The following is a 144179-nucleotide window of genomic DNA, read 5'->3' as shown; positions in this document are numbered from 1 at the left end:
CCGCCGAGTCTGCCACAACTGGTCCTGCAGTTACAGCTGGGGCATGGAGGGTGAAACAACCCAGAGGCAGCCTGTGAGGCCACACACAGTCATATTTTTCGGTTTTGGAAGGTCTTCCTGCATGCAGAGGACCCCCTGTTCCTTAGCCAGTCATTTCAGAACCCTCCCACCCCTCATATGTGCAGAGGGACCTAACTGATTAAGCATGCAGAGATGTGAAGCTGAGATGCCTAACCCAAAATCCAAGCCTTGGGTCTCACCAAACACTCTATGTTGCAGGGAAGGGACCCTCTGCAGTATAGATCTGTCCCTGATGGATCACCTGCCTTGCTGCCTGTATGGAATGCTACAGCTCCCCTGGGGAAACGGGAGAGGACCAGAAGCAGTTTGTGCTGTAGCCAGAAAGGTTAGATAAAAAAGCTCTTAGGTGGTAGATCATCTGGCCACTCCAGCCCAACCCATCACAGGGCACAAATGCAATGTACTAACAAATCGAGGTGCCAGATCTGTTTCTGTGGTGGTGCCTGAGATGCACAGAGCCACTGATGCTGGAGGTAAATGAGACATTAAATCTTGCAATGTACTGTACATTCTCCAGCACTTTGGGCAAGACTCTTCTCAGTTTTTGACGACTCCCATGAATTCACTTGAACAACAGGACTCGAACCTTCAGGTTAGTTTTTCCTTCTCTATTTTGTGATTAATCTGGAATAAGCCAGAAATTTGGGGCTTGCTTCTCCCTTCACTGCCATTCCCATCACTGGGAGTTTGCCAACTGAGGAGTCTGGTTCTGCCTTTCTTTGCACCCCCAAAACTCACACTGAATCCAGCAGTGGGTGATTTGGGATGCAGGGGCGGGCCCTTTATCCCTCTCCTTTGTTTAATCTTTGCCACCCATGCCTGTTTTTTCATACTGAGAACATGGGAAAGATTTAGGCTGAGATTTCAAAGTCCCACCTTTGGACAGTCAGTGGGATTTAGGCACCTAACTCCCTTCGGCCCTCTTTGGGAATTCGCGATGTAGGGCTTGGCTGCATGCAGGATTCCACTGGTTTAACTTGAGGTGTGATTTTAAACCACTTTATTGAAACCAATGCTAAAGGCTATGTGGCCACTTCGTTCAGTTTGACCTAGGCTTGTTGAGTCAGCATCAGTTGATCAGGAATCGCTTTAAGCTAAACTGAAACAGATTGAAAGAAGAGGGTCCACACACTTGCTTAATTAAGCCATCTTACTTAAGTCAGTGCAAGTTTGTGTGTAAACAAGCCTTTATACTATCCCCTCTCCACCCCCCGCACCGCATTCCTGATCAAATCCTTCATCTTTGACCTGTCTGCTTTGGCCGGAGAGGGTGGAAAAGATGTTTGTTTAGTATTGCGTTGTTCTAGCTCTCCTGGTAAAGCTCCTATCTTTTCAAATCAAGCCTCAATGCACTTTAAGGCACTGTCTACATAAAACAGTTGCACACCTTGTAATTAAAATCAGTTTTTAAACACTTGTTTTAAATCAGTGGACAAACTCATTTTGCTTTAAGGGGGACATAGTACAGTTTATTCTGATTCCTAAAGGATTTAAGCTAAACTAAAACAAGCCTGGTAAAATAAGCAACAAAATGTGTGTCTGGGATATGCAGCTGCTAGATAACCCTACCCAGCCACCTTTATGGCAACTGAATGGTGTTAAGATTGTTCCATGTGAATATAGCTACTGGAAAAGAGCCAGTATCCGTGAGGAAATAATACACACTCTCTCTCTCTCTCTCTCTCTCTCTCTCGGACTGTAGATATCTATTCTGGGATCTATCCCTGGAGACAATACCTTGTAGGCTGACAACCTTGCTGATGAGGCTCTGATCCTACCAAGTGTAGCACCTGGCTGCACTCGTCTGGCTGTGTGCTTCATATTGCAGGATCAGGTCCTTGGGACAGAGAGAGCTGCAGCCTTTGTGTTGTGAGTAAAAAGAAACATTTTAAGTATCTGTCTTCGGGTTTTGTTCTGTTGCCCATCACCGTTGTATCTGGGCACCTCCCACCATAATTAGACGAGAAACAGTGAAGTCCCAAGTGGACTTCAGGGAAGTAGCAAGGAACAAGAGGGCTGATCCGTACCTGAAGACACAAAAGACACTCCCTTCTAGCACTCACTGAAGAGCATCTCCCTGTCACCCTTCAGCCTTGTGAAGGACGGGCTCCACAATAGGACAGAAACTTGGCTTTGATTGACTTGTTGCAGCAATTGCTCTGCAACAAAGCTAACCACTAGCTAAATAAACTAACATGCTCCTGTGGTCATTAATAACACAGCTGGTCAGAAAATGTCCCTCCCACTCCATAGAAAATATCAATGAAAATGGGGGTGGGGAGGTGGGAATGTTTTTTGTGGAAATTTTCAGTGGGAAATTTTGACTTTTTTTATCAAAAAACTGAAAATGAAAATAAATGGCCAAAAATGCCAAAACCCAAGAAGTTTTCCACTGAAAATGTTCACATGTGGGTTTCCCAACAAAAAGCAGGTACATTCTGTGAAAATATTCCTTTTGTCATAAACCAACTTTTCAGTGGGAAGAAAAGGTGTCAGAAAAATTTAAACTAACCGTAATGAATAATAATACTTTGCTGTACTGCCATATGGCAGCTTTCTCCTGGAATTATCAAAGCATTTTACAAAGGAAGAGTAAGTATTATTATGGTCACATACCACCCAGAGGAGCCTGGTGAAAGAACCTAAAGAGAATATCCCTTTAATAGATGGGGAAACTGCGGTACGGAGCGGTAAAATGATTAGCTCAACATTAGACAGCAGAGCTGAGATCAGAGCCCAGGTCTTGTGAGTCTAAATCCTGGGCTCTGTAAACTGCCTCTTAGTATAGTAGAGATGGGCTCACAGCGCATCTAAGCACACCCAAATTTCATCCCTGGCACCCCATGTTTGTAATGGGCAGAAAAATACCCCAGATCAGAACATCCCTGACTTTTGAGGTGGTTTGGCTCAGGATAGTTTGGCACTTTATAGCTCAATCCCATCTCTAGCACATAGCTGCATTGGGGTGATAGGAAATGGTTTCTCTACCAATGTCTTTGATATGTGCTCTGAGGCTTGGTGTCCCAGAGCAAATTGAGCTAGCTGAATTCTCTCCAACCATCAGGCACTGCTGCTAAATAGATCATGCATTACAATCAGGGAAACAGTCGCACTGGAATTCATGTAAATGCTCCCCAAGGAAGACTCCAGAAATGTGGATCCAAATCCCCCAGAGACTTCTATGGAAAATATTTCTCTTCCTCTCTGCCCATGCATGTTAATTTTATAATTATATTTGGCAAATGTTTAATTCCTCAGAGAGCAGGAAAGAGAAGTTTATTCATTTAGGGCTCTCCAGTTTTCATGATTCAGGTTTTTAAAGGGTTCTGTGCTTCAAGCACTTTGGGGCCCAATCTTGCCAAAGTTTAAGCATGTGTGTAGCCCTTACTCACACGAGGAGTCCTATGATACACACTGCAGTGTCTTTCCCCTGCCCATCACAATAGGTCTAATGATTTGCTAAAGGACATACAGTAACCAAAGGATGTATTTTATCATGGAACTCATTTGTCATGATGCTGGATTTTATGCATCACAGATAAATGTCAACTGCATGTGCACATATATGTTTTCATGTATGTACATGCACATGTGGGCAAGCACACATGCACAGGGATGGGATCACTTCACCCATCATTACAATGTAACTACAGGATGATGTCCACATTATAAAAATCCACCCTCCAGACACACATCAATTCCATTTCTGTGCTGAAGCCAGCAGGTGATCCACCCACAAAGTCTACCATTAGCTGCTCACCCTGGCTGGTATTACACTAGAGCCTAGAAACCCCAATGGAGATTGCTGCCCCATTGTGCAAGGTGCTGTACGTACATACAGCAAAACACAATTCCTGCTCCACGGAGCTCATAATCTATACAGCCAAAGAGCAGATGAGGAAATTGAGGCACAGAGCGTCAATTGCAAAGCTGGGACAGGACCCCAGGCCTCATGATTTCCACTCCCATGCCCTGTTCAATGAATGACGCTGGCACTCAACAATACAGGCGGGCCACAGACAAGATTGAGACACAAGGGGTGCTGCAGAGCACTTTGCCCTGCTGCTGCTGTGTGGTATGCGCTGTGTGGCTAATGCCTTCCATTTCCAACATGGTCGGTCTAGGTATCTTAGGGTGTCGATGGGTTGAACGCTTCGGGTTTAATATAGCACTGTATACAACTTGGCCCACCCGACAAGGAACATTTACTCTAGGGAAAAAGGGCAGTTCTCTGTACATTTCAGATGTCCCATAAATTACATTAGGTCATGTTGTAAGTCAGTATGACACTTAAATGGGACACTTCACAATGCAGCGTTATGTACCATAGAGGGAGGTGATCACTCATACAGAAACCAAATAACCAGCTGCAGCAACTACCCCTTTCATTCAGGGCAGAAGTCACCCCTATGCAGAGAACCAGCACACGAGCTAGGCACCACTTACGTCCTATCGCTGGGATTTTCAAAGGAGCACTCAGGAGCTCATGGGGGACTTACGTGATGCGTAGGCCGTGTGAATTTTACTTTATATCCACATCAGCAAAACAGGGAGGTTCCCAGATCAGATACATGCATACAAGTACAATCTCCATCTTGTCAAACCAGAGCAAGTTCTGCTAGACTCTTTAATACCAAAGCCAGTCAATCAGGTTATGTATGTCTCCCAGAAGCAGCTGTCACATTATTTACCTGCAGTCGCATGGCACTCACAAAGGCATGATATTCATTTGCGAGTGACAGTTATGGGCCGTAGTGCTTTGGATCTATTGGCCAAATCTGAGCTCTGAACTGTCTGGGTGTCTAAGGAAATAGTCTGGGTCTAATCTAGAGTGAAGAGCTGTTCGGGAATATCTTGCTGAAATAGCCCCTGAGCCCCACGCGGATTTTTGTAGGCATTGTTGGAAACAAATCCCTACCAGGCTACAACGCCAGGCTCCTCATAAACCCACAGTTTAAACATTGCAAAAACAGGAAAAATAGCAACACACAATGCTATAATCCCCCTCAAAGCAGCAATTCAGTATCCTGGCAAATTGAGAATACAGGTATAAATGCAGCGGTCTGCTGTGTCTTGCCTCTGCATGGTTTCCTCAACAGGGACTTTTAGAGAAATAAGAGTCTAGGGCCTGAAAGCTTGTTCTTATCTTTAAGCACACGGGTTATCCCTCTGACTCTGCACAGGATTGAAGCTAAGTGCTTTGCTGGATTGGGACATAGGTGGGGAAGTCCCCAAGGAATGTTGGTGGGGGGGGGCAGTTCTTTATTTGCCCACTCACCCAAGCCTTCAGGAGGAGGGGCGGAGACAGTGAAGCTAATCAGGGAGGGATCTCTGCTCATGGATGCTTCCCACTGCACCCCAGAAAGAGGCTGAGCAGGTTGTGTCCAGCTCTGAACTAGGATTTGGGATTCCGTGGTGCTTTAGGGCTAGGGCTCAGCACTGACAGATCTGGCTGGAATGTAATCTGCTGGGTAGCATTGCCAATATTTAAAACATACCCCTCCTGTGTGTGCACCCCCGACAGGGCGAAAGCTGCAACCTGCCCACTTGTAACCTCTGCTCTACCTGCAGAAGAGATGGACCATGGAGCAAGACAGAGGCGACACACTGGCATTATTGAGGGAAGGGGCTGCTCCCGCAGAATACGTCTAGGGCAGAGAAATGCAAGTGGGAAAGAAAAGAACAGCTCAGACAGGAGGAAGGACGGACTTGTGGTTAAAGCATTAGATTGAGACTCCTGGAATCTGGTTCTGTTTCCAGAGTCACTTGTAATCTTGGGCAAATCAATTAATCTCTGGGGGCCTCAATTCTCCATCTGTCAGATGAGGGATAAGAATATGGGGAGGGACAGCTCAGTGGTTTGAGCATTGGCCTGCTAAACCCATGGTTGTGAGTTCAATCCTTGAGGGGGCCACTTAGGGATCAGGGCAAAAATTGGGGATTGGTCCTACTTTGAGCAGGGGGTTGGACTAGATGACCTTCTGAGGTCCCTTCCAACCCTGATATTCTATGATTCTATGTCTCTGCCTCGTGTGAGGAGTCGGAGGATAAACTTAGGCACTATGGTGATGGAGCCAGAGCTAGATATCTGTGCAGAGCTCTCTTGAGTGTTTCTAATGGAGGAAGCTAAGAACTTTTGGAGGAGCGAGCAAACAAACATATTGATAGGACAGACTAAGACAATAAAGGAGCATTTAAAAGGCCAAACAAAGCAATGGGAAAATCGACCATATTTTAACATTGGAGAAGCACATTCTGCAACCAGCTAGCTGGAACAGCTGGAACAGTGAGGGAGCCCTTACTGACTGGGTCATTTTCGTCCGTTGATACACTCTACCTGACAGGATGATGGAAAGACGAGAATCAACAAGCAACTACAGGGATCAAAGGGAAGTTTCAAATTGCAATAAATTACCAACCATCAAAGCTGAAATATGTGTGCGTGTGTGGGGTGTTTATACTTAAAACTCTGTTTGGGGAGGAGTCAGATGAAATTGACTGTCAGGATTCTTAGGAACGTGCTGAGAGAAAGCAGACTGTGTATACTGGAACAGGACGTATCACTAAGCAATAAGGACCTAAGGCAACTGGTAATTTGGCGGAGAGCAAGATTCCATCTAAGTGCCTTTCCCTACCTTTGGGAATGGAAAATACGATGCTGATCCAGTACAGTCCCTTTGCCAAGTGTGAAGGCATGGAGCCTGATTCTCCTCTAATTTATAACTGTTTTAGGAGTAACTGACTGAAGTCCATGGAATTACAGAACGCTGGTTTAAAACCAGTGGAGATCAGAATCAGGCCCCAGAATCCTGCTGCAGATGCTCTTGTATTTGTTAGATCACGACAGAGAGGAGGTGACTCATCACTGAATAGCGAAATGCAGTGATTCTGAAGGAGAGGTCCCACACAATGTACACATAAGACACAAAGATTGAGGACAAATCAATATTGTTAATTAGAGAACTACCTAGAACTTGATACTTTTTTTCCAGTACAAACCACAATGATGCCTAGCTCTTATATAGAGCTTTTGATCAGTACATCTCAAAGCATGTTACAAAGAAGGTCACTTATCAATATCCCCATTTTACAGAGAGGGAAAGTGACTTTGCCAAGCCTTTTCCAGATGTTTTTGGAAGATCTATTGGGATCCGCACTAAGACCATCAGACTCAAGAAAATGATTTGTGTATAGGTAGCATGTGAGCCCACTAACTTAGATGTTAATTATTCCATTGACTTCCTATTCCTCCTGACACCCTAGGGTGAAATGTTGCCTAGTAAATCACCGTGTTCTTGCTGAAGATATTTCTACAAACAAAGGGAATGGTTTGATTTATTTAAATCAGAAATTCTTTATACTCAAAATGAGCCAAATTATCTTCTGTTATTGGTGTAAATCCAGAGTAACTCAACCAGTTAGACCGTGTAACAGAACCCTGTTGTTTAATTTCAGTGAAGTAACACTGGATTTACACTGGTGTAACTAAGGCCACGTCTACACTACCTGCCGGATCGGCGGCTAGTGATCGATCTGTCGGGAATCAATTTATCGTGTCTAGTGTAGACACAATAAATCGATCCCTGATCGCTCTGCCGTTGAAGCGGAGTTGACGGGGGAATGGCCGCCGTTGATCCCGCACCGCGAGGATGCGAAGTAAGTGATTCTAAGTCGATCTAAGATACATCGACTTCAGCTATGCTATTCTCGTAGCTGAAGTTGCATATCTTAGATCGATTCCCCCCCCACCCCGTAGTAGACCAGGCCTGAGAGGAGAATTTGTTTAGATTAGCTTCTCCTAGCTATTTCAAAACAACAGCATATGAATTTTCAGTGCAAGGATAGGAATGAGAACTTAGCAAGACAGCCATTTTGCACCCTATCCTATGGGCATCAGAGCAACCAACCTTCATCTTTTTTTTTTAATTCAAACAACTCTCCTGAAAAGGCTTTCTGTTCCTGCATGCAGTGTGAAATTCTGCAGGGCTCACCTGGCTCATTTCCTTTCGGAGTTAGCTTTTATTACTGAACACTTATTTAAAATGGGGAATAGGGTGGGGTGGGGGAAATAAAAGTAGACACAAAAGAAAATCAAGCATTTGTAAAAACATGGCATGGTTTTTCCATACATGCTTCACCCATGAGTCAGGGGCCATATTGTGCACTGACAGATCTGCAAACCTGCTCTGACATGTGGGCAAAAGTTTTAGGTGAGCACATCCCAGCATGTGAAAAACACAGACAGAGACCAAAGGGAAAACAATTCCACCCCACATGCATGCAGATAGGAACTTTGTTCCATGCAATTTTTTTCCATAAGGTCAGAGAGCTGCTTTTCTGCTCCACGCCCTGAAGATCGTACACTTGCTGGGAGGCAGAGTCTAGCATTCTAGCAGGGTCCTGACATAGGCAGGGTCCTATGGGTGCAGTTACAAAAATAATCAACATTGCTCATGCTTCAATACTTGCCTTTACTGCCACATTTCCCTGACTGAGAATGGGAAACAAGACTCATTTCATGGCAGACTTATTTTAAGTGAGCTGTAGCTCACGAAAGCTTATGCTCAAATAAATTGGTTAGTCTCTAAGGTGCCACAAGTACTCCTTTTCTTTTTATTTTAACTGATTTGTTTTGTGTCACCCATTAGACTATAAAGATCATCCATCATATTATGAAACGGGTACACACCTTTCCCTACCCGGTCAGGACAATCTGGCTGAATCTCCACCAGAAAAGCATCTTTCAAAAGCCAGGAAGTTATTTTTCAGTGGCTTGAATTGTGATTTATAGATTGGTTTATTAGGCTGACCTTCCTGAAAGTTCTTAATTAAACTGTAAGGGTAAGAAATTAATCACCAGCATGGTTATTTTATTATGCATGTTCAGTAAACATAAAACTGCTTGAAATTTACATAATGTCTAACTGAAAACTCTTTAGTAGCCATAATTAAACTCTGATTATTTATAATTATTTAACTTGCTTTTTCTAAAGGGGAAGAACATTCAACATTTCCTTACCAGAGTTACCTACCTCAATCACAGCAGGTAATTGAGAATGTGCTGCTCCTGAAAATAAATATTTCACTTACTTTTTTTTTTTAAGTGTAGACACAGTGAAACCAGTTATTACTGAACTTACAGAAATAGTGTATTGCATGGCACATCCACGGTGCACAGGAACTGAACTCTGGTCCTTTCCCCTCTATCTCTCAAAATACTCTGACTTAACTCTCTTTGGATTCAAAGCCCTTTGGAAGCACCAGTCAATCACTCCATGCACCAACTCTGGGACGAAAGAATTCTCCACACTGAGCTAGATTGTACTTGGATTTCTTATCCATGCAAGGAAATGAAAGGACAAGCTGGACCATGGGGCCATGGAGTGCCCAGTTAGTCCCCAAAGCAGGTGAGTGTGGAGTGGGTAGTGACGGGCAAGGAACGGGCAGAATCTAGATGTCACCTCACACTTCACTCAGCACAGCGTGGACGTGTCGGTATAGGCAGGGCTGGCTCCAGCGTTTTTGCCACCCCAAGCAGCAAAAAAAAACAAACCAAAAAACCTTGCCGCCGAACACAGAGGCAGAGTGATGGTGCGGCCACCGAACTGCCGCCAGTGACCGAAGAAGAGTTGTGTCCCTGCCGCCGAAATCCTGCTGCCGCCAAGGGCGGATTGACGCCCCAGAGCCCAGCGTCCTGCCTCCCCTTTCCCCTTGGTTCGCTGGTGCCTGGAGACGCCCCTGGGTATAGGGAAGCGACTAATTACTGTAGTCTTTCCCCCTAAGCAAGGAGGATGCAGAGAGAAACTGTGATACAAAGAAGTGTCTACAGGTCAAAATGGTTCCTGGGATGGTGCAGCTTACGCACCGCTTCTTGCTCAGGGCTGTGCTGAAAATCATTCTCTAGCCCTAAGGACTTGCCTGAGGTGACAGAAGATGGCAGCCTCAGAGTTGAACTAAGAACTAGGGCGCTCCGGGTGTAGTGCTGTGCTCAGAGCACTAGCCCTTGCCTTGCCCACAGATGCAGCTATACTCCAATATATATTTGTTCTCTTTTTGTATGGGTGGCTTGTATCACAATAAATTCTCGACAAAGATACGTTATCAACTGCCAGTTTACCCCTGTGCTCTCTGGGTTTTTCCCCCTAGCTTGAGAGCTGCTATAACTTACACTCCACTTCCCAGAGCAGAGAGTAGCTGTCATGCAGAGCACCCTAGTATGTACCTAACATGTCTCCTATGCCAGGGTTTGACAGGGGGGCCAGTGTAGCTCTATATTGGCTGTAAAAAATCTCTTCACATGGGTATTGGTGGGTGGAGGGTTGGGGTGGCATTCCTGCCTATTTTAAGCCACCTTAATGCAAATACGGAATTAGTATAGGAACCCATTTAAAGGTTATATTGGGTTTTTATAAGATTTAGGATACATTACCAAGTCACCTGCATTTACTAGCTTCAAAGTAGAGCTGAATGAATAATTGATTTTTTGGTTCAGCTTGCAAACCAAAAAATTTGGAAAAATACATTTGTTTCATTTCCAACCAAAACTGAATTTTTTTGTTGTTGTTTTTCTCTATGAATTAAAAGAACAAAAAGAAGTTGTTCAGGTTGAAGAAAGCACTTTTGACATTGCATTTTGAAAATGGTGATTCAAAATGACAATGTCAAAATGGTTCATTTTGATAATTTTGAGCTGAACCACTTCAACATTTCCGAAATTTTTGTTTCCAGGATTTTTTTTTTTCAGTTGAAGCCATCGGCCAAATTTGACCCAAATTTGTAAATAGTTTTGTTATCCTGTGTCAATAACATTTTACAATAAAAATTCCAAAAAAGTGTGAACTTTTTAAAAACAAAAAACAAACAGACAACTGAAAACAGCTTTGATTTGAGTTAGATTTTAGCTAGGATAGTGGGGTCAGCACCCTTAGTCTTAGGAAAATACCTGTACTACTTAATACATATCTTAGAGGATTTCTCCATAGATCTCAGAGCACTTTGCAAAGAGAAGGGTTATTATTATTATTATTTTACAGATGAGGAAACTGAAGCACAGATATGTTTATTGACTTGCCCACAGTCAAACAGTGAGTCAATGGCAGGGCTAGGAAAAGATTCCAGATCTTCTGATTTACAGTCTGGTACTCGATCCATTGGATCACATTCCTACAGGATTTTGACTTTTATTCTACATCTCATCCCGACAGCAGCATCTCCATCAGCACAGTCTCCTAACACCATGTTGGGCAAGAAGAGCGCCACCTACTGAATTAGCAACCCCTCTCCCTTTGGCAGCTGGATGGCATCTAGGAGGTTCCCTAAGTCAGGCAGGAAGTTTGGTGCTTAGTTTGGGGGAGCGGAGAAGTTTGCATCATGAACTGCCAGAGCTGCAGTTAAATCAGAACATTTTATACCCTCACAAGTTATTATCAGCCAGAATTCTTGAACAACACGGTGTGCCCATGCGTATGATTCCTTCTCATTCAACCTATACCAGTTAGTAATAGAGAACAGCTCAAGCTGCAAAATAAAGCTCTGGAGATTAATCCTTCACCTCTCCCATATTCGGCTCTGATGGTTTTAGACTCAGGTCCATCTCTCATTAGTCCAGAATGTATTTATATACCAGTCTTTGGGGAACAGCAATGCTCAGTTGTCCTCAGATGTTCCTGTGCCTGGGGAGAGGTTTCCAGTTACACCAATTTATTGCAGTGTGACACTTACAGATCTAATTTCTTGAGAGAGATAACTAGGTCCAGTGCTTTCTGGCAAGGAGCTGAAATGTCAATGTGACAAGCTGATCGCTTACTGCATCATAACTTAATACATCCTGTGCATGTTTGGGAGGATGTTTTTGATGAACTAGCAACTTAAATTAGCAAGGAATTCTCAGCATGTGGATGGTCTTCTCATACGTCAGGTATCAGGATTCACCTTGAGCTGGGAGATCATTCCATTGTCATGACTCCACTTGCCGTAGCATTGATTTATGTCTCAAAGGTTGGTGGGGCAAGGGGAGAAATAGACACAATTATTCAGGGAAAGATGACGCTCACCAACAGACAAGATGGCACCATTAGCTTTCAAAACGCACAACCGCCTTCTAAACAGACTAGCAGAAAGATGGATGACAAGTTCTGCTTCTTGATGATTGGGGGCAGCCGGGGGGGGGGGAAGGGGAGGGAATCCCATATTATCCCATGCCAAAAAATGAGTAGAACAATTTCCCCCTGTTTGTGATGCTCGTGATTTCAGACACTTGAGCAAATATCTTCAGGATCATGCAGCCAGCTTAGTGGCTTTTTGTACTCTTCAAGGCAAAGAATCTTGAGAGGAGAACTAAGAGGATACTGTAATGATCAATTACAGCAGGATCAAACAGGATGGTTGATACAGGGTCATTCACATTTGGCACCACAGAAAAGCAGGACTAGATTTGGACCCAATGATTTCTCAATCCTTATCCTGGCTTTATCCAACTGTAATCCGTTGCTGTTTACAAGGTTGCTGCTGGGTTCACTCTACCTCTAGAGATGTGAAACTGTTTACCGTTAGCAAACTGCTGATGGCCACAGCTTTTGTCCCATGTACTTCTCGTGTTGCTACCCCATAATCCAAATATAGTCTTCTGTGATAGCCAAAAATCTGCCAAGATCTGGAAGCATTTTAAACAGGAGTCTCCTCCCAAAGGGCAGTACGCAATACAACTTAGAGTTGGAATAGTTTGTCTCTTTTCCTGTTGCTGGCATTCAGGACTCAGAAAGAAACAATCCTTCTGGAGATGAAACAAGTATACACAAACTCACAATCAGGAAGGTTAATTACTAGTATTATCATTACCAAATCTGCACACAATGGTGGGAATCTACCCTGCACTTCACAAACTTAGATAAAGGTGCATTCCCCACACACTAATGAGTTTACAATCTCAAGAAGATATACTCTAACCAGAATAACCAAGATTTCATACAAAATTTTAGAAACTTTTTTGTCTATTTTACACACACACAGGCAGGTGAAATCTCTTTCTAAAGGCATTCAGATACTACAGTGATATGGGTCATGAATACCTTGATAGGTAGGTAGATTAAAAAGATTTATCCACTTCTTAGGCACGCATATGGGTTTATGACCATAGTAAATTCTCATTGAACATGTGGTCTACAGAGAGGCATGATCATGTATTCTTAGCATATCACCGAGCTCCTGCAGTTCTAATCCAAGCTCTGATAATGATTGCCTCTGTGGCCTTGAGAAAGTCACTTAGCTTCTCTACTCCATTTTCCCCATCTATAAGATGAGTTTTGGCACTGAGTTCAATGGGGCCAGATTTCACCCTGGGCCACTGTTTCCTCCATTCACAATAACATAACCAGTCCCACTCCATTATAAAATTGAAATGTGGCCACGGCATTGTTAGTGATGGGCGGCTGCTGTTATAGGTGGTCACCTAGTGTAAATAAGGCTGTAATTCTTTGGACTTTACCCTTATGAACGTCTTCCCCCTGATTGGACACACAGGTTTGATACAGAGCAAGGGCGAACACGCTGACATTTCAAACCTCTTGGGCACACTGACATGGAAAAAGAAATTGGTGTCAAAAACCTAATGTCCACCCTTAGATATGAGATCAAGCTATTTTTGTTCTGCAGACCTTCAATGTGAAAATGTATATATGTAGGCCTAAAAATAAATACAAGGTAACGCTATTAGCATTACTAAAAAATGCCATATAATATCTCCCCTGACCTGCTCATTTCAATCAATGGAGATATTTTTGGTAATCCATTGACTTCTTTTTTCAGCTTGCTCTAGTGATGAGATCTTCCCCCTTATCACTCTGAGCAGGACCCATTCTGAACCATCTAACCCCTTCCAATTAATGCACTGAAACTGTTATATTGCAAAGGTGCACTTACAGCTTTAAAGGGACCCTGTTAAAACAGCAGCCACAAAATTTGATCTTCCCTTTTTTAGCCCTCCCCAGATTTATATGTTTGCAAAGTCCACATCATGTTGTGTGGACTGGGAGGAACAACAAAGCAGGCCAGTGTTTATGAGCAAATTTACAATAAAAAAATGGCATAACAATTTGCAGAACCAGCAGAGAAGAACGATTCCACATTACCATGCCAGACAGCATGCAGAGAAGGTAAAGTGTAGTTGGTAAGGAAACAGTTTCAGTTGAAAGTTCCTGCGGGTTTTTCTTTTTTTTAATAAAACAGTAGTAAAAAAAATATTTGTAAAATTGTGAAAGCCAGCAGTGTCCGTTTAAGAGAAGGTAAGGCCTGGTCCAAAGCTCACTGGACTACATGCGAGTCTGAATATTGACTTTAGTGGGTTTTGGATGAGGCTCATAGCGATCAAGTCTGTGCAGTTCTGAATATTTGTGCAGAGGGAACACAGTTCAATGACCTGATGTGCTGCTAGCCAGAAAGACCTATCACTATGACTATACTAGTGAACGTACAAGTACACTGTGAATGGTATGAATCCCGTGTACACAAATGCACAACTGATCACATTTTTTAAGACCTCCTGATCCAGATTCCAAATCACATTCAGAGCCAACATTGGTTCCTCAAGTACCTATTGATCTGCTCTTCCTTTTCCTCTCCACAAAATTTGTCCAGACTTGTGTTGGTGATGTTGCTACTGGCCATGGGTGAAGTTCTGAGTCAGTTGGTGTGATGCAATTCACACAGTGATGCTACCGATGATCCCTGGTCTCTAGGGCTAGACTAATTTGCAATCCTCTCGGGATGCTCTACCAAGAGGCCTGATAAAGTCAGAGCTGGTAGGGCTTTTTTTATAGGCCTGATCCAAAACCCGGGGACATGAATGGAGTTTATTCCTTGGACTTCACTGTGCTTTGGATCATCCACTATTAGCGCTAGTCCAGTGATCTTCAGATAATTTATCTGATAACAATGCCGTTTTTATTTGATGAGTATAAGCTCTCCACTGGCTAAACAATAACGACTGAATAATGTATTTCTTGAACAAAATCCTGTTAGTTTCCCATATTATTTATTTCCAGCATTATTGTAGCCATGTTGGTCCCAGGATATGAGAAAGACAAAGTGGGTGAGGTAACATCTTCTACTGGCCCAACTTTTTTGGGTGAAAGAGACATGCTTTTGAGCTCCACACTGACCTCAAGCGCTCTGTGGAGCTTGAAAGCTTGTTTCCTTCACCCAGATAAGTTGGTCCAATAAAAAAATATTACTTCCCCAATCTTGGCTTTCTAGTACATTACTTGACAACAACTTTTATCCAGTATTTGACCAGCTGTATTCTAGAGAGTTACATTGTAGGGCTCCACAAGAGCTTGATACGAAAGGGAAAATATATACGGTATGTTAAAATTATTTTTTATCTAAAATGCTTATGCTTTTGTGGGATATTGACAGGTAAACAGACACTTATGCACACTGGCATTTGGTACAGTATTATAACAGTATATAAAAGTGTACAATCATTTTTTATTTGGTCTACAAGTATGTCTAAAAAAATGTCAAGAACCACTTATTCTTTTTCAAGAGTGAAGCCAAAATTTATTCTGTTATTTTGGTCAGCTGCTATTTATAACAGAATACAAAAATACTTAAAAATAGTGCTCAACAATGGCAATCTGGGTTCAAGTTATTTTGAAAATGTGTGTGTATGTGTGTGTGTGTGTGTGTTGGGGGGAGAGAGAGAAAGAGAGAGAGAGAGAATACCGTAGCCTGAAGTAGTTGGCATCTAATGCCCCAAGCCTGCAATTGACAGCGGGCAGAGTCAGACGGACTGCTATGCCCACACAGAACCTTGCCGATTTCAAAGGGGATCTGCACAACAATCTGCCCACATGCTACCAATTGCAGGAACGAACGTTAAAGGTGGGAGAGAGGATGTGGCAAGCTGCAGAAGGTATTTAGTTACCCTATGTAATTTCAGACAGCAAAACATGGAGACGCTTTGGCAGGAGTTGGCTGCTTTCCCGTCCAGTGGACATTAGGGCACTATATGTGTATTAAAGAAAGAATGGATGGTCCACTGTGTGATGGGCAACATCCAATCTAGGCCATTCTGCACTGTACTGTAGAGGGGTAGATGAAACCAAAGCATGACACATTCATCATTGGCTGAGAGACTCACAGACACTACAGAGACAATGGCCATAGAAGCCAATAGAAAGCTCAATATCCTTTACATTACTATTGATGGTGAACATTGTTCTTTCAATAGCATTGTGCACAAAGAACCAGCTCCTGCTCCCTTCCCATCAAAACCAATGGCAAAGTCCCCACTGGCTTCCCTGAAAACCTGGCCCATAATGCTAAAAAGAAAAAAGTTAACTCAGAAGCTTTAAAAGACGCCGGAGGGGGTTTTAAGATGGTCCCTTATTACTTCAGAAGCAAATGGATGATTTCTTTGGAGGCGCAAAGGGAGAATTATTTAAAAGCTGCTTTTAGGCAATGACCAGAGAATACCTGAAAACTGCAACTGCCTGTTGTCTCAGGTTTCATCTTCCAGATTAAAATTCATTGGGTCAGCTTGTTTCCCTGGTTGTGAGTTTTTTAAAGCCAGCGTGAGAACAGTGCATGGGCTGAGAAGCAGGGTGCAGTTCTGTGAACTCCACAGAACTAGCGAGGTGCATTTGTCATTTTAGAGGGTTTTTTAAAAAAATTTAAATAAAATTCTTCTATCTGGGAACAGACGGGGCAGGAGGTAGGGTGGGGTCCAGAAATCTGAAGACAGATTCTCCACCCCTCCATGCCATCCCTAAGCTTCTTCTGGCTGGGGACAGGAAGGAATTGTGCCCTGTGCAATGCAGGTGACATTTAGGGCTGGTTATCTAACATTTTAGTGGCCCCTTTGTCCTGGGCACTGTGCAAACACCTAGTCAGAGACTGGCCCCTGCCCCCAAAGAATGTACAAACAACACAGATGAGGAATAGGAAGGGAAACAGAGGCATAGAGGGGGAAGTGACTTCTCCATGGTCATACATCAGGTCTGTGGCAGAGCATGGACTAAACCCGAGGTCTCCTGACTCCAAATTTTGCCTCCGGATTCTCAGCTGCTATAGTTTGGCTCAGCTCTACTGGAGTCAGAGTCACTGGAACTGCACAGATGTACACCAGCTGTGGAGCCGGCCCCCTGTGTCTCAAATATATTGAGGAATTAAGTGGTGGGATTTTCAAAGCAGCTAAGGACCTTAGACGCCCAAATCCTATTGAAAGTCAATGGGATCCAGCCACTTAACTCCATTAGACTGCTTAGAAAACCCCAGCTGAAATGGAGATGTCAAAGGATGGCTATTCGGCACATGAACAGGTCACCAACTGTTTCTATAAAAAGCGTATTTAGTGTTCACAGCTCTGTAACAGGTTAGTCTCTTCGTTAAGCTTTTAAAACAACCCTGTTTTTAATGAAAGGTTCTGCAACCAGGCCTAAATCCCGCCCTGAGCAAAGAAGAATGGCCACATTCCTGCTGCCCAAGCAAGGGGAGGAGGAGCATCATGCTGTGGGGGCTCCCTGTGCCCTGGGGTCGAGGAGTGTTTTGTGGACTGCAGGGAAGAGGACGGGCAACTCTGCAGATTCACCAGCCAACCCCTTCGTGTCGCAAGAGCGAGGAGTGCAGCTGCTGCAGGGGATGACTGACGTCAGGGCCAGAGAGTGAATGGGAAGGGGCTCACCCCCCTGGCCGTCCCCCAGGAGTCCTGTACCGTGTCCAAGGTCTGGCCCTCAGAGAACAATTTCAGCCAAACAAACACCTCTGGCCCCAAAACTTTATTTCCATTGACTTAAAAGGCAACGTTATTTCCACCTAAACTGCTGCAGATGCTCTTGAAAACTGCCTCTTTGCTTATCCTGAAGAACATGGGGGCCTAGTGCATACGGAACAAAATCCACTTCTGTGCAAAGGACCAGCTCAAGGTCTATGCACCACTCATGGCCCACAAATGGATGCAGAAGTCTTGTCTGTACTCTCTGCACACAGCATCAATTGCATGTATCTGTCAGAAAAGGCCTGGCTTCTGGAAACTACTGGTCCGGTATAACACAATGCCCCTCTAGTGGCTCTCAGCTCCCAGCATAGCACAGTCTCTGGCTGCCCACTATCCCCGCAACCGTTTATCTGGAAACCCTGCTGCTCAGCTTTTTCTTTTTGGTTGTTGTTAAATGGAAGTTGTGGGAACTTTTAAATATTCAAACTCAGGCACAGCCCGCCAGATTTCAGAAAAAGCTTGGAAAACACCAGCTTTTCACAGGGTTGGCTTAGCCTCCTGTTTTTCTGGGATGGGTTCCAGGTACCTGAGGACTGAAAAGCAGAAGAAAAAATGGAGAGAGTCAACAATTCACGTTTTTCCAGGACAAAGCTCAGATAAGCCCAAGCAAATCAAGTCAGCCAGGCACTCTACTAGGGCTTATTTGTTTCGGCTCTTAAATATTTTTAGCTGACAGTATCTTTTGAGTTCTAAGGGAAAATTAAGAGAGTCGTTGTTTTAAGAAGTCCTTCAAATCTCTTTCCTTTGATCTCCCCATGTACTCTGCATGGGTGTGTTCTCATTAAAACTAGGAAAGACCTGAAGATCTTGTTTCTAAGCTCCTAAGTATGGGGCAGGTTTGAATGCCAGTCAGCAGAAAACGGAAACAGAAGAGGTCCAGACAGTGAATGCTTTTGCCATACTACTTGATTCTGCTCTGAAGGATGCAATCACATCTGGGTGAAATTGACTCTGGAGCAGAGGACCTGCACCATATACGTCCTCCTTAAGCCCCTGGATTGTGTTATCAGCCCAGTTTATTAGCTGGTCAAATCATTTAAAAGCCATACATGTTGGATAATTATTTCAAAAAAACAACCTGGCTTCCGGGCTCCAGCAAATCACGTATTTGATGAGTATTACTTGACCTGCTCGTAGGGTATTAAAAGCTCTTGTGGAGCTTAAATGGTGCACAGGCTTTGTGCTTGTGTTCTGCACAGAGATGACTTGTAGCTTTCCTGAGCAAAAAGCCAGAACCCTCCCAAGAGCAGCCAAGCTGCAAGGATCATTAACGCAGGTCACAAAGCCCATGCATGGAATATGCAAGAGTGTCTTCAATTAAATATGCCCAAGCGTTTCCCTTGCATTAAATCTAGAATAATTTAGCCTCGCCTGCCAGGGTATCATCCACAAATGGTCTGTGTGTTTTTGTTGGTAGAGATGAGCAGTTTTCATGGAGTCTGAAAGGTCAGAAGGGACCACAACGATCATGCAGTCTTACCCTCTGCATAAAACTGGCTATAGAATTTCATCCAGTAATTCCTGTAACACATGGAATTAATCTTCTCTAAATAAGTAACTGATCCTCATCAAGCCAAGTAACTTGTGCCTGAACTATGGCATATCTTTCAGAAAGACCTCAGCACCTAGCACCGTGGGGTCCTGACCCATGCTTAGGGCTCCTTGTTGCTACACAACTAATAATCTGAAGACTCCAAGTGATGATGATTTTGCTTCTTCCTTTGGCAAGCTGTTTGTTGAGCCGTTATGGTTACAACTCCTATTATTAAAAAGTTGTACTTTATTTCCAACTTGAATTTTTCTAATCTCAACTTCCATCCCTGGTATTCGCTTAGGCTGCAGTCACCATACTAGCATGGGAGGGATTGCTGCCACTGATCGGGGTGCGTGAAAAAGTCCTCGTATGTATCAGTAAGGGTAAGCTCTCACAACTTCCATTTAACAAACCCCTCCCAAGTCATTCAACAGCGAAGGAAAGCAACACAACGGTGGGAAACAATTTCAAGCCACAGTCCGAAACTAAAATCCCAGTCAGAGAAAAGAAATCAATAGAAGTCTAATTGTAGGACAGGATTTTGACACTAACAACAGGGAATTACCTAGCAGAAGCTTTGATCTCTCCATAGGACAGGCATTTTGCTTAATTAAAGAAGAGGAGGCTAGCATACCCAGTAAGCACCACTAGGGAGCTTCAGTATAGACACTACAGTGATGGAGAACCCCTCCCTGAGAGGCAGAAGAATTCTTCTGTCGACCTAGCACTGTCTGCATTGAGGGTTAGGTCAGCAAAGCTTCGTAGATTTTTCACACTCCTGAGCATAGGTGCCGACTCCAGGACTGGAGCACCCATGGGGAAAAATGGTGGGTACACATTGGAATTTACCAGTTTAAGATTGTTGCAGTTCTCAGGGCCAACAGGTCTACGACCTTCAAGGGATTTCAAGGTCTTGCCCCATGGACTAGGTGATTTCTTTTTAACAGGCTACCCTGTTAAAAAGAAAGAAAAAAAACCAAGAACTAAAATAGACCTTATTGTGGAAACCTTGGAGTGGTCAAAAGGAGATTCTGACGCTCAGCTGAAACCATCAACTTTCACATGATTATTTTATAGCACTCGTAATGTTCACAGCAGACTAATGCAAGCAAGGACTCATTTCTTTTACATTCAAGAAACTGTTTATGTTGGCAGAAAATGTCTCTCTTCAAAGCCTATTAATGGTGAATTACAAAATAAGACAAAACAGTAAGTTACTTAAACTGGTAATCAAACCTGTTTACCTTGATGAAAGGAATGGTTAAGGGCAATGAAGGGTGTAGCAACACATGAGAGACTACTACATTGAGTCCAATCCTTCAAACACTAACTCTTACACTATGAGTAGACAAAATTCAGGATCATTTAGATGGGTATGAATACACATGGAAGACCTCTTTTTTTTTCTTTTTTTTTACCAATTGTACTTAGTAAGGTTAAAACTGATCACATTGTCTGACGAGATAAATCCGTGTCAAGCACAATGGCATAGGCAAAAATTCTGTGCAAATAAGTACCATAAATATTTGGTTAGTCTTGCTAGTTTTAGGCTGGCAGCCTTATACTTGCTAGCCATAGGCTGGCAATTTCGGAATAGGGTTTCGTGGGAATTGTAACATGGCAGGGATATTTTATGCACATAGATCAATATTTTGTTAATTGTCTGAAATTAATTTAAATCAATAGGAAAGCACTGTGATGAACTGCCGTCACATTTGAAGTTTCATGGAGTAAGGCCAGAGAGACCCCTGTGAGCATCTATTCCAGCCTGCAGCGTAACAGCGGCCAGAGTGTTTCACTCAGTCATTCCCGCATGAAATGCATAACTCCTGTTATGAAATGCACAGCTCAGCACACCACTGACTCTAAAAGCCCATTAGCCAATGCAGTGCTGTGCATTTGTTGCTGTTCATCACCCAGATGGTGACCCAAGAAGTTTAGTTACTTGGGGTCATTTCTGGCCTGGTAGCCAACTCTTTTTTCATATGATCACTAAACCAAATCCAGAGAGGCGCTGCGGACATACAATCCCAGTGAATCAAGCAGGGGTTACAGGGGGTCAGGCCCTTAAGGATTTGGCTTCAGCTTTTTGTAGCAAGTTTCTTATTTACAGTGGGCTTAATCTGGAAGCACTGACTCAGTTTCTATTGAAGTCAATGGGGGAGGTGGGGAGTTTGCCTAAATAAGGGCTGAGTCAATGCTGAATCAGGGTTTATGGACTTGGCCCAATACACACACATGTGTAAAATAATTGCTCTGACTGTTTGTATATGTTTTCCACACCACTGGGGAGACCTGAAAAATTCCCGTCCTCTGGAAAGATCCAAAAATGCAGGGCTCATCCTTGCTCTCCAGCTCAAGGGCACCATGCAGCAAAATCACAGAGACTGCTCACTTCCTGGGCTGAGAACCCCAACCCAGGGATATCAGGCAGTGAAATCACAGCTGCCCTTTGATGTATTTCATTGCACACAGTTCTTGTGTGCAAAGAAATAGGATCGCTCACACTCTTTTGTTCCCAAGGATTAAAGCCAAAGTCTTTATGCTCTCAGCATGAGTAGGATACCTGTTCAGGGAAGAAACCCTTAGATCTAGATTAGTCATATGCCACTGTCACTTAAAATACCTGTGCTGCCTGGTTATCCTCCCAGAGAGAAGATATCAGAATACGATCAAACAAATGAAAACTACATAGTTGCAAAGGATAGAGGTTTGGTGTGAAGACCTGGTGTAGGGCTATGGATGTGGGTCCAATCCTCTCCTCCGTACCCAGGCAAAACTCCCACAGAGCACTCATCTTTTTTAATCGTGTGGGAAAACTGAAGCAGCAACAGGACTTATTGTTCATATTCCTGTTTCATTACTTTCCTACCTGTGACATCTTGCCCTAGCTTGAACAGCCTCCGGCAGGCCAATTACACTCATCCAATGGAGACAGTTCCTAATTGTTGGTACGGCGTGAAAAGATCCAGAGACAGAACACCATTTAAAGAGTTGGTTTTCTTCACAAGATCCCCAAATATGCCTGTTCAGTACTAACCTGGAAACTCATGCGATGACACCTAAAAGTAAAGCCTTTGGCCCAATTCCTGTTTACACTGAGACGATGTTTCACCATTCTGACGACGCAAACGGGCCTTCTTATATCTTCAGACTTTGCTCCCACTTTCTGTTGGGTCCCTTTGCACAACTAGAGCAGAATAAAATGGCCTTTGTGTAAATGAGAAACAGGCCCAATGTATCTGTTAACATTGGCAGGGAAGTTTTTATTATTTGTATTTTATGTCAGGGGTCAAGCATGGGCTCAGCGGCATCTCAGCACATTGTTACTATTATTTGCATTGCAGTAGTGCCTAGGAGTGCCAGTCACGGACCAGGACCGTATGGTACGAGGCACTGTGACACCAACCCCCAGCGCTCAGTCACTGAAATCCTGCTGAGCCAGTCAACACTGTTGTTAGATGACTGTCAACCTAACTGTTACACATACGGAAACTCCATTATCTGAGACAGGGCCATGTTCCCAGCACTAAAGGATGGAAGGGCCCCTATTCCATACAGCAGGAGGTTTTGGATACTCTGATAATGGAGGCTTTACTTTATTCCAGTACTGGAGGAACATATATCTGGGTGCAGCCCATTGTAAAATGGACAAGTTCTCCATCCAATTTTTGTTGTCCTGGGCCTTATTATCTTGGGCCTTCAGTTCCTTTGTCTTCTTGACAACTGGTGAGGCCTAGCTCCATCAGACGGAAAACCCCGTAAGATACAGAAAACGTTCTGGATTATTATTATTTGTATGGCAGTAGCTCTGAGAGGCCGGGGACCCGTTGTACCACATGCTGTGTACACACACACACACACACACAAACAGCTCCTGGCCCAAAGAGAATACGGTCCACAATGTTGCCAATTCTTGTGATTTTATGTTTTGCAATACTTGCTAGTTTGCTTAATCCTCAGTTCCTAGAGTCAAGAATCTCGGCTGTCATTAAAACAGAAAACATTTCTAGCCCTCAAGATTGCAGAGAAAAGTGTGAAAACATATGACCTAAGTGTATCCAAAAAGCTGACAAACAGGACAGCAAAGAAAATGAATCCCAAATTTATTACTTTTTAAAAAGATCCCAGTTATTTAAAGCCAATCTCAAGGTTTTGGAGTCTTGGCAATTCTGAGTATACAAGTAAAGAGACAACAGGGGGATCCAGCAAACAGACAGGGGCGCACAGGGTAACAGTGCAGCAAATAGAACAGTGCAATAAGCAGTGGTCACTACACACCAGCTGCCTAACCACCGTTCGGGTTTTATTAGGCAGCACTAATATGAGCATCTCATAATGGGGATCATGCTCCATTTTCACATTGGATTACCACACTTGGATTCCGCAAGGAATACCTGGCATCAGAACAGAGCATGGATCCACCAGCTCAGGAAAAATCCTTTATTGAGGACCCCAGTGGAGAAACTCTTTCACATCCTGAAGAGTGGTCGATTAATCCTGACTTTACATTGATGAGCTGTCATGACATAGGCCCCGGCCCTGCAAAGCACTCAAGCACATGCTTAGCTGTAAGCCTGTCGCACTACTCTCAGGAAAGTTCAGAGTGTGATTAACTGATTTGTTGGAATGGGACCATACTTTGTAACTGTTCAGCCTCTCTGGTTGTTTGTATGGGCATCAATTAAAATGTTACATTAAATAAAAAAAGGGGGTGTTACATGGAAGGGAAAGGGGAGAGAGGGTAAATCAGTGGTGAAACTTGGTGGCTATGGGAGAGACAGGGGCTGCAGAAAGACTTTCTGGTTCCTAAAATAAGTAACAATTACAAACCTTCCATGGCTCCCAGAAGGGAAAACTCAAATGGTTTGCACTATATAGCTGTGACTTTAGTGTTCATAAATGTCAGTGTGGCCACAAGTCTGCAGGGCCGGGCTCAGTCAGAGACTTGCTATATGTTTAGCTCTGTGAGCTGTTTACAGCAAATAAAAATAAGCAAGAACAGGGAGCATATTGTGACATTCTCTACTGCAGAGCATGGAGGAGGCTGCCTGTGTTCTGACCATGCTTGCAGCTCAAGAGGAAAGGCCTCTGGGAGGGGCCAGGCATTCATTTAACCAGACCCCCCCAGCCACATCACATTTACATGAAATAAGGACACTAACATGGCTCCTGAGCCAGCCTTGGAGATTGTGGTGTAACTGCACTGACATTAATGGACATCAGCCCTTGGATAATAGGAACCACGAGCAGGGGAAAGGCAATCAGGAGATGCTGTACATCTTATTCACACAAGGGAAAAACAGGGGCTAGGAAGCACCAGAGGGATAAAATCTCTCCTTAGTATAACTTTCTTTGAAAGAGACGGTGGTCTTGTGGAAAAGGCATTAGGCCAGCTATTAAGAGACCAGAGTTCAATTCCTAGTTCTACCCCACTCTTCCTGTGTGACCTCAGGCAAGTCACTGAATTTCTGTCTCTCATTTCTCCTTGTGTAAAATTGGTGGGGAAATGCTTTCTTCATCCGCCTTGTCTATTTTGTTGTAAGTTCTTTGGGCCAGGACTGCCTCTTACCAGCTGTGTGTAGAACACTCGGCGTAATGGGGCTCTGATCTCTAGGCTCTAGAAAGAGTCTATTAAATTAGTAAATAATTTGTGCACTAAAGTCTGATCCTTCACATCAGCAAACTATCAGAAGTGTGACCAGACAGCAGCAGTAGGTTTTTTCCCTGGGGATTGAGGGGGCTGTGGGGGATAGGACGGATCCTTGTTTACTAAACATAAATCCACAGACCGAGTATCCCTAAGCACTCCTTGTGGGAAACATAAGCTTTTAATCTAGTCTGTGTGTACAAGTGGGATGAGTTGGGCGGCACAGGATTTATGCCGATGGGGTGGAATTTGAAGATCCTATAGAGAGTGACTCAGACCACCTGAGTCATTCAAGATCACATGTATGTCTCCGAGAGCAGAATCTAAGCCCGTCTTTCTGAGCAAGTTTCCAGATGTGTTGCACTCATCAGGCTGGATCCAGAGCTGTACTGAGCTGCAGGGGCTCAGCATCTCTGAGAATCAGGAACAGCATGGGTGGTTGGAATGACTTCTACCTCCTGGATATTATTCTAAACATGTTACCAAGAGTTATTTTACCCTCACTAGCAGCTCTGACCCTTCAGTTCTTTCATCCCTTCCTCTTACTTTATAAGTCCCAGGGGCCAAGCCTTTAAGTCCAGAAAGTTGGACTTAACCTTTTTCTTCTGGAAGACAGACTGACAAGAGTGTTGAAAGCAAGGCTTCTTGGAGAGAAACCTTGCAATGGCAAATAGGCTAGGATCCCCTCTGCCCCCTGGAATTTGCTAATACATTTTTCTATTATTGAAAGCTCCATGCTCAGAAACACACAAGAACCATTGTCAAAATGATCAAATGCCGGGGCTTAAAGTTAGGGACCCAAATCTACAGGCAAGCATCTAAGGTCCGTAAGCATCACAGACACCATGGGGAGTTGAAGTGACTTGCCAAGGTCACCTAGCAGGCCAGCGGAAGACATGGGAACAGAACTCAGCTTTCCTGAGGTCAGCAGGGATTTTCAGCAGCACTCCGTGCTGTCTAACATCTCCCATTGAAGTCAATGACCGATCTCCCCGAGACTTCAATGGGAGCGGAGTTAAGCCAATGCTGAGTGTGTTTGAAAATCCCACCCCTCAATCCGGTGTCCTGTCTGCTGGGCCATGCTTCCTCCCTAGAGCCTTTCAATGTAGACCCCATCAGCAAATATTTGACCAAAATGATGAACCCTGCCCTGTGCTCTAAAACAGAACAAACTCAGGCTCTATCTGAGGGAGCAAACTTCACAGCTGGGTGCCCTCCGCCAAAAATGCTTACCCGTAGTCCTCAAGAAGGCATGTTTTCATGATCTAGCCTGAATCTCAACCATCATCTACCAGGCAGTAAGTTTCCCTCTAGCTCCCCTGAATGGATCACAACCGTTTCCCCTTCCGTACCACACGCTTAAGAAAAAGGCCGCTCTCTACCAATGTAGAATCCTTCCACCAGCCAATACAATACAATTCATACCAAGAGAAAGACATCTAACAAGTGGAACCCTTTGAAATAAAACAGAGCTAGACACAGGCATAACACATAAAGCACGTTGATTCAATGAAAGCAACAGATCAACATCCACAGAAGATTTCACAAAGAAATGTATATATGATGTTTATTTATCTATTCATTTAGGTATTGGATCTCCCATTATTCTTTAAGGCATTTTATTACCACATTAATTCTAAAGGTATAAGCTGTTTTGCATTAGATGGGTCATTAAACATCTATCTGTCAGCTGCTGATAAACTGTGGGAAATGTTAACACTAGGTAGGCATCACTGGAATCCAGATAGAGCCACACGAGGGGCTAAGGTGAGATCAGTGGCTGCAGTGTTAGACGAGACAGTGGGAATTCTGTCTACAGTAGATTCCACTGTTGCCACCAGGAGTGGAGCTGAAGTTATTTACAGCTAAAGGTAATAAATACTGTTGCCACTGGATTCCCTCTGGCTGACCAGCCTCAATCTTGGAGGGCATTTGCAGTTTGCCCCTGGATTGAGAGCTGACTTTTGCAAAGAGCCCCCATCTCTATAAAGGCCAAAGCAAACCCCAGGCATTTGGTGGTGCTGGAAATCCAGATGCAAAACTGGCAGTTTGGACTCATCCATAAGTACCCGGGCAGAAGAACTGGGGCATGATTTTTAACACCAGATGCGTCTTTCAAATGACACAGTGGAAAGGGTTTCGTCACCATTCTGCCATTTAACAGCTCAGAAGTTGCCCACTATTGTCCGAGTCCAGTAGTTCATGCCCTTGTCAATTCAAGATTAGATAATGGTTGCAGGAATCAAGCCGCACTCATTGTTAGCCCATGTAGTTGTTTGATCTGATCTCTACCCTCACCCCCTCTTCCTTCCTATTGTTTGCGTGTATCTTGCATCATGTCTTAAATTAGACTGCAAACTCTCCAAGCAGGGACCGTCTTCTCTCTGTTTTTGTACTGCCTAGCACAATGGGGCCCCAATCCTGACGAGGCCTTTGGGTGCTACTGCACTATAAATATTTAACAGTGCCCAATCTTATGGTGCCAGAGGTTGCTCCTGGGACAGCAGTGCCACTCTGTGACTGAAGGAATTTTCAGCATGCTGTAGCCTAACGCCGACCGGAGTTGCATGCATTTAAACTCTGTCTCTTACTCATCTCCACCAGTTTGCACTGGCTCTGACATCAGTCTCAGCTAATTACTCCTCCACCAGGCACAGCATTGCATCAGCTGCGTCTCACTTATCTTTGCAACCTTATGACATGCGCTGTTCTGTGTCATGATTTTGGAACTGCCCTAGCAGACTCAGAGATCTGGCTTTATGATACTAACACAATTTCAGCTTTTTACGCTTCAACCTCAAGTATTATTTGTTTCGCTCTTGGCACTTCCTCCATGTCTGAGCTGGAACAGGTCCTGCGCTTGTGAGCATATCCGTGGCTAGCTGCTTCCCACCAGAGACTCCAAGGGCTGTTGGGCATGTCTCGCTGAAATCCCAAGACTGTGAGATCACTGACACCTCCTGGTGGGGTGTCAGAGGAAAGAACAGAGCCTAAACAATCCACTTGTCCATTAAGTTTGTTATTCATCGAAAAACCTAACAAAAAGTCTATACTTATGCTGCTAAATCCGAACTGCCACAGGCATGATGTGCACTGCGCCGTCATGGCATCTTCTAAAACATGAACCACCACAGGGGCATCACAGAGATTAACAGCCAGCATCTACACCAGCTGAATGCAGGAAGGTTGCACTGATGATGCTGATGGCAGCCAAGCAGATTCACACAGTGCCTCACAACTGAGCCCTAAGGGAGGTAGAACAGAGTTCCTTTAGCTTCATCATGTTTCAGTGGTCCCTATAGCACCGTTCCTCCCAATGCATTTCACAACTATAGACATACAGCACCACCAGAAGAGAGCATAGCACAGTGTGCTGCACGAAGGGAGGGGGTGGGAAAGGTGGGCTAAGGAGTCTGGGGCTTTAATGTTCACCATACAAACAAGGCCTCAGGCCTGACACTCCTCTGCCTTATACTCTGCCGTAATTCGCGCCTACCCAAAGCCTTTCTGATCCGGCGGCGTTTCGCATCCATGCTTCACGTCTGGAAGTGATGTGCAGCGTACAAGGTAGCGCAGAGTCAAGCCCTCTGCTTTGTAAAGACTCCTCCACCACAATGAACTGCCTATTACCCACTGTACCTCAATGACTGGAGTCAGCCCTGCAGGGCTGGGACCCTCAGGTCCCACGGAGGCTTAGAGCACCCAGCCATTCCTTTTCTAGTCCAAGGGTGAACCTCATTCCTGTGCACAGTGTGAATTCATGCCACAATCTATTGTACTCTTCCACCGTTGATGCAAGAGCCTTCTCCTCTGCAGCTCTGGCCATCTAGAGCCGCCTCCCTGCAGCTCTCGTCTTCATTCAATCCTCCATTTAACTTACAAGATCAGCTGAAACTGTCTCTTTTCTTCCTTGGATATCCCTTAATATCTCTAATGTCTCAGAGCTGGTAGAAATTTTTCCACTTAAAAATTATTTTGAGGACAAAAAATAGCCTTTAAAAGAATGAAAATGTTCAGGTTTGGGGAGTTTTCAGATTTTTTGATGTAAAAAACCAAAAAGCCTAAAATTGATACTTGAGAGATGCCTCCCTTTTCCTCCTCTCTTCCCTTTTTCCATTTTGCTGCTGAAAAGGGGAGGGAAGAAGGGAGAGAATGAGGGAGGGACCAGAAACTATTTGGATTTTTGGTTTTGGTAGTAAAAAGTCTGAAAATTTCTTAATTTTTCATGAAACACGCTGTCGATTTGTCGAGCTTCTCTCTCTCTCTTGCATTTCCCACAGCAACTCTATACAGCTCGTGAACACACTGCATGCAAGACACTAAAGAAAATAAATTGTATTAGAAATGGGCCACAATCAGAAAGTTCTGAGCTGAAACTTCCTTCAAGTTAAAGAATTGGGTGGGCTGACCCAAGCTCATCTCTGGGAGCCTGAGCCAGCTTTCACTGAAGTCAGTGAAAACGTTTCCGTTATCTTCTGGAAGACCTGGATCAGGCCCTAAATACATCGTAGTGGGGCATATTTCTGACAACTTTGTTTTGTAGTTTTTAAGTCAGTTTTTGGCTCTGTTCCAAACTAGCCTCGACTTTCTCTCTTTGTCAAAGCCATTTCCCCACTGGCTTTTGGACCTGAAACAGATTGAATTTCAGCACTGCAAGCTATTTGAACTCAGATCTTGTATGTGTTGCTTGCAATTACTGTAAGGGATCTTGGGGACTTTTGATATGAAATCCTCTGGCTCTAAATCAGCGTTTGCACGCTGCCCTTTTTTTCTTTTTTTTTTTTTTGCCTGGAGGTGGAATGTACTTTCTTTGGATCAGAAAAAGCTGTCTGCTACCATTAGAACTTCTAATACATTGTTATTAAATCATTTAACATAAGATAATAAGCTGCTACAGCAAATGTAGGTGACATGTCTACTGATTCAAAACAAACACTGTAAATTGATGGCTCAATCCACATGCGGTACTCACCATCTCACCATCTATGTACATGTCCCTCGTGTTCTCCTAGGTGAAGGTTTACACTCCAAAAAAGTTATCATAAAAAGGTCTAAATGCCTGCCAAGATTTAGAATACATTGTTATTGAAACACAGTGCTGCAGCACTGGCTAGTGCATTAGAAACACTTCATATTTTTGGTCACATGGTTATTTCTTACTGTTATTAAGAAGCCTCTTTTATTGTAAATATTTCCATACATTATAGCTGTTTACCTGTTCAGAGCTAAGAGATTGTCTGAATTTCAGGCTCTTTTCTCCGAGATGCAATTCATAACCCAGGGAAAATTTAGTTTGCTTAATACATTGGGGGAAGGGGTGGGATCGGGGAGGAAAAAACCTTCAGCAGTTTTGTAACTAATTTTGCTCTATTTTATTGTTCCTGATTTTTATGGCTGCCTGACTTTGCAGCCCAATTCTTTATCTTTTCCTCATGTACTGCCTCTGGAAAACTCAAACAGGAAATGTCTGATTGCTGAGTTACCAGCATGCCAGTTATTTTCTCCTCAATGTCCTGCAATGGTGGACATTTTAAAATCACTTAAGGGATCTGAAGCCACATGTCATCATGGATTTATTTAGTGCCTCTAGCTTTTTAATTAAGCCAGAGGGGACAGCTTAATGCCCTAGGTATCAGCTTTAGAACACTTTATGGTATATGCAGCTATGAAACCAGAATATCACTTTCCTTTGTGTACTGCACCTTCACATTTCCAAGAATTCACCCTGCGTGTAGAATTCAGCAGCCACTTTGTTCTCGGAGAAATGCAGCCTGTTAAAGAGGAGATGCACACACTGTGCTCTCACTCATGAAGTATTTATGTTTGTTCTAAAATAAAAGTAATTCAGAATGAAAGTATATGCATACTCTTTGTGTCTGGGGAAAAGATCATACCCGTAGACTCCCTAGAGCCAAAGGGTCTAGTCTCAGCAGAGTCAACTTAGCCCCTTTATCTTTCCAGAGTAGATACACTGAGTCCAATTGAACTGTGTGTGCACAAGGGTGGTGGATCTTTCTGGCCTTAAAAAGCAGATAAGGCCATAAAATTGATTGTAATCTTTAAACAGTGCCTTCTCACTCACCAGATCTGCTTCCTGTGTGCATTCAGAGTCATAACTACTTATTTCAGTAACAAATAGGATATTTTTACTATTTTCTACTCTTGTTAGTTCAACAGAGCCAACACAGCTATCAGAGAACAAGTTATTTCTATTCTTGCTTGCACATCAAAAGAATTTGTCACTGGAGCCTAAGGCAGAAGCTTTACCTTGATGCATAGAGGTGGACACATTAATTGCACTGATAACACAGAGTTCCATTGGGGTTACAGGTCAAATGGACTTAATTTGATCCACCCAGGTGCTGAGTGGTCATTGCAAGTTGTGGGTGCTCAGGACCTTGCAGGATTGAGCCTTTAGACTGTGAACTCCTTGGGGCAGTGACTGTTTTCCTTTATGTGTATAAGACTGAGCACATTAACAGCACTTGGTAAACAGGCTTTTAGGTCAATATGAGTCTTTCCACGAAAGTTGGCCACCTAAGGTGCCACTCTTCAGGAGAGAGACTAGGACTCTGGGAAAGGAAAGAAGCTGTTCCCAAGCTCCAGGAGCCTAGCCCTAAAGTATGGAGGAGGAAACAACCTGGCAAGGAGACAAGTTTCCCATCTCAGTGAGAATTTGGGGAAAGATAAGATGAGATGCCACATGGGTGGGAGTAGGAACAGTGAACCTACTTGTTGATTCACAGGAAGGAACAGGGACAAGATACATCTCTTGCCAAGGGCTCCATTACACCGAGCACCACCCCATTAGAACTCACATGGAAAGAATTTTAACGGCAGGCAGCAAGGCAAGCCAGATACAGTATCTCAGCACCGTGCCACCCTTCTCTAGCCAACAGGCTTGTTGTTGGTTTTTATACTGTGTGCATTCGGAATGCATTCATAAATAAATGCCAGATCCATGCCAGAATTGTCAACCTTTCTTCCACAAAGAAAATAAGCAGAATTAATTAAAAACACCAATGTTCCTCTGACTCATGGTCTCTGAGTCAGCCAGCACCAGCAACCCTGGCTTTTTATATTATGATCTGTATACCCATTCACAGGGTGTGCTATTCTAGAGCCTTACCAATTTCGGACAGCCAATAAGATGATGCCATAGTCTTTGAGAGAGGCTTCCAAACATAAAGCCACAAGAGAGTCTCAGTCATTCCTGAGGGTGGCTCTATGCACTAGACGTTACTTAGGAACTATATGTGGGTCCTGATCTATTGGGATCACAGGGAGTCAGTGTGCCCTTGTTGCCAAGAAGGCTAACAGCATATTGGGCTGCATTAGTAGGGGCACTGCCAGCAGATCGAGGGAAGTGATTATTCACCTCTATTCAGCACTGGTGAGGCCACACCTGGAGTACTGTGTCCAGTTTTGGGCCCCCCACTACAGAAAGGATGTGGACAAATTGGACAGAGTCCTGCAGAGGGCAACAAAAATGATTAGGGGGATGGGGCACATGACTTATGAGAAGAGGCTGAGGGAACTGGGCTTACTTAGTCTGCAGAAGAGAAGAGTGAGTGGAGATTTGATATCAGCCTTCAACTACGGGAAGGGGGGTTCCAAAGGGGATGGAGCTTGGCTGTTCTCAGTGGTGGCAGATGACAGAACAACGAGCAACGGTCTCAAGTGCCAGTGCGGGAGGTCTAGGTTGGATATTAGGAAAAACTATTTCACTAGGAGCATGGTGAAGCACTGGAATGGGTTACCTAGGGAGGTGGTGGAATCTCCATTCTTAGAGGTTCTTAATGCCCAGCTTGACAAAGCCCTGGCTGGGATGATTTAGTTGGGGTTGGTCCTGCTTTGAGCAGGGGGTTAGACTAGATGACCTCCTGAGGTTTCTTCCAGCCCTAATCTTCTATGATTCTATGATTTGCTTGTATGATCCTTAACAGTGGTCCAATTTTCTTTTGCTGGCATCCAGTAACTCCATTTCGTTACACCAGGGATCCACATGAGTCGAGATTTATCATACAAATTTAAAAAACCTCCTTTGTTTTGGATACAGCCACTTCAAAAAAATAAAGACTTTTTATGTTCTCACTTCAAATGTCTAATGAGCAACAACTGTGGAACAGGCTTCATTGATCATGTGTGAGTGCACACGCCATGTGTCCTCATGAATGTGTTCTGGAGGATGAGAAGGAAAAAGTAATATATTGACACCTCAAGGGCATGGAATATTGCTCATATGCTCACCCTAGAAGATGGCGCAAGTGGTCTTCTCATCCATCCTCCCCGTGGAAGGAAAAGGCCTGGGTAGAGACCGTCGAATCGCGGAAGTTAACGAATGGCTATGCAGGTGGTGTCGGAGAGAAGGCTTTGGATTCTTTGACCATGGGATGGTGTTCCAAGAAGGAGGAGTGCTAGCCAGAGACGGGCTCCACCTAACGAAGAGAGGGAAGAGCATCTTCACAAGCAGGCTGGCTAACCTAGTGAGGAGGGCTTTAAACTAGGTTCACTGGGGGAAGGAGACCAAAGCCCTGAGGTAAGTGGGGAGGTGGGACACCGGGAGGAAGCACGAGCAGGAACGCGCGAGAGGGCAAGGCTCCTGCCTCATACTGAGAAAGAGGGATGATCAGCGAGTTATCTCAAGTGCCTATACACAAATGCAAGAAGCCTGGGAAACAAGCAGGGAGAACTGGAAGTCCTGGCACAGTCAAGGAATTATGATGTGATTGGAAAAACAGAGACTTGGTGGGATAACTCACATGACTGGAGTACTGTCATGGATGGATATAAACTATTCAGGAAGGACAGGCAGGGCAGAAAAGGTGGGGGAGTTACACTGTATGTAAGGGAGCAGCATGACTGCTCAGAGCTCAAGTATGAAACTGCAGAAAAACCTGAGTGACTCTGGATTAAGTTTAGAAGTGTGAGCAACAAGGGTGATGTCATGGTGTGAGTCTGCTATAGACCACCAGACCAGGGGGATGAGGTGGACGAGGCTTTCTTCCGGCAACTCACAGAAGTTACTAGATCACAGGCCCTGGTTCTCATGGGAGACTTCAATCACCCTGATATCTGCTGGGGGAACAATACAGTGGTGCACAGACAATCCAGGAAGTTTTTGGAGAGTGTAGGGGACAATTTCCTGGTGCAAGTGCTGGAGGAACCAACTAGGGGCAGAGCTCTTCTTGACCTGCTGCTCACAAACTGGGAAGAATTATTAGGAGAAGCTAAAGTGGATGGGAACCTGGGAGATGGTCGAGTTCAGGATCCTGACACAGGGAAGAAAGGAGAGCAGCAGAATACAGACCCTGGACTTCAGAAAAGCAGACTTTGACTCCCTCAGGGAACTGATGGGCAGGATCCCCTGGGAGAATAACATGAGGGGGAAAGGAGTCCAGAAGAACTGGCTGTATTTTAAAGAATCCTTATTGAGGTTACAGGGACAAACCATCCCAATGTGTAGAAAGAATAGTAAATATGGCAGGCGACCAGCTTGGCTTAACAGTGAAATCCTTGCTGATCTTAAACACAAAAAAGAAGCTTATAAGAAGTGGAAGATTGGACAAATGACCAGGGAAGAGTATAAAAATATTGCTCGGGCATGCAGGAGTGGAATCAGGAAGGCCAAATCACACCTGGAGTTGCAGCTAGCAAGTGACGTTAAGAGTAACAAGAAGGGTTTCTTCAGGTATGTTAGCAACAAGAAGAAAGTCAAGGAACGTGTGGGCCCCTTATTGAATGAGAGAGGCAACCTAGTGACACAAGATGTGGAAAAAGCTAATGTACTCAATGCTTTTTTTGCCTCTGTCTTCACGAACAAGGTCAGCTACCAGACTGCTGCACTGGGCAGCACAGCATGGGGAGGAGGTGACCAGCCCTGTGTGGAGAAAGAAATTGTTCGGGACTATTTAGAAAAGCTGGACAAGCACAAGTCCATGGGGCTGGATGCGCTGCATCCGAGAGTGCTAAAGAAGTTGGCAGATGTGATTGCAGAGCCATTGGCCATTATCTTTGAAAACATGGCGATCGGGGGAAGTCCCGGACGACTGGAAAAAGGCTAATGTAGTGCCCATCTTTAAAAAAGGGAAGAAGGAGGATACTGAGAACTACAGACCAGTCAGCCTCACCTTTTTGGTCCTGCTTTGAGGCAGGGGGTTGGACTGGATGACCTCCTGAGGTCCCTTCCAACCCTGATATTCTATGATTCTATGATTCTACCTCAGTCCCTGGAAAAATTATGGAGCAGGTCCTCAAGGAATCAATTCTGAAGCACTTAGAGGAGAGGAAAGTGATCAGGAACAGTCAGCATGGATTCACCAAGGGCAAGTCAGGCCTGACTAATCTAATTGCCTTCTATGATGAGATAACTGGCTCTGTGGTTGAGGGGAAAGCGGTGGACGTGTTGTTCCTTGACTTTAGCAAAGCTTTTGACACGGTCTCCCACAGTATTCTTGCCAGCAAGTTAAAGAAGTATGGGCTGGATGAATGGACTATAAGGTGGATAGAAAGTTGGCTAGATTGTCGGGCTCAACGGGTAGTGATCAATGGCTCCATGTCTAGTTGGCAGCCGGTATCAAGTGGAGTGCCCCAAGGGTCGGTCCTGGGGCTGGTTTTGTTCAATATCTTCATAAATGATCTGGAGGATGGTGTGGATTGCACCCTGTCATAAATATAAAGGGAAGGGTAAACCCCTTTGAAATCCCTCCTGGCCAAAGGAAAAATCCTCTCACCTGTAAAGGGTTAAGAAGCTAAAGGTAACCTCACTGACACCTGACCAAAATGACCAATGAGGAGACAAGATACTTTCAAAAGCTGGGAGGAGGGAGAAAAACAAAGGGTCTGTGTGTTGTTGGTATGCTGCTTTTGCTGGGGATAGACCAGGAATGGAGTCTTAGAACTTTTAGTAAGTAATCTAGCTAGGTATGTGTTACATTATGATTTCTTTAAATGGCTGAGAAAAGAATTGTGCTGAATAGAATGATTATTTCTGTCTGTGTGTCTTTTTGTAACTTAAGGTTTTGCCTAGAGGGATTCTCTATGTTTTGAATCTAATTACCCTGTAAGGTATCTACCATCCTGATTTTACAGGGGTGATTCCTTTACTTCTATTTACTTCTATTTCTATTAAAAGTCTTCTTGTAAGAAAACTGAATGCTTTTTCATTGTTCTCAGATCCAAGGGTTTGGGTCTGTGGTCACCTATGCAAATTGGTGAGGATTTTTACCAAACCGTTCCCAGGAAGTGGGGTGCAAGGGTTTGGGAGGATTTTTGGGGGAAAGACGTGTCCAAACTACGTTTCCCAGTAAACCCAGTTAGAGTTTGGTGGTGGCAGTGGATATTCCAAATACAAAGGATAAAATTAATTTGTACCTTGGGGAAGTTTTAACCTAAGCTGGTAAAAGTAAGCTTAGGAGGTTTTCATGCAGGTCCCCACATCTGTACCCTAGAGTTCAGAGTGGGGGAGGAACCTTGACACACCCTCAGCAAGTTTGCAGATGACACTAAACTGGGAGAAGAGGTAGATACGCTGGAGGGTAGGGATAGGATACAGAGCATCCTAGACAAATTAGAGGATTGGGCCAAAAGAAATCTGATGAGGTTCAACAAGGACAAGTGCAGAGTCCTGCACTTAGGACGGAAGAATCCCATGCACCGCTACAGACTAGGGACCGAATGGCTAGGCAGCAGTTTGGCAGAAAAGGACCTAGGGGTTACAGTGGACGAGAAGCTGGATATGAGTCAACAGTGTGCCCTTGTTGCCAAGAAGGTCAATGGCATTTTGGGATGTATATGTAGGGGCATTGCCAGCCGATCGAGGGATGTGATCGTTCCCCTCTATTCAACATTGGTGAGGCCTCATCTGGAGTACTGTGTCCAGTTTTGGGCCCCACACTACAAGAAGGATGTGGAAAAATTGGAAAGCGTCCAGCGGAAGGCAACAAAAATGATTAGGGGACTGGAACACATGACTTATGAGGAGAGACTGAGGGAACTGGGATTGTTAAGTCTGCAGAAGAGAAGAATGAGGGGGGATTTGATAGCTGCTTTCAACTACCTGAAAGGGAGTTCCAAAGAGGATGGATCTAGACTGTTCTCAGTGGTAGCAGATGACAGAACGAGGAGTAATGGTCTCAAGTTGCAGTGGGGGAGGTTTAGGTTGGATATTAGGAAAAACATTTTCACTAGGAGGGTGGTGAAACACTGGAATGTGTTACCTAGGGAGGTGGTAGAATCTCCTTCCTTGGATATTTTTAAGGTCAGGCTTGACGAAGCCCTGGCTGGGATGATTTAGTTGGGGATTGGTCCTGCTTTGAGCAGGGGGTTGGACTGGATGACCTCCTGAGGTCCCTTCCAACCCTGATATTCTATGATTCTATGGCACTAGCGGGGAAGTGACCTCTTATAATCGATATCGAGGTCCATTCTCGTGGTGAGTGAATGCCCCAAAATTTTCACTGGCTTCAAAGAGTGTGAGAAAGGGCTGCAAGCTGGGCCTTCTTTCAGATGCCAGGTTTAAGCCCCATTACCGGTTATTTTAAAAGGAGCTCTGTTCCTCTCTCTTGGTGATGCATCAGCCTGGAATCATTTTGGTTCCATTCCTAACTGCAGGCTTGCGGTGTTTCAGCTGGTTCACTCCCCGTTCCCAGTGCAACGCCTGCATTGACGTGTGGATTAGAGGAGGCAACACACGAAGTGCTGGCATCACACATTGGCCATGGATTCCTCTTCCACCATGCACAGTCAATGGTGAAAACAGTCGCAGCGGTGCCGCACCTCAGGATGTATTTGCCAATGAAATCCTGTTACAGGGCATGATACAAACCTCAATGAAGTCCAGGGAAAGACTCCCATTGACTTCATTGGACTTTGGATCCGGCCCATTCTGTCCTTCCATAAAACAACCTCATTCTGGGCCTCTTCTGGCTTCCACTGAAGTGAATGGTAACCCCCCCACCCCCGACCCCACCCCAGAGACTTCAAATGGGGAGGGACTGATCCAGCGAAAAAGCCAGATTTGCACACTGCACAGTATTGGAACAACACAGAATTTTCATTGTATTTTGCATCCATCCTGCAGCCCTTCCTCATGCCACACAGCCATTATTTTGAAAGAGAGTTGCCTGAATAAAGGCTTCAAGATTGGGCTGCACTGAATCCAATTTCATTGTAAGCAAGTTCCACTCCACAGTAGTTAGATCATTGGTGTATATTATCTGCCAGTAACATGAGTCACCATCAATGAGCACTACTACTGACTAGGTAGCTATATATAGTGATGTACGTACATCAACAAATACAGTGGGGGCAGATGCTGCCCTGACGAACATCTATCAATTTCCGTGATGGTGGCAAGGGCGCAACAGAGGACCGAGAGCGGCTCAGTGAGAATACAAATAAGGCCAACATTCTTTAGCACTAGGAGATTAACCTGTTGCAAAATGCACCAGCAACTTCACCATCATATTGTTATAAAATCCACATTGCCAAGTCATGACTATGTTTAATAAGAAGTAGCCATCTCCTTATTTAGTAAAGCAATGTGGTTTACAGTTAGGGTTGTGTTAGCAGTTAGCACTTCTGTGATAGCTCCATTTTCTAGGGGATAATAACTTGGCTGTAAAAATTTTACTCTGGAGTGAAATTTAACAGAGACGTGGTCTTGACTACATTGCAAACATTTTTTTGGTAACGAATTTAAATAATATCAGTTTGAGCTGTTAAGTGACACAAGTACGATATAAGCATAGCCATTTCTGGTGAGGTTTTTTTTTTCTGCACTCATATATCTCAGAACCATATTTCATTACAAAAAGGGCCAAACTCAGTTCTATGACCATATACACCCTGTAAAAACACCTTTCTCACTCACTCTGCCCATGTGAGACTCGATCATCTGGTGGGTCCATTCTGCCACAGCGCGGGAGGCCGGGCATTGATGACTTCTTGAGGTCCCATCCAGCTCTACATTTCTATGATTCTACAGAAACATGTTACTTGTTGGGGAGCCTTGATACCTGGGGACATCCTTACAGTTTTCACACTTTTATTACTGAGAAAGAAGAGCCCATCAAAGGCTTCCCTGGAGCTATTTACTGCTCAAAAATATCCATCAGTTTAGTTCACTTCAGATCCCATCTGAAGAGTGAAGGTCAGAGCCTAACCTCTGTCACACCAGTGCAAATCCAGAGCATCCCTATTAAAGCAAATGGAATTACTCCAAATTTACCCAAGAAGTAACTGACACCAGTCTGTCTGGAGATGAACGTATTCTGAGCTAGACTCTTCACCCTCAGCCTTGGGAACGTTTTCATAATAGAACATGATGTTTGCGAAAACTAGTCCAAAGGTGGCTTTCTCCGTCTGTAAACATGTCAAGAGCAAATTGGCAAGCACATGACTACGTCATTGGAATGTGCAGGAAATAGCTGTAACTATACTTATCCTTAAAACAAATAGCTTAATTCCCACCACCAAAATGGTTTCTAACATGTTCTGCTCACAGTAACTTTGATAAAATACCGTATGCCCCTTAAATGGCTTTTAAATCTCAGCCCTAGCATTTCATTATGAGCTCATTAAAAGAGGACTGTTCCCTCAGACTTGCTGTGGTCACACTGCAGAACACTAGGTAATTAGAACCACTTCCCTGACCTAGGATAAATGTGTAATATAGCAGTCAATGTAAACGTTAGTTTAGGTTGCCAATGTTGCCATACAAATCAGCGCACAAGACTTGGCAGGAAACCTACCTCTGTTATAGTCAAATTTGGCACAAGCTGTAAGTCAGTTGCACAGTTGTTAAGAAAAACAAATCTATAGCATGGTAGTGCTTTACGGTGCTAGTATTTCTTTTACATTTTTGTAAAATCTGAGGGCCAAATTCTGATCTCATTTACACTGGCACAAATCCAGAGTAACCCCATTGCTCACTGTTACTCTGGTGTAAATATGATCAGAATCTGGCCTTCGGTTTGACTTAATGGATGGGTAAATTAGGTGAGACTAATTCTTCTTACAACTTCATCAGCCCCAAAACCTTATTGGTAGAGAGAGAGAGTATTTCAGCAGTCATTCATGCTGCTATAATTAATTGTGTGTCCGAACCTTCATTATAAAACCTCTAGTAAGAAAAGTTCATATATACCTGGCAAAAGTCCTGTTTGGATTGAAGTCTGGCAAACAAGCAAGAAGGCATTTTGTTTTTATTTTTTAATTTTTTTTTTAATAAAAGTTACTTTAGCTATTTATCATTTACATAAAATTTTTCATTTACACCTGTGAAAGAACTCAAAGCCTGGTGTTGATTTTTGTCTTGTGGATTTTTTGAAGACTAATTTTAAGGAAGTTTTTTAGGTTTGATGAATTCTGAAATAGAAAGAAAGAAAGAAAGAAAGAAAGAAAGAAAGAAAGAAAGAAAGAAAGAAAGAATACCACTGAGATTTGACAGGTTAAAGTTGTCCAATTCCATGTGAGAATAACTGTGTCAAGCATACTGTAATAAAGGGTCATTTTACTGTTGATTTTCCCATCAAATAGATCCCAACTGATAACTTGCTACATTCAGTACTGTAGCATATTTATAACACAGACCTAATTAACCTGCTCTTAAACCCAGTGGCAACACTCTGGTTGACTTCAATGGTGCAGAAATGAAACCTATTTGAGCAAGATACATTACACTTTCAATGAAGATAATAGGAATGCTGAACTGACATATGTAACCGACCAGAGTGACACTAGAAAATGCTAATGGAGTTCTGTTTGAGTAAAGAGTGCAGAATCAGATCCTAAGCAAATAATTTTTCCAACAGCAATATGTATTTTTTAGACCTACCCAATTATGCATTTTTCATTTATCTCTTTAAAATATGCAACATCAATTTTCTTAGTTTTAAACATTCACTGAAGTTAGGAGTTGAATGGGGAGGGGAGAAAGTGAGTGGTTCTCTAAGCTTTGCTTACAGAATAAGCTCTACCCACTTTAGATAGTAAATCACGTGTCTCTTTACAATCGCAAGAGCTAGAGACTTACAAAAATAAAAGCTGAGATTCTGACGGACCAGGCGGCAACCTGAGAGAGCTGTCAGTACCTTGGACCAGCCCAGTCCAAACTTTTTAGGTCACACAAAACCTAATAAATTCCAACCATCTGAATTGCATGTCATTGTAGCTTTTTCTGCTCATAAGAGCATGAGTTAGTAATGGAGTGAGAGACCAGTTAACATGCAGGAAGCTTAAAAGAAAGCTAATAGTAATAAAAAAAGATAGTCTAACCATATGTTCAATTAAAAAGAGTAATATGACTGAAAATCATGTCTTAGATATAACAAAAAATAGATCAAACAGGAAGTTGCCATCTTAGAATAAACAGTATTTTACAACTGTGTAGAAAATTAGTGCCTTTCATCACAAAAATTCCAAGGGGCTTCCCAAATTATACACAAACAACACTCTTGAAATGCAGCCATCCCTAGAGCATATTGTAGCAGCCAACTAGAATACAGCATGCTGCACAGAAGTAGTGGAAGAGGGACATTTTCACCGAAGTATCAGAGGGGTAGCCGTGTTAGTCTGGATCTGTAAAAGCGGCAAAGAGTTCTGTGGCACCTCATAGACTAACAGACGTATTGGAGCATAAGCTTTCGTGGCATCCGCCGAACCGGGTATTCACCCACGAAAGCTTATGCTCCAATATGTCTGTTAGTCTATAAGGTGCTACAGGACTCTTTGCTGTTTTCACCTAAGGACACTACTCTGCTCTCTGGCCTAACCCAAACCAACTGAAGTCAGTGAGAGTTTTTCCCATTGATTCCAGAAGGATTTGGACCAAGGCCTGTGTAAACATAAGAGAACTCAGGGCACTTTTAAGAAGAGGAGAGTTTTACCCTATTCATCTTGGTCAAAATCCCCTCTTCTTTAGCACGCTGAGTACTGGCTGTCACCCTACACCCATTTTAGTGCTGCTGTATGTACTGTGAAGTCTAATCCTGTTGGCTGTGGGCAGAACTCCCAATGGAGGTGATGAAAGCTTTGGCCAAGTAGTGACTAAATACTGGGACCCCTAAGCCTAACCCTGCAACTGATCCATGTGAGCACAGAGGCCTCCCTGCAAGTATCAGCTTGCTGGATCAGGGCCTTAGTTGTAAAGATTCATAGATTTTTAAGGCCAAAAGAGACCATTATGATCATAACAGCACAAGACCTTCTGACTTGACAGACCACCTGTCTCTTCCTGCCACGTTGATGCAGTTGTGACCAGAAGAGGTACTTGAGCTGAAGCCCCAAACTGAGTTAGGAGAGAAAGGGGCCAACGGTAGAATGTTCTCCATAAAGGGCCCTTTGCTCTGGAATAGACCAAAGTAGCCCTGATCTGTTGTCCTTTAAAGCACACTGCAAAGTTCATCTGTGCGTGAGGAGTAGGGTTGATGGGACTTGGATTTGAGTCGTAGGGTGAGGGAAACTGCATTTAATTGTGGGGATGGAGTTCTGCTGGTTGTAGAGAAAGGGGAAAGCTGCTATTTAAATTGATTTTCATGTTTGGGACAAGGGCAAGGAGCCTTGGATGTTGCCTCCAAAGAAATAACAAAGATGTTGCCTGGGATACATACAGTGGTCAGAATTTAATTGATATATGGCCCACTTAGTTTCATATGGTAGAATCCTCTTCTGGACCCACAAGGGGGTCTCCCTTGGACTCTCTTCCCTTCCCCTTACATTTTAATGAAGCCACTTAACAGTACAGATCTGAGTTAAAAGTAGAGTTCACTTGCATGTGTTTTGTTCCTTTCAGCTGAATGTTCAACCCTGAAATTGGAAAAAAACTGCCTTGCTATGGAAACAGAAAAATCTCAGCTGATCATAAAAAGAGCAAGTTATGAGCTCTTCAATTAGACCACAGACATTTTACAAGGGAAGGGAGTCAGGGTGCATTTTATTCTTAGAGGCTGAAATGTATGAGGTATTTGCATGGCATTATATAGGATGAGTCTAGATTTAGCTATCCAGCCCTGCAGATGCCTATAAAAATAAATATGGATCTAAAAAAGAATGACATCAGCCATAACTACTTATCCTACCAGGGATTTGGCAGGTACAAGTCAGCAAGAAACCAACTGCATTGTGTTGACTGGGATCAGAGCCTATTTCCCATCATGCAGGGCATCATGCCAAATCCTTGACACAATAACAATTTTTGCCCCATGCCAACTATTCCCAGTCTGGCAGTTCAAATGCACAGCCTTCTGTTGAGGTCATGGGACTGCAATGGCATCCAGGCTATCACAAACATCACTACTTTAGGAGGTGAAATGGGTGTTATACATGGGACTGTTTCCACCAATCCAAATCTCTTCAAGCTTAGAGAGACACAGGGTACAAACAGCAGAGCAGTACCATTACCATCAGGAGATAGATTGCAGGGACAATGACGGTTTCATTATCCAGAAGGACATGGCCCCCTCTCCAGCACCATATGACAAATGGATTAAGAGACATTCCAATGGTTGATTAAGATTCCAGAGGAGCCAGAGAACAGTGGTGGAGGAGAATGAGGAACCAGCAACAGTCCTGGTATTGGATGCACGTACCCTGTTTCACCTTGTCTCACTCAAGCTGGGTATTCTGCTAAAACATTCTCCATCAATGTGGCAATGAGAAAAGCACTTGATGGCATTAAATTCATCTCATCCATAGGGATGTTTGCTAGTGGCACAGGAACAGGCTTTTGATGCTTGACCCCCAGCTTATCGGAGCCACAGGAATCATTTCTTCCCCTTGGCTTCCTGTTTAATGAGTACGGCTAGTACTGAATAGCGTAATCCCAGTTGTTTTAATAATACACGTCTGCCATGACGACAATGCTAATTAAATACGTCTATATATCTATCAGCTGCTAATTAGCATTTCACGTGTGAATCCTTTCTGTGAGGGAGCCCCCTCTGTCCTTGGATGCTAGAAGGAGTGGAAGGAGAGGACAGCCTGCTTGCCTGGTGAGACACCAGACCCCTCCACATAGTTCTAAAAAGGCAGTGCGCCCTTAGTGAGACACGTGGCCTGAGTTATGTTTCTCTGTCAAAGCAGGTATATGAATGAGCTGATGGTTAAGTGTCGCAGACGTTAACAGACAACGTTGCAGAGAGAGCCCTCAAGGCAGCAAAGCACTTAAGCATGTGCCTAACCTTAAGCATATGAGTAATCCGATTGGCGCTAATGGGACTGCTCAGGTATTTAAAGTGCTTTCCTGGATGGTAGCCATAAAGCTTAGAACTCTGTTTTCACTCAGGCAAGTCTCTCACTGAAGTCAATAGGACTTTTAACATAAGAACGGCCATACTGGGTCAGACCAAAGGTCTATCTAGCCCAGTATCCTGTCTTCTGACAGTGGCCAATCCCAGGTGCCCCAGAGGGAATGAACAGAACAGGTAATCATCAAGGGATCCATCCCATTGCCTGTTCCTTACCCAAGTAAGGACAGCAGGATCTGCCCCATTGCAAGAAAGACTGTGCCTATAGCAGGAGGGATGCACTGAGATACCGAGAAATGTTTCATCTACAGTTTCTTCTGATATCTTCAGCTGCTCCTTTATTGTGTGTATTTTATCAGCAGTGGATGGGAGACAGCCCACTCCCACTCCTCCCATCTTGGCTGCTGCGCAACCGGTCCAGTCCCTCCCCCGTCTGGCACCAATCCCTGCAGCTGACTTGAGCAGGTCCGGTGTTACTGGCCCTGCCCCAAAAGCAACAGACCTGCTATTTCTGACCACCCCCATGAGTCCAATCTTCTAGTTCTTCTGTCCAGTCCATGCTCTGTAACAGGGGCATCAGTACAGATAGATTCTGGGGAGGATTTTGTGTGGGGGGTGCATACATTATATCTGCACACAGAACATTCTCTGTCCCAAATAGCATCATGAAGAGAAAAACTAGGCAATTATTGCTTTCCTAATGACTGCATATGAAGTCTGGGTGAGGCTGCAAGATATAGTGGAGAATGTAGACCTATGACAAGTCTGGGTAGGCAAACCAAGTCTGGGAGGGAAGTCACCTGCCCCTCTTGTCCCATAGCAAATGACATCCCAATCTGTAGCGTCATGCAACGACGTGATGTTAGAACAGTGCCTCCAGTCTCAACTAGACGTTGCAGAAGAGACAGTCAGCAAGACAGCGAGAACTTCTCAATTGCTTTGGACTCAGACATGTTTGAATGACAACCCAAGGTGCAAGGCCACCGCTGTCCACAGATTTTTGCCTGAAAACGTTAACAGAACCTACACCGCAACGTAAGGAACAGCCTTGCCTGGGCCAGGGCATGGCTAGGTGGCCTCAGTCCACAGCTTGCTAGTTTCTCTGGACTTAACCCCACCCGTAGCAAGTGCCTGCGAGTTGCGCTTTGGAGAGCTGGCCCCAAGGTTTGCTCAAAAGATTCTGATCTCTGGCAGGGCGGGTTAACTCCTCTGAAAGCCCCTGCCAGCTTCATCTGGCTAAAAACCACACAGTTAGACCCCCAATGATCTGAAAATCTCATTAACCTGAAATGAAGTTGTCCTCCTATATGTAATAACGGGGGTGGAAATACCCTGCATGAGCTGAGACAGTGATCCAACTAATTCAATGCATCCTATTTCATCTGGATAATAGAAGTCGGTCTGCAGTTGTTTTAGGAAGCTAACTAGAGGGGGACAATTATCCGACTCTTTACAATATACCTACATATTCTAGTCCTGCTGTCGCTAGTTTTGGAGGCAGGGGTGGGGGGAGTTATTTACCTTACTATTGCTGGACTTGACACAGAACTTCTCCGCAGTGCTTCAGCTGTTGTTAATTAAAGCCGGAGCGCTACCAGCAATGAGTTACTTTGTCACTCTTTCCTACTCAGTGTGGAAGAGCCCAGCTATTTGTCTCCACTCAACAACATGGCTCCCCACCCTACAAAGACGTGAGTGTGGAGAAACCACAGAAGCACTAACATGAAGGCTGTAAAGTCAGCAGAAGGGAAGAGTGCTTTCACTAACATGCTCCTCATGGCAAGTGACACAAGCTATTTTCCCCTGGAGTCTGACCCAGGGGAGGGGAGAAAGCCATACTGGGGAGAGCTGGTTGGAGATTTTCAAAGCATTTAACAGAGCTACAAAAACACCTTTTTTTGACCAGTTCCATTCCTGAGCCTTGCCCTCTCTGGAACACTCACTATGGGCTGTACAGCACACTTCCACCTGGCAGTGAACTGCCATCAGGTGCTATCCACCCCCAGCACCCACTGCCAGCTGCTAGTTGGCATGAGGACATGGTGTTGACCTGCTCACATCCCCCAGCCAGATTGGGCCACCTCCCACTGGAGCAAGGAGCACCGGTAGGTTCAGTAATTAACAGTACATGTTGGTGCTCAGGGAGCACCGTATTCACCAGGGTCTGCCATGAGCACTCAGAAGGGTGCCCATTAAAGGGTCATGCCAGCCCCTTCCTTCCAAGAATTAAACAAGTGCACCAAGTTGAAAGCTGAAGATCATTTCACACAATGGGCAGTTGTACAACAAACTACGGGAGAGAGACTCGTTACCTCATGGCAGGTAATGGCCAGGACAGAGCCATGTGAGACTGGGTCATGACGGAGGATACCCACACTGTGTGTGCTGGCAGAAGGAAGCAGGATGGAGAACAAATTGGGTTCGACAAGTTCCAGCAGGTGCAACCCCAGCATTGGGAAGATGCTGTTCTTTCACCTGGGTTAGGGAGGACGCCTCCTTCACTTTTCCTGCCTCTTGGGGCCAAAAGGGAAAAGATTTCTTGAACCAAATAAGTCTTGGGCTGAGAGCCAAATTTCCAAGCCCCTTGATAAAGGGAGACCCATCATTCCTCTGCATTAAATGCACTACAATGTGCTTGCAAGACTATAACACCTGCTTCTTTCCTGCTATGTATAAGTCAGGGGTCGGCAACCATTCAGAAGTGGCGTGCCGAGTCTTCATTTATTCACTCCAATTTAAGGTTCTGCATGCCAGTAATACATTTTAATATTTTTAGAAGGTCTCTTTCTATAAGTCAATAATAATAATAATAGACAATGTATTGTTGTATGTAAAGTAAATAAGGTTCTTAAAATGTTTAAGAAGCTTCATTTAAAATTAAATTAAAATGCAGAGCCCCCCGGACAAGAGGCCAGGACCCGGGCAGTGTGAGTGCCACTGAAAATCAGCTCGCGTGTCGCCTTCGGTTGCCTACCCCTGCTATAAGTAGTTCACTCAGGAGCTTTTCTGAGGGTCCAAAAAGGGATGGATGGGCAAAACCTTTTACATTTCTATGGGGCGGGAGGGGGAGGCGTGGAATCCTAGAAACTTCTAGGAAAAGCAAGTTATTGAGTCCCAGTGCAATGTCATTCTGCCTGTCAGCCACCCTAGCTAGGCAGGCTTTGTGCAGCTCTATCAGCTCACACAGAAGCAAGGCTACACAATTACAAACCACTAAAGAAAGATCTACTTCCACATGACGTTTTGAACGTTCAAAGTTGGCTGTTTCAAAGGGTTTAAAGTAGACCCATTTTTCTCTATTTTCACTGAAATTTTTTCATAAAATTTTCTTTAATGATTTTGAAAAAAAAAATCTCTCCACGAAAGGCATGACTGTTTTTGCAACACAAAAAAATTCAACCATTTTTCATGTCAAAAAATCTGTTTCAAGTTTTCTGAGAGAAAATTCTTTTGGTTTAAAAAATTCAAACCAGCTCTCCAAACAGTCTCAGGATGATCCAAAGGGAGGGAGCCTGACCCTGTGATTAGGACACAGGCCTGAGAGTCAGAAGCTCTGAGTTCTAGTCCCAGCTCTGCACTGATGCCCTGTGTAAACTCAGGCGAAGCACTTCTCTGCTTCAGTTTCGTCCCTATAAAGTGACAACAACACTTCACAGGAGGCTTAGGTCATTCATATTTGTGAAATGTTCCCATACGATAATGATGATCCTCATAAAAGTGCAGATACAGGAAAAGACTTGAAGGAGGAAAGAAGGGGGGAGGAGAGAAAACTGGTTATGAGAGCTCTCTTCCGTGGTCTCTCCTCCACCCTGTAGCTTCCTGGAGAAACACTGCTCCTTTAATATCTTTGTTTAGCCATCTCTAAGTTTATCAGTGTAGGTTACACAATCATTTGCATGCAGGAAAGCTTGCAAGTTTGTGGGCTTTCCTACACACACAAACAGTTGTGACTGCAAACATTGTGGCTGCAGTTAGAAGGCTGCCTTGAAAACATGGCCCTTAGCGTCACCTTAGGTTGCTAAATAAACCTGTCTGGGGATTAACCACAGCCCATACAAAAACAGTCACCATCTTTTTATCACTGTTAATGGAGAGGGGCATTGGTAAGAAAGCACATTTGATTTTTTAAATCTGATTCATTAAACCTGATATTTAAAAAAAAATAATCTAACCTCTGTGAACAGCTTCTTCCTGGTAAATAAATATGCAAAGACACAGGGAATGCCAAGTGATCGTTTTTAGAATGTTTATACTTGGCAGGGTAAATACTTTCAGACCCTAAGCAACATTTTTGTGTGTGTGTGTGTGTGTGTACAGATTTCCCAACTGTGAAAAGAAAACAAATAACAGGGTTTCGTTTCTTGTAATCAGTATTTTCCTACATGACTTGGTGTTTAGGATAAAGCCAGATTATCTGGAGCAGTTTGCAAATTCATTGTTTAGGCTTCATTCTCCAGTGGTAAACATCCTATGATATGTATATAATACAAGTAACTATTTTTATACTTCAAAGTCTGGGCTCTAGGTTTAGGAAGGGGCAGGACACAAACAAGCTCTTTTTTCTCCTTTATGCAGGACAGCAGCTTTATTGTTTTTCTGTAAAGAGAAGAGATGGTTCACGGTATCACTATGGACTCCACACACTTGCATTTCTTGGAGGGATTAACAGCAGAGAAAATAAATACAAACAGCAGGCAGCGAATCCCAGCTCAGGGAAACAGCTGTGCTGAGGAGTGGGTGGCATAATCAGGGCTGGCTCCAGGCACCAGCGAAGGAAGCAGGTGCCTGGAGCGGCCAACAGAAAGGGGCAGCACTCGGTCCGTCATCAGGACGGCATGCCCGGGTCTTCGGTGGCAATTCGGCGGCGGGCCCTGCAGTCCCTTTCTTCCTCTTTGGCGACACTTCGGCAGCAGCTCAACCAGACTTGGTGTTGTTTTTTTCCTTTGCCGCTTGGGGCAGCAAAAAAGCTGGGGCTGGCCCTGGGCATAATGGCAAGGCTATGCAGTCTAGAGCCCTACTGTTCCACTACTCCTTTGGGAAGGTGGTGTCTTTTTATCCAGGAACTACATTACATAAGCAAAAAGTAATATCCAAAGTCCAAATGATGGCACTTTATGTCTACAGAGCCTTCTGTCAGAGGAGCTCAAAGCACTTTACAAATAATCCAGTAAGCCTCACAACACCCCCCTCCAGGTAGATATTATTTCCATTTTATATATCGGGAAACAGGCACAGAAAGTTAAGGACCAGCTTTTCAAAAGTATCTTCTAATTTTGAGTGGCCTACTCCAGACTTCAGTGGGACTTCCAGATGCTCAGCACCTCTGGAAATTCACACCCTTGGTGTCTCACGTTGAGTATCTAAATGACAAGATGCCCAAAACTACTTTGGAAAATGTCAGTTTGCCAAGGTCATGTAAGTCTGTGGCAGGGGTAGGAACAGAACCCAAATCTTCTGGCTCCTCTCCTGTTCCTTAGCCACAAAACTATCCTTCCTCCCGCAACAACTAAATATTTGGGTTTCGTCAACCATTTCCTTATACATTCCTGTGTGAACTGCACAGGGAAAAAGAAGAGGAGACTTGACATGGAAAATTAATTTTGGAATTGTTAAGCAGTGTCAGTTTGCCAGCTTTTATTTTTCTGGCCAATTCACTTCAGGCACTCACTGCCCTTACTGAAATGCTAGTTTTCAAACTGCCTGCCAGATTTCACAAGTGAGCCTGAGAGGACCTTTTCTGAAAGCCTTTCTTTGAGAAGTAGGATTAATAATAAGGATTCTAATTCTCATGGTGGTTGGGTTTTTTATTGTTCACATGGATGCCTGGAAGTGACCAAAAGCCAACTCTCCAGAGAAAGAACATCAATACTACAACGATAGCCCGTCCAGAAGTACAATTAGATTAGTTTGAGGGTGTGCACACTATTTCTTTAAGTCTGTAGCAAGAAGCTAGGCAGGTAGGGCCTGGGAAGTGTTCTAGGCAGAAGCTTTGCAGTCAAGGGGAAAGCAAGCCATGGACAGAGTAACTTTAGGGATTAATCCAGTTTCTAACAGAGTTCCTCAGCTACTAGTAGAACCTCCAGGCTGCTAGCCAGTGGATCTGCCTAGTCATGAATCCATCAATACTACTTCCAGCGCTCCCCCCTCACGCATCAAATTACAGGCAGTCCCTGCAGAGCAGTGCTCAGTAGCACACAGGGACACCCCGTCTGACTGACTGACTGTCCAGGCTCTTCACAACTTGATCACCACTTCCGCTGCGATCATGAGCCTTCTGTAGCCTTCACTGAGGCTGCTGGATTTGGTAAATGAGGAAAAACAAAGGCACCACCCTCCTTTACTTGCAACAAAATGCCACCAAAGCCTCGAACAGTGAGAAGCAGTCTCCGTTGCACTACTTACTCGGCACTTGACATACTTCAGGACATGCGCATTAGAGAGATTTTAGTTCCTACATGGCTATTTCCTGAAGCCAACGGGTGTCTCAGGGAAGCTTCAAAACTTCATTTTACCAGCCAGACAAAAGGAAGCTGAAGCAGGTTTAGCCTGTCCCAGATACAGTTTGTTTCTAAGAAATCTGCTTATTTCTAGCCTGGTCAGGCCACACAGCCTTGTGTTAATAACCACATTGACAGAACGTTGCATCCTGACAGCAGACAATTTGCACATAAGGAAATAAATGTTTGAGAAAGAAAATACACACTATCTATTGCACACTGTTCCCCATTACAGCTGTGTTCCTGCCCACTTTCACCCAACATCTGCCTGGCCATCTGAGAAGAATTGCAGAGGGCATGGTATGTATTTAGAGAATTCCAGAGATCTGGGGCAAGGAGCCTGGTTAGATTCTGCAGCTCAGTCGGCTATGGAAGAACGCTTGGAATTTACAGTTACATCAGCATACATCTGGAGTCACTCCATTGACGACAGTGGAGCCACTCTGCATGCACATGGGTGTAACTGAAAGCAGAATTTGGCCCGCAGACTTTGGGGTACTTCCTGGAAACTGACAAGATTAATTTAGCAACTTGAATATCAGTTGCCAAGATCAAGGTCCAAAAAAGAATGTGCAGCAATACGGAGATTAAAACCAGATGGATGGGCAACCAAGGGTTTGTAGTTTAATTTAACAACCTTGGAATTCTTGGGCCTATCAGCATCTTCATTCCTTGGTATGATTCAGTGAGTGTTATTACTTCTGGGCACCTTCATGGGAAGCAAAGCCAGATACATCCCTCTAATGATACAACGTAAGAGAATATACACATTTATGAGAGGCTTAAGAAGAAAAGGTTAAGAATATTGACTCTAGCCCAGCTAAAGCACTATATAATGAGGACATCTACACACAGCACATTAATATCCACCGAAGGAAGCTGGAATTTAAAATATGAAGAGCGAAAATAGTTTGGGGAGGGGTTTTAGTAGCTGAGCAAGTTGAACGTGATTGACTGCGCTCTGGACGGCTAGGAGCCTCTTCCATTAAGGTAGACTGAGGGATTTGAATGAGATTCACTGTAAGAGCCCTAGGGATCCACTCTAATCCAGTGGGGTCTACCCACTTCATCCTCTCTCTCTTTATCCATCACTCCAAATGCCCAGCAGTAACCCCGGTTCTGTGATCTGCTGTAGTCTCCTTATGTCAGCTCAGCTGTTAGGAAGGGGTCACAAAGGCAACTTAACCAGTCCCTGTGGAATGCCCCCATCCAGGGGCATTCTTGGGTGGTGTAGGGCTGATATGAGGGAGTTTACATTGCCTCCAGCCCCAGGTAGCTGTTAGCAGAAGGGAGTGGCCAGAGACGGAAGCAGACAAGTTCAGAGCACACTGGACTCTGACTGTTCTAGGCCAATAGGCCTTGGTGAGGCCCAGAATATCAGAAGCACAGCAGTGTTGTACAGTTCCCTTTGCTTCCCTCCCCGCAGCACAGCTCAGTAATCCTGGGGCTACTCCACTTGCAATATCCCATCAGAACTTAAAACTCAGCTTTATAGTAGCGTTGAACCAGCCCAGACTATGGGGTGGAGACTTGTTGAAATCTAAACCCTGAGCTGGATTTCATAGATTTCCCTGCCCTAAAGGGGATGGACCAAAACTCTGGATCCAAACATGCCGGAACTTCAGAGTGTTTAAAAGCTGGACCCAGAACCAATATTTTTGTGGTCTGGGTCTATCGAGAGATTCACTCTCATTCACTGGACTCCTCCCACTCCGGCTGCGCCTCAAATGAGGCTTTCCTGGAATTCTCCTACCATCACTTGAACATTGGTACAGCTGTGCAGGGAACATTAACCCTCAACACTTCCCCTGTGTCAAGGCACATCCTACAGATTTGCACGCATTCCAAGAAGGCACACTGAGCCAGGGCTGTCTGGCAGTAAGGTGCCCAACCTCTTAAAAGCCTCTGGTTGCGATTAAAGTGCCTCCATTTTAAACATGAACCTGTCCTTGTTTACTCTAGGGGGTGTGTCATGTTTAACATCCTGTTAATTAAAATGTGTTAGAAAACCCATTTTCTAGTAGGATATGTCTTGTTAGTGGAGACATGGCCTAGATATTTAAGTTACGTGCCAGCAATGGACAATCATTCTGGCTTGTTCAACAACACTTAGCTCCTACTGTGCTAAGCTCTTTGGGAGTCACAGAAGCACGAGCCATTTGTGCAAACAACAGCATGTGTCTGTTGTACTTGAAAACTGCAGTTCCTTCTTCCTCAAAAAAACTGCATTGATAGAGCTATATTACTCAGGGCTGTGAGTTATAACCAAGAATACACAGAAAATGCATTAACTGGATATACACCTGAACCAAAACCCATTATTGAAATCAATGGAAAAAATATTTGCATCTGTTTTTGGTAAATGAACTTGATTTACATGTTACAAGGTCACTGTCATGGAGTTTTAAAATTTCCTATTCAGTAATATTTCAGGAGTTTGACACTCAGAGACAGAAATCAAAGAGCAGGAGCTAAGTTAGTAATGCACAGACTTCTACACTAGCTGGAATCGTCATACCAAAATAGCCCACTGATCCATCTGGTATGGTCTCCTGCTTCTGAAAATGACATGATCCAAAGTATTTGACTTTTGCTTCAATGGGCTTTGAATCAGGCCTGTCATGGATCTCTTACCTGGTCCCATGGACAGTGCCTCAGTTTCCCTTTCTGGGCAAATGTGATTTAGCACCACAGCCATTCCAGGCTAATGGAGGTCCAGAATGAAACAGCCAGAAGTTAACTGCCTCATCAGGTTCCTTCTCTCAGGTGTTTCTCCTGAGGCCCAACTCATCCTGGTGCCTAGTGTACAGAGATCAAACATACACAACCGGAGGATCTAAGCTAGATAGTATGTGACTGGATCCTGGGTTACCTTGTCCCAAGCCATTGACAAGGTCATAACATGTTCTCACGCAACTGCTGTGGGAAATGGGTGAAGGAAAGGAAAGTTTCCTCCTTCTTCTGCTAGAAGTCCTGACCCTGGGCCCCGAAAAGAAGCAAAGGTCACTTTCTTCACCCAGAAAAAAACCCCTCCAAACAGAGCTCCCTGAAACACCAAAATAGCCCTGATCTGTTAAGGCAAGCTGAAAGATTCATCTGTGTGTGAGGAGGAGGAGGTTGATGGGGCTTGGAGCTTGGATCTGTCTTAGTGTGAGGGAAACCGTGTAAAATAAAAACTCCCTGTTTGGGTTTCTCCTTCTTTAATCTCTCAGCAATTCCACACTCTCTAATACTCCCTTAGCTACCTCCCTGGCTCTCACAAACCAATCCTGAGGAGCCCAACCACCAGCTGCTTCCTCTCCAACATGCGAGAGACAGTGGCTTATATGGCAGCAAGGTCCTCTTTCCCAGAATGCCTTGTGCCAAGGTCAGTGAACTTCAGGACCAGAGGTTTATTTTAAAGGGAAAGAAGTAGGTCTTATTGTAGCATCTTGAATGCTTCAGAGTAAGACACCCAAAATACATAATGCACCTGAAAATACCACCCCATCACATTCAGAACATAATGGTCCTGATTCTCCAGTCCATTACAACAGCCGTACACCAGTATTTACCATTAACGCTGCTGACTTCAACAGAGGACACCTTCTCCCTGCCCCTTAGAATGAAGGGCCTGATTTTCAAACCAGCCTACGTTTTTATGTGCATAATTTTACTCATAATTCCATCCTCCCAGTGCATTCGTGCTTTTTCCTTTTTTCCAGTTGAAAATCTGTAGGCACAGTTCATTGCAGGTACAGAACTGCATCTGCCAAAACAGAGGCCTGCTTTGAACAATCAAGCTCAAAATGCATTTGGACAGATGAGCATAGGAGCCAAACCTCAATCTAAAGCTTCCATATGGCAAATATGGGATCAAATGACCTTCCAGAAAAAGACTTCTCCAAAATAACTTGGCTCATCATATTTTCGTTCAGGTTAAATTAAACAAATTGTAAATCACACGACCTGGGAGCTTTCTTCTCTAAAACACTCTTAAGTATCACATTAAGCTTTGAGATCTTTATGTCGGATTCAATCCTAAAAAATGTGTTGAGAAAGAGAACCAGTTGCCTTTTCTTGGGGATGGGCGGGGGGGGGGGGCGGGTTGACCCTGTATAGATTGCAAAATTGGGATAAAGTAAAATAACTTTTTGTGAGATTGGGAGGTTGGAGTTTCTTCTCTGCAGGTAGCCAGCTAAAAGACGAGAAGGATTGAGGGAAGAAGTGTTCTCTGGAATCAAGTGGAAAAGGCTGATCTCTTTCCAGCAACATTAATCCCTTGCTGTACATGAATTAGAAGCTGATGCCAAGTTGTTTATCTCACACACAAACCAGATTTATCTAATGATCCGTTCAGAATTACTTCCAAGTTACAGTTACCTGAGCACCCTAGAGGCTTAACAGCACAGAAAAAGGTACCCAGTCTTGAAGGTTTATCACACACAAAGAATTAGCCCACGTGGGCTGTGAATGGACTCTGATGGCACCAGACATCAGCTGTCAGGCTTCTTGTTGAACCCTGACAAACAAGGGAGGTAATGGAGATTAAAATCCTCTCCGCTCAGTCCCGCTGTCCAAGGCTTTCAATCACTGCCCTTCAGTTGCAAAGGCAAACCAGTTTTTGGTTATCAGAATAGAACGCTCACTTCACACATTATTTATTTCTCCTCGGAAGCCCATTTATTGGCATTTGCCTAAGAAAATCCTGCTAACAGCTGCCTCCATAGGCGCCGACTCCGTGGGTGCTCTGAGGCTCGAGCACCAATGGGGAAAAAATAGTGGGTGCTCAGCACCCACCGGCAGCCCCGCCGATCAGCTCCTTCTCCTCCCCAACCAGCGCTGACTGTCCACCGGTGATCTGCTGTTCAGCAGTGTGCAGGAGGAGCTGGGGGCACGGGGGCAGGAAGAGGCGGAGGGAGGGGGCAGAACGGGGCGGGAAGAGGTGGAGTGGGAAGGGGCTGGGCAGGGGTGGAGCAGGGGTCCAGTCCAGCACCCCCGGTGAAATCACAAGGTCGATGTCTCTGCCTCCCCGTCCCGTTGACTGGCTTTGGGCTGTCTCACGCTATTGCCCCATCTCCCAAGCCTACTGACTAAGGGTGAGAACCTTCTACAGAGCACACAGCTGGGAAGAGGAGCAGTGTCCCCAGCCCCTGCCTACAGTAACTGGGCTGCATCCACAGTGCAGATGCTATTGCAGGGAATTCTCCGCCTCTCCCCACTGGTTTGAGAGACCAGTGGATCAACACAGGTGCTGGCCCACTGCCACACCACCACAGAGAGTGGCCATAGAGCGTGGCTCCCTTGTGCGTGGTGTAATATCGAAAAGCTCTTGTGGGCTTGCCACAGCCTATCAACCCCTCCCCCATGCAGCAGTCAGGACCTTCCCTGCCATGACAGGCCTGGCGTAGTGGAGGGAGGCGGGACTCAGCTGTGACTGGGGATACTCATGTCATTCCATGTGTCATTCTTGGACCTTTCCCCCTACAGGCCTCGAGTCTTTCATTTCCACCTGCCCCAAGCGTTGTATTTTACGGTAGCTCAGTGCTGGCCAATGGATTTCACCCTGCAATAACAGGGAGGCAGAGTCTGAAGGCTCCAAGGCAACAACATTTTCCAAAAAAATCCCTATTCACAAAATTCCCACTGAGAGACACTCTTATAGGAAGAGAGAGGAAGTTTTTTGTATAGTGGCTAGAGCAGGGTAATGGGAGGACTCCTGGGCTCTAATCCTGATGCTCCCGCTAATCCAGTGAGAAGCCTGGAGTTGATCACTTAACTTCTCTGGGTCTCATTTTCCATATCTGTAAAGTGAGTATTAAGATTCCCATCTTGCAGCAGAATTGCACCAAATAACATTCCTAAGTGCTTGAGATCCTTGGTTCAGAGATGGCATAGACGGGCAAAGGATAACTACTGACATAGGGAGAAATCTACTCATTGGCCCCTGTTGCTGATGGGTTCAGAGTGAGTTAAACTCTGCCACATGCATTCATTTCCAGAGCCCTTTCTAAATTTGCTCCTTCTTATTGGTGCCAATAAATCCTTACATTCCATCCATGCTTCTCTAAAAGATACAGACATAAATTCTCATTTCTACTTGGCCAGATTCGTGACTGAAACAAAAGGACAAGGGGGTTGGGGGAGAAACAACAGTGCAACTGCACATTTAGCCTACAGTGCAATCTTCTCTTGAAACACTCCAACCTCTTTCACATTTAAGAAGAGCCAAGAGCTCTATGGGCAGCAGCTTTAATGGCACACTTATTCAGAAGAATGCAACTTCAGCATCCAGCCAGGATCACAGCTGCAAATAACAATGATTGTACATTTCCTGGATGTAGCTAGTAACAATAATGAAAATAATACTTTGCACTTCTATAGCACATAGGATCTCAAAGCACTTTACAAACATTAACAATTTAATGCTAACCATGTCCCGGTGAAGAGGGCAAGTATCATTTGCCTCACTTTGCAGATGGGGAATGTGAGGAAAGTGGGAAAAGGTTAAGTGACTTGTTTCAGGGTACAGAACATGCTTGAGGCAGAGTCAGGAATAGAATAGGGTCTCCTGGCTCCAATTCTTATGCCTCAAACACAAAGCCATCACATCAGGGCTAGTACATTTTGCCACCATTTCCTCCTTTGCCATAATCATTGCCATGAATTTCTCAGGCTTTGCTCTACCTACTTCAACTTCCTATACAATTTAGAATTATTGTGCCATTCCTATACCCACAGCTCCCTTCTGCTTATATATTCTGAACGCCCTCTTATATATATAGTGAATCCCCAGTATGGGTAGCAATCACGCAGTCATATTGCATCATCTCAGCCCATGCAAACACCAGAAACAATGCCAATCCAACATACTTTCATCATTCAGACATTGTCTGTTGGTAGGAACAGCTAGAATTTTTTACAATATTTTCCACACAGTAGAGCAAGATATATTTCATTAATGAGCTGTGACATGTAACCCACCTTCCCTTCCTGGAACTGTGTAAGTTATTAGCAGTAGCTTTACTCATGCAGGTGATCATTCTTTTGGAGGAATTTGTATCCCTCTCATTAACAGGATTCTGCTCTGCTGTTGTGGTCATTTTGGGGTTTTTTGGGGGGTTTTCCCCAAATAACATACATACTTTTCAGCCACCTGTCTGAAAGTTGTAAGTGATACTCCAAGATGTTCTGCTGACAGGTTCCTTCTCCTGATGGAGTTCTCCCTGTAGACTGAGTGATTGCAGAGTTCAGGAGGCCAAGAGTCACTCTTCCACTCCCCACTAAATATGCCTCTGAGCTCTGTAATTAATCCCCGTGAAATGGAGCACAGCACCCCAACTGGTTCCTCTGGTGTGATGTAAAGAGCAAGCAGAGCCATTTAATATATGACTTTAGAGGTGCAGCTCTTTTAATGCAGAAATCCAATGGGTGTCTTGTTCAAGAACATAATAGAGACTGTGACAGGGTTAGTGGGACTGGAAAGGATTCTGCAGACCTAAGGAGAATTTAAACCACCCTGTGGCATGCTTAATTATAAATCAGAAACATCAATGTAAAGACAGTCCTGTCTCTTTAAAGGGCCAAACACAAATGCACCAGGGCTTCCCTAGTCAAAGTACAAGCTGAAGATGAACAGTATGGTTTTCTTCAGCCCCATCCGAAGCAACAGGCTAAACTGTGGATGACTCCAGCCAAGTTCAGAAGGGGGAGGGAGATATCACCTTTAGCAAAGGTGACGATAAATATAGTTAATATTACATACTAATATTTATATATTTCTTAGTAAATAATATCCACGTAAAATGCTGATTATTAAATCATATTAAAATTGTATGCAATATACTTAATTAATATCCTTGTAAAATGCTATGAGCTTCCTGGGTCAAAGGCATTACGAAAGCATAGGCCGAACCACTGCAGGGTGCGGAGGAACAGGTTCCCCACAACAATTTTCTCACCTATTTTACAGCTGGTCTGTCCCAAAAGCTGTGAGTGTGCTCACAGCTTCACAAAGCAGCACCGGTATCGTTAAAAGTTGTTAGGCGGCCCTTGCTCTTGTCACGAGTAACTTTTAGAATCAGACTCTACTGAAAGTTAGAGGACAGAGAAGCACAGCGAAGGGGATCTGCCTAATTTCAGGGAAACTGACCATCAAAACTCCTTACATACGACTAGATGGTGCATCTAGGCACCATCATGAGCAAGAGGTGGGTTGTAAGTTATGCCACCCAAGGGGTATCCCTGGCAAGCACTGTGCCTCACAGACATCCATCTGGGGCACAATTTCTCACCTCATCCCCTCTTGCTCTGGGAGGAGGCGTAGCTCACCTCCCTCTCTGTATCCAGCTAGTGGATATGGGAGGGCAGAGTCAAATTTCTGCCTGTCCAACCTGTTCACAGTGGGAGTATGTGGTGGGGATGGCTTGCCCTCAACCAGAGATGTGGACCCAAAATCCAGGATTAAGCAAGGAGTATTAGGGGGCATTACTCCCTAACCAAGGATGATCAATATATGGAGATGAAATTGTGATAATTTACAGACTGGTTTGTATTTCAAGGGAGCAGGATAGAAAGCTGAGATTTTACTGCTACATTTTAGGTAAGGACTTAGTCATCATTATAAATATAGTGTGATTCGAATGTCATAGCTAAGGACATATTACAAGAAGCATAACTTTGAATTTTGCTGCATTAATTATTTTTCCAACAGGATGTGAGACCAGACAGAGTATATGATAGCGAGCAGACAAACAGTCGAGATAATGCATCACCTAAAGACAAGGGATTGGGTTTAACTGGTGTCGCAGTCAAAGCTGGAGTTCTGCTACAGTAGTATCTAGCAGACAAGAAGCTCTTTGGGGACATTTTTGTTCTGTGTTTTGGAGATTGGTTGAAATAATGAGTTTGGGATAAGAAAAGTTCAGCAGCTACTGTGAGTAGAAGTGATTTCCAGTAGAAGCAGTGAGAAGAGTGGAGCGGAGTGTGGGAAGATATAGGCGGGGAGTGGTGGGGAGCTATGGTAAAGATGAATGGCAACACTTCAGAAAAGAAGGAGGCCGTTCAGAAATACAGAGTCAGTTGTACCTACCGTTTGTGAGCTGATGACGCACCAGGAAAGCATAGCAGTGCTGAGGGCAAGTACAAGGGAGTAAAGTGAGATTCGGAGAAAGTATTAGAACATGGTAAAAAACTAGTTTGTGAAGTGTAAGAACCCAAATTCAGCTCTACCATAAATGGGTGCCATTTTCATTTTAGGGAGGAGGTTTGTCACTGTGAACTCATAATAGACTGAGCATGTAACTGATGACTCTCATTTCAACAAGATGAAGTATTTCCGGTGTTGCTTGGGGGAGGGGCAGAAGCTGGAAAGAGGTGGGGTGGGGGTTTGGGGGAAGGGGTGGAATGGGAGCGGGGAGGGGGCAGAGCAGGGGCGGGAAGAGGCAGGACGGGGACTTGGGGGAAGAGGTGGAGCAGGGGCGGCGCGGAGCGGGGCAGGCTAGGGCCAGGTTGCTCATTGCTGCCGGCATCAGGCCCTCCGTTAACCTCCCAGGCTGCCCTGTACCCCGCATCCCTCTGAAGCACGGGGGACCCCAAAGCGCAGGGCCCAGGGTGGTTGGCCCAGGCTATCCTATAGACAGGATGGCTCTGCTTGGACTCGTTCTGGTCACCACCAAAAATTATACAAACCTGGCGCCTAGGTCTACCCCATCAGACCAACCATTATTCCCCTTTACATGGCAGTGTAGTCCTATTCCCGACACCAACTGAGGCTCAAGCCTAAGCCATTAATATTAAAAAATGTGGCTGATGTGCAATTAATTCCACATTGTGGCTGTGTCCTGGGCCAAAACTGTTTGGCTTGTTCATGACGAATGAGAGCACTGACACATAAATCTATCTTCCCTGTTACACAACAGAACGTCTAACTTCTCCCCCCATCCCCTTGTATTTTACAGTGCAATGGATTGTTTTACTTCTTTTTATTTGTGCTGTCTCCTAAGTTGTACTTGCTGCCATATGGATTCAGACTCTACTTTACATTTCCATAAAGCATCGCTCAACCCTTACTCCCATCGACCTATGGGTTACAAGCCTCATCCAAAGCCACAGAAGTCAATGGGCGTCTTTCCATTGGCTTCGGATCGGGCCATGTATTCTTTGACTGCTCTCCTTTTTCACATGAGCTGTCCCACTGACTTCAGTGGCACTGTTCTCCTGGAAGCAATAAGCAGGAACTTTAATAGACACCAAGTGCAGTGGCCAGGCTTCAAGAGTTGCTAATAGTATATGACTTTTCACTTTAGCCAGACCCATCAGTCTTCCCCATTATATTGATAGGAAATAGCTCTCCAAAGGGTACAAGAAATTTAACAGTGACCACTGGATTCTAAAGAGGGTATAAGGAGTGGTCAGTCAATTTGGACCTATTCTACCACTACCTTCCTCCAGTTTTATTCCATTTGTTTTACTCCATTGATTTCACTTATTGAAATCAGTGCAGTCACACCAGCACATGTAAAGCGGCATGGAAACAAGCCCACTGTTCTGAAACTTTACAGATGTCTGCTATCATTACATGGGAGAAGTATTATTCTATCAACCAACATCTATTTTGTTGGGGTTTTTTAATGTGGAAAATGTCAGTGGCACTTCACTCTATTTGTCTTTTTTTCTTCTTTAGTCATATGATAGTGTGCACTTAAAACCAGTGAATCATCAAAAAAAAGTCATGAAGAGAAAAATTGCTCATATGTATGCCTCTGTGGTCAATGAAATCACTGACAACAGGTATAATGGGAATAATTATATATTGCTGAGAAACTTTACCCAAAGCCCAGCTCTGAAGGCCTGTTTCAGAATTGTTCAGCAGTGGGTTCCAAGTTTGTAAGTGCCAGGTTAGGAGGATTTCAGATTTGTGTTATTGCAGTGAAATATCCTTCCCTAGTGCCTGTTATGTGCTGACACATTGTTATACTTAAGCGAGCAATAATAACTAATAGTCTAAACATACATTGATTTCCGTGGGTTTTTTAATTGACTTCTAAGTTGGGAAATATCTTGTCAATAGAAACTTGAATATGCAGCTTTTCGAGAATTTGACTCTATTGTGTAACTGATCTTTTTAAGTATTAATAGTTATTTGATTTATATTTTTATAATATTTAGAGGCTGATTCTGAAAGCCCTTAGTCACATGAGTAGTTCTTTACTCACTTCACTAATAACACTGAAGTTTCTGGGACTACTTTCCGGGAGAAGAAGGATGGCACAGTGGTTACAGCACTACCGTTGGACTTGGGAGACCTGGATTCCCTGCTCTGCCACAATCTTCTTGTGAGACTTTGGGCAAGTCACTTAGCCTCTCTGTTCCTCCGCTTTAAAATGGGGATAATAGAACATCCTAACTAACAGGGTTGTTGTGAGGATAAATACATTGAAGATTGTGAGGCTCAGATACTACAGTGATGAGGGGCATGGAAGTATCTTACATAGACAGTGAGAGTTTGCAAGATCAGGCCCTACAACTTTTTGATTCTCACACCTATTTCTCCTTCACGTGTCCACTTTTCATTCACTCGGTCATAGTAACACAAGCTCCAATTTAAAATGATGAGCAACTGGCATGTTACTGATTCAATATAATATGACCTAGAAGATCAGAAGTCAGTCCCTTTGTTGGCTATGTGAAATAAATTGGCCTCAATCCAGTTTAGCAGCAAGGATTCTAGGTAAAAAAACCACCCCTGCAGATGGTACTATTACTGGCAGTCTCCATGGAGAGGCTAAGTGCTTAATGGGCATTAACTAACCTCTCAATCTGATGACTTCTGAACAAGGCTGAGGCAGATAAGTGGAGCAGTGCAGTGGAGCACCATCCCCTGTGGCTGCCTGTTATACAGACAATGAGAGGATTCCAGTGTCCGGTGCTGTCAGCCCTAAGGCCTTCTGTGAATATTCAGTTGAAACAAAGACTAAAATAAAATGAATATACAAAGTCCTCCATGGTGTGAATCTAAACCCCCAAACCAATGCGGCTCTGAGAAATTAAAAAGCAAACATATCCACCGTGGTGAGTACAGCGGTGAAAGCACAAGGCTTTGCTGTCACTGTACTGTACGGTGACAGGGCACTGTTAGGAGTGGCATCCTGGTCACTGCTGCTGCTGCAGCACTGGGAAGAGTGCAGGTTTCACTGAAGGCAATTAATCAGTTTCCATTGGGGGTTACTGACACTTGGGTGGCAACTGCTGGGCTAACGAGGCAATTGGCTCAGTCATTGGGAGGATCTGAGTGGGAAGAACAGAAACCAGGGGAGCTCAGAGGGTGAGCCTGGGCTGAGAAGACTAGGCAATACTTACATACCATAACCTGGCAATACATTCTGTTATACAATGTCAGTGAAGAATAAATACACATGTGATGAAAGGATAACAAGCTGCTGTGTGTTTCTGGTTAAGAGATCAAGGAAGAGAGCAAACAGGGCAGCACACTAGGTAGCCACGGAGCTGCCCTGTGATATGTACCTTTATATTTCTAAGGACTCTCCCTGTGGCCAAAGACAGCAGCTATTTCGTTCTAAGAGTTGCCGCAGCCTGTTACAGAGGATAGACACACACTCTGCTCTCTCTTGGAAAATGTACCTGCGTGCTTTCCCTTAATTTAAAATAAAAGTCCTTTTAGACTTTATGTATGCTCTTTATGTATCAACAAACTCAAAACACAATTCAGATGAATCACACCGACAACATGAGACCCACCTGTCCCCCCTCCCGCCCTCACCAACACTAGTCTTGACCCTATGAGACGCTAAGTGCCCTCAACTCCCATTGACTTGCACTGAGGTAGCTCATCACAATGCAGTTCTAAGCAACGAGATATGTTTCTGAGAAGATCCTTTATGTCCAGAATGATTAAAGCAGTTAAGTGAGCTCCTGCCAATGCTAAGAACAACCAAATGTTCAGCTTACAGTAAAGAAAACCTGGTGAGATCTCAGCTGTAGTGCTATGTCCAGGTTAGGGCATCACACTTTAAGAAAGTGGGAACAAAGTGGAGAGAGTCCAGAGGAGAGCAATAAAAAGTGTGAAGAGGTTTAGAAAACCTGACTTATGAAGAAAGGCTGAAAGAACTGGACATGTTCAGTTTAGAGAAGAGAAGACTCACAGGACGGCCTGATAATAGTCTTCAAATATGTAAAGAGGATGCTGACCAATTGTTCTCCAGGTCTACTGAGGGTGGGAAAAGAAATAATTGACTTAGTTTGCAGCAGTGGAGATTCACGTTAGATATTAGGAAAATCTTTCCAACCATAAGGCTAGTTAAGCTCTTTGACAGGTTAGCTAAGGAGGTTGTGGAATCCACATCATTGGCTGTTTTTAAGAACAGGGTAAGCAAACACCTGTGAGGAATGGTATAGGCACATTTAATCCTGCCTCAGCGCAGAGGGATGGACTTGACCTTCTGAGATCCCTTCCAGCCCAACGTTTCTATGATTCACTTGAAAAAGCTACTGAAAATGTCCCTTTAAGGGGAGATGAGATGCTGCTGTAGTGTTTCTGGGAAATGTGAGACATTATATGATCTTAATTTATTCCAGAGTTTCCCTTTACTCTTTAACAATACAGTTCAGTCTCTACTGCCTAATGGCTTGTGGTCAGCTGAGTGTATCCAACATTTCTGTGCCAGGTTAAAAAATAAACAAAGTTGCATCTACTGAATGGTACAGTCAGAGGGGTTTGTACTACTCCCTTCCCAAAACCTGCACCATAACGTATGAGTCCTGCTTCAGTAGGGTTTGCATAAGAGTAGCAAATCTGTAGAGCCCTCTGGTATAAGGAAATATGACTTGGATATTTCATTCAGGTGTTCACAGTGAGTATTAGGGGACACAAGTGCTGGGGAAATTTTCAAACTAAAATTATTATTTCAGTCGTGAATAGAGGGAATATCTAGGACATGGTTTAAGGATGCCACCAGCATAACTTACTTCCACACACCACCTGAGAAGGAAAAGAGAGGTTGACCTAGAGAAACGTTACACAGAACAGTTACACAGAGGAGGAAGCCCGATCCAACAGCACAACAGTCAGAGCAGCACAAGATTGAAAGAAGGGGCAGAAACTGGTGGTCACCCTATGCATCTGAGGGCATGGAAGGAAAAAGAAAGGGCACAGAGGCCCCACCTGAGATCAGGGCTCCATTGTGATGGGAGATGCACGTACACCTAGGGCTTATCTTCACTGCAGAGTTAACTCAAGTGTTGCACCTTACTCGAGTCCCATTCACGCACAAAAATCTCTAACTCAAGTGTGGCGGTACTTCTAACTCAAGCTGCCTAGCCCATCGGCGGGTTCAGGCTACAGCCTGAGTTAGGCTGTGCTAGCTGCTGATAAGCTATGCTATCTGTGCAGCTCAGGTGTTCCTTAAGAGCATGGGACTAGGTTAACTCAGGGGCAATAACTCTGCAGTGAAGACACACCCTGTATAAGAGAGAGTCCCTGTCCTAAAGCTCTTACACTCTTAAAGCACAGAGGTCAGGAGAGGAAACAGAGCGACAGAGAAGTGGAAGTGTAACTTACCCCACGTTAAATACCTCAAAGGCAGAGTTGGGCACAGAACTCATGTCTCCTAGTCCTAGTCCCAGCCAAGGGATCTGTCCACCGGACCAGGCTGCCTCCCAAACAGTTTAAAATTTATCTAAAGGTAAATTGAATTGGAACTTCCCATGTCTGCAAAATTCCCTCCAGTGAAGAAGCTTGCTTGACATCTCCTTCCCAGGTGGCCATGCTCATGGACTTCAACTAAACTCCATCCCAGGAAGGAAAAGCCCTTGCATGGCAAAGCAAGGTACAGGGGAGATGGGGCAGCACTTGCAATGAGACTTGTTTGGCTTTCTATTAGGCACACAAACATTTTTGTCTTTCCCTCAGTGGTGTCAGCTCTCAAGCAAAACAAAGCTTAAAAAAAAAGCTGCAGGGCCAGGTCCTCAGTTGGTGGAAATCGGCATAGCTCCACTGACATCAACGAAGCCAGGCTGAGGTAAATCAGCTGAGACTCTTGCCCTTTACGTGCTCCTATCGGTCTCTCTACCTTCATTATATCCTTTCTTGCCCCCTCCATCCCCGGTCCCATTCACTCTTTCAGGTGCCTTTGAAATTTAATAACTTCCATTGTTGTATGCAGTGTAGCTGTAGCCATGTGGGTCCCCAGATATTAAAGAGAGAAGGTGGGTGAGGTAATATCTATTACTGGACCAACTTCGAGAGGGGGGAAGACAGAGAAAGACAGATGGAGATGGAGGAGGAGAAGGAGAAGAGCTCTCTGTGGCTCAAAAGCTTGTCTCTCTCTCAACAGAAATTGGGCCAATAAAAGATATTACCTCACCTACCCTGTCTCTTTGAAATGTAAAGCGGTGCTGGAGACCCCCACAGTCATGTACATGGAAATATAATCAGTTATTCCGTACATGGAAGCGTGGCTCTGAGGGTCAGTAAATTACAGACAAACTCCATGGAAATCTGGAGGCATGAATCAAGATGAGCCACTCTGACAGGTGCCAGCATACGGAATGGAGCCTGTGAGGCAGGCATGGTGAAGTCAGAACGAAAACCATTCTTCTAAGCAGGGCCAGACATAGGATAGCCAGCTCAAAATGTCAGATGCTCATGTGCCATGCCAATCCACTCTTGATGCATACATCAGTAAGTCTTCTCATTTGGCATCAGCACCTCTCCACTGAACACTCATTCCCTCTCTAAGGCCTATGAGGATTAATCTGTATTTGTCATGATTCATGATGAAAGACAGTCATTGCTCAGCCCAGAACTGGCACTTCAAGGATACAGATTCTACTCAATCTGCCTGCACTAACCCTCTTCCTTTGCCCTGCTTCCTGTGTTAAATACCATCCGCCAGCTGAAATATCTGGTTCTCCAGAACCATCTTCTAATTGAATTTCAGCAAACTTGACAGTAACCATTTAAAGCTGGCTTGTGGGTTGCGTATTTTCAAGAAGAAACCACTGTGAGAGACCTCGAAAAGTTTCCATTTGTTACTGTATTGCTTCTTGGTCCTTTTGTGCCTTCTTTACTTTATTGCTTTACCAGTCAGCTCGCCATGCCATCTCCATGCAAAATGCAATGGGTCCCTCTTCACTCAGTCTCTCTCTGACTTAATGGTGCTAATATGAAAGGCAGAACATCACTGAGTGTGACATTCAAAACAGAACTGCTTGTTCCTGCCCATAACAATATTTTGAGTGCAAATGTACTATTAAAGCATTTTCCCCTTTCTTTTTTACACAAGAATCGCAGAGTAAAAGTGCATTGCTTTTTCCCAGAAAAAAAGACAAGACACTTTACTACAGCTCTCTTCTGCAGTATTTTGTGGAGTGGCTTTTGAAATCTGTTACAGCAAAGGCACTGAACTGATCTATAGTACCATCAAAGAAATCTCCTCCAGCCAGTCTGTTATCTGGGGTCTGGCTTCCTATCCAGAAAGCCTGTCTGCTGCTCTTAAACAAAGCAGGGGTTTTGTTTTTTTAAAAAAGATCACCATTTAATGTCTTAAAATATATTTTTAACATATTCTCCCCTATGTCAGACAGACTGGGCTGTACGCCAGCTTTGACTGTAATGGAATCTTCCCCCCATCCCGTATGAAAGGCAGAAGTTAACTAGTTTTCAGTCCTCTGGTATCGCTTTCACATGTGTTCAGCATATATTGTTTCTTCGGTTACACTCCTGTATTCTGCAGCTTAATACATAATTATATTAATGCTTTGTGCTTCTGCAGCACCATTCACCCCACAATTCCCAAACTCTTGACAAGCATTAATTAATTAAGCTGCACAGCACCCTGTGAGGTAGTTGCAGCTGCCCTCTGAGGGGGATCCAATACAGCCCTCCAATTACGCACCCAACTCACAACTAGAGAGCAAACGCCCTCAGTCAGAGGGAGATGCGTTAGCCTCAACAGTTGCTTCCCCCAACCTACCAACATCATCTGAGTCTTATCTGGACTGAGCTTCAGCCAGCTAGCTCTCATCCATGCCCAATCTCCCCCAAACAGAAAAGGATGGTCTAGTGGTCAGAGCACTAGCTGAGTTCAAGAATCTGCTCCACCACAGACTTCCTGGGTGACTGGGCAATTCCCTTAGTCTCTCTGTGCCACAGTTCGCCGTCTCCAAAATAGGGATAAAAGCCCTGCCCTATCCCACAGGAGTGCTGTGAGAGTAAATGCATCAAAGAATGTGAGGCGCTCCAATACTGAGGTAACAGGGGCCATATATGTACAGACGACAGACGTGGGCTCGGCAGGCAGCAATACTGGCTGGGCTGGGTGAACTGGCAGTCTAGAAGGGGGTGTCATGTGCACATGGGCAGCAGAAAAAGTAATTTTCTTTTCAACCTTTTGTTAGAAACTAGCTAACTGGTCAGCGTGGCTAGTTTTGTCGTCAGAGCCTCAGTGTAAGGAACCATTGCAACAGGAGGGCTGAGTCCCCCCTAACCTTTGACCTCTTCTCCATACCTTGCCAAAAGGCACATGCTATGGAAGCTCCCTGTGCCCCTGTCAATGATGCAGGAACATCAGTCTCATTCATGCCATGGAGAGCTACAAACACACAGATGAGTAGAAGCCAAGACTCATCATTCTTTTTTTTTTTTTCTTTCATGGCTCTAATTGTCAAGTTACACGAGTCAGGTCATGTTACATGCACAACTACAACACACAGAAATGCAATATTATTTCTATAATACCGTTACTACAAAGCCTCCATCAGCCTTCCAACGAGCTTGTTATCTGGTCCTGGTCGGTACAATGGGGCTGGAGCATAAGCACAAATCGACTCCCAGGTCTCAGCTGTAGGCACAGCCACGACACATAAAACGAGGATCAACAGATGAGCCAATCTGAAGATTAGAAGCAGGAGCAAAAAAAAATAAACCACTTTGGTTTTTTGGTTCTCACATGCACGCTCTGTTTGTTTGCAATGAATCCCATACTTCCTCCCTGAAAACAAACCAGAAACCAAATACTTGCCCAAAGAGCTGGCTCATGCAGTTCAGCATGGAGAGGAGGCATCTAACGGGCATTCAACCCTTGGCATCTCTTTATTCATTATCCATGGCTATCGGGTGATTAAAATGTTGAACCAGGCTTTCTTACAATAAATATTACTATAAAATGAAGCAAAAGGAGAAGGTGGGTGGGACAGGAGATTGTTAAATTTCAATTCCTGCTCCAGAACCCTCTCTCTCTCTCTCTCTCTCTCTCTCACACACACACACACACACACACACTTCTTGCCAAATTTGAATTTTCCAACAATTGCACCAGCTGTTTCGGATTAAATATCAATGGTGGTGAGTGAAGCCTGTTTATGGTTGGTCCCTCAGCTGGGCTACCACAAACTCTCCAACTTCGTGCATGCTCTTTCCGAATTTTCCATTCTCAAAACAAACTAACAAAAATCAATCTCCCGCCTACTGACTTAGGGCCCAATCCAAAAGCCCATTGAAGTCGACGGAAATTCTCTTAGTTGGGATTTGGATTAGGACTTTTGGGTATCCAAAAATGCCCTCAGGTGTGCAGCAGAGTACACTGAACTGAAGTGAGAAATGCATCTATGAAGGCAGAATTTTACTGTAGGGTCCAGAGCAAGCTTGATCAAACTGTGGTCCCTGGAAACTTTCTTGATAGTCCACCAAATGAACCTACTTGAGAACCAAGCAATGGGGAAATGGAAAGGGAGACAGCTCATGACAAGACCTATAAAGTAGTCCACAGAATAAAATAGCTGAAATACTACTATTCTTACTGGGTAAAGGACAGGACTGGAAGCCAAGAGATTTGGGGTGAAATCCTGGTCTCACTGAACTCAATGGGAGTTTTGCCGTTGACTTCAAAGGAGCCAGGATTTCACCTCTGAGATATAACCTCAGCTGATCCACTGACTTCATCATTTGGACCCATAGAAAAGAAGCCCTTGAGGAATTCCACCGTGATTTCAACAATTTCCATCCCACCATCAACCTCAGCCTGGACCAATCTACACAAGAGATCCACTTCCTGGACACTACTGTGCTAATAAGCGATGGTCACATAAACACCACCCTATACCGGAAACCTACTGACTGCTATTCCTACCTACATGCCTCCAGCTTTCATCCAGACCACACCACACCACACAATCCATTGTCTACAGCCAAGCTCTACGATACAACCGCATTTGCTTCAACCCCTCAGACAGAGACAAACACCTACAAGATCTCTATCAAGCATTCTTACAACTACAATACTCACCTGCTGAAGTGAAGAAACAGATTGACAGAGCCAGAAGAGTACCCAGAAGTCACCTGCTACAGGACAGGCCCAACAAAGAAAATAACAGAATGCCATTAGCCATCACCTTCAGCCCCCAACTAAAACCTCTCCAACGCATCATCAAGGATCTACAACCTATCCTGAAGGACGACCCATCACTCTCACAGATCTTGGGAGACAGGCCAGTCCTTGCTTACAGACAGCCCCCCAACCTGAAGCAAATACTCACCAGCAACCACACACCACACAACAGAACCACTAACCCAGGAACCTATCCTTGCAACAAAGCCCGTTGCCAACTGTGTCCACATATCTATTCAGGGGACACCATCATAGGGCCTAATCACATCAGCCACACTATCAGAGGCTCGTTCACCTGCACATCTACTGATGTGATATATGCCATCATGTGCCAGCAATGCCCCTCTGCCATGCACGTTGGTCAAACTGGACAGTGTCTACGTAAAAGAATAAATGGACACAAATCAGACGTCAAGAATTATAACATTCAAAAACCAGTCGGAGAACACTTCAATCTCTCTGGTCACTCGATTACAGACCTAAAAGTGGCAATACTTCAACAAAAAAACTTGAAAAACAGACTCCAACGAAAGACTGCTGAATTGGAATTAATTTGCAAACTGGATACAATTAACTTAGGCTTGATTAGAGACTGGGAGTGGATGGGTCATTACACAAAGTAAAACTATTTCTCCATGTTTATCCCCCCCACCCCCACCCCCCACTGTTCCTCAGACGTTCTTGTCAACTGCTGGAAATGGCCTACCTTGATTAACACTACAAAAGGTTTTTCCCCTCCTGCTCTCCTGCTGGTAATAGCTCACCTTAAGTGATCACTCTGGTTACAGTGTGTATGGTAACACCCATTGTTTCATGTTCTCTATGTATATAAATCTCCACACTGTATTTTCCACTGAATGCATCCGATGAAGTGAGCTGTAGCTCACGAAAGCTTATGCTCAAATAAATTTATTAGTCTCTAAGGTGCCACAAGTCCTCCTTTTCTTTTTGCGAATACAGACTAACACGGCTGCTACTCTGAAACGTGACTTGTTGTGTGACCTTAGGCAAGTCAGCTAAACCTCCCAGGGCATCAGTTTCCACTGCTGTGAAATGGGGATAGTACTGCTACCCTACTTCACAAAGGTTTGGTGATGCATAACATTTTACGAAGTCCTCCCCTGAAAGCTGCTATAGAGGATCAAAGTATGATTACTCTCACAATATGGGTACATACACCGTCTGGATGTGACAGATGGTTCAGATTGCATAGTCACTTTGGAAAACATGGATTTCACAAGTGCACACATAATGCAATTATTTATGACTTGAACCAGCCCTCTGGGACTTGAGTACATATTGCTATTATCTCTCCATAAGCAGTTCGCACATATGTGCATAAGGACAGTTGCTGGCATTATAAGAGTCACCTACTGAGGGTGGAAGTCTTATGCTGGAGGGCAGGACCTTGAGGTGGTTTGTCCTTCTCTTTCTGTTTAAGTACCTTGACATACAGAATAATGACTCACATTAGGTAAGGTCCTGATCCAATGCATATTGAAATCAATGTCAGTCTTTCCATTGACTTCAACAGGCTTTGGATTGGTGCTTGAATGGTTCTGAAAGCCCTCAGCTTATACTGACTTCAAATGGAGTCATGAGCACTGGCACCTTGCAGGATCAGGCCATGATCAAGCCAATAGAAGCAGCCAGAATGGAATGGGAGCACAAATCTGAAAAGATCAATTTATAATTAACCTGGAGTCCGATTCATCATGCAGTAGGATTGAAAGAGGTACAGAAAAATGCAACCAGATGAAAACTAGTCTCAGGGGCTGTACTATCAGCGAAGCTAGATTGGTTGGTGTCCTTTAGAAAAGATCAGATTAAGAGGGCATGACTGAGCTACACAAATCTCTGGAGGGATCCTGAGATGGTGGAAGCCACTAGACTTTGGGATCAAGCAGTAAGTCTGAGGACATGACCTGAAAATAAGAAAGGCGAAGGCGCAGGTGGTGTTTAGCAGAAATGTCTTGTTCACAGAAACGTTAAGGGATAGTGAGTCACATGAAAGACCACGCGCTTACTGTAAGTGTTACCCGAGATCATCGACACAGAAACAACGCTGTAAAGCAGATGACAGTGATTTCTGGACTTTAACCAACAGGAAGGACAGCCAACATTCAGAAGGAATTTCTCAACTGGTGCAGGCAGTAAATAAGGTTCTCAGGAATGGTGCCAAATACAAAAAGGAAAGAACAGAGAAACCAGATCTGAGAGAACGCTGAAAGATGTTTACATGAACAATACCTTTAAGCTTGACAATGAGAGTGAAGAGGTTCAGAGGAAGCCCATGGTTAGACATCACTTCACCAGAGCTCTTCTCTCCTGCCTGCAAGGACGTGTTTACAGATTTACAATGGAAGGGTAAAGAAGGATATTGAGATTGCTGCTACATGATAGCTGGCAAAGGCATTACAAGAACCATTGGCTGGAAGCTGAAGCTAGAAAAATTCAGACAGGAAATAAGGCAGGAACTCTTAACTAAGGCAGGAACTTAGAGTAATTAACAATGGATAGTGCTTACCAAAGGATGCAGTAGAATACATTCTCCATCACTTTAAATGTTTAAGGCTCCAGTTTTCAAAAGGACCTTGTGGATACTGGGGCGCTAGTTGTGAATGTTTAGAGCAGCTGCTAGGGGGCACAGAACAAGGAGGTATGTGTCTATGTAAACAGGAAATAAAGATAGTCTTGCGTTCACCCCATCCATCATATTTGCTGGGTTTCTACAGTCTCTACAGATATTTGAAATTCAGTGGGATTTGGGCATCTAACTCCATTAGGCTCCTTTGACAATCCCAGCCACAATCAAGATTGGACATCTTTCTAAAAGATATGTTCTATTGCAGCCACAAACTATTGGGCTCAGTGCAGGAATCACTGGTTGAAATGCCATGGGCTGTGCTGTAGTCAGACAAGATGATCATAATGGTCCTACAGGATCTTAAAATCTGTGAGATACAGACAGAGTAATTAAGCAACCTCACTACTGGACAGGATGTTGGTTTCCTCTGCTGAAAACCTTCATCTGCAGCTGGCCCCTTCTCACTCTACAGATACGCTCTGGGGTCCTCACCATGACGATGGAACAAAACATAAAACCAGCAGCAAATCAGAAAAAGATGTGTGTGTGAGACATCGCATGGAGAGACAGGAGAAAAAGCCAAGGGATTAGAGAGCAAATCAAGATGAAAGACATCATGGGGTTTCTGTAGCTACAAGACAACCATGTTGCAAGAAGATGAGACACACTTACTACAGATGGATGACCAAGGGATGGTAGGAAAACTGGCAGCTGAAAATGATGAGAGCTGGGCTTGTAGCGTCTGTAGAAGCTTTGGTCCTAATTCAGGAAAGCATCCCTGTTCAGGATAGCACTTAAGCACGTACTTAAACTTATCCATGTGCTTAAGTGCCATCTTGAATACAGAGGAACTTGAGCGCATGCTTGTTCTCCTAAATCGGGGCCTTTGGGCCAATATTTGCAAGCTAAGGAGACAAGTAGTATATTTCTCCTCAAGCCAATTTTTTTTAATGAAAAGAGAAGAATAAAAGTATCACAATGTAGGGGAAAATCATGCTCTTGGATTCAAGCTAAAGACCCATGTATGCAGAATGAAGCTGCAGAGATGAGAGATTGTAGCTTTGTTACGAATTTACGTGTATTTTTCTGTAAACAAAAAAATGTTGAACAAATCCAAAGGCATTTTGTGCTGCTGAAATAAGGACATCAGGTAAAATCAAATACAATGTTAAGTAATTAATGATTAAACATTAATTAATACAAAGGAATTGAATACACTGCACAAGTACAGCGTCTTTCACCTAAAGGTCTGAAAGCAGAATACAACCACCAATTCCTATGAGCTAGCTGACGACTGTTGTTCTCGTGTTCCAGAAAAAGAAACTGAGGCACACAAAAGTTGTGACTTACCACAAATCCATGTTGGATCTGGGAGCAGAACATAGAGAGGCTGTCTCACTGTACTGTGTTCTACATAAAAGCTCATTGCTTGCAGTGAGAGACTTATTGTGACAAATAAGGAGCCCCTTCCTTGGCAATGGAAAGCATGCTGTTTTGCCTGAGTCATGACTCATGTGGCGAAGTCTTAATGATACCCTCTATAACATATGGGCTGACCATGTCTAATAAAGAGATCAGAGAAAGTCCATGTATCCTGCAGATCTCAAAGTGTCATCTGAAATGAGTTTGTGTCAATTCAGGCTTTATTTAAACACATTGTTTAGATACAGTTTATCCCTCTTGGTGCAGGGTTCTCTCTTTAAACTCTAAGATGTTCTTTCTTGCCCTGAAATGTTCACACATTTAGAAACATTTTGGAACCAGAATTAAATGCAATCAAAATTGCTCATATATCTTAACATATTTGATAATACCATGTGCCTGTTTTTATGAAGCATCACACTACAATATGTGCGTGTGCACCTGTTACACGCTCAGTGCCAGAGCAGTGTAAATGCCTTAGTGTAACTGATGATCAGGTCCATATGAGTTTATAGAATGCTATGCAATACGCATAAAGTACATAGGCACTCAGCTTCAAAATGTATAGTGAAAGCTTCCAGTCTTCCAGAGCCAGGAGAGTTAAAAGCAAATTCAGTAACTCAAGGACCACAGTGTCTTTCCCTTTTTATATAACATCTTACTTCACTGTGGCAAACAGCATCTCTCTGAAAATCGAGAGCTCAACACAACATGAGGGTTTTTCTCTTGGAGATATTATTATATGTTTGCATTCAAGAAGGCTCTTCCTGTTGTTGCTGTATTACTCCCTCCTAAGTGAAATATCTGGGCTCTCAAGAGTCTGTTCAGCTCAGCAATCCATTGTAAACACTAAGTTTTGAGTATGAACTTGTCCAAGAGTAAAAATTTTCAAAAGTGCCTAACTGATTTAGGAGCCTAAATCCCACTTTCAAAAGTGATTTAGGGCCAGATTTTTAAAGGTATTTGAGGGTTAAAATTCCAGACAAGCACTAAGTGGGATTTTCAAAAGTGCTTAGGCACCTAACTCCCACTAGACACATTTGAAAATCCAATTGCATCTTTAGGCACCTAAATACCTTTAAAAATCTGGCCTTAAGTCATGCACAAGCCTATGTCTCATTGAGTGTCAATCGGATGTAGGCTCTTGAGTGCCTAAGTCCTTCCTAAATTGCATCAGCCTTTTAAAAAAATCTTACCCCAGGCCTGATTATTTATTCCTACTCTTAAAACAAACATGAGTCACACTTTCTACTATGGGCATCTTTATGACTAGCTTATAAAGGACAAATACCTGTGTAACCCTTCTGCCAGGCCGAGTTGATAGCAGCAAGGGCCAGGTTCAGTACACAGGGGTTCCCTCTCATCAAAGCAAATGCAAAACTGGCTCGAGCCCCCACCCAGTGACCTGGGAAAATCTTACACACACCCCTGGGCGCCTCAAAGAGGCAATACTTCCCCTCTCGCAAGCACAGAGTCTCGGTGTAGCAGAGAATCTTTAATAACATGAGGTAAACAACATCACCACTAAATTGGGAAAACACCACAACTAGGGTTCATCAACCAAACCATGAGCAAAGACCCACCCCAGCAAATTGGGCCATGTCCTTTCCCTCGGGTTCTTGAGTCCCACAACCCAAACGTCTCTTGAGTCCAGCAATCCAAAAATCACCCAAAGTCCAAAAGGTCCAACAACCCCAAAAGTCCAGCCCCAGAGTTCAAAAGTTCATCTGCAGAGTGTTACTCCCCAGTCTGGGTAAAAATGTGCGTGTGTGTGTGGTGGGGAAGAGGTAAGGGACACCTTACGTGACCTGAAGCTGACTGCCCCACAGCTCCACAGGGCTTCACTCTGATCCGCTCCACAAGCGTGCTCTGCTCTGCTCCGCTCCGCCAGCCCTCCCACGAACGGCTACGCTCCACTCGGCTCCGCCAGCCCTCCCACGAACGGCTCCGCTCCGCTCCGCCAGCCGTCCCACAAACGGCTCCGCTCCGCCAGCCGTCCCACAAACGGCTCCGCTCCGCCAGCCGTCCCACGAACGGCTCTGCTCCGCTCCACCAGCCGTCCCACAAACGGCTCCGCTCCGCCAGCCATCCCACGAACTGCTCCGCTCCACCAGCCGTCCCACAAACGGCTCCGCTCCGCTCCACCAGCCGTCCCACGAACTGCTCCGCTCCACCAGCCGTCCCACAAACGGCTCCGCTCCGCTCCACCAGCCGTCCCACAAACGGCTCCGCTCCGCTCCACCAGCCGTCCCACGAACTGCTCCGCTCCGCCAGCCGTCCCACAAACGGCTCCGCTCTGCTCCGCCAGCCGTCCCACAAACGGCTCCGCTCCGCTCCGCCAGCCGTCCCACAAACTGCTCCGCTCCACCAGCCGTCCCACAAACGGCTCCGCTCCGCTCTGCCAGCCGTCCCACAAACGGCTCCGCTCCGCCAGCCGTCCCACAAACGGCTCCGCTCCGCCAGCCGTCCCACAAACGGCTCCGCTCCACTCCGCCAGCCGTCCCACAAACGGCTCCGCTCCGCTCCACCAGCCGTCCCACAAACGGCTCCGCTCCGCTCCACCAGCCGTCCCACAAACGGCTCCGCTCCACCAGCCGTCCCACAAACGTCTCCGCTCCGCCAGCCATCCCACAAACGGCTCCGCTCCACCAGCCGTCCCATGAACTGCTCCGCTCCGCCAGCCGTCCCACAAACGGCTCCGCTCCGCTCCGCCAGCCGTCCCACAAACGGCTCCGCTCCGCCAGCCGTCCCGCAAACGGCTCCGCTCCGCCAGCCGTCCCACAAACGGCTCCGCTCCGCCAGCCCTCCCACGAACTGCTCCGCTCCGCCAGCCCTCCCACGAACTGCTCCGCTCCTCCAGCCGTCCCACAAACGGCTCCGCTCCACTCCGCCAGCCGTCCCACAAACGGCTCCGCTCCGCCAGCCGTCCCACAAACGGCTCCGCTCCGCCAGCCATCCCACGAACTGCTCCGCTCCACCAGCCGTCCCACAAACGGCTCCGCTCCGCCAGCCGTCCCACAAACGGCTCCGCTCCACCAGCCGTCCCACGAACTGCTCCGCTCCACCAGCCGTCCCACAAACGGCTCCGCTCCGCTCCACCAGCCGTCCCACAAACGGCTCCGCTCCGCCAGCTGTCCCACAAACGGCTCTGCTCCGCCAGCCGTCCCACAAACGGCTCCGCTCTGCTCCACCAGCCGTCCCACGAACGGCTCTGCTCCGCCAGCCGTCCCACGAACGGCTCTGCTCCGCGTCACACAAGCAGCTCCCGCCGTCCCATGAACCGCTCCACCAGCCCATCCACAAACAGCTCCGCTGTGCTCTAGATCTTCAGGCGCCCCACTACTTGACACAGTGCTCAGTGATTTCAGCTCTTAGTAATTTTAGCTCTTTAGTGATTTCAGCTTGTAGTAGTGGGAGCCTTAGCACTGGTGCACCTCACAAAGGGGCCCACACCACCAGGTACTAATACCAGTCTCAAACCTCTCTCAATTCACAGAGTTTTGGAACCCATGTCCCTTGCCTAGCGAGTGCTACTTAGTTGATGGCGAGTCCCTCCATTATAACAAAAGGCCAAGTACAGTTCCACTGTCCTTGATTCCCATAATCAGGGTAATAACAATTTACTCTTCCTGCCCCAATAACAGAGACACTGGGGATCCCACAGCAGCCAAAGTGACCATTTGGGCAGCTATGGCCTCATTCTAAGCAGGGTGGGTGTGCCTATGCAAATGAGATCGGCCCCTGAAGTTCTTTTCCACAACTTGCCACACCTCACCACCAGATGTCAGGGTGGAGCTCATCCTGTCTCTGCTTACATCTGTTTAATAGAAGTTATAAGCATGTTACAGGCATGAGCAGTACGTATTATAGATGATTATGAGCTCATCAACAGAAGATGCTATAGATGGTCTAAGCAACCTATTGACCTGGAAAACACTATAATTGTAACAATCATTAATTAACACATCTATGAATCATTTATTAACCTCTGTAAGCTATTTATAAATGTGCCTACTGCAGGGGTTACTCGAAGGGTTGTGACTGTTGTTAGCCTCAGTAGCAAGCTGTATTGAAGAGGAGAGGGAAATGAATATTATATCTGGGGTGCTACTCGACATATTCAGCTATTGTTTTAAACTTTCACAGAGCATAGCATCAGGCAGAGCAAGTGTTGATACAAATGTCAGCACTCACTTCTCCTGTAGCTTCTTCAAGTGACAGAATGAAAATGCTGGTGGTGCTGATGGACACGCAGCACGAGAGACGTATGGACCTGAGAAGTGTTGGCCCTATCCATGCTTGCAGAGAGTACACTGAGACTCTGGGCTCTACATTTCATCCCTAAAGGATGGGCAAACTGGCTTCAATAAATAAGAACCTTCCCCCCTACAGCCCCAGGGGTCAGCAAAGCATTTAACATGTACCTTGGTCCATCCCTATTCAGCAAAGCAACTAAGCACATGCTTAACATTAAACCCATAGGACTTCAGCATGTGCCTAACGTTAACTTTGTGTTTAAGTGCTTGGCTAAATGAGAATGGACTGCTGAATGGGGTCGTAAGAGCCAGATTCTGCCACCTGCACGCGTATTGAATGGTATCTTACCGTGCAAGTAGCTCTGCTGAGTTCAGTGGGGTCACTCCAGTTGAACTGTGGCTATGGACTCCAGCCCTGTAATAATGCTTAGCCTCTATACAGCACTCTGTGCTATGCAAACATCAACTGTTAAATCCAGCACCACCTCTTGAGATGGGGAGTAAGTACTAACCCTGGTCTCTGGATGGAATGCAGAGATGCAAAGGGCGAGATTGGGTCTAGCCTTACATGGATGTGAAAAGGGGAGAAAGGGAGCGAAGACCCTTCCCCCACCTCCCTTATATCCTGCTCAGAGACCAGGCCCATCTGCCTAGCTGTCCTCCTTGCATGCAAGGATTGGGGGAGCCTAATGCAGAAAGCAATGCTACATGCTGCAAAGGAGTGAACCACCCAGAGGAGCTGAGCTACTGTGAGAGAAGGAACTATTTGGCCCTGTGCTTCCCAGTGCTTCCCCAGACACACTGAGCCTGGCCACCCTCTCACACCAGTATAAATGGCTATGGTTAAGGATAGGATAGCGGTTAAAGTTAGGGTTCAACAAAGCAACATCAATATAAAACAGGTGAGAGAGAGAGATCAGAATCAGGCCCATTGTAACTGCCTCAGAGACCATTTCTCCTGCAGAGGCAACTGGCACACAGCTCCCTCTCACACCATCACTAGGAGCTTGCACGAGGAGCCATTTGGCCTAACCTCTCTAATGGTGGCTGGAGAGTCTTAGCAGTGCCAAGCAGCAATTGTTTGGACCAACCTATGGATCTGAGTAGTGGTGATCCTATCCCTGGCGCAGGAAAACCGAGACTAAATCCCTTAGTGCACAAGCTCTTTCACAAGGACTGTGTGTTCTGGCCATGAGTGCAAGACAGGAATCACCAGGGAAACCTCCACAGCAAAGATTCACAAAATATCACGAAAAGGAGTGAAAAAATCTCCAGCATCATGAGGGATCAGCAAGGGCTTGTGAGTCTCAGGGCTCCAGGCAGCTCTAAAGTTTACAGTGTCCAATGTAACAGCTTGCACTTAGCTGGCACCTTTCATCCAAAAGGAACAAAAAGGCTTCAAACACACATAAATAGATACGCTAACTATACAGAGAGATCACTTCATCTGCCAGTTACTGCAGCCACTTCTGGGATGAGGAATGATAACAGTTTCACCACAAGAGTTTACCAGCAAACAGTAATACTACACAGTAGTTTAGGACAGGAAGTGAATACCTTATCTAAATGAAACGACAAGAGGGAACACAGTTATCCAAGCTGGAATCCGACCCGACATCTAGGGCAATACCATCCTCCTTCCAAAAATGCAGTGTGCTCTTAGACAGGAAGGAAGGGCTTGTTGTTAAGGCATTAGGGCGAGCAACTCAGGAGACATAGGTTCAATTCTTTGTACCACCACTGACTTTCTGTATGACTTTGGGCAACTCCCCACCCAAAAAAACCCCCTGCTTTGTGCCTCAGTTTCCCATTTATAAAAGAGGAATAATAATTCTCTTTTGTCTGCTTTCTCTATCTAGATTGTAAGCTGTTTGGGGCAGGGAGACTGTCTTTTAGTGTGTGCTTGAACAGCACCTAGCACAATGGGGCCCAGTTTGGTTGGTGCCTCTAGGCATTTCTGTAACACAAAGATGAAATACAGTCATGAGAATAATCTTTAATGACCCCAAATGGTGACAACCCCTGTTTTATGTCTTCTCTGGGCATCGACATTTGTCAAATACTTGCAGAATGTGAGGTTTACATACTAATTTACAATATATATGAAACACTCTGAAATATTTTTACCATGCCCAGTTTCTGTCCAATACATTCCCCAGTAACAATCAAATCCCTGTATTTTTGGCCTTTAGAGCTGCAGCAAGCTATTTGCTAGAGTTATGGATTCTGGCAAGGGACCCTTCCAGCAACCTTTCACCCAGCAGGCTCACACTTAACAGCAAGCCAAGAAAAGTCCTCAAAAAAACACCGAAACAGTGGGAAATTCAAACAGCAGTTCCAAGGAGCAGAGGAGCCAATGGGTCAGACTCTCATTGTAACTGGAAACTTTACCATAAAAGCAGTGAGCCCCGTCCCAACTGGTATCTTTCAGAATCCACCCAAAAGAGGAGACCAGAAGGGAAGGAGGAGGTGGTGAGAGGAAAGAGGGAGCCAGAGGAGAGTGGGGGAGACTCTCAATTGAGCATGATATCCAAAACAGCCTCACTAAATTGCTTTTCATATCTGAAAAGTGTCTGCGAGAGGAAGCGATGAGGGATGGGGAGGAGCAGGAAATGAGCAGTAAATCGGTCACAGCCCTGGCAAACTTGGAGATGAGAGCACACTTCCTTGCCAGATCCATTTTCCTAGGGATAGCCTGGCTTTCTCGGATGGGTGAATGCAACTCCTCCAACTTCACTCATATGCTATAAATTACATCAGTACGTTCCTGGAGAAGCCTGCCACAAGCTAAAGTATGTTTACAATGGGCCGAATTCTATCATTCCTATCGTTCCCAAAGATCATAGCCCTCACTTGGTGAACTCTTTCTCCCTGATATTCTGAAGAACAGGCATTGTGTACATTAAGGGCTAGATTTCCAACAGACTGAGCTCTCTTGAAAATCTATCCCTGACTGCAGGTGTTAAGTTAGTTTGCAAATCCAGCCCATAGGACCTAATCCAAAACCTACTAAAGTGAAAGGAAATGTTTCTATAACTTCAGTGGGTTTTGGCTCCAGACCATAGAGAAGCAGCTCTTTGCCCTAATCACTTGTAACAGCTATTTAATTTGCTTCTTGTATGTCCCCAGTGTTATATTTCACATCTCAGGGCCTGCTCCTACTGTCACAAAAGCCAGCAGGAGATTTGCCATTGACTCCTATGGTAACTGAACAATCGCCAAGGACAACACCATTTTAAGATTAGGGCAGATAAAATATAGGTTTGTGTATGTGTGTTCACCGTAAATCAATACTTCATTTAAATAAATCACTCTCTGTTATACTTCAGGTACTCTCCCCACCCCCACCCCCCGTTATGATGTGTAACATTTAACATAGAACTATTGATTGTTCTATAGTATTTGTTCGGTCCTGTAACATGAAGCCCATTTAAGTACTAATGAAAGGTGTTTGTTTTCATTTAAGATCTTACTGGATGTTAAGATGTATATAATTACACTGAATTAATGCACTTAGGGCTGTCAACCTGAGAGCTTAATATCTGGAAATTGCTGCCCAGGTTACTTTGAAATATTTATTTAATGTACCTTTCTTTTCTGGGAAAATACCATTAAAAGGAAAGAATGTTAGAATAACCTAATGTAAGCAGCACAGTCCCTTTAATGGAAATAATTATTCACTCTAGTCTATACTTCCTTTTTTTCCTGCAGTACCTGAAAAAAACGTACACTCCAGTAATGAGTTTTATTTTAATCTAATCTCTGATTCCATCTCACTCACTTCTATCTGCTTCATTTTATTGCTGCTGTCTTTAAGTAACCAGGTGTATTTGGAAGCTATCGATAAGAACTGATTTCACTGATCTGACTATAGCTTTAGGTGTGAAAATTCCTTTGTGCTAACCTATGCTGTCTTAAAAAGAGCTGGGATCATTGCAATTAGTGATAGAAATTACCTATTAAGGTCCTGATCCAAAGCCTATTGAAGTCAAGTCAATGGGAAGAATCCCAGCTACACTTTATATTAACAGTACATTCATGGATAGTTTATAAAAAGGCTTAATAAATTATGAATAGGTGCTTTAATAAATGGTTAATCAATTCTTAAAGATTGTTATAGAGTCCAATAGGTCATTAGGTTTCTTTTAAACATCTACCCTGTCTTATAAACATATTTATTAGAGTTCACCATATAACGGCATTTTTTCCTACAGAAAATGTTGAGTTTTCAGTAAAAACTGAAAAGTAAAATACTTCAGTTCTGAAATGCCGCCATAGTAACGCATGGGAGTTGTAATTTGTGTGCCTCACACTCCCCCCAGCCATTCTCCTCTATAGAATCCATTCCCTGGTTGGACTACATCTCCCATGATGCATGACTGGCTCCCATGTTGGGGAGGGGAGGCAGTGCATCATAGCAGCTGCATGGCCAAGGTGCACCACGGAAGATGGAGTCTAGCTGGAAAGCCCATCCTACAGAATGGGAGCATGAAGCACCTGGGCTACACCTCCCATGAGGCACTTCAGTAGCATTTCAGATTTGAAAGTATTTGCCAAAATATTTCAGGTTTTGGTAGTCAGTTTTTTCAACAAAAAAGTGAAATTTTTCCCTGGGGAAACAAAAACGCTTTTCATGTACAATTCTGTTTAATTGAAAACCCAATTCTCCATCAAAAAACAATTTCAGAGGGAAATGTCCAACCATTCCAAATGCTTATATCATCTACTAATCATTTATTAACCATTTATAAATTATTTATACATTTACTCTTAATATAAAAGTTGGACCATATGCACACTGATGTCAGTGGGTTTTGGTTTGGGACCTGGATCATCAAGACCATTCCTCCCCAAGGACAGGATATTGGTCCAAGTCTGCAAGGTGCTGAGCATCTCTGGAGAGGAGCACTTTCAGCTGCTACTGAAATCAAGGGGAATTGAGAGTGCAGAGCACTCCTGCAACACTGGGCTGCTACTGCAGAAGATACTCTGATACAACTGCCAAAATCAAAGCAACAGTTTCTCTCTACCATAGCATTATTTACCTGTAGATTTCAAAGCACAGGACTAGATGATATGGTAGCAAAAACACACAAGTCTTGTCTCCACTATGGCCTTTACCTTCACCAATGGAGCTGCTCCAGTAGTGAATTATGACTATGAAACTAGGTAATGTAGACAAGACCTGAGGGGTAACTGATATGCAGATAACCAGAAGAAGGTGCACATTAAATTTACTAAGACTAATGTCTACACTACACATGCTACAGTACTGTAGCTATGCCACTGTAGTGTAGATTCTACAGCAATAGAAGGGGTTCTCCATCGCTATAGTAAATCTACCCCCTTGAGAGGCAGTAGATATATCAAGGGATGAATTCTTCCATTGACCTAGTGATGTCTATAGTGGGAGTTAGGTTGACCTAATTATGTCACACAGGGCATGAAATTGTTCACAGCCCTGAGCAATGTAGCTATGTTGACCTAAGTTTTAGGTGTAGACCAGGCCTTAGACTCAGCTCTGAATTTGGACCTATTTCTGCAAAGAGGTCAACGTGGAATGACTTGTGGAAGAAGTGGACTTTAGGGAGGGATCAAGGGGACAACGAGGACACATGGTGGTGCAAAGAAGGCAGAAAGGAGCAGCAAGGAGGTTGGATACAGAGAAATGCAAAGTGGAAGCCAACAGGAGGGCAAAGCAGTGTGGAGCCTTGCAGGTGAAGCTCTCACTGTGCCCTCAGAATGAACAAATCACCAAAACACCATCCTGTGCTGGGAGATGAGGTGCGCAAGCCAGAGGATGTGGAAGGTCAATGCACAAAAGAAGCAGAAGGGACAGGAATGTGTGTGAGTGCATTTCGAACAGCTATTATTGCATCAGATATTACCCTGCGTGAAATAACGGAGTGCAATCCACCCAAATCTAGGCATTTGCTGTGTTTAAAACAGACTTGCAGGCCTCTTCCTTTGCCATGATTCACAGCCTCCTGTGCTGTGTGGAGTTGTTGAAAGTCCTAGGTCGCAACTTCTTGGCAGATCAACCAAGTGAAGTAGCACGGGGATTGATGGGACACAAGCTCTTCCCCTTTGACATTGCTTGTGCATGTTACCTGGTTTCTCTAACTATTCTCCAAGCATGTCACGTTTGTATTAGTATTCTGCAAAACCAAGAGGAAAATCCTGTTTATAGATTACTTGCCTTTACTGATCTGGTGAATATTTCAGAAGAGATGGAGCCCTGGAAGGATAAGCTCTTGCTGCTGAAGGATTTCATAAGACAGAGAGACAGGAAATTCGGCTGTGCATTAACAAGTTCCAGGAACACAGCAGGCTCCTGCACGCATGGATCTGAAAGCTGATATTACTCCTCTGCAGGAGAGCAGAAGAAATGGAAAAGATAGAAGAAACCAGACAAAGTTGTTGCAAAAGAAGCTAAGCATTGCACTTACTATGGATAAGTTGTAAATGATTTGGCAATCAGCTAGTTTAATACGGTCTCTGCTTTCCTCTGCAAGCAAAGTGTGATGAATAATAGGAAGACAAAAGCAATAGTTCTAAATGGGGGGGTAGGGGGAATAAATAATCAAATCTCCACAATTGTGTGTAAGAATACAGACCAACAGAAGTTGTTGCAGAAAATGAAATGTTTTGATTCAGTCAAAAGCAAACAGGTCAGCATGAGCAATGTCTAAAAGCCGAGTGAAACTCTGCAACAGAGCTGCAGCTTTTGTTGAGCTGAGCACAGTACTTACTCTTGCAGCTATTGGTTTCAGATCAATCTCACATGCTCTATATTTACACATCTGCACTTACGCTCCGTCTTCTCTGAGACGCGCCCCTCAGGCTGCAGTAGAAGAGATCTATTTATTTTTATGGATGTCTAGACGGTTGTCTTCACATCAGACAATGTGACCACACAAGAAATTCAAAGGAAAAAGGCCATAAACAACTGCAAAACAGAGGCATCCTGGATGATTTGAATTCTGTCCATTGACAAGGTAACCATCGCTGAGTAAGTGAACTACCAGACTCTTACAGCCAAACATCAACCTCTCCCCAGTCTCCACAACACATCACACAAACAGGCAAGCCTGAAAGATAAAGAAAGGGCAGGGATCCAAAACAACCATGGACTTCATTCTGCCATCAGTTACTCATTGAAGTCAATGGGTGACGCACCCATGTAAGTTACAGTTTACCCACTATAGGTATGATACTGAGAGTCAAAATTAGCCACACAGGTTCAGAAGGGCTATAAAAAGAATCTTCTGAAAATTAGTGTAATTGATTAACAGGCAGTTATCAAGTGGAAAACAGATCCTGAGTTGAGTTTCTGATCCTTTCCTCTCTTAAATTAAGAATAATATGTATTAAAAGAAATAGAACTTTGAAACATCTTATGATTCACCACGGCAGAATAGTGTCTTCCTACATGTTTGATTATATGACCAGGTGACATGTGATGGTAACGGAGTTTCAGCTCAAGACTGCAGAAAGAATCTGGGCTCTTAAACATGCACAAGTTTGGCTATGAAAAATCTACTTTCAGCGTTAACAATGTCCGTGCACAAACTCTTTTTTTAAAGGATGAAGGTTTTGGATCTTCTTTTTGGAACCACTCACTAGAGCACAGCAAGAGGAGTCCAGGTATATGTTTCATATGCCTCCTTTCTCTAATTTTTCCATTCCTTTGCTCACATATGTGTAAAATAGAGCTGGTCAAAATACAAAAACAATGTTTCAAAGGTTCTCCTGTCCTGCAGGTTTTGAAACACACACATTTTTCATTTCTTCAAAATTTTTCATTCATTTTTTAAATACAAATTCTTATCAAAAACATTATTGAAATTTTCACGTTTTCAGTAAATAAAAAATGTCAATAATAGATCAGTAATGTTTTCGATACAAATTCTAATTAAAAATACAAGAAAAAAGTGGTGTGGAAACAAAAAAAATTGGGAAAAAAATCAATGTTTATTGTGGGTTTTTTAAAGGCCATTTCACAATGAAAAAAACTTTGCACCAGCTCCCTTGCTAAAAGATTTCTGAAACTCTGACTATTCTGGCAATGGGGCTTATCTCAGGAACCTATTGATTGGCTGACCTCAGATTTTCCCCACCAACTCTACCTCAGCATCTGCCCTGGTATGCTAATTTTCAAGCCAATCCGATTAAGTAGGTGGTTTTTAGAGGATGCAAACTCACCTTTAAACAGAAATATAGCCACACCCTTAACTATGGAGCAACTAGCAATCATTCAAGGGTTTAGTCCTGCTGCTACTGAAGTCATTGGCAAGGCTCCCAGTGACCTTAGTGAGAGCAGAACTGGACACCAAGTCAATCTGACCATTTTAAGGCAAAGTGAGAAATAACTCTCTGCCATTGCCCGAACGGTAATACTCAAACCAGTTGGAAGAACACTCTTTCAGCAGCAGTTGCCTCATCTTCAATAGCAAAGAAGCCTCAGGATTTTTTGCGCAGGCATTTAAGTGAAAGTAAGGGAATATACATATGAGATCAGCAGAAACTCCCGAAGCAAACCCAAAATGAGGTCTTCTCATGGGCCCCTTAGAGGCATTTCAGCTTTTTCTTGCCATTTTTGGTTTTCCAAATAATGTACATAAACCTTTATTGCCAATAGGTCTCAGTGGTGTTTTTGTGGCTAGCAGGGTCACTTACAATGGAAATCTGAGCCAGGGATTAAAGAGGATACTATTTTTATGTTTCTTCTGGCAGAAATATCCTATTCCCCATCAGTGAGACCGAGCTCTAGAAGAGCTTGCAAAGCAATCTAACTCCTTGTATGCCATTAGCGTTTTCTTGGCTCTATTCTGACCAATCTTGAAAGTTCTTTACCATTCTGTTCTCCCACAGAGTGAAATTCACCCCTATGAAGAGGGCCAGCACAAAGCCTATGCATTATTTACTGTTTTGAGAATTTAAGTGGCAGATAGGTGGCTCTCTGAACAGAATGAGTAATATTCAGCGAATAAAAGAATATGAAAAATCAGAAAAGAGGAAAAATATCACAGGGATAATATTCAGTTCATTAAATTAGGCTTGACTGGGAAGACAACAACTAAATGTTCCAGCTGAAGCCTACACACAATCAGCCAGCCTCTGATGGTTCAGTATGTCAGTCGGAAATAGCTGACTTAATTCACTTCGAACATAGAGAAAGAAAAATATTTGGCACCTTTAGAAACTAACAAGGTTGGCAATATCTACTTACGTAGCCAGGTGATCTTATCCTCATTTACTTTCTCCTTTTTCTTTTTCATCCTCATTTGCTGTGTCATTGTCTCAAATTAGATTTTAAGCTAATGTCTCCACATGTGCACGTACAGACGCTCCCCGGGTTATGCAAGACCCGACTTACGCAAATTCGCACTTACGGAAAAAGTTCCATAAGCCAGAAATAGGATTTTCAAGTTGCGGAAATTTTTGCGTCATGTCCGGGTATACATTTCTGACTTACGCAAAATTCGAGTTACGCAAGGCTTTCCAAAACGGAACGACTGCGTAAGTCAGGGGGCTTCTGTACAGCACCTAGTACCATGGGGCCCTGATTGGGACTTCCGTGTGTTGTAATATTAATAATAATGGTGGTTAGCCAAGCACGAAAAATTCAGTAAATCAGGAGTATTATTAAATGCTCACAATTTAACATTTAATTATTTTAAAATACCGATTCAATTTAATATATGGGAGTATGGTCTAGTGATTACAGCAAGAAACTGCATGTCATGTTTCTGATCCCAGCTTTGTCACTGACTTGCTGTGTGTAGCTTTGAGCAAGTCTCTTCTGCTCTGATAGACCATTATGACTATTTCAGAGGCTTACCACTTCTGAAAAATCAAGCTATTAATTGTTCTGTGCTTCTGTTCCCCTACCTGTTAAAAAGGAGCTACTGCAACTCACCATATTCTTAGCAATGTTGTAAGTCTTAGTCAATATCTGAAAACCAGGGAGAACCTCACTGAAAGGCCCTAGCGTAATGTATGCTGTGATTAGCTGTAGGGCTCCAGAGCATTTCTGACAGACTAACTAAGGGAACCATGTGGAACATATAGAAACAGTTGTGTTGCTTTGTTTACCTCAAACTCTATTTTTTAAAACAGTGACAGCTCTGAGACTCCCATTGTCTCAAACTAATCTATTTTCCCCCTCACCACTTTACAATGAGTCGACTGCTAACTTCCTGTCCAGAGCAGGGGTCAGGCACTCCCAGCAGAGTGAACACCGTCCTGATCAGTGAATTATCCAGCAGGGAACGGTGAAGTCAGCAAAATCTGAAATCTAACCCTCTACCATTCTGACATCATCGACTTTAGGATGCACCTGAGCTCCCTAGGCTTGGGGCCTAGCGGGCTAAACTCTGTTCCCAAATTCAATTCAGTCCCATTCTACACCAGGAACCCAGCAAGCCTTCCAAAGCGCAGAGGGGCTGGAATGAAAAACTGCCTAGAGTTTTCTGTCTACAGCCTGCATTAAGCTTTATAGGTTTATGGTTTGTACAGGTTTTAAAGTAGCACATTCATTTAAATAAGTTTCTGTAGGGCTGAACAAAGAAAACCCTATAATACCATCAGGATTAATGGGAGACTCCGTGGTAGGTTGGTTTTGTCCCACATGAACATTTTACCACCATTGCTAACCCCAGCCATTTGAAAATCATGAGTCTGGCTCCTCAAATTCATGAGATTGGCTGAAAAATCATGAGATTATTAAGAATGAATTTGGGTTTTTTCCCCTTGGACTTCTGGTCTCTGAGCAGTTAGTGTCCCATTCAGATCGCATTTTTGAGCTTTTCTCTGCAACCACAAGGGCTAGAAACTGACTTTTTAAAAACATAAAAGCTGTGATTCTCATGCAGTCTCAACTCCAGCAACTGGGACTTTAAAAAAAATACCACACATCCCAAGAGCTGGCAACACTGGTTTAATGGACGGTTTATTTAAAAGAAGGAATAGAGTAAAGCATTAGTTTGGAGGCAGTACTGTCTTGTGGTTCAGGCAATGGGATTCAGGAGAACTCAATTCCAAGTTCCACCATGGATTTCCTGTGTGATCACGGACACATCACTTAAGCTGTCTGTGCCTCCATTCCCCACCTGTGAAATGGGGATAATAATCCTTTGTTGCTCCCACCTTTGGTCTGTCTTTTCTACTTAGATTGTAAGCTCACTGGGGCAGGGACCATCTTTTACTAGCGTTTGTACAGCACCTAGCACAACGGGGCCCTGAACTTGTTTGGGGAGGCTCTAGTGCTACCATAATATAAATAGTAATAGATGGTGGGGCAGGGGGTCTTTGGGATCTCGAAGTACTCTGTCAAGTCCCACCCTGGTATAATTCCACTGAAGTCTTTGGTGTTACACCAGGGTGGAAATATCCCCATTAACACTTAGTTCGTTTATCGTTTGAAAATGTGGTCTTTTTCTTGATAACAATCTCTGGAGGTTTGGAGTTTATTAGACTCCAGGCCCGTTTGCTGCCAACACTTTTGAACCTTATGGTTCTGGATTCTAGAGACACTGAACTGGGAGAAACAAAGAGTTTGGGGCAAAATAATTTTCTGGGAGGTTGCATGGTAGTTACAATAGGTGGTTCTTCCATTTCAGCTGAGAAGTAAAAACAAAATAGGGCTCCAACTTCTCACAGGGCCTCTAAGTGCTACCACAATACCAATTAATAACGACAATAATAATAATTAATTGGCTGGGCTGGGATGATCAGCCAGCTGGGGAGAACCCACTGTGTTATCGGATGAAGCAGGAAGTAAGGTGGAGTTAAGGTGCCTGTGTTCTATTGAAAGTCAATGGGACTTAGGTGCCTAACTCAGGCAGGTGCTTTTGAAAATATCACCTTAGGAGCCTAAATCAAATTGGCTTTCCTTGAGAGGTAAGCTACTAAGTCATTTTTGAAAATGGGACTTAGCTGTCTAAATCACTTAGGTCTTGCAGCACTGAGTGGAGCAATGCCTAACCACCTTTAAATATCTAGGTCTTAATCCCTCTGTACCTCAATTTCCCCACCTTTAAAAGGAGGGTAAGAATATTTGCCTGTTTCATCCGGTGTTGTGAAGCTAAACTAACATTTGTAAAGTGCTTGGGAGATTTTTAAATGAAGGCAATACACAGCAATGTAAGTAATCATTTACTACTATAATTATTATAAAAGCAGTTACACAGTTGGCTTGATTCGCTACTTACTTACACCACATTTACACCAGCAAAATGCCACTGACTTCAGCGGAGTTAATCCTGGCTTACACCAGTGTAAAAAGAGGAGAGTCATACCCACGGCTTCTTGGAAATCCTCACACCAGAAACAGGTCCTGCCTGGCTTCCACGGCCTGAGGGGGACGAAGCCACTGAGAGGAGAGAGAAGAAGAAAATGGAATGATTTAGGAGAGAGGGGAACAGAGAAAACGGAAAGGGAGGAATGATGAAACAACACCCGTATTTGGGGAACAGGGACCGTCCCCCAGAAGGGGAATGCAGATGTGAACCAGTGAGGGCTCTTTAAATATGAGCATCACAGGCTGTATATTAATGTTGTCTGAGATACCCAAGTAGAGCCCTGCCTCCGTCCCCTCTCAGATGCTGGAGTTTCAGATGGGAGAATTCAGAATGTCCTTGTTCCCCTCAATGTACATCTGTGTTTATTATTTTTTGGCCTGTGAAGCTGACAATGTGCAATCCTGTTCGCGTATTTTCTAAAAGAGAGCAGAGTTTGTTTATCTGTCAGCTCTAGGTGCCAGTGCTTAGTGTGTACGGGGTGACAAGAAAATAAATGGACCTATTATACCATATTTAGTCTCCTCCTGTCCCCTGTATTTGTCTTCACTTCTTGTGTTCTAAAAGTGGTGCTGCAGAACACATTGTACCGTGTTCGCGCCTGCAATTGCTTTGATCCTTAACAAGCACATTTTAAATACACGGGATTTTGCTTTAGCGGCCTGATCCTGTATTACCTCATAGACAAAACTTCCTACTGATTTCATTAGGATTGGCCCTTTAAAGGAGACTGCTCCTGCTGCAATGGGCTGAACTGGTTCTGCATCTTCCACTGCCTCCTTAACTGGGAGTAGTTCAGACTAACTCGTGGAGGAATTGCACAGGTTAGGTTTTAAAGGCATATAAATAATTCCTGTAGCATACAGAACAAGGCCAAAGAGAATTTATGAGGCTCTCTGGTGTGTATTTACAGTAGCTCTGTAACTGTTCAGCCTTTGTTTTCTGTGTACTGGATTTATAAATCTAAAGGTGAGAGCTGGTCAGAAAATGGGTAGGTTTTTTCCCATGGAAAGTGTCAATTTTTGTCCAAAAATGGAAACCCCCAAATCTGAAAATTGTAGGCCAAAAACTGCCAAAACCAAACAAAACAAAATTTTGCCTGAAAACTGCCAAACCAAAAAAGTTTCAATTTCCAGCCAAAAATTTTGGGGGGTTGATTTTCCAATAATAAACTTTTTTTTTTTTTAAAGAAATGACACTTCCCATGAAATCATTTATTTAGTCAAAAACCCAATTTCTGTCCAAAAAATAGGTTGCAACAGAAATGTTTTTCCCAGCCCCGTTAAAGCCTGCCACAGACAGGTGACCTCCGCCCTCCTGGAACTGAAGAAACAGGACTGATTCATTATCTACTGTGGGCAGCACTATAGTGCTCTACTTGTCCTCTGTCTCTCTCCTACAGTGCTGCGGCCAGTAACATATTGCCCTACCGTACAGTGTCATATGCACCATATTGGTGCTGGCAAAGACCCAGACAGTATGAGAGGCTTCCTGGTCATCCAGATCTCCTAGGCAACTTTGAAAGTCTCAGCGACACCTTTTGTGTTTCGTTATTCCCTTTATTTACCAGAGAGTAAATGCTTTGGGGGCAGGGATTGACTTTGCACTGTATGTGCACACAGCACCTGGCCCAGTGGCGCTCAGATCCTTGACTGGGGCCCCTAGACATTATCACAATACCAGTAATGACATGCCTGGTGCCAGTTTGCCAGTTATCCTACTGCCTGGAACAAAAGGATGTACCATCATCTCACCAGCATTCAAAGCCATCCAGGCTATCTCCAGGGGAAATAGCCCCCTCCCTATAAGAGCCAAAATAAATGGACAACCAGCTGACTTGGACTTTTCAACATTTAAACCCTATTTTCAAAGATGCTAAGCCCTGCAGCTCGCACAGACTTCATCTGGTGCTGCAGGCGTTCAGTACTTTCTGAAAACCAGGCCCACGTGAACATATTGCCAGACTCTGCTTTTATGAGTAATAGTTGGTTCCTGACTGAAGGTTTACATTAGCTCTTGTCATCAAAGATGAAGCTAAGTACAATCGGGTTAATTAAGTGGAGTTCCCTGTGGCATAACAATATTGCAAGGGAAATCAATTGAATTAAAAGGAGAAAAGAATGTAAACTGTGGGTGATGGGCAGATTTGACATCCGAGCCATACGGTCAAAGGGTCCCAGGCAAAGGAGTGCACCAGGCTGCTGTACGATACACAGCTAACTGCTGAGATAGGCTGGGATGCCTCACATGGGTGGGACATCAAGGACTCAAAAACGGAAGAAAGTGAATAGCTTGTCTGGAGAAGAAGTGGGAGAGGGGGGTGGATGGAATAATCCATCCCAGCTGTGCATGGGTATGGAGCAGGGGAATTAATTGACAGAATTATCTCATAATACACATAATTTTTGATGGACCCTGACACCACATAGCTTTAATGCACCCTGGATGGATCCCAGCTTCACGCAGATGACTGGGTACTGGGCGATGTTGCAAACTACTAAAGGGTTATGGAACCAGCCAAAAATCGTAAAATAGGTTACCATGGTAAATTACTGTTTCTAGTAAAATGTCCATGCAATGATTAGACCCTGAGCTACGAGAGACACTAAGGGAAGGGGATGTCTACCTAGCCTGTAGAAGCGAGCTACCCAGCCTGGATCGACAGACTTGGGTTGGTGCTCTAAAAATAGCTGGGTAGACAGCGCTTTGAAGTTGTGGCTCAGGCTGGAGCTTGGGCTCTGAAGCCTAGAGAGGAAGGTTTTACACTGGTGTAATTCCACGGACTGCAAATCGACTGCAATTGAATTATTCCTGATTTACACTGGAGTGAGAGAAAGGAGAATCAGAGCCCAGAACTACAAGAATCAAACGGATTAAAAACCACATTAGCCCAAGCCAGGAAAGTCACTAATACAACTAAATACTGTTGGCAGAGGGAAAGAAAATCACATGTCAAAGCTGAAGGAAGGGAGGACTTGGTTAAAGATTGCCTAACACACCTAACTGGTTCAGCCACAATTTAAGTAGCTCCTCAAGTGACACAGTGCACTCCTGCCAGCAAGGAGACTGGCGGCTTGATTCCCTTCTCACTCACAGCCGTGGTGCGCTGGTGTGACTTCAGAGGAGCTACTCCTGACTTACAGCAATGTACCCGAGAGGAGACTCAGGCCCCTAGACTTCAGCACCCTGTAACATCTGTGGCAATTATCCAGGCTCAAATAAGACACATAAGGAATGCAGTGCTGAGTGAAGCTCTTTTGTAACGCTTTACATTCTATCTTCAACTTGCTCAATACTAGTTCTCATTAAAAAACTAAATGCTGGCTGGGGAAAAGGAGTTTTTACTTTGAACTAATTGCAAGGGCAGGAACTCCGTTTGCATTTTAATGGCTAAGAAATTGACAACCTGAACCAGCAGCAAGAAATGTGGGAGGGATTTTTAATTTCTAATTTACAAGGGGATAATGTTTGATTTTCTTTCAGATCTTCCCCTCGAGCTAACTCACTGGGATATTTCAGATGGTAGGGCCCAGATCCTGCAAAGCATGTATATACCTGCTCATGTGATTAGTCATTATTACTACACTTGGATTACCATAAAACCTAGAGGCCTCAACTCAGATCGGGGCCCCATTCAGAGATCACAGATTGTAAAATCAAAAGTTACCTTGCGATCGTCTAGACTGACCTCCTCCATCAGACAGGCCATAGACTTCCCTGAATTAATTCCTATTTGAACTAGAGCATGTATTTTAGAAAAACATCCAATCTTGATTTTAACATTTCCAGTGATGGACAATCTATCGTATCCCTTGGCATCTTGTTCCAATGGTTAACTTTTTAGGCCAGATACACTCAAATGAATTTTGTGTAGGATACAATCTTTTTACTGTGCATGTGTGGGAAACAGCCAGATCCTTTCATGCCAAATTCTTTAAAAAAAAAAAAAGGAATTGCTGATCCTTCGCAATAGAACCAGAAATAGGTTATATAGAAATATAAACAACATATGGAATTCCCTACCCTTCCCTCTCTTTGTGCATGGGACCTGATGTTGATTTAAACCATGCCATGTTCCTTTACGTTTAAAGAGCTGGAACACGTGGGACGTGATCTTACATTAAGAAAACACAACATGTTTTTACTGCATTGTTTAAGATATTATGTTACCAAATCTTATCCCCTCGGTGTATTCAGACCCCAAAGTGTTAATATAGCTCCGCTTCCTTATATGGTAGTTTATGGAGGTGTATCAGGTTTTCGTGCTGGAATCACGGAGCTGCTGCGTGCTAACATGTTCATGTTGCACTGTATGTTAGCGGGAGCCTTTCCTCGCCTATTCTCCACACAGTCTACCCCACAAACGAAGCCCAAATGAAGACCCTCTGGCTTTAATAGCAAACAAAATAACAATAAGGAATAGGTCCATTCAAACATTCTCTTCAGACCTGGCTGCTCCTAAGGTTCCTCCATCAGGACTGCTCAGCCTACAGCCTATATCCTCTTTCTCCAGGAGCTGTTCCCAACTCCCTTATTATCCAACTGGAGTAAGGAGGCATCTGTTCCAGCGAATATACAGAATCCACTTAACTCTTTCCCAGGAGGATCAACAGCTGTGAATAGAGTGGGGTGCTTCAGGCAAATGCTGCCAGCCTGTAAACAACTGGATTAGCAGACTGTGATTTATGATGATCATTGTCTGTAGTGTAGTCAGCAGTTCCTTCCCTCACTGCTGAGGCCAGGCCAGGCCCAGGGCTTTAGGAGATAGATACATGAAAGATCAGAATTAACTATAATACTTGGCATGATTTAGCAACTCACATTAGGGAATGTGAGAGTGTTTTACAAACCAGCATTAACTCTTCTCCACAATACACCGGTCAGGTAGGTAAATATTTTTTATCCCTATTTCAGCCATATGTAAATGGAGACACAGGGAGTTTGCAGCATGCCCAAGATTACACAGTGAGTGAGTGGCCAGGACAAGAACCACGAAGTCCTACTGTAATGAGGAATTCATTCTTCAGATAAATATGTGCTTTGCAAGTGCATTTTACACCTGCATAAACTGAGACACAGACAGACAGTGACTTGCCCACGGTTACACGAGTCAGTACCAAAGTGCTACTTGTTCTTTATTGTACATGTGTGTCATGCATCACGTTAATCCCTCTGCATCCTTATTAATTAGTGCTGCTGACATACAGCATAGTCCAAAAACACCAACAGGACCTCGCCCTGTACACAAATGCAATGGCATTACAGATGTTCCCCGACTTACACAAGCGTTCCGTTCTGGAACGCCTTGCATAACTCGAATTTTGCGTAAGTCGGAAACGTATCTCCGACCATTACGCAAAAAAACCTCCTTTCCCTAGCTTACAGAACTTTTCCTGTAAGTGCAGATTTGCGTAAGTCAGGTTTGCGTAACCCGGGGAGCATCTGTATTATTACGGGGGGGAATCGTGGGCTCAGATTCACAGCTTAGTGATTTCTTCAGTATAGTTCTGACCAGTCACTGGCTAGTAATTGTGCTGGTCCAGTGGTTATCACACTAGCCAACTACATGGGACTCCTGCCATGCCACCGATGTCCTGTGTGACCTTAGGCAAGTCACTCTCTGTGCCTCAGTTTCCTATCTGTACAATGGGGATAAGAGCACTTCTCTAGCTCACAGGGTGTTGTGATTAAAGATGTTAAAGTGTTTTGAGACCTACTGATGAAAAGCTCTAGATAAGAGCTAGGTATTATTACTGTTATGGACCGTTCCTGACAGTCAGCACTGCACCCCAGCTCTCCTGTTGGGCACCATACTTATTGCAGCCTTGAGAAGCCAGATTGTGAAGGAAAGCTGCATTTCTACCTTTCTCTGCTATTGTCTAGTGCTTTAGTGCTGTCCGCCCCCTGCCCCTTTGATACTATTTCAAGCCCTTATAAGAAATATTTATAAATAAATATTATAACACCTGAAAATCAGAACCATAAACATTGTGCTCTGCATTAGAAATATAGTTTCTTGACTGATTTAATTACCGTGTCTGGATGGATGGAGTCACCCTCTACAAAGTGGTAGTGGATATTGGGTGCCCTGCAGATCAGTTTCCCATTGGAAGAGAAGAGACGGGGAGTCTAGGTATATTTTTAGTGTAAGCTGTTTTGGTTACCGAAAGAAACCTCACCCCAAACACCCATTCCAGGCAGCAGCTCCACCCAAGAATTGACTCTACTGCAAGAGATTAAGGCAGCGACCAAACACTCTCGCTAATTGCCACAGCTCTCCCAAAAAAGAACCTGCCGCGTCACACTAACAACAATACAGCATTTCTTCAAGGATAGAACAGTGTTTGCATGCTAAGGAGAAAGAATGCATAAAACAACGTAACAGCACCATCTGGTGACTTCTGCTATAGCAACATACATGTGAAACCTTTTGAAATATATTATGATTGACATTTTCACTGGTTCTTAACTATGGTGATAGCCTTGAGGTGTGGGCACTGAGATTACTAGTTACTGTGTAATTTTACATTGAGGCCATGGAAGTATTTTCTAGTTCTACAACTTAAGTCCTACTGTTCCAAGAGGAGGCTTCATTTAAAACAAGGCAATGTTAGATGTAACTGTCTCAGATATGCTGATCCCTGCTGCATATCAATATTATTTGGGGGATGAGGTTTCACCCACTGCATGGCAATCTGATGATTACAAGAAGTATGGTAGCCACACACAGTGCCTGAGAACAATCCAAGGACTTAAGAAAAAACTACAGAGCATGGTCTGTTTATTAAAGCTGCCCACCACAAAGGAAGTTATCAGCAGGCAACTCTCGAGCTAGATATGGCAGAAGCAAAGGGGAAGTAGCAGGTAAAAGCTACAACACCACAGGGATTTTTAAGAGGGTTCTGTGGTCTATGAGATGCAGTGGAGCCAAAGGGATGCGAATAGCAATTGTGTGAAGCTGTGAAGATATTCCAGGATGGCTCAAAATGATACAATGGGTCAATCATCTCCATAGATCACCGAGCTTCCTCTTTGTACCGGCATTATCTAACTACTGCAACTCTTAGACATGGGCCTGGATCACACAATTCAAACACACATCTCAACCTCCCTAAAATGTGAGGGGTTGAGGAGCCCCTAAGGATTTGATCTGAGTCCATTGCTAGTGCCCATACATGGCGTCCCTAGGAAGGCAAACTTGCTGTGTCACAGATGTGTCAGGGAACCCCATGTCCCCCATGGAAATTCAGTTTGTGTTGTGAGGACAGCTGTGCAGTAAGAGGGATTTAATGCTCCGGGTTGTAGTCTGTGTTCCTTTGAAGCAAGGACTGCCACCTCAGCTGGACCCCAGGCACATCCAAGAGGATAACATAGGATAAATCAGCATATGGCATTTGGTCTGTTTAAAACTTGCATAAAGACACAACCAGACCAGTGTGAGGGTGGGAAGGTTATTAGCTTCAGGAGCTTCTTTTAAAGATGGGCTTTACCCTTTTTTGCTTTTTTATGATTTTATGCTTTTTTATGACTTTATGATGAAAATATCAGGGATCTGGAGCTGGACGGAAAGAAGATTCTCCAGAAGCTTTGGTACATGCCTGTGCATTTAGGGTAGGATTTTTCTAACATGCCTAAAGGAGATAAGTGTCCAGCCCTCATAGATTGGCTGCCTTTCTGGAAGATATGCTTTAGCCAAACGTAGGGTGACCAGATGTCCCATTTTTAAAGGGACAGCCCCGTTTTTGGAGACTTTTCCTTATATAGGCACCTATTACCCTCCACCCCCATTCCATTTTTTCACAGTTGCTATCTGGTAACCCTAGCCAAACACAAGGTATTAGTCTCCTTACACAGGTAACACGGTGAAACGCCAAAGCCTGTGTTATACAGGAGGTCAGACTAGTCCATCTAAAGTGTCCTTTATGACCTTAAAATCTATTAATCCAACTTGTTTGGGCTCCTGGGAAAACCCAGCCTCACTGGGTAAGGCCAGTTTGCACCACTCAAGCACAGAGTGAGAGAGCTGAGATCAATTAGGTGATACTGATGCCAATTTAAATTTAATTAATTAATGCTCTTGCCACACTGAATGTACCCTGAGAATTTTTTGTAAACATGCTGTAGGGATGCCGTGGTTCGTACTATACTATGCTTTGAACTCAGAACTATTCTCAGATTTCCTGGCTGGAACCTCCTGATCCTGAATCTCTAGCCCAGCTCAGCTTTGTGCCAAAGTGAGGCCTGCAAAGCGTGGGCTGACCCTGGCTGCCTCCAGCCATCAAGGGAGGAAACGGGATCTTTGTATAGGAGTGAGGATAATTTTGTTAGGTATTCACATACTGCACTGGTGAGAGCCGTGGAGGGGCTTGATCCAAAGCCTCTTGAGGCCAGTGGCAGCAGGGACATCATTTCCTGGGAGTGGGGCAAAGTTATGTCAGCACATACCTATATACACCCCTATGAAAAGCCAAGGTAGAGGGGCAAACCAAGCAGGGGGGGAGGACTGTACCCCTTGCCCCACAGCAAATGATGCCCATGAATGGCAGTCTTCCCCATGGCTTCAATGGGTTTGTGATCGGCTCTTAAATGCTTAAATTCAATTAGGCATATAGACAGGAGACCAGCAAGATGCTTAGCCTGGGAAAGACTGCTGCAGGGATTTTGAGACAGGATCCGAAATCAGTGATTATGACAGTGCTGGTGACCATGACAGGAATTAGCACCCCATGCGCTGGGAGGGGACATTATTCCTGAGTGCAGAGCTTGTATCACGCACGCCCTCTCGGGGGGAGGCAATAGATGTAATGTGACTGCTGCTTATTACACAGAACCATCACGGTCTCACTCTTGCCTTGTGCTTCCCCCACCCGTCCATTGTACCTCTTCTCTCTCCTCTTATACTTAGAGGGGAAGCTATTTGGGGCAGAGGACATCTTCTTCTTCTGTGTGCATGTGCGGTGAATGGAGCAATGAGGGCCTCAACCCCACACTGGGGTCCCGGTCCTTCAGGGTGATCCTCCAGGCACGACCACAATACGAACAAACGATAATAAAACAGGAACCTGTTTATTTCTGATCACAGACAAGGTCAACCATGGCCTTTTGGATGGGTTAAAATAGGTGCAATGTGCACAGTTGTAATGCTGGAGTGTTTGCATAACCCTCTGCACTGGAAATAAACTTGGTGCGCTCCCATTCCAGTGATGGCTTGGGATCGAGTAAAAGGAATTCAGGCCGGGGAAGGTGTGGAAGCACATCACCACTAAAGCCCTGTCTTTACGGATTAATTTCTGTATGCTCTTTAAAATGGGAGGGGCGGGGGGGCGACTGCTGGCTGTTTCCTAAGGTGCCATGATTCAGAGTGTTATATACAGGGTAAGAATCCACTATCCACTTGTGTGAGCTGAGCCCTCTCTGCCTACCACATCCCCAGAAGCAGAAAGGGGAATGGCATGTTTGTTTTTGCACTGCTATGGGAGTTTAAAAATCCTCTTGCCCTATCTGATCTCCAGACAAAAATCTGGTAACTGCCAGGGCAAGCCCCTGATTTATTGTCACAGGGTGGCATTTCAGCTGGTCTCCCAGCCAGGACAACAGGCAGGAGGACATTTGGATCTCATATGAGGGATACAGTGACTAGCTGTCGAGAGGCTGACATACCTGAAGTTGCACCAGTCCCACAGCAATTGGCCTAGAAGCTGTTTCTGCTCTGCATCTTGCTTGCGGGGGGGGGGGGTGTCACATTTTCAAAAGCGCCTAAATTACTGAGGCTCCTACGTCCTGCTTTTGGAAGTGACATAGGCTCTTAAGGGCCAGATCCTTATAAAGTATTTAGGCACCCAACTCCTACTGGAATGAATGGATGTTAGGCACCTGACTAGCTTTGAGGATCTGGACCTTAACAGCCTAATCTTTATGAGAACTTAGTGCTGAAGGGACAAATGCTTCAAGGTATTTCAGCACCTCACGGGATTTCTGAAAGCACCAACACATAACACCCATGGGTGTTAGGCACACAGATCCTTTTGGAAATCCCACAGGGAGCCTAAATACCTCCTCCTGTACCTCCAGCAAACTCAGCTCCTGTAAACTCCAAAGCAGGCTCCCACTTTTAATCGCTGCTGCTCCCAAGATTGAGCAGCTCCCACTTGAATAGCAGCTCTTTCCACTAGCCCATGAAAAAGTGTTTTGAATGACGCACTCTCTGTGCCAGCAATATCAAATGGAAGATCAGGCAATTTATTCAGTTATCCACTGCACTTTATTACACATTTCTCCTCTCTCCTCAGTTCAGAATTTCCCAGAATGTTTTATACAGTGTTGTATTTCTTCCCCTCCACCAATGGCCACAGCACAGTACCCCGGCTAATCCTTCAAAATAATGTATTTTAAAAATCCATAACCATCTCTTGCCCAGTGATCCCAGCGTAGCATAGATGAGCTTTCAAAAGTATCCAGCTGACCCAATAAAATCAGGACTGTCCCGATATTGAGCAGTTTGTCCCGCATCCCAACCGAAGTACGGTCGGAACGCCATTTGTCCCAGTGTTTTGTTTCTGGTGCATTTTTTCCCCCCCTTAGGCGGCGGTGACAGGCAGGGGGAGCTCCTTTTTCATTGTTACACTGACCCGGCACGTCCGGGTCTTTGGCAGCACTTCAGCGGTGGGTCCGTCAGTTGCTGATGGACTTCGGCAGCGGGTACTTCTTTCTTCGGCGGCAAGATTTATTTCCCGCCACCGAACGTGCTGGGTGAGTGTAACAATTGAAAAGGCGCTCCCCCGCGGCGGTCAATATTTTGTATTTAGCATGTGGTCACCCTATATCCAGCTCCCTTTGATGACAAAAGATTCTTGTGTATATCATGGAGATTATCTACCTCAGTTTTACCACTGACTCAAAACATTGGCCTAATGCTGTTCCTTTTGAACACATTGTAAAGCTCCACCACCGTGTCCTTTAGCAACACTTGAACCCCTTCTGTGCCTGATGGGGCTGGATGATGGGACGGCAGGGGAGTTGGTGCACCTGCAGATTCACCACATACCTCTCCCCCCACCACGCACTGGGATGCAGGAAGGTCACGTGAAATTGAATCCGGAAGCATGCAAGGTTTTGTGTGCGATTCCCAACCACCACTGTGTCTAGAGCCCTCCATATCCAGAGGGATTTGGCCCTAACTCAGCAAGACGATTCAGGACAACTTACAAATACAGTGATAGATTTTGAATGGCGTATGAAGAGCCATTCAGGTAAAGTGTTTGTAATTAAATACAGGAGGCTCCGCCACAACAAGTCACCAATTTATTAAATGGCAAGATTTTCTTTCGCAGATGAACTAAATGGATGAATTGAGACTTTGGCCTACTAGCCATCTGACAGACTGGCTTTGTTACATCTATTTCCAGACAAGCCCGTGAGGAAAAGATGTTGCAAGAGAACCAGCATGCAGAGTACAGTGTGGTTAGGGGTTGCACTGTTTTGACGTTGGTTGGCTGGTTTTAAATAGGATTCGTATTTTGAAATTAGGCAAGAGGATGAGTTTCCCTTGCTACATGGAGACTCAATGTACAGCCTCACTGGTTGGGAAACAGTGTAGCCTGGAACAAGAAGAAGAGGCTAAATCTAAGGGTAAACTGAGGATTCCAAACTCCCACTCACACCAAAGGTACCGGGAGTGTTGCCATTGACTTCAAGGGGAGCAACATAGAGCCCCGGCATTCCACAGAATAGTTGAAGACACTGCTTCTCACACAGCAGTCTGAGGTGCTTATCTAGCCCCCCATCAATCACCTCACAATCCTCACAGCACCCCTGTGTGGCAGGGCAGTAGCACTAGCCAATTTCACAGATAGGGAGCTGAGGCACAGAGAGAATAAAGGCTCAGATCCTCAGGGAAGTTAGGGACCTATATAGCTTTTGAGAATCTGGGCCTAGGTGACTTGCCCAAGATCACACCGGAAGTCTGTAGCAGAGCAGGGAATTGAATGAAGGTCTCCCAAGCCCCAGACTAGTGCTCTAACTACTAGACTATCCATCTCAGCAGTGCACCTACATGTAGGATGGCAATAGCTACAACCAAGGGCTTCTCGCCACATCCTGGAATCTGGTTTGATTGTAGGGAGTAGGGCAACAGATGCACATTGGGAGCTTTAGGATGTGATGAGGTTGCAGGCTTTTCCCCTAAGAGCCATGCTGAGGCCATTTGGTTTTGAGTCAGTCCTAAACATTCAGTAACTGGAAAATAACATGAGGCACATGGCTCTAAACTGCATTGCCGTCTGCTCCAGAAACAGCCAGTTCTGCGCTTCTTTTTATAAGGCGGTCAGGTTCATGTTGGCACAGCACAAGAGATGTAGGGGTCATGAGGTATGAAAGGGTCAGAATTTGGCCTGTCTCTTTCAGACAGCAGCACATTTCCTTACTGTCTGTCTCCAGAATCCGCCCTGCAAAAGGCCTGAGAACCCTCTATATTTGGTAATATCTTGATAGAAACGGGTGAACCTCCTGCAGCTGGGTGCTTTGTGGACCTTTTGCACTAATTTCTAGGGTTTCATTTTCTGTGGATCACTTTCTCAACCTCATATACTTGAATTAAGGCCTAGGGAACCCAGAAGGAATTCAAGGAGTTACATGCAGGACACAGCCCTTGGCATCTGGTTAAAGGAGATGTCTGACTGTATAAAAGCAGCTTGGTTCATGGCAGCACACCAAGCCCCACATACATGGTCAGCCAGATGCATTAAACTACATCATAGATTTAAAGAAATGCCAACTAACAGAAAGAGCAATTATTCCCCCAGAAGAAGTACATCCATCATCTAAATGCCACATGTGGCTTGCAAACTCTTAGACATTTATAACATTCCATACTAAACTGCCTTTTCTCTGCTCCAGAGAAGGCAAATTCTTAAACTCATCAGGCTCATGTTTTATCATTATTACACCACGCACACCATGTAGGGCTTTGGATGGGGTTCCAGGCTGGAGTTTGGCCCCTAGAACACCTCCCGGGACACAAAAGCACTCTTCCGTACTGTCTGTCCTCAGAATCCTGCAACCAAAGGCCTAAGGACCCATGAGATGGAAATTACAGACATACCAGCAGGGCTGCTGAGACAGTACAATACCGGCTTTCATTGTCAGATTTATAACAGTGAATGCAGCATGGAGAAATACAGCTCTCAGTTTCTATGCAGTGTTGATGGGTGGTTTTTCTTTGGCTGCTCCACGGAGGCAGAAGTCCCGTCGCTAACTGTAAACAGCAGCCTGCTTTCAAAACCCAAACATGTCTAGTTTTCTTCCTCTCCGGGAGCCCTCTCTCTCCCTCTCATCACTGAATTGGAGCAGACTCTTGTTTTAAACTTGCCTCCATTTGTCAGCAGCCTGTAACTAGACAGACTCAGGGCGCACTGCATCCGGCCTGACAGGCTGTTACGCTGCCAGGTTCATTTCCAGGTTGCTGTTCCATAGTTAAGTTTCAAATGGCCTCTAAGGGTGCAAAACCCTGAAGAAACTCATATATCTTCCAGTGCTGGCACAGAGGATGCATCAACCAGAAAGAGCCTGCCCTTGTGCGTGAGCCACCTATAGCACTTGGGACTTTACATCTTCACAGCAGTGCACTCAATGCCCCTGGAATGTGAGTAACTAAATCTGCATGTCTCCATGTTACAGCTGGGAACCAGACACACAAAGAGCCTGCTTCTGAGTTCGGTTAAGGCCCTCTCATACCGCTCTGTCATTATCCCTGGCCAGAGTACACAGCAATATGGCTAGCCGCTGATTTCCAGGGCACAGCGGAGATGGGGGAGGCAAAGATGGCTTACAGCTACCTATGCCTTCCCAATTCTGTTGTCACCTAGGGGCCAAACCAACTCCTTCTACAAGTTAGATCAGCCACGAGGATGTTCCAACTTGTGACAGCTACAGTAATTTTCTGGGGACTGTTTTGCCAGCCAGGCAGTAGCAGAGGGCATCGAGCTGATGCTCCCTGGCTGCAATTACCACCACACCCCCTTTGGCTCATCTGTCCTGGGTCAGCCCAGGATTCCCCAACACCCACAGCACAAAGGAACTGAGGATCCAGCCCATCAATATTACAGATCCCTGGAAGAATGAGTAAAGGAGCTGCATCTCCCAAACCCAAAGCTCATGCCCCTTCTAACAAAACCAAGCTAATATTTCCTCCTAGATTATGTGGCTAACAGGCAATAATGACAAAGCTGGCTGAAAAAAATGAATTAAAACAGTAAGCAGGATTTGGAAAACACAAGTATAATTTGCTTTCTCCTCTGTGGTTCCCACTGGGCTTTTTCACTGCTGTCTCTTTTTCTAATAAATAGAAATGATCATAATTCCTCAGCCAATTACCCCTCCCACTGCTGCAGCTGGAAAGGCTTCTTGTGCCACTGCATCCTTTCACGTCAAGAGTCACTTAGTGGGTTCCTCCTGACACTAGCCCTGGTGCTCCGTCGCTCCTTTGTGACGACACGTTCTCTGGTCATGGCAATTCCTCACTGCCGCATTAGGCGGTTTAACTTGGGGCTACGCTACATACTCACTGGCAAGTTACTCTTCCCATTTCATAGGACCAGCAGGCTTGAATTAAATGCCCATGCTTGAGCCCAAGCCCGCAGGATGCTTCCCTAGGACTGCCCCAGAGCAGATGAACTGAATAAAGCACAAGTGCAATCACTGAATTCAAATAACGAATGCAGTTTGTGTGCGGTTAGAAGGTGCCTAGCTCTCAGTAGATGCACAAGTGCTGGGAGAGCCGGCGTAAAGAGCCTTCCCCTTCCTTGGTGCATGGGTTGGGCACATTCCCACTCCCTGCACTTTCAGTGGTTTAAAACCAAGGGATTTTAGAGCCACCAATATCATAAAAAAAAATCTCTACAAGGGAGGGGCGAAGCAAGAGCAGAACCAGGTCCCTGCCCCTATTCTGCACTGGCCAACAGAGCTGGGCTGGCACAGAGAGAAGTACACATGACACGTGCTGCTGAGATGTATACTCTACTCCCAGTGCTCCCAGAGGCACTGTGCATTATAATCGCTTTGCAAGCAGCTGTTGGTCCAGCCCCCTTTCACCCTTCGGTGTCTTTTGCTCTTTTCACCATAAACACAATATGAAAAAAGAAAATCAAATGGGCACAGTGGGGTTCAAATAACCAGGTTTCTTGAGTACACACAACATGCCAGGCCTAGCTACATATACACACTGTGCTGTTCTGGTTGGATTTTGGAGGCTTCTGGCAGCTGCTCTCTGTTTCACAATATTCTGGCGTAAGATCTCATATTTATTGTGTAAAGAGCAAAGGCACAACACACCCGAATGCAGGCCATGGCTTAAAACCACAGTCTATTCCACAGTCATCACCAGGTAAAGATAATTCTGCTTTACTCTGACAAGGCTTCTTATTAAAGCTGGTTGAATCAAATTTGACAAATTTCCAAATATTTCTCAGATCAATTATTCGACCGTTCACTTCACTATTTCCCCAGTTCTAGTTAATACATTACAAGGCATTCATTTGGCGTTACACTAAATACATGCTGAAGGAATCATGGGGAAACCCAGAGCTCTGCTTTATGTATACGGAAGTGAAATTCTCAGTGTGGTTCAGATCCCTGGAAGGAAAGCATCAATGAGAAGCTAAATACTTGTCGGGGGGGGGAAGGGGTCATAGAATCAGGCAATGCTCAAACCACTGAGCTATCCCTCCCCCCAAAGCATCAAGTACACGCTATACTGTACTAAACTCTGTTTTATCAAAGCAAACTTTCTTCCACAAAGAAATATTCACAGCTCTGGGAAAGGAAACACACTTATCAGATCATCCCTGTTTGCAAAGGAAATGAAAAATGGTCAGTGTTTGTAACATAAAGTGTTTTTAATGAGCCTAAGTGGAGTATTCTAAGCAAGATGGAAAAGTAAAACAACTTAGATAAACAAGCAGTATAACAGAGATTGTGTGATGTGATTGCAATTTATTAATTAACCTAAATGTGCTTTGCACCAGCCACCCGCACTGGCCGTATTTCATTGCCAACATATGCTCTGTGGGCTGACTGCAAACTGTCATGGAATGACAACACCTCTTGCCATGTATGAACATGAATAACAAGTCTATGCGGCATCACCATTTGTAGCCAGAGAAGAATGATGGGATCGCTAGATAACCACTAAACTGTTATATTTTACCATCCAGTGTGATTCTGCAAGAGAATCCCAGATATCAGGGACACCACCCAGCACTTCCCAAGCTTTCATGCTTCTCTGGCTAAAAATACTAATGGTCCTATTGCAGTCAGAAGGCAAATGAATGCAAGTTCGAAACCAGTTAAAGGTGGCACCTGAGAACAAGAAACTGGGAGCTTCATTAGTCCGGCAAAAGTCAGAAACAAAACTTTGGAGCTGAGGATAACTTCTTATAAAAAGTACAGTGAAAAGAATATGCTACACACCCATGGGAAGCTCAAATAAGACCAACCCACTTTGTTGGTAATTAAGAAGAGCATAAAGTATTGCAGCTTAGGCCCTGATCCTGCAGCTGAATCCATGCTGTCATACCTTTGTCACTCCATACAGCCCAATTTGAGTTCAGTGAGACAGTGTGTGGATGCAGGAGACTACCAACCCAGATCCAGTGGTGGGATCAGGGCCGTACTGCCCTGAGTACTACGTATATGAGCAGAAAGGGACTGTCCATAAGCAACAGTGACTTTTTTGAACAAACATGTTAATGATGGAGACAGTCATTGGGTCACTCCGTGCCAAGAATCAACAGTCTTGGACCTTAGGCTGTCTCCACTTTGCCACCCAAATGAATGTACTAGCAGTGTATCCCTAGGTGCATAGTGACCTGAGAATTAAATGTGTTTATGAACTGAAGGAAAAGTTCAGTGCCCACGGCCACTCAGTGGGAAGGATGGTCAGAGACTTATTTGAGAAAACTCCAACAAGATTTTCTGGGAGAGTGATCACTAACTAGACTTCATTTGCAGTTAAGGAGAAGGTGACTCTCTCAAAAGGTGTAAAACCTTCCAATTCTGGGCTGGGTATAAAGCCAAATGATTGGGGGGTGAGGGGTGTGTGTTTGTTTGTTTTTTCAAGCTGTAGTTAAGCAAATTATTTGCTCTTGCTTAAATTTAAGCTAATGGGGGCAGTCACAGTGCCAGACTATTTATGGCATAATGAAAAGTATTCCTCCTGCTCCCCACTGACACCAAGGACTGTCTGGAAAATGGAGACTTGAAGGAAATCATTGATCCACTGGTAGTCCCAAGGCATTATGATGGCAGACTCTGAACTCTAGGCAGGCCATTTTGTCATGGAAACACCAAGTGACAGAATCTTGGCTTAGTTTTGTTGGCACATGCTACAGTCTGACATTCCTGACCACTGCAAAAAATGTTTCCTGTATGCCAAGTGACTGCTCCTATGTAGGGTTCTGACAGAGCTCCACTGATAACGGCCCCCAATAGCTGCAATAGATATTCCATGTATCCATGTTGCCATGAATATAGCTGCTTGACTGGGAAATCTATTGGTAACTTGCCCTGTCATTTTGAAGGAAACATAGGAGGGAGATATTCAGATTAATACAAAATCAGGGGGCAAGACACAGTCTAATTTATTGAGCTATCAGAATTAGGACAAAAATTCTGCCCAGAGATACATACACAGGGTTCAATGAAAGGGAAGCATCTGCACCTCGAAATATGATAAACATAACTATGGAATCGCGTCTTTCCAGGAAGAATTGGACAGAACCAGAAAAAATATTAGACTATAATGACTATAATACTTACTGAAAGGAGGTATACTATTTCAAGACAGAGAGAGAGACTGCCACTGAGATGAAACACGTAAACATTTCAGACCTGATTCTCATTTATAGTATGGACCCTTTACACCACTCTGGCAGCATAAAAGGACTTTAAAGTGAGTGTAAACTATTCAGGGGCCCTAACCTAACTGAGACTTAAGCCTTCCTGTTGCCTGAGGTGAAAGAGAGATAAATATTTTGGAAGTGAATTTTCTCAGTGACTGATCAGCACATCTACAGTCTAGCCCTTTTGTGCTAGTGCCAAGAACAGATGGTACTGATGGCAAAAGAAGATACAATCTGCATGAGCATCGACTTTTGCAATGTGAATTTATCAGAGTTCGATGGAGACGCAGTGCCCTGGGTGAATAATTAATTATGATTGATTGACAAAAATGGATCAAGCTGAAATACATTAGAAAAGCTGATTTTGCTAAGAAGCAACGGCTAGGGACTGTAATTCACAATATGGACTTTTCACTCCTTAAACAGAGTTTAATTTCAGGGTTACGCAACTGGCCTTTCAGTTCCATGGTGCCCAGTATGGTGTGCTGTACTAGCATTTAGGATAACAGAGTGGCCTGTTTAGGTGATGATTTTATCCACATTAACTCTCAGAATTTACAAATACCTGGAAGTATAAGGACCTGGGCTGACGGTTTATCACAAAGGAGTCAGGAAGCAGACAAACAGGTATTCAGGACTCACCCCTAATTAGTTATGAAATCAGAGATTTCACAGTCTATTACGGCTTTCCCCGTACCAACCAAAGCACCATACAGGCAGACAGCAATAACATCTTGATCTGAGAAAGTCTCCAGGAAGCATCAATCCAACGTTCACAAAAACACCAACTCTTTTTTCAAAAGGTGTCTGACCTACACTCCTTCTGGGTGAAATTCTCTTAGATTCTTCTCGAACACAATCTCTACCATTTTTCATGAACTCACCTACTTCATTTGTGAACTAGCTAGCAACTCAAACTCGAGAACTAACAGGAATATATGCACCGATCAGTGATCTGGGCACAATGGCCAGTTCCAGAGGTTTCAGATGAAGGTGTAAGAAACCCCCACAGCATCCAATGGTGCAATAACTTGTCAATAAGAGGATCTTCTTCCCAAACCTCATCAGTTACAAACTGATGGATGAGAGTTTATAGTCAGGAATCTATCACTGCATTCGCTCATTATATTAGCCGCTGGTGAGAAAAGACAGGGGGGTTGTCAATATGGCAAGTCAGGGGATGGCAAAGTTGGTGAGCCGTAGATTCACACCCTGGCTTGCCACACACTAAATTCACTGCATAGACAAGTCCTGGGTTGGTACTTTATGGTACTCCTCTAGCAATCACTGGACAAGATACATTCTAGGGTCTAAAGTCTGTGAGATTGGGGTGGGGAGAGCGATACAGCAGATGCACAAGCCTGTATTTTTGAGATGGAGTCAGAATATTTATTTTAGTTTTCTGCCTTTTGCCCAGCCTTACTTTCTGCAACCTCACAGGAAAACACAAATACAGGACATCACTTAGAGAATAACCTAGTTAGTTACTGTCAATTGGGATCCTTTGTGTTCTTGGCACCCAGCATTTGCTGTTGCTTACATGAAAGCCAGAACAGGGATTATTTTTCCCATGGTATTTCAAAGTAAGGTAAAGGTTGAAAATTGCTCGGAAATTCACACTGAATGACCCCATCTGTCAGTGATCTGTAGGCTGTAAACCGCAGTGCTGCTGGCAGACAGGAAAATTATTATTTCAAGGGAGGGGAAAAAAAATCTGTATGCAGTAACTTGTAGGGTGCTGCCAGTGTTTTCACCCAGTAGAAGACTACAGAAGTAAATGACAATGCACTATTGTTTCTGTCTATAAGGGGAGAGGCAATATCTATTGGCTCCTGAACGGGGCCTAATTCCGATGTCTATTTTCTGCCTGGAAGTACTGATGCACTTTATTATGAACTTTGACATCACTATCTCTCAGCACAGACTATATGCTATGGTGCGTGTTCTATAATGGTGGTTAAATTTGGCTCTCACTGCTCCGCTTGTTATGGCAATGACTGTGAAGCTATGAACATTCTTCCTGGTTCTCCCTTCCAGTCTACTGACCTCAGGTCATGCAGTAGCATATTTGGTAAGACCACCCACTATTCAATACCTAGGGTCAATTAAGGACTGGGAGCCCAATTTTCAGGCACAGATGAAAAGATCCTGTATCTGCATACTGAAATCAACATTTAAAGGGTCAACATGGGCTTTACCAAGAGCCAGTTTAAGCATCCAGGCTGGATTTGGAAATCTTTCATAGATGCCCACTTAGAGACGTGGGCTCTCTTTGTCCATCTTCTGTTGCATTGGGTGGTTGGTGTCACACCTTCACTGTTACATAGAGGTGGCTTTGTATGTGTGCCGAAGACAGTCATTTTTCAAAAAGAAAAGTTCTCCCATGGAAGTAACCAACCCCATAATAAGTTGACAGTTTCTAGCCCAAGGCATAGATGTGCAGAGTGTCCCAGGGAGAGGATAGGAATACTTGTGTCCTCCTGCACTCCAGAGAATGGAAAGTACTGTGTTGATTCTTCTCATTAAGGCACTAAAAGCTCATATTGAATAACCACATTATCTTTATTTCACCATTGTAGAACACAGCAGTGGGGAACCTGCCGCCAGGACCAGCCAGTCAGTCTGCCCTGCCCCTACCTTCCAGAATGGAGGATGACTTTTGGTGTCTGCTCTCATACAACCCACATCCATGTGTAACAATACACCCAGTCACCACAGAGAGCAACGAATCAAATCCTATGGCAGAAAACTGGGACTTTCAGAAATGGGTGGCACAAGCAGAAAACAAAAGACACCTTCTAGGGCATTGCTTAGGACACGAAGGTATGGAAAAGGTTGGCGGTTTCTAGGACCCTGGATAGGAATGTCTGGTTTATTGGACCCTACTTGTCCTACATTCAGGTGCTGGAAGCCAGTGGAAAGATGCAGAGTAATTATTGCTGAGTAGTAGGTCCCAGTTGTTAATGCTGGAGGATGACTGGATTGTGTCCCCAACTGCCCCTGATTAGCTGCAATATCTTTGGCAGGTCACTTAAGCTCTGAGCCTCAGTTTCCCCATCTCTAAGACGAGGACATTACTCATGGGGCTGCTGTAAGAAGCAATTGATACTTGCAGGAAAAGTTAGCGTGTAGGTGCCAAATATCGTAACAGTTGTTCACATCTATTCCTATTTAGGCAAAGGACAATTAATAAAATAGCATGAAATCCAAGATCTACTCTTCTGGGTTCATTTCTCCCTTCATAGTGTGTTGTGGGGGGAGAGAAGGCAGGCATGACACCTCTGTCTGCCAACTCCTTAGATGAAGTCCCAGGCAACTCCATGAGTTCTCTAACCCCCTTTGGCTAATCCGCTTATCTATATATTGAAAGCCCATTTCTGGAGGAACAGATGCTCTCACTTTATCCTTCAACCTCATGCCTAGGAACTGTCACAATTATCTGATGCCAAACTCTAGCTAGGAACTAAGCCTGTCAGAATATGGATGGCCAATAAGGTTCAGAGGAGCTCTCTCATTCAAAACAATCCTAACCAATAAAGAAAAAAAATCAGAACCCAGTTTGTTAATTGAGACACATTCTGCATGGAGAGGCAAATCCAAGTACACACTTAGCAAGGGTTGAAGATGAAACAGAAAAAAGGAAGAACCAACAATAGTCTCTTAGTGAATCAGAGACATAGAAGGAGATACACAGCGAGCAATGGAACAGCCTGTGTAGGAACACAACTGGAAAATAAAGCATGTGTTATCAAGTACAAAAAAACTGAAGAAGCCAGACCTAAGTACAGTTAGATTAAAGCAGTGTTTCTCAAACTGGGGTCCACAGACCTGCAGGGCCCGCTGATCCACTCCTCCCCTGGAGTGTATGGGTCAAAATCCTTTTTATATTTTTACAAACATAAATCAAATAAACTAGATGTAAAGAAACCCTTTTTAAAAGCAAATTGTTGATTCTTTTAGGTAGGAACCAAAATCATGACATTGATTTGATTTAGCAGAAATCTCTGAATTATCTAGTGGAGTAAGGATATCAAGGTGCAGTAATTAAACAAAAAGGTCATTTTTTGACCTGTAGTAATTTCAAGTTGGAAAGAATTTTGTTAAACTGATTGTGAGCAAGGGCCTTTCCCAACCTGCTTTAAAACAAAGTCAGGGCACACTATAGCATTAAAAAAAATCAGCACCTTTCCTTGGGGTTGGTTATTAAATACTTTAATAATTACAAAGATCAGCTCGAGACTTCTCTCCAGGTTTGGCTGCTCCTAGGGTTCCTCCTTCAGGAGTGCTCAGCCAACAGCCTAGATCTTCTGTCTCTAGATAGCCACTCCCACCTCCTTCAGTGAGTCAGCAGAACCCACTTTACCCTTTCTCAGCATCAGAGCAAGGTGTTTCATACAAACTCTGCCAAGCCCATTACATTTGTTGTCAATGGAATCTCTTAAAATGTATCAGTGGTTGTTTTAACAACACAAGTTAGTTCCACATTTTGCAGACGAGACTTCAAAATAAGAAGTGAGTCATAGGTTGTAGGTTTGAGTTACTTCTGCATTTTTACATATAAATAGTAAAAAGCAATTTTTGGTATTTATTTTTCAATAGAGATAAGGGAGTTACCATGGCTACAAGACTCCAGCAACATGGTTTAAAGGATTAAGAAAAGGAAACCAGACCAAGGCTTGATATAGTCAGGTCACACTGCCCAGTGCTCACACAATGCAAGAGATGATACCAATAGGGGAATTTGAAACCAGTCAGTCTGGAAAAGATAGAGCACTGAACATAAAAACAAGCCAAGGATGGGGGAAATGGGACAGACTTGCGTGCCAGGGAGGCACATTTAGATTCAAGATATTTTAAAGTGTGTGGAACAACCCAATAGGGGATGAATAGTGCTGTGTTAAGCGTCAAATTTATTAAAGGCCTGGAGCAAATTAAAAGACATCGCCTTCATTAAGAAGATTCATTCCACGACGCAAGTGGTGGAACTGGAATATTCTACTTTGTGTGGATACAGAACAAGGGAAGGAAGGATGGCTGTATGTCCAAGGCATTGGCCTGGGACTCAGGAGACAAGGGTTCAATTCCTGGCTTTGCCACAAACAGCTTGCGTAACCTTAGGCCGACTCAGACTACCATACTTAACAGCAGCACTTAAAAGTCGTGGCTCGGGCTGGAGCTTGACCTCTAAGGATCACTCAACTCTGTAGGCTTTGGCACCTGAGCCACAACATCTACACAGCTATTTTTAGAGCACCAGCCCAAACCCCACAAGCCCAAGTCTGTCAACTCAGGCTCAGAGGCTCGCTGCCACAGACCTTGTAAACATCCTCTCTCTGTGCCTCAGGTCCCCCAGCTGTCAACTGCGTATGACAATAACACTTCCTTGCTCCATAGTGCGGGGCGAGAGTCAAATCATTAATGTTTCAGAGGTGCCCAGACGCTACCGTGCTGGTGACATAAGTAGGTAACAGATAGAACTGTTGTCGGCAAAAGCTCCCACAGCAGAATATTGACAGATAATACCCTCCACTCATTAACTGCAAGAAAATCATGTTACATCCAAACAAACTCCAAGGCAAGGACGCTTGCTTTGCACATACTAAAAGATCATGAACGCTTTATTGTCAACACACACAGTATAAACTACTTGTGGTATAACGTGACAAATTTGTGGCCACCTACAACTTCCAAATTGTGGCAGGAATAGCATGCAGATCTACCTCCTCCAAAAGGACAAGAAACAACAGGTAGTGCTCAACGGGACTCTTGGCTAACAGTATAGGGTCTCTGACATGCAGCTGAGCAGTTCTGATTTCTTCCAGCAGAGGGCAGAAAACTGAGTGTGATGCCTGTGCACGAACAGGAAGAAAGGTTTGCGCATAGCTGGCATAATGATGCTGAACTGCAGATGTATATCTCACACACAGAAGAATTTGGCTTGTTAGTGTGAATGATCAAGGGTATCTTTTGTTCCAGAGACAGAACATAAAAATTCTAGTTATCTGTCTGCATTTCTCTGAGGATGGGATTGCAGAAGGCCACAAATGTTGGCCTGCCCTTGATGTGTGGCCCAAAGCACTGCAATTTTCACACAGTGCAGCCACATTGACACTCTTTCTTGCTCTAGTCTTCAGCCAACTGAAGGGTAAAATAGATCAGGCAAATTACTATCAGTGAATTATGATAAGGCCATTTGTAGACTCATTTTGAAGAATTATGCAGTGGGAATTTTTTGAGGGCCACTGCCTGCAAAATAAGCTGTTTCAACCCAGCCGCTTGGAGACCTGCAGAGAGGAGCTGAGCTTGGAGCTCTGGTATGGCACTACGAATTGCTAAGCCAGGGTATGAGGACTTTGACTGGAACCAGTAAATCAGGCAAATGCCCTCTGGACATTTGGTAGCCCATTCCAGTTAATGTAAACTTTGGAAGCAGCTCTAGCTGTTCATCTGGGGTCTAATCCAAAACCTAGAAAAGTCAATGGAAAGACATATACCGGGGTTCTCAAACCGGGGGTTGAGACCCCCCCAGGGAGTCACGAGGTTATTACATGTTGGGGGTCACGAGCTGTCAGCCTCCACCTCAAGCCCTGCTTTGCCTCCAGCATTTATAATGGTGTTGAATATATAAAAATATGTTTTTAATTGGCGGGGGGGGGGGGTCGCACACAGAGGCTTACTATGTGAAAGGGGTCACCAGTACAAAAGTTTGAAAACCAGTGACATATACTGACTTCAGTGGGCTTTGAATTGGGCCCTTGAATAGCCAGGAATAGTAGAGTGCTCACTATTAGGGTTGGCAACTTTCTAACCACACAAAACCGAACACCCTGGCCCCGTCCCTTCCCTGAGGCCGCACCCTTCTCCAAGGCTCTGCCCCCACTCGCTACATTCCCCCTCCCTCAGTGGGTCGCTCTCCCCGACCCTCACTCACTTTCATTGGGCTGGGGCAGGGTTGGGGTATAGGAGGGAGTGAGGGCTCTAACTGGTGGTGCGGGCTCCAGGGTGGGGACAGAAATGAGGGGTTCAGGGTGTGGGAGGGGGCTCCAGGCTGGGGCAGAGGGTTGGGAGGTGGTGAGGGCTCCGGCTGGGGATGCAGGCTCTGAGGTGGGGCAGAGGATGAGGGGTTTGGAGTGCAAGAGGGGGCGCTCCAGGCTGGGGGGTGGGACCGAGGGATTCAGAGTTCAGGAAGGGGCTGCGGGTTGAGGTGCAGGAGGAGGTACGGTCTCCAGGCTGGGACTGCAGGGGCTGGGGATGAGGGCTTCAGGATGTGGCAGTGGGCTCGGGCAGGGGGTTGGGGCACAGGGGGCTGAAGGCTCTGGGGTGGGGCTAGAAATGAGGGGTTCGGTGTGAAGAAGGGGGCTCAGGGCTGGGGGTTGATGCTCAGGGTGGGGGGGGGCATGGACTTACCTCGGGCAACTCCAGCGGGGCTAATGCAGGCTATTCCCTACCTGTCCTGTCTCCACACTGTGCCCCGGAAGCGGACAGTAGGTCTGGCTCCTAGCCAGGGGTTCAGTAGGCTCACCCGCTGCTCTCGCCCACAGGCATTGCCCCCCCACACTCCCATTGGCCAGTTCACAGCCAATGGGAGTGCGGAGCCTGTGCTCGGGGCAGGGGCAGCGCACAGAGCCCCGCGGCTCCCCTGCCTAGGAGTCAGACCTTCTGGCCGCTTCCAGGGCGCAGCGCAGAGACAGGACAGGTAGGGAATAGCTTGCCTTAGTCCTCCAGCACCGTCAACCAGACTTTTAATGGCCCGGTCAACAGTGCTGACCAGAGCCACCATGGTCCCTTTTTGACCGGGTGTTCCGGTCAAAAACCAGACACCTGGCAATCCTACTGTAGTGAAGTGAGACTCACGGCGCAGCACCTCCTGCTAGTTGTCTTGGGAATTAGTGCAATTCCAGCCCAGAGTGCCCTCTGCAGGCTGGTGGCTCACCTGCCTCAGGCCCCGTGTCCCTCCCAGACCCCAGTACCCTTTACCTCTAGGTTCTGCCCCAGTAGTACCCCACAGTCTCTGGGTTTCCCCTCCCAGGAGAACCCGCAACCCTCTACCCCCACCTTGCCTCAGTGGCTACTGCCAGTCATCATCTAGCCCCCGCTCACTGGGGCAGACTGAAGTTTGTAAACCACTCATCACTGGCAAGGGGGGTTAGATCAGCTGCCTCTGCCTAACCCCAGGCTACACCTCTGCAGCTCCAGTACCTTCTTTAGGCCTTGCACAAGGTCTGCAGCCTGGGGAGTTACCAGGCTGAGCTCCTCTTGCCTTTCCCCAGCACTACTCTACCTCAGGTACCCTTCTCTCCCAGGCAGCCAGGTCCCTCCCTCTGCAAAGCTAGAGAGAGACTGCTCTAGTTCCTGGCCCACAGCCCTTTTAACAGGGCCAGCTGGGCCCTGATTGAGCTGGCCACACCTGTGGTCAGCTACTCACTCAGCTTCCCCCAGCTGTTCTCACTCCTCTTCCCCAGGAGTGGGGAAGCCACCTCACTACACCTACCCACTATGTCAATCAGATCCATTCCATCTACGTAATGTTTACACTGAGATGGGGGCATATTTTGCCCTCAACCCTGCAGGCAGAAAGCCCAGTGATGCCAAGGGGAGTTGCAAATGTGGAATTAGGGGAGTTTATGTCCCATCAAGGCCTGGTCTACACACAGATTTTTCTACTGGTAAAACCATTTCAGTTAGGGTGAGATTTTTTTTATCAAAATAGCTAACTCCCCAGTGTGGACCCAATTAGTCCACTAAAAATATGTCTTATATATAGTACCTATTTGGGAATAGCTATACCAGTATAAGCACATTAATACTAGTGTAATTGTGTCCACACTAAGGGTGCTTGTACAGCTTTAACTGAACTGGTACAGTTAAAACAATAGAGCTTGTGTTGCGGACAAGGTCTGTCATCTTGACTGGAGCTTTTCCCTTGTTTATTTTTTCTAGTGAAGCAAGTTCTCTAGCATTATCTCCTCATTTTCAAAAATGGGAAATCTTTGTCATTTCACACATTTCATTAGCTAGCATACTGAAGATGCTGTAGATAGCTACACTTTAGGCAGCTATTTTATGTATAAAGAGAGAGACTTTACATACTGTACCTTCTCTTAAGGATCCATTAAGATTTATCCTTGCATTTCACAAACTATGCAAATGAGGTATTATATAAAGCACTGAGAAGAATATGTGGACATGACTCATTATTTATTGATACAAGTTACTGTTCACAAAAATGTAGCCTCAGTTAAACAGAGTGGAATACATTTGAAAGAGGGAAAAATTGCTCGGCTGCAGAAGATGATATACTTTTGCAATTCGTTGTCATTTGGCTGAGCTGTGTGTGGTGATAATTTATTGAGGAAAGAAATATAACTTGTGCTGATATAATTGGGGCTGTTTAAAATTTAAATGAAGAATATAATTATAGGTTCTCATAGTTTCTCAAACTGATTTTTTCTCCCCTGCCTCCTCTACCTTCATTCTCTACATTCCCCTGATGCTGAAATCGAATATTTAGAAGTTCAGGCTCCATTGTCCCTCCAGCTACAAGTCACATCTCGTAAAATTCTGCATGCTGCTCCCTCGACTCAGTGCCTGTTGAGGGTGCTTGGCCCTTCACATGATCTGCTTCTCAATTTGGACTACTCTAAACATTCCCATTACCTTAAATCACATGAGCAAAACACACTGAGACGACCCTCTTGCAGTGCCAGCCACGTCAGCAAATTCTAACACTAGTTCGTTTGTGTGTTCTTAAGCCTCATGATGTCCTTTGTGCATTTGGCTTGATAGCTTGAAATTTGTTGACGCTTCTGGCACCGCAGGAGGTTGGAAGAGTTGCAATGTGATTTGCCCATGGGATTTAAAGCACCAGGAACTTGTAGAGTGGTACAAATTAAGGGCTTAGTCCTGCAGGGCACTGAGATCGCACAACTCTCAATGCCGGATCTGAACCTACCTGAGGAGGATCTAACCACTGATTCCACATGCTGGATACCAAATTTCAGCAGCGTTCAGGGGGAATGTACAGAATTAAGCTAGTGGAGTCAGGAAAAAAGAAACCAGTTTCAGAGGCAATGGGGACATACATTTAAATTTTAAATAGCCACAATTATATAAACTCAAATTATCTTTCTGTCCCTCCATAAATTATCACCACACATAGCTCAGCCATAGAACAATGAATTGCAAAAGGATATCATCTTGTGCAATGAAGCAGTTCCCCCTGCCCCAACACCTAGTGTCATGCTTCACTGTAGGTTTGCTATAGTTCCAAACATGTTCATTATCATAATGAAATATCATGATAACTTCTTACGAAAAGATGGTAATTATAAATCTTGTATTCTGATTGTTCAAATACAATGTTCCAGAGTAACAGCCGTGTTAGTCTGTATTCGCAAAAAGAAAAGGAGTACTTGTGGCACCTTAGAGACTAACCAATTTATTTGAGCATGAGCTTTCGTGAGCTACAGCTCACTTCATCGGATGCATACCGTGGAAACTGCAGCAGACTTTATATATACACAGAGAATATGAAACAATACCTCCTCCCACCCCACTGTCCTGCTGGTAATAGCTTATCTAAAGTGATCATCAGGTTGGGCCATTTCCAGCACAAATCCAGGTTTTGTGCTGGAAATGGCCCAACCTGATGATCACTTTAGATAAGCTATTACCAGCAGGACAGTGGGGTGGGAGGAGGTATTGTTTCATATTCTCTGTGTATATATAAAGTCTGCTGCAGTTTCCACGGTATGCATCCGATGAAGTGAGCTGTAGCTCACGAAAGCTCATGCTCAAATAAATTGGTTAGTCTCTAAGGTGCCACAAGTACTCCTTTTCTTTTTTCAAATACAATGTATACAAATGGGTGCTTGTTTTCCTTCTCAATGTACATCCAGGGTTCATCTGAGACAGCTGTCTACTGCATCAGTTGTTCTAACAACCATCACTGACAGCCAGCCACAAATATGAGGCTCTGATTACCCACAATTAGACCCGGTTTATGGGTCACTTGGGAATTTTGATTAGACCTATACATTTTTCATAGAAAGCAGAAAGAAAAAATGACTAGGCAGAATAGATGTTGATGCATTAAAAGTTTTTTCCTGGGAACAGAGGCACGCAAGTTTCTAACACACAGTATTTTATAAATGAACATGGGCAACCAACACAGGCAAAAGAAGCAAGTCATTCAGACCCATCTACTCTACATTCAGAAATCATTCAAGAAAAACATAGGCGAGACTCAGACCAGGTGTAAGAGAGAAAAAGAGGCTCTAAAAACGTGACACAGTTCCATGTAAAAGACTGCGGGGCAGATTTTCAAATGCTCGTAAAGAATTTAGGAATATAAGTCCCAGCCAAGGTCTATGGGGCTTGTCCTAAATCCTTAAGGCATTTCTGAAAATCTCCTCCTGGAACGGAAGCACATTGGATCAGTAACAAGAACAAAGGCCCAGATATCAGCATGCGTTGCTGGAACGCATATGTAACCCTGTGGTGAGTATGTGTCACAGGTCCCCTTTGTGCAGTTGTGCAGAAGATATGAATTATTACAGCCAAGCTACGGACCGTTAGCTCTTCAGTTCATGTTTTTAAACGCTGGGGGTCCCCAGTTCAATCCTCAGTGACTCAGCCAAGATAGCGGTCATCACATGCAATTCACTTCATCATGGGTAGTTATTCAGCTAATTATGGATAACACCATCACTCCCTTCACACTGATGTCTCTTTACAGATTGACCCTCATGATAATGATGCATTACACAGTGATGTGTCTACTATTCGGACTACTGCCAACAAGTCCCTGGGTTCTGGCTTTCCGCTCTCTGCCAATGATTTACTGCGTGAGCTTGGAAAAGTGATTCTTATGGCATAAAAACAGTGTAAACAAGTTCAAAACCAAGCCATTTATCTCTCTGAGCCTCAGTTTCCTTCTCTGTGGAATGGGAACAAATCTATTTACCAATCTAGCCGCAGAGTAGTGAGGGTTAGTTACCCAGTAAAAAGGGTGTGGAGATCCTTTGGCAGAAAGTCCTGCAGAAGTCCATAAGCATTATAGTTATCATCCACACAGAGCATCCATACAGATAATACTATCTGAAATTTGCAGCTCTCCCGGGCAACAGCAGAGAAGACAATATTATTATCTATTGAGCACCACAGGAGTGACAGAGTGGAAGGATGGTCAAGCAGTTCCAGGGAGCTAGCCAGAGACTTGAATTTTATTCCCTGCTCTGCCACAGACTTCCTGTGGGACCTTGGGCAAGTCACTTAGTCTCTCTGTGCCTCAGTTCTCCATCTGTAAAATGGCACTTCCCTGCCTCATGGGGGTGTGTGAGGATAAATACATAAAGATTGAAAGGTGCTCAGGTACTAGGGAGGCCCAATAAGTGCCTTAAAATAGACTGAACTATAACTCAGACTTACCCCCCCAGCCTTTTTTTTTTTTTTTGGCTGCTCATCATGGCCCCAGTCCTCCAGCTGGATCTTTTACTGCAGACCCCTGAACGTGGGTCTGATTGGAGATTTACAGTGCAAAAAGCTGAGATATTAAAGTATTTGCTTTACTTATAACAAGAAGTTAAGTTGAATTTTGGGGAATTAGGTGACTGATCTCTAATGTCAGGCTGCACTGAAATCCCTTGCAAAGTCACTTCAGGTGAGATTTCAAGCAACACTTGAGTTGGCGTAACACTGCTCTTATTGAAGTCAATAGGAGGTTTAATTTAAACATCAATGGGAGCAGTTAGGCCAATGCTGATGGTTTTTCAAAATCCCACCATTCAGCTCTTATCCCCCCTGATTCTGGGGAATCTTACTGAATTATAAGAAATAAAAATACAAGTATCTTCCTCTAGAATGCTGCACGGCAGATCCCCCGATTTCAAGATGACTTCCAAGATCTGAATTTCTTAAAAAACACTACCCTGGGAGTATGATGAAGACCTAGCCAGAGTCATTAATAAATCCTAGTTGGTATCACAGTGTAGCTTCACGCACCCAAGGTGTGTTGACAGTTTCATTACCAACAAATTGTTCTAAAAACAGATAGAAGTCCTGCAACTGCGAGTATCCCCAAGGTAGCATTTCCTATGTCTGTCCTAAATTCCCACTCATAGTCCTTCGAAGGAAAGGATCCTTAAACCAGGTTATACATTTTAAAGATGCAGTGGTTTAATTATGCAAATCTAAGATGGTGGGCCAAATTCTCTGCTGGTGGAAAATGTCTACTTTATACCAGGAGAAAATTTGGCTCCCAATCTCCTCTAGATTCATTTACTCCAGTTGCAAACTCAAAAATATTGGTAGTGAGAGGGTAAGGTAAGGATATAAGGGGAGATGGTTTATATTTAAAATAAGACATGGATTTTAAATGATGAAAGCTTGCTATGATGAGACCATCAATAAAATCCCGTAACTCTTTGATAAAAGTTTGGGACCAGAAAAAGCCTCCAAAACAATGAGAAAATGACAGATCACCTTTTCTTGGTACATAATAAGTGATTGCAATATCTGGCAAGGGATTACACTCCTTTCAGCAATAAGTAAAATCTTCTGTAGTGTCATCTTAAGCAGAATAAAGGAAACAGTTGAGCCAAAACTAAGGAGAGAGCAGGCTGACTTTCCACCCTGCAAACCATGTCACCCAGATTTTCACCCTAAGAATAATCAATGGAGAGAGCACAAGCAATCATAATCAACTCCATAGATTTCCAGAAAGCATTCGTCAGCCTTTATTGTGGTTCACTCTGGCACTACCTTGAAGTGTTTGGTATGCCAACAAAAAAAATTAACTTCATCAAGGCATCGTATCAAGGTGCAACTTGCACAGTTAAAGAAAATGGTAAAACAGACACTGGTGTCAAACAAAGATGTATTCTCACCCCTCTCTTGTTTGGCACTGCCATTGACTTCTTTGTATGAAACAGTGTAGACAGCTACAACGCAGGCATCATGTGGCCCAACAACAGTACAATAGAAGATCTAGATTTTACTGATGACATACCTCTTCTAAGCGACTGCTCAACCAACATGCAAAGGAAAGGCCAAAAGACTGTCCAGCATCACACAAAAAAGATAAGATTAATAATCAGCTATGAAAAAACTATTCTAATGAGAACCCCAGCAACACTCAATGCAAACATTACTTTAGAAGACAACAGAATAATATATCAATAAAAATAATATATAGCTTTTATATAGGACAAGTAGAGAGTCAATTCACATACCTTGGCATTAACAAGCAATCCAACAGAGAAGTCCAGAAGGAAATCATGTCATGAATTGGCAAGAAAGAAGCTGTATTTACCAGTTCAAACAAGATCTGGTCTTTATAAATCTACATTTTAAAGACCAAATTATAAATCTTCAATTCAAATGTTATTTCCATCTTAACTTATGGATGTAAAAGCTAGAAATCCATCAAAGTACAGACAGATGTCTAAATGCCTTCAAAAGCAAATGCCTTAAAAAAATATGAGGTATTAAATTGAATGAATTTATAACAAATACCAAGATTCGTCACGAAGTTCAACAACCTCTTATCTCTAAAGTTATCCAGAAAAGAAGATGGAAATATCTGGGACATGTGTTAAGAATTAAGCCAGAGTATCTGCCATGCAGGCATGCCATTGGGCAGCTGGAGAAATACGTAAAAGGGGCCTACTGAAAGGATCCCTCCACCGAACACTACTCAGAGAGGGAAAATGTATGGGACTTACCCACAGAGAGCACATGCAAAGAGCAGCCAGGGATAGACAGGAAAGACAGAACCTTGTTTGTGCCCCATGCAATGACTAACAGTGCAAGAAGGATTCAGCTTCATAATTTTAACAGCTGGTGGTCTCTGCACTATTCAACCATGTAAATAAAGATTTCATGGCAAAAGTGTAAACTAGTGTAAACTTTGAAAAGAGATGGAATTCAATATAAAATAAAACTAACAATGCTTTAAACTACTTTAGGGGCAGCGTGGTCTGGAGGAATGAGCTCCGAGTTCAAATCGAGGCAGTTACTGACTCCCCGGGCCTTGGGGAAAATCACTTCACCCTCCCCCGCCTCAGTTTCCCCATCTGTAATATGAGCATAATGGTACTCATTCACCTAGGTGAAGATTAATTAGAGAGTTCAAGGCCAGGAGGGACCACAAAGATGATCTAGTCTGACCTTCTGTATAACACAGGCCAGAGAACTTGTTAATGTCCGTGCAGTGCTCTAAAGATAGAAGTATTATTATCCTTGGAGAGCAACTTTCACATAAGGTTACCAAGGTGCATTCCTTTTTCTTTTTTAAACCATCATCAAACTAAGTACAACTCTGCAGTTACCATTCCAAGTCGAGTCACGTCTTTTCCCTTTACAGCACATGCCCTGCTGGTTTTGTCAGGGTACATTTTCAACATGAGGTTTTGTTCTAACTACTCTGTAACCTACAATTGCTAGGATTTGTCTGTTCGGCTTTTCTGGAAGGATGTGGGTGGAACTGTATTGCTTTTTATTGTGAGCAAAATTTATCACTCATGTCTGCCATCATTTCACACAGTACATGTGTGATTTAGATATTAGGCATTCGGCCCATTAAATATTTCTAAGTCCTGTGGTAAATGTCTTGATCTGACAAGGTGTCCAGTCATTGTCCTTTTATAAGCCCCGTTATCAATTCGGGACATGACTAAAGAGAAGAGGTTTATGCTGAATTTATGCACCAGATCTTCTGCCAGTGTAAATTGGCCTGGATCCATTAAAGTCAATAGAGCCAGGCCAATATTCATCAGCTGAGTATTTGACACTACATATTTATTGCTTTAAAAAAAAAAAACTCATTTGGAAGCTGCATTTGTTTACAGTTGGGGATGTGTATATAGGAGAATTTAGGGATGTGATATGAAGAGCAAAGTGCAAGAGCAAATCATTTGGTAATGTTGAAATTCCCTTGCAAAGGCCTACAAAATTGGGCAGCACGTAACTTATTCACCCTTACTCTATATTTTGCAATAGAACTCAGCATGATAACATAAGGCTCTGTAGTCCAGAGGCTAGGGCATTGTATTGTGACTCAAGAGTTCTAGATTCTATTCCCAGCTCTGCCCAGGACCTTAGACAAGTCATTTGCATAGTTTCCATCATTTGCATAGTGCATAGCATAACGGAGCCTTGAGGTTGATTGAGGCCAGGCACTACTGTTACACAAATACCTCTATATTCGTTATTTGTATTGTGGTGGTGTCTAGCAGTCATGGACCAAAACCTCATTATAGACCGAAAAAAGTTATCACTTTGTCACCAGGGGTCTGATCATGAAATCAATGGGAATCTTTCCATTGACTTCAGTGGGCTTTGGATTAGGCCTCAAGTCCTTAAAGCACCTTGAAGTAAGTCTACTACTAACCACGCTAATAGCGTTGCCAAGTTTCACATAAGGATTTAATGCATCACAGTGAATTAGGCGAAACTCCAGTTTATATTAATCAAATTCCTCTTAAACTAGGTGATTCAATAGAAGACTGAGCTCAGGCTCCTATTAAGAAGATGGAAATTTAATATAATAAATACATTACTGTCAAGATTACAGTTTTAGTTACAAACAGAAAAGAAACCCCCATGGGAGTAAATCATAAGTGTTTTTTATTACTTGTCAAATTCCAGTTAGATTAGACTATCATGGAGACAGAGCACCAGACATGAAGTTCCGATCTGGAACTGGATCATTTGGGAGCGATTATATCCAGGGTTATGGTTTGGGCCCAGTTTGTCTGATTCACAGATCCCGCCCCCACCCCTTTCCTGGAAAAAAAGACCATCCTGTCAACTTATAGCACAACACTGGACCAAGCAAAATCTATGGGGAAGGTGCCAGAGAAAGCCAGTGGCACAGACTGACTGCATCTGTGGTGGCTAGAGTGGATCCTGACTTGGCACATTCCTCAGATACCTTAGCCAAGTCCCCTTTCCAGCCAGCCACACCCACCTTCAGGGCTGCGCTGTTTCGCTATAGGATGTCACGACGAAGCCGGGTAGTGAGTGCCTTGCACTATCACAAATGCTGTGGGTGAGATTTGACACCAGCGAGTTCCCTGCCCGCTGGGCAGCAGTAACAGAAAATATCTGAACCTGGAGCTGAATCAGGCCCCCAGTCTTAAACCAGAAGATTCAGATTTGCAGTGTGAACCCTTCCCATGTCATAGATGAGGGCAGGTTGGATAACCCGTTAGTATTGCCCTGGTTCATGCATGTAGACGCCAAGAATCCCAGGACTCTGCATGGACATACTCATCCTACACCTACTGTTGTCAGTCCTCCTTGATGCGTGAATACTTCTTGATGCATTAATACTTCTACTGGCACATGTTTATCATCACCTCTCCAGGCAGGATCTTACCAGACAGAACAACCCTAAATGATACTCAACACAGGAAGAGTTATATATTTTGTACCATAAGTATTGCCCTTACACACACACAAACACACCACACTATCATGGTATGCAATGTGATCCCTACTGAAGACACGCAGAAGTTTCCCATTCACTTAAGTGGTGCCAGAATGCTGCTGGGTAGTTCTATGGGCTTCCATCACCATTGAGTCTGACCATCTCACAAACAATGAATGTACCTTCATAGCAACTCTATCAATAGGAAGAATATGGGATATTTCACATATGGGAAATTAAGGCACAGAGTAATGAAGTGACTTGCCAAAGGTCGCACAGGGAGTCCATGGCAGAGTCAGGAATACAACCTGGGTCCCCTGAGTCCTCACTCAGAGCCTTAAACATAAGGCTCACATTTGTACATGTATCAGCCCATATGCTGTACAGTCACTTACCAAAATATCAAACTGTTCTGGGAGGCACCTGGACAGAAGTGCTATAAAGATGCAAGATAATTATCATTATTACCGAACTCATGCATACAATTTTATGTGCACTCAAGTGATCAAGCTAACAATGCTGTCTCGGCACCAGTATACAGCACCTCTGATGCAGAACATCTCCGCATTATAAGCTGAACATAAAGGGGAAAAGAGACTGATTTTTCAGAAATGTTCTGAATAAACCTTCGGGGGCTGTTTCTATTCAGATATAAATGTGACGATCAAACTGAAATATTTCTATAGCCAGGATTTATCATTACAACTTTACACTTCTATTGTGGTCACAGGGGAATCTCGACAGTGCATTACAAAAATGAATTAAACCTCACGTCATGCCTGTGAATTACACATTACATATTATAATTTCCATTTATACAGACAGGGAAAGTGAGCCACAGAGAGATTAAGTGCCATCCCCAGGTCCCACAGCAAGTCCATGGCACAAATCCTAACTAACAATCCCCTTCTCCAACCACCAGATCCAATTCATTCCCTATTGCAAGGGCATGGAACTTACGACTGCATCTTTCTGGTTTAGGGTGTATGGAATGTTGAGTTTACATATAAGATCATTTAAAGGAAACAGGAATCCTCCTGCATAAAGGAAAGTTATAAAATAACCAATTCAGAGAGAAGTTTGATACTGTTAATCCACTTGTGTGTTTTGCTTTTATTTTTGCCTCATTTTATATTGGTTTCCAGGCATCTTTTAAGTTAATTTCACAACGAGCAAATCCAGGAAATAAATCTTCTCATTGGGTTTTGTTCCATGAATTACCATATATAATGATGCTCTGACACAGCATACTCTGCCTGCTGCACAGGATTTATTACACACTCTGGTATCCCCGAACAGGAAGGCTCTGCCATTAAATATATGTGGTTTGAAAGGAGATGGACACATTTTTAGGATGGTTACAAAGATGCCGTACCATTTTATCTTCTACGAGGCATGTTTGATCAAATCAGAGCTTGTAAACCAAGACCTCTGCTGCGTGTATGCTGGAGAGTGAGAGAAAGAGTTGTTTTTATGCGAATGATCTAGCTAGGGAAAAATGCCAAAGTTTGCAGCACACCTTTGTGTAAAGCACATTGCAGCATTACTTGGCACCAGACTCCGCAAGTCAAGCTTCTACTCATGTCAGCAGTCTTGGCACTTTTGGAGGAAGTTTGGCAGGATGGCAGAAAAACAGTACATTTCCCACTCCCCCTTTGATGAGGCCCCACCCCCATCCTTTGAACACCAGCAGCAATTAAAGTGTGCTTGGACAGTGCTGTCTGACTGGCCTGGAAAGTAATGCAACCTCTATTTTTGATCAGTCTTTTTCCTCCGAGGGAAATAAAAGATTTAATTAGCGTCCAAGGGGCATCTCCCTGAACTTGGAAAGGAAAAAGAAAAAAAAAAGAAGTGCTGCTAATCACTGTAACATACTAAAACAGGGCCAGAGTTTAGAGGCTTAACTGACTTTGTTGAGTAACTGATTAGAATGCAAAATAAAAGAATAGGTTACAGTCAGAGGCTTTAATAAACTAACATGAGTGAATAGATCCTCTTGAGCTAAATACTGATACACACCTAAACGTTGCAAACATCTTCAGAATAGCATTAGGTACGACTCCAAGAAGATTGGAATTGTCTCTGGCTTGCTGCTTTGGTAAGACAGCACCTGGGGTATGGCTTTATACTGCACTAGTAAGCCTGCACCTTTTGACAACAAGCCATGGTGTGAGGCCAGTCTTGCTCTGAGCAGTGGTGGAATAACAGAGAATAGTGTTTGAGCCCATGCCTCAGAAATAACGAGGAAAAAACAAAATAGGGCAATGACAACGGTGCAAGGATTCAGCAGATGGGACTGCTATAACAAATCCAGAACACCCAGGACTCCCTGACTGCCACTACACTGAACACCACGGTGAGCTGGAATTTCATTCAATGGCTAGAATAGAATCCTCCTGCTCCAAAAGCCTGGGCATCAACCTTGAGTTAAAAGGAAGTCTGTCACCTGTTGGCAGTATAAGAATACACAGTGTAGCAGTTCTGATTCTATCCACTAGAGGGCAGAGGTCCTCAGACACTAGCCAGTTCGTGCTATTGTCACCATTAAATGCAGCTCAAATGCCCATCACTTCAGTACACGAGCATCCTTTTTGGAGTTAAGAAATATCAATTTCTATCAGAAGGAACTAAACTCCCCTCCCCTCTCTCGCCTTCTTAAAGGGACCCCAGTCAGCTGGAGGTTTGAATTCACAGCTCAGTGCTTAGGAGAAGGCCTGCACAAGGAGATGAGACTTGCCTCACGTCTTAAAAGTGGCAGGTTTAGTCCCATCCCTGGCAGGAGCAAATTCCAAGCTGAAGGAATCAATGATTTTGGTGAGAGTGAGAGGGTATTTGATTTAGCCAGGGGGAGGCTAGGTTAAATGAGATGTGGCCCTACTACATACAATTGAAGACTCCAGTAAAGATGGGGAAGAGGGTAGATTATGGAAATTTAACAATTAAAATCAGGAATTGTAGGCTAAAATTGAAGGGGAAAAAGGTGAATTTAGCTTTCCTATAATAGGAATAAGTCAGTGGGAGTTCTGACTGCATGGGGACTGTATGTATAACACTTTAAAATTATAGTCTAATGAAATGATTGTTAATTCATTTGGCATCTATTGTAATAGATGTTATATATACTTTTAAAAGACTTCCACTTGAATTCAGCATCAGTTGTACATGCTCTTTTAAAGTAGATTTCCTGTCGGTAACACCAATGATTTCAATTGACATTACTCCTGATTCCTCTTTCAGTTACATGCATGACAATCTGACTATTCTACATATGTATGCGTGAATCTGCATGCGCTCTGTATACATGCCCCAGCCAGCTGCACCTGGATCCCCACCCACTGAGCCCCACTCCCCCAGCATCTGGACCCACACCCCCTGAGTTCCCCACACCCAGACCTCCCCTGCTGAGCCCTATCCCCCCACACCCAGACCCCCCCCTCTGAGCCCCAACCACCTTCACCCCCCTGCAGAGTCCCATTACTGTTGTGCCCAGAACCCCCTAATGAACCCCTGTGCATCCAGATCCCCCCTACACTCAGATCCCCCACTGAGCCACCTGCACCCAAGACTGCCTTACAAAAAACCCTCTCAACCCACACCTGGATCCCCCTACACTTGGATCCTGCCTTGTTGAGCTTGCATGCCCACACCTAGTGCACCTTGTATGGAGGGGCAGGGCCCTGGGGTGTTTCTGGGGCAGCCCCAGTCCTTGCGCTGTCTCATGGTTGGGTGCAGCCTCACTGCTGAGTCCGTGTCCCGTGTGGGGGGAGCTGCGCAGTGATCTCCCACCTCTGTGCAGCCAGTGGCCTGTGCTCCCTAGTGCCATGCTGGAGCCTCCACATTTATTTGACAAATACAATGTGCAGAATTTTAAAATATTGCGTGCAGAATTTTTAATTTTTTGGCACAGAATGTCCTCAGGAGTAATGTGTGTATATTACATACATCTCAGGAATGTTTATCATATTGAAAACATAATCACATATTTTATATTTAATGCTACCCACAATTTTTTTCCATCCTTACTGACTTTGCAAAGATTATCCAATGTAACCAGACCAAAACTGCTTACTTCACTCATGTTAGTAGCTCCACTGGCTTCTACTCACCCGGAATTATGCACCGTATAAAACCAATGCACAAGTCATATTTTCTCCATTGAAACAATTTAGACGTAACGGTGAGAAAAAGCAATGCAAAACTGCAAAATTGTAAAATAAAATAAATGAATAAATACAGCCCTTTTTGCAAGGCTGCTAAATTGGTCTATAGTCAGAACAAAAAGGAGTACTTGGGGCACCTTAGAGACTAACCAATTTATTTGAGCATAAGCTTTCGTGAGCTACAGCTCACCTCATCGGATGCATACTGTGGAAAGTGTAGAAGATCTTTTTATACACACAAAGCATTAAAAAATTCCTCCCCCCCACTCCACTCTCCTGCTGGGTAATAGCTTATCTAAAGTGATCACTCTCCTTACAATGTGTATGATAATCAAGTTGTAAGGAGAGTGATCACTTTAGATAAGCTATTACCAGCAGGAGAGTGGGGTGGGAGGAGGTATTTTTTCATGCTTTGTGTGTATAAAAAGATCTTCTACACTTTCCACAGTATGCATCCGATGAAGTGAGCTGTAGCTCACGAAAGCTTATGCTCAAATAAATTGGTTAGTTTCTAAGGTGCCACAAGTACTCCTTTTCTTTTTGCGAATACAGACTAACACGGCTATTACTCTGAAACCTATAGTCAGAACAGATCTAAACCCTTTTGGTATGTGTACCGCTATTCAGCTGTTCAGATACGAGTTTAATAAAATAATGTGACTGGCAAACTGGAGGCCTAAACAGTTGACCATAGCAATTATATGTGCAAACATGCAGCTATGGGTAGTTCCACTCTGCACAAACATGCAACTGTGCATGCATCAGGAAGGTTTAAATTAAGCCATGTCAGTTTAAAATACCTTGAGTGAGAGCTCCAAAACGAAAACAAAAGCGTCATTGTGAGACATTTTGAGAAAGTCACAGCTTTCTTTGGCAGCTAGGATTGTTCGCTCTGGTACTCTCCACCTGCGAGACTGTGAAGTTCCTTGTGCACGGTGGAAATTCAAGGAGGCTGCCCCAGAATTAGCCCCTCTTGGAGCCTGCCAGTTTAACTGAGAGGAAGTCTCCTCCCGCAAGCCTTGCTAGAGAGGAAGTGGAAGTCACACACTGCAGAGGTAAGGCACTCCAGATTGCCTAAAGCCCCCAATCCTCCTACAGAATGCAAGGACCTGCAAGGAAGAAAAGACCTTCTTTGTTCACACTCTCCCCCTGGAAGGCCACCCTCCGACCTCTAGGGGAGTAGCAAAAGTTCTTCACCTTCCTTCAGTATGTCCCCCTCATTGCTGTTTGCTCTCTTCCCATGGGGCCCTAATGACTAAAACCAAAAGACAAAGACAGCTGGCGACATCACAGCCTTTGGGGAAACAGCACTTTCCACAGAGACTCTCTTGCATTCTGTGGGGCCTTCCATCCAAGCCGCTCAAAGCATTTTCTAAACATTGACAAATGCAGCCTCACGGCATCCCCCAAGGCAGGGTGGTTTTAGTAACCTCACGAGGAAATAGTGGTGCAGAGAATCGCCCAAGGACAGCCAGAGAATCGGTGGCAGAGCAGAAAATGGAAAACAGTTTTCCTTACTCCTAGGCCTGTGCTTTAACTGCAGACTGTCCTTCCTCCCACCCAAATCTGACCCAGGACCAGGCTTAGATGAGTGCCTGATGCTTTGTGTTACCTGCTTATAGCACTGGGAGAACAGTGACAACTGCTTTATTTACACTCATCTCATGGAAGTCAGCCCCCAGGAAACAGATGCTGAGATATCAGGATTAAATAGTGGCTCCAAGAATGGAGGACCAGACAGACAGGGCAAGGAGGCGCAGAAAGAGGTTCAAATACCCATGAGAGGAGCAGTTCCACCACACACTAAGATACAGACGTATGACTTTGGGGGAGCCCACGGATGCCATGGGAAGACAACCCAAGTCCTGTTCAATGGCAATGAACGGTCAGTTGCCGGCTCCTACAGCTCCGTTGCTGCTTTAGGAGAGTGCACCCAGTTGCCAGCTGCTAGGCTGAAATGTTCAAAGAAGTTGAAGGGAGGTGGGTGCCCAAAACTCGATGAAATTCAGTGGAATTTGGGTGCTTAACTCTCTTAGGCGCTTTGGAAAATCCCAGCTCTCATGCTATGTGAATGCCATCCTCCTTAGATCACAGTCATTCAGGGCAGACATGCCATCCGTGCATTAAGAATCTGGAGCCTCATCCAATGCCCAAGAAGCCTTTCCATTGACTTCTATGGGTGTTGGACTGGGGCCTCAGTGAGAAGATCCAGTGGCCGTTACTATCTTAAAAACATGCCGTTAGTAATTCCATGCCCAGACACAATGGGGACTGCGTGCTTCAAACACAGGCAGAAAGACTTAACGTTATGGGCCTGATTCTCCTCTTACACAGTGTGAACCAGGAGTCAGTGGATTTGGGCCCATGTAAAACCAGCATAACTGAGAGGAGTTAACTCTCTCTCTCACTTCAGCGGATTTGCTCCACTACCACACACAAGCCAATTCTGGTTTTCTTTCCAAAAAATGTATTGCTTTATCCTACCGCTTTGAGGGTTAGTTACAGAGCATTTTGCATTGCTGTCCACTTACTCAGTGTCCGGTTTCACTCCCACCAGTTATCTGGTTTTGGGGCTCCCTTGTGAACTAAAAGTCTTCCAGTAATGTGGTAACAGCCCAGATGCTAGACGTTGCCTCTCTAGGTACCTATTTGAGGGCTGGTAATTTGAAACCTTTTATTTAAACCCCAGCCATCTTCCAAACACAACGTAAGAGATCAAAATTACTGTGCTTTCAAATTACTGAGAGCAGCAGGTGGGCTAGCAGGAAGCAATTTGTTATAAACATGATGCTGTCTACATAATGGTAGATGCTTAATCTCAGCAGTGTTTAATGGCCAACATGCTGGAGTAAAGTGCAGAACGATTTATGGATCCTAAATATCTTTTTTGTAATAGAAGACTGGATTCCAAGAAGGGTAACATGATATATGGAACCGACTATTTTGATTATATCTCAACCCTCTCATACAGCAACCAGGTAACATTTCAGGCTATTCATATCCTGGGATGGCTTAACGGCCTAATCTTCAGATTGAAACAGGCTTCTGGTGGTGCTTTTAGCTTTTCATCCCTCTGAGACACAGCAGATCCAATGAATGGTTTTAGCAGCGGGAAGGCCTAAAACAGAACAGGAAGCTTGTCTCAGATGAGACCTTACAAAAATCAGGATGCTGCCTGCTCTGCACAGATATTAAAGATACAGTGGCACATTTGGGTCCCAACCCCACACCCTGACTCTCACAAGAGTTTCCTAGGTAGGGAGACATTTTGGCCAAGGTCCTGGAACAATTTTTATATTACAGTGTCTGAACCTGTAATTCTTGCTCGTCTAAGTACCCCCACCCCGCACAGTTGCGCGCCGGACACATGCCGTCCTCCCTGGGGAGACAAAATACATTTTTAAACTGGAGGCCTACACATTTTCAAACGTGGCTAGTGATTCGGCGTGCAGGGCCGGCTCTAGGCACCAGCTAAGGAAGCTGGTGCCCGGGGTGGCAAATCAGAAGGGGCGGCACTCCGGCCGTTCTTGGGGCCGCACTCCGGAGTTTGGGGGTTTTTTCAAATTTTTTCCTTCTTCAGCGGCACTTTGGCGATAGCTTTTTTATTTTTTCTTCTTCGGGGGCTGCTTTTTCTTTTTTTTGGCTTTGCTGCTTGGGGTGGCAAAAAAGGTAGAGCCGGCCCTGCCTGAGCCTCTCTGATGACCACCAAACAGGGGGCTGAACTGGGAACCACCATAGATAAAAACAGGAGCTAGTACAGCTTGAGGTAAAGCTGTATGGCTGGGGCTGTAGCAGCTCAAATTCGAGGGGTTCTGTATCACACAATCCCCAGTGGGTTATACCCGACCAGAATTTAAAAGGGCCCGGTTTTCAGCTCATCATCATCTGAGAATCAGGCCCTTTGAAAAAAGTGTCTCAAAGTTGGGTACCCAACAATCACTCTTCATTTTAGAAAACGTAGGCCCTATTGCATATTTCCTGCTGCTTCCCAAGAGTCTTGTGTGTACGTCGAATTTTCAGCGACCAAAACCCCACATCTGCCTCCCTCTATAAGCACAGAAATGTAGGGCTGGAAGGGATCTCAAGAGGTCTTCTAGTCCAGCCCCAAGGCTGGCTCCCAGCACCAGCGTCCCAAGCAGGTGCTTGGGGTGGCAGTCAGAAAGGGGCAGCAGTGTTTCCGCCGGCCGCGGCGGCAGTTCGGCGGGAGTCCCTCCATTCCGCCGGCCGCGGCGGCAGTTCGGCGGGAATTCCTCTCTTCTGCCAGCCACGGTGGCAATTCAGTGGCGGCAGTTTTTTTCACTGCTCGGGGCGGCAAAAACAGTAGAGCTGGTGCTGCCCAGCCCCCTGCATCTAGACCAGCGGTTCTCAAACTTCACTGCACCACAACCCCCTTCTGACAGCAATAATTACTACATGGCCCCCTCCAGCCCCACATGGGATTGAAGCGGGGGGGGGGAGTTAGGGGGTCTGAAGCCGCAGCCTGAGCAGAGAAGGTGTGGCTGAGGCCAAACTCCAAGCCCCGCCACTCAGGACTGGAGCCCTTGAGCTTCGGCTTCAGCCCCAAGCCTCAGCGAGTGGGGTGGCTGGCCCCCAGCTACCCTCCGTGCCACGCAACTCCCGGGAAGCAGCCAGCATGTCCCCCCTCTGGCTACTACACATAGAGGCAGCCAGGGGGCTCAGCACGCTGCCCCACCTCAAGCGCCACCCCTGAAGCTCCCATTGGCCAGGAACGGCGGACAATGGGAGCTGCAGGTCCAGAACCCATAGACAAGACAGCGTGCAGACCCGCCTGGCTGCGCCTCCGCATAGGAGCCATAGGAGGGACAAACTGCTGCTTCCAGGACCTGCTTGAGGTAAGCGCTGCCCAGAGCCTGCACCCCTGATCCCCCCCTGTACTCCAACCCCCAGCCTCAGCCCTGATCCCCCTCCTGCCCTCTGAACCCCTCAGTCCCAGCCCAGAGCACCCTCCTACACCCCAAACCCCTCATCCCCAGCCCCCCATTAGACTCTGAACACCCAACCAGAGCCCTCACACACTCCTGCACCCGCCCAGAGCCCCCTCCCACACTCTGAACCCCTTAGCCCAGAGCTACCTCCTGCACCCCAAATCCCTTATCCCTAGCCCCAAACCAGAGCCCACACCCCCAGCCGGAGCCCTCACTCCCCTGCACCCCAATCCCCTGCCCCAGCTTTGATCCCCCTCCTGCACTCTGAACCCTTCAGTCCCAGCCCCTCCTGCACCCAAAAATCTTCATCCCCAGCCCCACCCCAGAGCCCGCACCCCCAGCCAGAGCCCCTTCCCACATTCCAAACCCATCAGCCCCAGACTGGAGCCTCCTCCTTCACCCCAAATCCCTCATCCCCGGCCCAAAGCCAGAGCCCACACCCCCAGCCGGAGCCCTCACTCCCTCTCACATCCCAACCCAATGCCTCAGCCTAGAGCCCTGTCCCGCACTCTGAACTCATTTCTGGCCCCATCCCAGAACCCGCCCCCTCCTTCAGCCCAGTCCCCTGAGCCAACCTGGTGAAAATGAGCGAGTGAGGGAGAGTGGGCAGAGTGAGTGACAGAAGGAGGGGGGAAGGAGTGAGTAGGGGGCAGGGCCTTGGAGAAGGGGCAGGTCATGGGTGAGGTCTCAGAGGAGGGGCACTGCAAGGGTGTTCAGTTTTGTGGGATTAGAAAACTGGCAACCCTAATCTAAACCAAATCTCCCTTGCTGCAGATTAAGCTGATTACATCTTGTTTTACCTTCAGTGGACAGAGATGCATAGATTCCAAGACCAGAAGGGACTGCTGTGATCATCTAGTCTGACCTCTTGTGTAAGGCAGGCCAGAGAACTTCCCCACAATAATTCCTAGAGCAGATCTTTTAGATATGAAGAACAGCTGATCCCCATCCTCTGTATAACAGCCCTTATTGTATTTGAAGACTCCTATCAAGTCCCCCGTCCCACAAGCCTTCTTTTCTCAAGACCAAACATGTACATTTATTTAACCTTTCCTCCAAGGTCCAGCTTTTCTAAACCTTTCATCATTTTTGTTGCTCTCCTCTGGACCCCATTTGTCCATGTCCAAAGCCCAAAACTGGACACAGTCCTCCAGCTGACTGAGACCTCACCAGTACTGAGTACAGCACAGTTACCTCCCACATCTTACATACGACACTCATGCAGCATGCCACCGAAAGACATTTGCCTTTTCATAATTGCATTGCATTCTTAGCTGATATTCAGTCTGTGATCCTCTATAAGGTCCCTTTTTGCAGTACTTGGGAGATGCGTGGAAAGAGAAAAATATAACACAAAACAATGGCAAAATATTAACAGTAATGGCCAATGCTCAAGGGTTTTCTGTTTTTGTTTTTTATCTCTGAGCAAAGAATCTGAGTTGTATTGATAATGCATCACAGGAGATAAACAGTGCATGTAAAACAGCAGAGATGCCCAGCTATATTTACAAGCACTGGATTCAGGATTGAATCAATACGTCATGGGATGCATTGTGAGGATCTAAATGTGCAGGGGAAGAAAAAGCCTCACAGAGAGTGAGAGAGCTTGAAAGTGATGTACCACCTAAATGAACTGGAAACAAATTGCACTTACAGCCTTGACAGCAAATCACAAGGTAACTGTCTCTTTCCACAGAAGTTATTGTAACATATACAAAAAAATTGATCACCATGAAACAAAGTTTACTTTGTGGCACTTTTATTGTTCTGCTTATGGGCCAGTTAAGAAAATGCTGAATAAATTATGAAATAATAGAAAGAAGGTGGCTCATTACAAGGAGTATTCAATATAACAATTTTAAAAGGCTACAACACAGGTTTATTGAAGTTGGCAGGGCTTATAAATCCCAAGTCCCATTACTGGGCCATGAAAAAAAAGAGGTGTCCTTCAATTTGTCATTGGCAATTTCAAACCTAAATGGCCTTGGTATAGAATGATAAGTTATTCACATGCTCGAAGATCTTCATGCTTACGGTATAATGTGCCAAACACCATGATGAATGTGGTATTTCATAGCACCATGTGTCCTGTGTATGTGATTTGTTCTAGAGGTGTATCCAGTTGACCAAGTATTTGTGTCATCGGAGATGCCTCGCTAACTGCGGCATGTTGTCAAAGGTTCAGAACAGCCATATAGGGACATCTGGCTTCAAAAAGTTTGTATTAGTTCAGGAGGAACTTGATCATTACTATTATTTGTATTGCCATAGTGCATAGGGCCCCTAGTCATAGAGCAGGATACCGTCATGTTAGGCATTGTATAAACACAGAACTGAGGACATCAGTTAGAATGTCCATGTCTGCCTCTGGGTGTTCCAGTTGGCAATTAGATGCCTAAAATGGGTATTTGGGCACTTGAGAAATAACTCCGTGCCTGTTTAAGCACCGAGAAGCACTGCAGCTCCCCCATGCACAGTCCATCCTACACCCAAAAAGCTTTACTTTGTGGAAGAAAGTCCCCTTGACATTCAGTGCTGGCCGGTGTGGGCATTTTTTTTTTAAAGGGACATCACCCAAGTCACTCACCTAAGGTACAGCTGAGAGGAAGGCGGTACTGGAACGCTAGAATGATTAGTCTTGAGCTGCTGTAGGCAACAGAAACTAGGACTGTATGAGGAAATAAACCCTGAACATAAAAATAGCATCATGTCCAAGACGTTTTCGTCATTTTAGTAGGACGGGGAAAACATATGATTTTAAGCCAGGTGGAGACCCAGTTCTATGGTACATATGCAGAGGGGAGAGACAACAAAACCAACACCTCTCCCCGCACACACACATACACCTTACACCCTTCCTACTCACTGCCCCAGTTCCTCCCCTCTGCTGCACACATAAGCAAGGAGAAGCATCATCCCCTAGGTTTGTAGTTAGGACCATCCAGCACACTGGGAAGACAACTGTTACAAAGAAAGAAACTATCCTTCACTATTTCCTTTTGCAAACCCACTCCTACCCCATGTAAGGCAAGGAGGATTTTTGCTATTAACTTTAATAGGAGAGGAACTGAGCCCAAAGTTTGCTGTTCTGTTTCCTTTTCCTATTCTCTGTCCATAGCAAATTGGAAAATGTTAATCTGCTGCTAATAAATTGTCCTATTATAGCGCATGGCCTCACAGATAGTGCCCATTAATTGAGAGCAGGACAGAATTGAAGCATTCTGGTTTTATTACTGTTGAAAAATATGTGGGAGCAGAGCCCACTGGAAATGCAGCTGCTTCCAGGGTGAAATGCCAAACTGTAACTACATGTCAATTATTCCCAAAGTTGCCAAAAAAGCCTTAAACTTTCTGGTTTGCATTTATCCATTGGGATGTCCAGCTGCGCACAGACTGCAGGTAAAAAAAGATGCAGGCACTTTGCATGACTCAGGAACTTTGTGGCGATCTGTGGCAGGTTTTCGGTCTGTTTCTGTTTCATTCATGCAGCTGAGAAACTGAAATCAAACCAGATGTACAGCACAAAAGGAATAAATCTCAGTGCAGCATCGCCAGTCAGCTTGGAAAATATTAACACGTGAAAGAACTAATCCAAAACCCAATGAAGTCAGTGGAAAGACTCCCAATGACTTTAATGAGCTTTGAACCAGGCCCTAAAGCAGTCGTTTCTCAAACTTTTGTACTGGTGACTCCTTTCATATAGCAAGCCTCTAAGTGCGACCCACCTTATAAATTAAAAACACTTTTAAATATATTTAACACCATTATAAATGCTGGAGGCAAAGCAGGGTTTGGGAGTGGAGGGTGACAGCTCGCAACCCCCCCATTTGATAACCTCACAATCCCCAGTTTGAGAATCCCTGCCCTAAAGACTATCGTTGCCCCTAAGCCTGGAGATATCCTACACGCTCACATTTCTGGGACGTTTAGGGCCTAATTCTGATCCCACTGAAGTCAGATGAATGTTACTGTTGACTTCAGTGGGAACAGGATTCAGCCCTTTCAGCCCAAACTCACCATTGTGTAACCCCGTTGACTTCTATGGGAACTCAGTGTCCTGCACCTGGCAGGATGGGCCCATTATAATGCCAAATGAAGGCCAAAAATATCATACATTTATACAGCACTTTTAAACCCAGAAGGATCCCAAACAGTTGACAAACTCCAGGCCAAATACAGACCTAGTGTAAGTAGGCAAAAGTGCCATTCAAACAGAACCATGCCTCTTTATACCAGGTCTGAACTTGGCCCTATTTTTTTATGGGCTCAGCACAGCTGTTGCTCTGCACATAAAACTCCCATTGGCCTCACTAATGTCAATGGGATTGCATGGATGTGACTGAGGGCAGAATTTGGCCCATGTGAAACTCCCTAGAGATAAAGTCTATTCCTTATATGCTTACAGTTCTAAACCCCAGACAAGAGTAATTGATTAACTAGAGATCAGACTCCAGAGCTCTAATCAGCTGACAAATCTCTCTCAGTTGCTAACATCATCCTGTATTTCGTCATGCATTGGAGGGTTTGCTGGACCTTATTCAGATCAGCTATCTGCAACCCAACTCTGAAGATGCCTCCTGCAATACAAAGATGTGATATTATAATTAATTCATTTTACTTCAACACACGTTTACAGGATCCAGCCCCAAAAGTCTCTTTATTGTGCAAGTCAAAAAGGCCAGCTGAGAGTAGAAAGAAACAGTGTAGTGCGTCAGTGTAGATGCTATCTATGCCAATCCGCCTCCCTGAGAGGCGGTAGCCAGGTCGACAGAAGAATTAGTCCATTGATGCAGCACTGTCTACACTGGGGGTGAGGTTGACTTAAACACGCAGCTCAAGGATGTGGATTGTTGACAACCTTGAGCAACGCAGCTGGGTCAACCTAACTTTTTAGCATAGACCAGGCCTCAGAGAAGGCACAACCCATAGCTCATTGAAGTCACTAGAAAGAATTCCACAGATTCCAATCAGTCGTGAGCTAGATGTATGTGCTATGGGAACTTGAGACAAAAAAACAACGTGTTCTCCATCAAGTTTTTCAGAGAATATCAGAGTTAGTAGAAGATCACTTAGGAACTACTAGCAAACGAGGCTGGTTAAATATGGAAAAAATTCAAAGTCTCAAAAAGAAGCTATAATAAACAAATAAATAAATACACTTCCCCCAAATGAGGAATAAGAGATTAAAACAGCATTCTCACCCTGAAGAAAGACAGTCTTATTCTTGTGGCCAGAAAGCATGCAGAACCCCATGAAATCATAGAGTGGGGAATTGTATCAAATGTTGAAAACCACCCGCAATCTCTCCCTGGACAATGACACTGATATTTATATCATCACCTTTAGGTTCCAGAGTCAACAGCGTATTTATTGCAGTCCAGGGAAGAGGCCTATGTTGTATTATTATTTAAGTCTAATACAATATGTGTAGGATTAAAAAGCTTTAGCAATGCACTGGAGTGCAAACTGGCAAAGCAACAGGCCCACATAAACTACATCCCAACATTCTGAAGTAAGCAGCAAAAGAAATAGGAAAGACTTTGGAGATCATATCTATTAGTTCATTAAGGATGAGGGTTGGTAAAGGCACAAAGTTGGGTGACTAATCTGCAATCTCATCTAATGAATAACCAAGAGAAAACCCTCAAAGTATTGCTATATTCAGATGTTTCCAATACTCTGGGAGATATTGGAAATGTTGGCCAATGGTTATAAAAATGGGGCATTCAGAACAGATTCATGAAAAGAATCCATTTGCCTGAATTCTCTGAGCATGTCAACAGGTAGGTGGGCAAAGTGAAGCATCATTTAAGTAGATTTCAGGAAGCATTGCACACCACACCAGATCGATTTAGAGAGTCAGAAACATGTGGCAGAGAGAACTAGTGACATGGGTTACTGATCGGATACAGATTACCAGAAAAAACAGAACAGTTCAGGTGGAGAGAAAGAGCATGTAAAGTACTACAAAGGTCCCTGAGAGTTTGATCACTGACTCCATTGGCATCAGGATTTGGCGCCTTGTCCTCAAAGTCAATTGCATCACAATAGCATACATGGGAAAAAGCATACTTGGGATGTTGTGCTCCATACTAGTCACCAGATTAAATAAAGAAGAGACCTGAGAAGAAGTAAAACAGAAGGCAGCTAAAAGGAGAGGAGTGAAGGAGTTAGGAACCAACATAAGTCAGCATTGATCGACGCAACTTCGCGGGGGAAAGGAGTGTGGAGGAAAGAGGATCCCCTAGAGGTACAGCAAAAAAAAGACTCAGAAGTGGAAAGAATAGAGCGAGCCAATAAAACACTTAAAGTAGCAACTAACTCCAAAACTAGGGGTCGTGGATTGAAGCTGGGCAGGATATTAGCAATTTAAGAAAAAATTATTTACACAACAGGTGGTTGGAATATAGAACAAGCCAGCTGCCAAAGTCAGCAAGAGCGCTGAGTAATGAAATTCAACTGAGGAGCACTCTCCTCTAGACACCTGTTTGGAAAGGGAAACACTGGGGTGAAGCAGGCTTTGAGGAAGGGGGTATTCTCCAGCGCTTGCTACAAGAGGCTTGGAGTCAGCAACATTCCTGCTCAATGCCAGCTGTCATAAAAAAAAAAAATTCAGCACCCAGATCATGTGATCGAGAACAGTGGAGAGTTTAAGAGAAACCATGGACATCTACAGTTTGTTCCTCAGAAAGAATAATCAACAGAGCAAACTCTAGAGATGGCAGATGCAGAACTAGATGATGACTGAAGAATTCTAGACTGACCACAGCCAGTGTCATTAATGGGCAGCCAGATGACCAAGTTGTTACGCAGTCAGGTCATGTAGTTAGAAAAACAGTATGGCTCAGAGACACCTAACAGACTGATCCATACTGAACTTCAAAAAGACCATGATAGTGTAAATATTATGAATGGGAGGAATGTAGATCTTAAAGGGGGAGATGTAATGGAATGCTAAAATGCATTACACTGTTCAGTCACTAGGTGATTACGTGTGTAACGTATCGTATTTAAGCTAACTTCAGCCATAGGGGGAGAGAATTAAAGCATCTTATACCGAACACATCTGGTATGTATCTCGCTCAGAAGGAAGCTCCGTAGCCAGTCCATATCTGGTACAGAACTATGATTAGCTCTGTCCCCTGCTCTGCTACTGACTCACCGTGTGACCTGAGACTCTTTGCCTCTCTCTGAGTGAGATGGCCCACCTGTGATTTGTGTAACAGTAGCAGCTATAGATCCCAGCCAAGATCAGGACCTTGGGAGATACTGGAAACGTTGGTTAATGTGTACAAATACACAGGAAGAGTCAGTCCCTGCCCCAAAGTCTTTATAATCTAAACAAACAAGGCGAAGAAAGCACTATTGTTCCCATTTTGCAAGATGTGGAACTAACACAGAGAAATTAAGTGACTTGCCCAAGGTCCCACAAGGAGTCTGTGACAGAGTCAGGAACAGCACCAAGATCCTCTGAGCCCCAACCCAGTGTCTTACCTTAAGACTCATATTTGTAAATGTATCAGACCCATATTTTCTACAGTCACTTAATAAAGAACTGGAAGTGTTCTGGAGCCATCTGGATAGAAGTGCTATAAAGATGCTAGATCATTATTATTATAGTTACTACCTAACTCCTGCATATAATTGTATGTGCACCAGTTATCCATGCTGCCTAGTTGCCAGAATACAGTACCTCTTACACCAAATGTCTCTTCATTATAAGAGAAATTAAGTGACTGGCTGAAAATCATATAGAACAGCGCCCGGGAGTTAAACCCAGATCACCTAAATCCCAGTTTGGGACCTTACCAATAAGGCCATCCTCCCCTCTGGGAAATGTATAGGGTCTCATCGAGGACTTGGGTCTCCACTGACATTTGAGAAGCATTTCCCAAGCCTTGGCTGGAAGGTGACAAGAGAGCATTGTATTATTCTGGACGATGTCCAGGTATTACAGTTAGGAACATCTGCAGGAACCAGTAGTTGCCTGTTTCCTGTGGCAGAGTGACTGATAGACGGGAGCTTCTAAGAGAAGTTATGTCATTCTGCATTTAAATTTAAGACACATTCCAGAGTGATGGACCCAAGATCCACTAAGAAAATACAGCATCCTGAAGAAAAGACAATACAAAACAGAGACACATTACTTACCCTCCAGAGAAGTCTGTGGTTGCAATAGACCTGTAGGAAGCACACCACTATGCTTGTCTGCATGCACAGTGAGTTACAGATGAGTTGTGAAGTGATCACTGCAGAAGGATGGTGCTACAACTGATGCTGGTTTGAGGAAACTAAGCTTCATTTAGGCATGTCTGCATAAGAGCAACGATATTACAGAGACTGCTCCAAAAGAGCAGAATTTACTCTTCTATCTAGGTGCTTCTATGGCTGGTCATCACAGCAACTGAGCGCTTCATAAACAGTAATGACTTTATTGTGATAACATCCCCCGCCCCCGTTTTTTAAACAGATGGGGAACTGAGGCACAGCAAGAGTAATGGCTGGACCTGAAGCTGACTGAAATTAAAGGAAAATTACTTGCCCCAAATGAGACAGGAAGTCAGTAGGAGTGCTGGGAGTTGAACTCAGAGCTCTTAAATGTCAGGCCAGGGCCTGATCCAATACCCATTGAAGTCAATGGGATTCTTTCTGTTGACTTGAATGAACAATAGACCACAGCCCCAGGGCCTTAACCAGAAGACCATTCTTGGTGCCAATTTGAAGTCCAAAAGTGATTATTGAGCAACTATGATTGATTGCCACAAAACACTGCCTCACAGCAACTGAAATGATGTGAGCTGAACACGCTTTGTAACAACCTGGCCCTAACCCATCACAGTTTATCATAAACCCTTGGAATCTGAAAGCAAAATCTGTTTCCTTAAAAATAAATACATATTTCCCTTCACTTCGTGCACACCAATTTATTACATAAGCACTAGGATGCACGGACTGCCATGTGCATATTTATATATTATTCTAGGGTTACTCATGGGCACTGAGCCACTGACACT

Source organism: Eretmochelys imbricata, chromosome 14, assembly GCF_965152235.1.
Source record: "Eretmochelys imbricata isolate rEreImb1 chromosome 14, rEreImb1.hap1, whole genome shotgun sequence".
Taxonomy (NCBI): Eukaryota; Metazoa; Chordata; order Testudines; family Cheloniidae; genus Eretmochelys; species Eretmochelys imbricata.
This window is presented reverse-complemented; position numbering follows the sequence as displayed.